At 51.8% G+C, this 125,965-nt stretch overlaps 3 protein-coding genes and 2 long non-coding RNA genes across 7 annotated transcripts in view; 3 read left to right on the forward strand and 2 right to left on the reverse strand.

Moving 5' to 3' along the window:
- The window catches only part of LOC132338594 (uncharacterized), a 7,872-nt gene extending 4,690 nt beyond the window's left edge, over positions 1–3,182 (forward strand). For both annotated transcript variants that reach the window (XR_009489491.1, XR_009489490.1), the window contains one exon: positions 2,845–3,182. This is a non-coding gene — a long non-coding RNA (uncharacterized LOC132338594). The remainder of the gene's footprint in view (positions 1–2,844) is intronic.
- Positions 3,183–12,131: 8,949 nt separating this feature from the next.
- Positions 12,132–19,745, forward strand: LOC132338596 (uncharacterized). Its single transcript, XR_009489493.1, has 2 exons — positions 12,132–12,316; positions 19,408–19,745. It is a non-coding gene; the product is annotated as an uncharacterized LOC132338596 (long non-coding RNA).
- Positions 19,746–38,958: 19,213 nt separating this feature from the next.
- LOC132338619 (aryl hydrocarbon receptor-like) lies at positions 38,959–61,607 on the reverse strand. Of its 2 annotated transcripts, none has more exons than XM_059868362.1 (10): positions 59,814–61,607; positions 49,799–49,905; positions 44,989–45,078; positions 43,987–44,110; positions 43,617–43,747; positions 42,812–43,014; positions 42,617–42,726; positions 42,249–42,360; positions 40,299–41,847; positions 38,959–40,187 (listed from the first exon to the last, which is right to left on the reverse strand). In XM_059868362.1, exons 2-10 carry the CDS (start codon positions 49,808–49,810, stop codon positions 40,032–40,034), a joined length of 2,487 nt encoding a protein of 828 aa, XP_059724345.1. In that variant the 5' UTR covers positions 49,811–49,905; positions 59,814–61,607; the 3' UTR covers positions 38,959–40,031. The 2 variants fall into 2 exon arrangements, with proteins under 2 accessions (XP_059724345.1, XP_059724344.1); XM_059868361.1 differs by having other exon boundaries at positions 42,219–42,360.
- Positions 61,608–61,757: 150 nt separating this feature from the next.
- Positions 61,758–82,201, reverse strand: LOC132338618 (aryl hydrocarbon receptor-like). Its single transcript, XM_059868360.1, is given in 11 exon segments — positions 61,758–63,903; positions 63,906–65,434; positions 65,814–65,955; positions 66,244–66,353; positions 66,665–66,855; positions 66,995–67,137; positions 67,246–67,345; positions 67,598–67,687; positions 69,899–70,014; positions 77,523–77,710; positions 80,571–82,201. Coding segments are annotated over 11 exon segments (2,856 nt in total). The 5' UTR covers positions 80,612–82,201; the 3' UTR covers positions 61,758–63,697.
- A 172-nt stretch (positions 82,202–82,373) lies between these two features.
- On the forward strand, positions 82,374–110,474 carry NDUFA10 (NADH:ubiquinone oxidoreductase subunit A10). Its single transcript, XM_059868363.1, has 10 exons — positions 82,374–82,533; positions 83,348–83,516; positions 84,555–84,770; positions 85,386–85,472; positions 86,410–86,531; positions 88,010–88,089; positions 91,529–91,583; positions 95,051–95,136; positions 100,426–100,534; positions 110,041–110,474. Exons 1-10 carry the CDS (start codon positions 82,441–82,443, stop codon positions 110,107–110,109), a joined length of 1,086 nt encoding a protein of 361 aa, XP_059724346.1. The 5' UTR covers positions 82,374–82,440; the 3' UTR covers positions 110,110–110,474.
- The last annotated feature ends 15,491 nt before the right edge of the window (positions 110,475–125,965 follow it).

Genomic DNA, 125,965 nt, shown 5'->3' on the forward strand with positions numbered 1-125,965 from the left:
CAGCCACAAAAACCTCTGCTTGACCTGTCGCCTTCCCTTCATCTCTTGGCACATCAACTTTCTGCGCTTCCCTTAACAATTCTTGTCAACCTCCCTCCTGCCAGTCATCCAACTTTTCAAGTTTCCTTCTAATGTCCTCCCATGATTTTGCCACAAACGGAGTTTTGATTAACGCTTCCCCCACAGCTGTATCAGGATCCAATCCTGAATGCATTTGTATACTCCTCTCTATCCTTTCTAACCAATCTCTCATGCCAGCCTGTCTTGTCAATTGCCTCTCCTCTGCTGTAAATGAAATACTTCAATGGACTGAATCTCTGTCCAGGTGTAAATGCTGGGTCTTAGAAACCGATCCTTTTCCTTTTTGGTTTTTAATGCATACAAGGGAGTAGGCCAGGACCCATGCCACAAAGCGGCATAATCGCTTTCCTCTTGGTTAATAGGGTCCTTTTTATTTACATCGGCATTCAAGGCCTGACAGATCCACCCTTCAGATGACCCGTACATTGGCCAATAGAAATGATCAGGTCGTATCATTTCCTTAGTCCATTCTGTCATACAATATTGTATCATTTTCTCTTTGCTTTTTCCTCTCCTGGTTTCACATTTATTCCACAATTTTAACATTACCCCAAGGGGGCTGTCCCGGGGTATATCCAGTAAAATCCTCCCTCTTTTTCCGGTACCTTCAGTACCTCTATTTTCCTGCTGCTTTATACCAGCTCTCCTGGGTTTTTGCTTTGGCATTCTACCCATTTTATCCTAACCGGTGTTCCCTCACTCGCCTGTTCACCACGCTTGTTCAGACCTTGGTCCCTTTTTGTCAAGGATTTTTCTCATAAAAGGTCCCTTCTACCAGTACCGCTTCCCGCCTCCGATTTTCTAAGAAAAAACCCCCCTTAATTATTATTTCCTCTCACCCCCGGCCTTTTATATATAGGAAATCCTACTTCACTCGCTTCCTTCCTTCACCTGCCGTTCCCCTCGCGGGGAGACGAAACCGATCGCTTCGTGACTGGGTCACGTCTCACACACACACCACTCACACTCTTACACACCTACACCCGTTCTTATGCCCCCTAACCAAGCGATACTTAGAGCCTCCTTTTCTCGCCTGGATCTCCGTGCACGAGTCATTGCAGCTGAATTGACTGCAGTCTACTCCAGGAGCTCAAAATTCTTTGCTCATAATTTACCTTAAGGATTTCCACTTCCCTGAGAGATTCCCCAGTCACTCAGGGCCACCTGAGGCAGAAGCCTCCAAGGTGGGGCGCCTCCCACAGATCAGGAGTCTCCCTCAATGGATTTGGAAATTCCCGGCCAGTGCACCAAATCTGTTATCAATAAGAAGCTTGACTATGCCAATATTCAAGCGGCAATCAATTTATTAATTCATATGGTAAAGTATGAGCAACACAGCGCTGGGTACAGTGGGGGCACTTTCCCTCCAACTGCACGCCGATAGTTGGGGCTTACAGGTATTTATAGGGGTACTCCTAAGCTTTCTCAGCAGTTTCTATTCCAATTGTTACTCATCAGCAGTTTCTATTTTCCAATTTTTACATCACAATTCTATACACTATTGTGATTTAGCTTTTCTCAGGATGTGTCCCAAAAAGGAGGACCCCACCCCCCCCCACAGACGGTAGTAGTAGTTTCCGAAATATTGGTCCTGGTTTCTGCAAGAATAAAGACGAATTCCGTCTGGCAAAGTCCAGCTCCCCAGATGTGGGTCCACCTTTGTAATTACAATGACTGTAGACCTCATAAGAGTGATGGCCAGCTTCCCTTGGTCAAAATTAGAAGTCCTTGAGATGACATTCATCTTCCTTTCTCAAGCTGTTTTTCTCTGGTCTGTTGAGGCATGAGATAAGCATATTTCCTTTATAGATATTCCAAAGCTATAGTTTCAAGGATACAAGCAATATTCTAAAAGTATCCTTCAAAAGGTTATTATTGCAGCACTCTTTAAGGCCTGACTACAAGCAAAAAGCAACATCCTTAACACATCCTTTCATTCAAATGCTGCTAAATCAGCCAAGGTTAATTGCAAACAAAAGAGAGGTTCAAAGGCCTCCTTCCATGCTTTACTTTCCTCAGTTATTATTAGAACTCGCAACTGTCCCATTGTCGGCCTCCACACATATCGCAATCACAAATACACACATTGCCCGGATGTAGCTGACACGAAACACAGCTTTGTATTTCACAACGGCAAAGTTCTTATTATCTCTCTCTAAAATCATCTTCATCTCTAGCAACAGAGATCTCCTTCTGTTGCTGGGGGCACAGGATCTTCATCACTCTTCTTTACGTCTCTGTTCAAACTTCTGATAAAATCACAGCTACTTCAACAGCTGCTGACTTTAGCATGGAGCTCTTTGCTCAATCCCTACAATCTGAACATTTTCATCTCTCCATACCTCCATGCGTTATAGGGAAAAAAGTGTCGCTCTCCATATATTTACAAGAGGCCTAAAACTAAAGGCATCTCCTCATCCCTCCCATCTGGGACTTGACTTCTTTTTCACTGACCTCAGCCAGGCTTGGGCTAGGTCAGCCGCATTGCTTCTTTGTCGGCCAGAAGGGAAAAGAGAAAGTGCCCGAGTTTCTGTTGTTTTTAACATGTGGTTTTCACAGGGGCTTTCGTGTACAGCTTTCCAGATTGTCAATTCCCAAAGCCAGCCCTTGATTGCTTTCCTATCAGACAGGGAGGAACCTGCCAGCGGCCTCTCCCAAAATACCATCTCCGTGATGCACAAACCAGCACACCTTGGCAGGAGCGTCTCCTAGGATTCCTGCAGATGTGGGCGCTGACTGTGGCTCTCTTCCTCTCTGTTGCAGCCAATTAAGTGCCAAGGGAAGACATGAGTCCGTCCCACGCCCTATTTGCCAGAAGAGCTGAAGAATTAGCTGCATCTTCAGGATCCGGCGAACCAGTGTCCCGAGAACAGCACCAGGAGGCACTGAAGAGGACACCATCTCCCACTGCCACTGCAGCTCCAGGCACAGCCGATGACTGGCACAGCTGAGCCTGTGGGAAGCTCCCCGTTGCTTCTGCCTTCTCTGTGCCTGTAGATAGCTCCCTCTGTCCAGCCCTCACACCCTGCCCATTCCCTTTTCTTTCCTCCCAGCTCATCCCTTTGCTTCGCCTTCTATTAATAAACAGTTTGGCTTCTTCACTTTGCCTGCATCTCTGTGGATCTGAAGCAAATCCGGGGCCCTGGGACACACGGGCCCCTGCTGCCGTTCTCTTTCACGCTGTGTTTGGTGCACAGACACAGAGGAACGAGGGCAGGTCAGGCTGGGAAGGTCCCTGTGCCGAAGGTGCCGTTCCACAGCACTGTGCAGTTCCAGATCTTGCTGAACACACGGAAGGCCAGCAGTGGCACAAGGAGGAGCCTGTGTGTCAGCACCAAAGTCCTATCTAAGGCCCTGCCATATTTGGTCCCCTGTTGTGCACGTCAACAAGATAACAGAGTGCAGACAACGAAGGAAACCTTATGGTTTAAGCGGTGGGAATTTGACCCTTATGAGAAACAATGGATTGGTCAATCGATGGGAAGTGAACCTGTGAAAGAGGAACAATGCCCGATGGAGCTGTGGCTGGCATGGAGGCGGTATCACAGGTCCTTGCAGCCTCGTCTCACGCGCTGGACAAGCGTGAGACGACGTTGTAAGTGGAAAACCTCCATTCCAGAGGAGTAGATGCCAGGCCTGGTTCTGGCGTAGAGGGATGAAAAGAACAAAATGCACACCCTTTTGATGCCGGGGTTGCCCTGAACGTGGGTGGCCTGCCTGCCCGTCCCACTGGAGCACCATGCTGAGGTACCCTGAAAGCAGCCCAGTGCTCCTTGCTCCTCTCTGCTGACACGTGAGCGTTTGTCTGGTTTCGGGATGGCCCTGGCTGTGTCAGGGGTGCCATGTGGACACAAGGCAGCCGGTCCTGTCCCGCCGGGTCCCAGCAGTGCCTCGCAGCAGCCCTGCATCCACATCAGCATGCTGGCCAAGAGAGGAGGCCCTGGAAGCCGAGGCAGCTGATTTTAAGCTTTCGCAGATACACCCAGGGGATGGCCAGCGGTGTTCCCTCAGGATACAGCAGTCCTGAGGCCTCTCCAGAGCTGCCTGATGCCACCTGCTCCTTGTGGCACCAGCTGCTTTCCTGTGGAATGCTCTACCTCCCCTAAGAGTAAAGAGGGAGCTGGAGAAGGAGCTTGCCAGGCTGCTCTGGATCCTTTTCCAGCAGTCCTGGTTGAGTGGAGAAGTCCGAGCTGAGCGCAGATGTGCCAATGGAACAGCCGTGCTTGGGAAGGCGCGCTGGAAGGGATGATCCAGGAACCACAGGCCTGGTGGCCTGAGCTTGCTGCTGGGGAAGGCCTGGGAGCAGATCCTCCTGAGTGCCAGCGCACGGCCTGTGCAGGAAACCAGGGCGTCTGCTGGAGGGTGGGAAAGCTCTGCGGAGGGGCGGTGTGAGAGTCTGTCCGAAATATCCTTCAATTTGCCTCACAACTGTCATTGAGAGACCATTGAGAAGGCCCCCTTGTCCTGTTCCTGGGCCTGGAGTGGAAGGTTTCCCGCCAAGCCAAGGGCTCAGAGATCTGAAAGGATTGCTTAGTTACTCTTACCACAGGTGCATGTATTTTACCACATGCTACACTGCACCCCGGGACATTCTGCCCTTTTGCAACAATAGCCTTGGAAGCTGTCCCACTTTCTCGGCCTGGCTGGACTTCTACTGAGCTTTTGTGTGGTCCCCCACAGAAGACCCCTCTTGCTCCTTTGCTACCACTGTGACCGCCAAACTGAGATGAAAGAAGCCTCTTCACCAGAGAAAAAACCCGAGACGTGAAATCCCCACGTGAGAAAGGCCTCCCTCACACTTTCCAAGGACTGGGACTGAAGCCCCCAGCCCGGGGGAGGTGCGTGGGGGGAGGCGAGCTGACCAAAGCAAGATGGATGTTGCAGGTGCGGGCATTGGACCACGAAAACAATGGCCCTCGCCCACTGAGAGGTGGACTGTGTCTACCCTTTTCCAAATACCATTCTTTTTACCAGAAGATACAATAGATTCAGTTTCGAAATAATCCCCTTAACCCTCATCCAAAGAGTATAATTAGGGTCCGGAACGGACTGCATCTCCGAGATCTCCCCGGACGTGACCTGGTGAACCTCATCGGCTGGACATCGAAGGACCTTCGCAATTCTCACGTTTTGGTAGCTATATAGCCTTTTCCTCCCTATTTTCCTTACTTTTCCCTTTTCCCCCAGTTCCTCCACAACGCATTTTTGCTGCGGTTATTTCAATCAAGGGCATTTCTGTTGATTAATACTGCAACCATCTTGTACTGTGTTGGTATTTTGCACCCTGAGATCAATCTAAGAACCACCACAAAGCCCGCCTGCAAGGACGGCTCGTGACAGACGGGGACAGCTGGGGGTCCCGGCGGGGTGTTGAGGCCTTCTGTGGGGTGTTGGGGGGAGTTTGGTCTTGGGGGGTGTGTTGGGGAAGGATTTGTCTGGAAAGTAAGAGGTCTGGGATGGAATTTGAGTCAGTCTGAAGGCAGCATCTGTGCTTTGGCACAGCTTGGGTTAAAGAGGGCAGAAAGAATATCTGTAACTCTTTCTGTTCATGGTCCTGTTTTCCCTGCAGGGAGCAAGAGGAGAGAGCTGTACTTTATTGGCCACTTAGATATCTGTAACGGGGGAGGATCAGCCCTTTTGCCATCTACTCATTGGTTTGGGTAACTCTTGTAACACGGAGCGGTCTTTCATTCCTTGAGAGCTTTCATTCCTTAAAAGAACTAGGAGATTATAATCCCTTTATCAAAAATGATTTGCAAACTAAAGAATGGCCTTCTTTTTCCTTCTGTGCAGTGGTATGTTTTGTAAAGTGACTTTCAGTGGATGATGTTACGGCAAATGAGTTTCTGCTTTGAGATGGGAACAAACTTCCAAACCATTCCTGTTGTAGTGTGTTTTTTTATACTTTGTAATATTTTGAAGAAGTTTGGTTTTTTATATCCCCGTCGTTTCCCAAATAGTTTTCCCCAGACTTTACCCCCTTCCCTTTACCTATGAAATTCTTTTCCCTTGATGAGATCATCCCCAAATCCCCAGCCTGGCTCACTGTCAATCACTCAGCATCCCATCCCCTTCATCTAGAAGCTTCGGTTCAAGACGTCGAGCGATTAGACAGAGGCCAGGGCTCAGCCCCCTGAGACTTGTTTTACATGCTGTCCAAAATGTCTATCCCCCACTACCCACCCCTTTGGGTCATTTATTGGACGGCAGAATGTTATCGGCTTTTGGTTTCCTCCTCCCTTTAAATGTAACCTTGGCACATCTCCAGGGCTCTCGGCAGGAGGCCCCCTGAGGTGCAGGAGCTCCCCAGAGCTCCTGAATAAAATCTTGGATTAAGCCCTGCTAAGAGTCGGCCCCTTTCTTCCACCAATGTCTCTAGTGTCTCCTCTGCTGCAAAGGTGACTGGCCTAGCTGCCCTCAGCACCCTCGGGGCACGAGAAAGCGTCTCCCCGCAGTGGGCCATGTCGGGGTTGCTCCCGCGGTGTCTGCCGACTCGGGCCTGGCCGGGGGTTCCTGAGAAGGCTGCCAGAGGGACAGAGACACATTCCCATTCTCCGGCCATCGCTATTAATTGGAGACGTTTGCAAATTTTGGAACTACTTGAGTTGAGCAATGGGAAGTAAAGCTTTCCTGAAGTGAGGGTTCTTAAATGCCCTGAGCCCACAGAGAAGGGCAGCACTTGCTGATGTTTTGAGCTGTTCCAAAAGATTCTGTCAGGCTGTCTTAGACACTTTGGGGCCAGGGATTCCTCCCAGCCTGGGCCACTTTGGGTGAGCTAGGGGCGGCCCCAGGGCAGGCGGCAGTGTGTGCAAGGGCCCTTGCTGACAAGGTGCAGCACGGTCACCACAGCATGGAACCTTGGAACAGAACCGGGTGTCCAAGGGCCCCTGCTGACAAGGTGCAGCACCGTCACCATGGCATGGAACCTTGGAATGGAACCGGGTGTCCAAGGGCCGTTGGTGGCACGCTGCAGCACCGTCACCATGGCATGGAACCTTGGAACGGAACCGGGTGTCCAAGGGCCGTTGGTGACACCTGGTGACCTAGGAGCTGGCGGTGGCAAGTGCGCACCAGAGTGCTCAGAGCAGGCGACGGTGCAGGACACGACTGAGCGGTGCTGTGAGGAGCCCCCGCACAGCGCGCTTGTTCGTGTCCCACCCGGAGCTTTTCTGCGGCGCTATTCCGGCAGCTGACCTCGTGGCCAGACTGTGCGACTTGGTGCTTGGAGCTTTTTCAAGGCATCTGCCATTCCTGCGGCCAGTGCCATCAAGGCCAGACCGTGGCATTTGGTCACCTGATTCATTAACGAGGAGTCTCCTGTCATTTTGGCAGGAGTCCTCAAGACCAGAGTGCAGGACCTGCTGTCCTGCTGCCTTCCTGAGGCTTCTCTGTTGCAGGTGCCTTGAAGGCACCGCTGCAATTGTTGCCTTGGCAATATCCCGAGGCACCTCTCTTGAAGGCGCCCTCAAGGCCAGAGTCTGACATGGCAGGCAGATTCCTCGGCCTGTTCCAAGCATGCAGGGGGAAAGAAAAGAAAGACCCTGGAGGTGCCCCAGCACAACAGCCCCAAGATCCGGAGCAGATCCAGACACCACATGATGGTGAGTAGCAGATCTGGGCCACAGGGCTGATGGCTGCAGCCAGCTTGGCCCCATCCCATCCCATCCCATCCCATCCCATCCCATCCCATCCCATCCCATCCCATCCCATCCCATCCCATCCCATCCCATCCCATCCCATCCCATCCCATCCCATCCCATCCCATCCCCTGGGGACATGCCCATGCACAAGACAGAAGACGAGCCGGGCCAGACTCCCCGCAGTGGCCGTGCTCAATCCCCTGGGGCTCACCCTGCCTGGGGAGCCAGCGCAGGGCTGGCCTCTGTTCTCTGGCCTCTCCCGCAGCCCCTCAGCTCTGGCTGTGCTCCCTCTTTGCCAGAAGCTGCCCTGGACAAGACACAAGAGCAGGAACCCGGCCGTGGCCGCTTCAGCAAAACCCTGAAGGTACCTGCAGCCATCCCCACCTGGGCTGGGCCTGCCGTCCATGCTCAGCCGAGAACCACGCCTGGAGCATGCCATGGAGCAACCCTGGCTTCCCTGTCCTTTGCTCCCCTGCAGATGTTCCGGAAGTTCCTGCGCATTCGCCGTAGCAAGACCAGCGCCACAGCAGCTGAGGGCCCAGCCGAGCCTGACTCGGGGCTGACAGAGCTCCAGGCAGAGCCTGATGTCAGCCCAGATCTGGCTGAGCCCTCACAAGACTCTGAGGCTGCAGTGAACCAGGACAGGGCAAAGGTGGACAGGACGGTGACTGACGATGTGGTCATCAGAAACACCAGCACGGGAGAGACGGAGGGCATGACAAATACTGGCACCATGACTGTTCCCGTTATGATTCATGCTCCCCCCAAGGACTTTTTCCAGGAGAGTGCTATTCCTTCTCAGCAGCAGGTAAGCAGCCTGGGCCAGGCCTGAAGGCCTCCCAGGACGGTTTGTCCTCTCAAGCCATGGTCACTGGGCCCCCTCAGCCTTTGAGGCCAGCACAGTGTGGCAGGAAGGGAAGCACTTCTTGGGGGAAGCTGGGGAAGTTTCTGCCTTGGACAGCACTCAAAGTCTTCCCCATGCCTCCTCCAGGTGCCAGCCATCGTAAGGAGCATTCACCAAAGGCTGGTGTCCCAAGTCACTGTGGATGCCAGGCTGCAAAGAGACATTGTGAAGCTGGCAGAAGAACACCCTGATGACCTGGTGCTGACCCTCCTGCGCTGTGCACCAACATGTGACAGGTACGGGGCACAAGCGCCCAGAGAGCTCAGGGCTCACCAGCCTTTAGGGCCCATGGCCCTGCACAGCCTGTCCAATGGGGTCTGCCAGACAGGCAGAGAGGTCCAAGACCCTCAGGCCCCTCTGTTTCCCCAGCCTCCTGCCAATGCTCCCTCCCTGGCCCTCAGGGCACCACGGCTCTGTCACCTGGGCCCCCACAGCTGCACAGGGCATGCTACTGTTACTGACACACCCCTGACACAGAGCTCTGGTCCCACAGAGCTGCTGCAATGATGTGGAGAGCCATCGGCTCGTCACAAGTAACACTGGAGAAAGTGCTGCCCGCACTGGTCCGTGTAACGGAGGACTGGCCAGTGCACAGCACACGCACCTCGGATGGAGACAATCAGGACATTTTCGCTCTGGCTGTGAGTTTCTGGGCCTATGCTCGCCCTCGGTCCCCTCTCCAGCAGCTCTCCATCCTCTCGCTGCCTCAGGCACTGGGCTGCAACCCGGGCTAGCGGCAGGCTCAGGGGGCACCAGGCCTGCTGCTCCCCCTGCATCTGCCCTTGGGCCCAGCCCCATGGACACCTCGGCACTGAGCGCTGCCTTGGACTGCTTCTTTTGCAGGCAGCTCTGGTGCTCCGGGTGATCGTCCAGTACCTGCCTCAGTACCGTGAGGACTCTTTCTACCCTCTGTTTACGGCTCTGCTCTTCCATGTTGCCATCACCACGCAGCAGATGCCACCAGAGGAAGTTGATCACTTCTGGAGAGCATGCCAGGAGGAACACCGCCTTCCCAGCAAGCCCAACAGGTCCCAGTCCTCCTGTCCTTCCCATGCCCTTGTGGCCAGCGCCAGTGCTCCCAGTGTGACCTGGGCTTTGCTGTGCACACAGGTTTGCAGTGCAGGCCATGAAGGCCCTGCTCTACCGACTGCAGTGTCACCATGTGGTGATGTCCATGGAGCGCAAGCGTGGCTGGGACACGCTGCTGTGTGCTCACACCCAGCACTATGCCGTGGGTCTGCTGGCCAGGTTAGACCCCCTTCGTCCCACTGGCCCTGCCATTTGTGCCCTGTGCCCCACCTTGTTCCTGTGCTCATGGGCCAGAGGGCCTCGTCACTGAGGGACGGCCAAGGAAACTGAAAAAGGCTGGGAGAGGAGGGTTCCCAGAAGGGGCCACCTTCCAGAGCACACACATCCCCTCCAGGGATGCTGGGGAAAGACCAGACCTCTGTCACTCAGTCCTGGGAGAGGTTTGCCCCTCCACCTCAGGGTCTTGGTGCCTTTTTTCCTCCTTCCAGGGAGATGCGTTCTGACTTGACCCCCATGTGTTCCCATGTCGCATACCGCCTTCTCCTGCTGCTCAGCACTGAAAAGCCAAGGTGGGATCTGCCCTTGCTGGCGTTCCTTGTGGAGGTGAGCCCGGTGGCCAGCACTGCCTGGCTGAGCTGCCTCCCAGCTCTCTGCCCTCTCACAGCCACAGCTGCCAGGACGGTGGCCGCACCCTGTGCTGCTGCCTGGCCCCAGCCCTGTGCGGTTCCGGGCTCCTGCCGGCCGGGTCCCCTGTCACTGCCCTGTGCCTTTCAGGTCCTCGAGTGCCTGGACTTGAGGAAATGTTATCGCCCTGTCAGGAAGATCTTGCTGAGGTGCCTGCAAAGCAAGTGCAGGGAGCGGCATCGCCTGGCACTCAGAGCCCTCGTGGTGCTCAGCAAGGACGACTTGCTGGTGAGAAGGGGGCAGTGGCTGAGGGTGCGCTGTGGAAAGCAGCCCCTTGGGCTGCCAGGGCTTCAGGAGCTGAGGCAGCTGCTCCCAGCTCTCCTGCCTCACCTGCCCCAGTGCTCTGGGTCAGGCCTTTGGCCTGTGGGCCCTGCAGCAGCAGGGTGGGCTTGCAGTGCCAGGGCGGTGTTGGCGGTGCAGCCGTCCGCAGATTCCCAGCGCAGCCTTGTGTTCCACACAGGCCTGGAAAATGTGCTGTCTGTCTCCAAGCCTTCTGGAGCTGCTGGGTGATGCAGATGGAGAGGTGGTCAGCATGACCCTCCGTGTTTTCACCAATGTGCACCAGCACGGAGACATCCTGGTATCCAGCGCCACTGCCCTGAAGCTGGCTGAGGCACTCCTGCTGCTTTTTCACCGTGTAAGGCTCTGTGTCCTCAGCTGCAGGCACTGGCTGCTGATCATAAACTTTGCCCAGGTGAGCCTGGAGTATTTGGTCTAAAGGCCTCATCCTCTTGCCTTCCTCCAGGACAACAGCTATGTGCAGCTGCTCTCCCTTGAGCTCTTCTTCACGGTGATGGACCTGGTAGTAGATGAGGGAATAAAGCCCCTTAGGAAGATTTTGAGACAAAGCCTGCTCCCCCTCTTCTTCCACTGCCGTGATGAGAACCAGCGCGTGGCAAAGGTGAGGTTTTGGGTGATGACGGTGGATCCCTGGGAGGGTGCTTGGCTGCCTCTGGCCCCGGCACCTCATGGACTGCAGCCCTCCCCAGGCCTCGGCACAGGGATGTGCGTCCGGTGCCCTGGGCTCTGGGGCCATCTCTGGGTCTCTGCTGCTCTCCAGGCCTCACGGGAAACACTGCTTCGTGTGGCCAAGTTCCTGAAGAGGAAGAAGCTCAAGAAGCTGCTTAAGAAGGAGCAGCTGTCGAAGTTCACCGAGGTCCTGGTAAGGAGGCCGTGGAAGGCCCAGGCTCAGCCTGGAGAAGCCCCCGAGGGCGCTGCTCAGTGTGCGGGGCTGGCAGCTGTTCCCCTGCCCGCTGCTGCGCGCAGAGGCCGCGCGGGCTCTTCTCCAGGCTCCCGTGGGCCCGAGCAGGTGCCCACGCAGCCCCGGCCCGGCCCGGCTGCGGGGCGGGGGCGGCACCGCGGGCTCCCCGGGCAGCAGCCGGCCCTCTGCCCCTCCCCTGGGGAGCCCGGCCCCAGCGGCTGCTGGCCACGCCTCAGGGCTGCCTGAGCGGGCAGGGGAGGCCGGGGCCGGAGGCAGGCATCGACCAGCCGAGGGGCTGAGCCCGCGCCAACCCTTCCATCCCTCATGCCGCTCTCTCCAGCTGGCAGAGGACAGGAGAAGAGCGGCCGAGCACCTGCGCCGGGCCCTGCCCTACCTGGAGAGCCCACAGGAGCCCCTGCGAGAGGCGGCCATCAGGTTCATGGGTGAGCCACGAGCCCGGGCTACCCTCCCCGGCCCGCCGCAGCTCGGCCCCAGCCCCGCCTGCTGGCCCGGCAGCGCCAGCCAGGCCCGGCGCCGTGGAGCCCCGCCTGGCCTCGGCGCCACTGCCGCCCTCTGGCAGCCGTGCCCTTGGGCAGCAGCGTGCAGCCAGGAGCGGGCTGAGCCCTGCCGGGCCAGCAGGCCGTGTGGCCACAGCACCGGCAGTGCCGCTGGCAGGGAGCTGTGCCGCTGGGGCCAAGGTGAACTCTTTGTTCTCAGAGATGGCTGGCTCTCCCATCGTGAAAAGGCAGCAGGAAGAGCTCCAGGCCCACAGTCAGGGTGAGTGCGGCCAGCGGGCTGTCAGCGGGGGCTGGCGGGGAGATCTGCATTGCCCCGGCAGGGAGCTACAGTCCCTGTCCCGACTGCGCTGGGCTTGGCTCCCTGCGTGGATGCGGGGTGGCGTGGGCAGAGCACAGAGCGATTTCAGGGACACTGGTCGGGGGGATTCGTGGCCAGCGTCTTGCGGCTGATCCCACTGGCCCCTCCTGTCTTCTGGCCGATGCAAGAGCTGAGTGGGACACCCTTGAGTAGTGGTTTTGGTTCGCCAGTTTATGATTTCCTGGCCAACGTTCCAATTAGTGTGGTACGTTCCGTGCTGGTTAATCACCAGTTCAGCCGGCCCTCCATGGCCATTTTTCATCTGATTTTAATCTCCCACAGATCCAACAGTTGGATAACCCTGATTCTGTGGCAATTTCTTGCATTAGAACTACAAAAAGCTTCCTGTTTGAAGTCAGACAACCCCAATCACTATACTGCTGTTCTAATGGTTTGTATCGTTCCCTTAATTCCTTTCGCTTCTCTTGTTCTGCCCTCTTCTTTTTTGCTTTGGATTCTTGCTCTTGTCGTTTTTGAGTTATTTGTTTCATTCTACTCTCTGTGTCCCTTCCTCCCCTATCTCTTGCTAAACAAAAGAACTTTGAGGATCGCAGACAAATTCGTTCATCATTATCCTTGAGAAGGTTGGTTAACACGGCCCATCACTGGGAGAAACCTTTTGTCCATACTTTAAATTTTCTCCAACCTAGTAGAATTTGCCACCCATAGTGCACATCTTTAATTGGCTGTGGTCATAGCGCGCTTCACTGACATGGCAATACTGATTCCATTCTTCTCCCAGTCCAGGCAGTAGGATCGCATTTGTCACAGACAGCCGGAGCAATAGGCTCTGATCCTGCAGCTCCCTTGTGGATTTAGTGGAGTTCAGGAGTGAGGCTATTAAGGCCCATTGCTTGGGATGCAATGATCAATACAGTGAAACTAATCCTCAGGGGCTTTAACTCTCTACCTCTCTCAAGGCCCCTTGGGTTGCATCCAAGGGCCCAGATGTAGATCTTCTCGGTAGCAGAGTTTGTACCTTGGGATTTAGTCCCTGATATCTTTTGTTTCATTTTTGCCTTTTGCCTCATGAGCCTTCAGTTCTCTATTCATCGTGGGCGTGGTCCAATTCTTTTTAACGTAGGCTGGTTGGCCCCTAAGTTTGGGGCATGTGTGGCTACAATAGGGTTGGTATATGTGCCTCCCTTTCTTCCAGTGATGCTTAGCTTCCTGCCACTCTTTCGCTTGAATTTGATATTCGTCAGGTATCCAACTGCCTTTGTTACACTCGATTTTTCCTAACTTGGCCTTTGCTACTTCCTGCAAATCAATTCCTGCTCGTGTTCCGTGTACCCAAGTTTTCCACCAATCTTTATCACCTGTTTTGATACATCCTTTCCTTACTGCAGCCCACAACGTTTTTATCAGTTTCTTTTGCTATTTCTTTGATACAATTTACAGCAGAGAGCATTAGGGATCTGTCCCCTTGGTAGGTCTGTATACCACAATTCTTCACACTCTATACACTTAAAACATCCCCGTGGATAACACTTACAGTTTGGAGTAGTACATTCTACCTCTCGTCAGTACAGTTGGTTTTGTAGCTTAAGGTGGGAGCATTTTCGTGACATGCACCAGTCCCTCTTTGACTTTACTTTCAGTTCTCTGAGGGTAGATGCAATTCTCCACTGGGATTCAGCAGGCGTCTCTGTCGGTGGTTCCTCCGTCGGTGGTTCCGCTGGTCCTTTGACCCGCGACGCGTGGGTCCAGCCTTTTTCCGCAGTTCAGACAGCTGTATCGGTGGTCAGCAGAGTTCAATGTGGACCTTCCCACCTAGGAGACCAACTTTCTTCCTTCTAGCTTTTAATTAGCACCCAGTCACCCGGTTTTATTCGGCGTATGCTAAATCCGAGAGGGGCTGATTGAGCAATTACCCCTTTCTCCCTTCGTTCTAGGACAGGTTGTCCCATCTTCTGGATGTATTTTTGAACAGTCACATCTGCTACGGCTACTGATATTTGGGGTACTTCCTGGGAATAGGGCATTCCATAAAGCATCTCATATGCAGAAAGCCCCGTATCTGCATTTGGAAGTGTTCTTAGAGTAAGTAATGCTAGAGGTAAACATTTTACCCATGACATTTGGGTCTCAATCATCGGTTTTGCTAATTGTTGTTTTATAGTTTGGTTCATTCTTTCCACCCTCCCAGAGCTCTGGGGCTGCCAAGGGGTGTGATATTCCCAGGAAATACCCGTGGCCTCTGTTACTCCTCTTATCATACTGGAAGTAAAATGGGAGTCCTGATCAGAATCAATGGCCCTAATTACCCCAAATCATTCGGGGAATAATTTGTTCCAGCAATATTTTAACTACAAACTTTGCCGTGGCTCGGGCAGCCAGGTAGGCCTCCAGCCAATGAGTTAGTTGATCTACTAATACTAAGAAGTATTTCCATCTGCCTGCCTTTGGTAATTCAGTGTAATCCAGCCAAACCCTTTCAAATGGTCGGTAGGCTATTTTCCTACCACCGGTTGGAGCTTGTCTCATTACTTTTTTTGCTAACTTTTTGACAAGTCAAACACCCCTGTGTTATTTGTTTTGCTATTTCAAAAATTCCAATACATCCACACTATTTTAAAGAATGATTACATAAGGCTTTTGTTCTCCAGTGAGTACGTTGGTGTAACTGGCTTAGAATCCTTTGAGCGTAAGCCTTAGGTAAAATCTCTCTTCTGTCTGGGAGTACCCATTTTCCCAGCTCTTTCTTAGCTTCTATTTTTTTATAGCTTCTTCCTCTTGAAAACTGTAGCTTTTTGGCAGTTCCTCTTGAATTTCCTCTATCGTGTTCAGCTGGATAGTCTCTTGGAATTGAAAAACTGCCTCCTTTGCAGCTTGATCAGCTGTGTTTCCTCTTACTAAGTAGCTTGACCCTTGTTGGTGACCTTTTACATGTACTGCAGCTATTCTCTTAGGTCCTTGCAGGGCTTCAGGCACTCTAATTCTTATCTCCCGATGGATCAGTTTCTTCCCTTGAGTGTTAATCAACCCTCTCTCCATCCAAATGTGTGTACAATTCCAAAAGGGTATTTTGAATCTGTAGAAATAGTCCCCACCTTATCTTTTAAAAGTTCTAAAGCTCAGTATAAAGCAGACAATTCACAAGCTTGAGCTGACCAGCTGGAACTTATTTTTCCTCTTTCTATTACAGACATGTTTTCCCCTTCTACAATAGCATATCCTGAATTTCGTTTCCCTCCTAGCACCCTTGACGAGACATCGATAAAATATTTTTCCCCACTAGAGAACTCTGTCTCACTTTAATCTGGTCTCACTTTTGTTTGTAATTCGATTCATTCTACACAGTTATCAGCCAGCTCTTCAGTTGGCTCCTCAGAGAGAAATTGTGCAGGTTTCTGAGCAGGAGTGACCTTAAGTTCAGGTTCAGGGGGAATGTATCAAGATGGCTTCATACTTTAACATCCGGCTATCAGAGAGCCACTTCTCTGCTTTCTGATGTAATATGCTTCTTACATTCTGGGGGGTATATACTGCTAACAGTGCTCCGAATGCAACTTTCTTTGCTTCTTCTACCAGAAGAGCTGTTGCTACTATAGCTTGTAAACATACTGGCCATCCCCTACTAAGAGGGTCCAGTAATTTTGAAGAATACCCCACCGGCTTTCTGTCTCCTCCCCAGTCCTGGGTAAGCACTCCAGAAGCAGTTTGCAGTTTCAGCCGGCCCAGAAGGTTGCATTCTGCTTCTGAAACTAGTAAGAGATCACTGCTATCCAATTCTCCTTTCGATTCAATTAATACTTGTTCAATAACGGGAACCTTAAAGGCCTCCCCTTTTGCTCCGATTACTTGAGCTGTTTTCCGGCTGATTTTGCATCCTCTTGGTAATCTTTGCACTGCTGATCTTTCAGCACCCGTATCTACTAAAAATGTAACTTCTTCACCTTGGGGGGGGACCTATCTTTAATTTTATCAAGGGCTCCTGTGATCTTCTGGTCCCTAATAAATAGGGCCCCTGACACCTCTACTCTTCTGCTAACTGTTTTTGGTCTGCTTCTCGTTTCTTGCAAAACCTTTGAACGTGACCTTTGACCCCACAGTAAAAGCAGGTAGGTCTTTTCAAACCCTCACCTGTTCTTTTTCTGGTGCTTTTAGCATTTCCTGAAGATGCACCACCCTTCTGAACTTTTACTGCAGCCACAAAACCTTTGTTTGACCTGTCGCCTTCCCTTCATCTCTTGGCACATCAACTTTCTGCGCTTCCCTTAACAATTCTTGTCAACCTCCCTCCTGCCAGTCATCCAACTTTTCAAGTTTCCTTCTAATGTCCTCCCATGATTTTGCCACAAACGGAGTTTTGATTAACGCTTCCCCCACAGCTGTATCAGGATCCAATCCTGAATGCATTTGTATACTCCTCTCTATCCTTTCTAACCAATCTCTCATGCCAGCCTGTCTTGTCAATTGCCTCTCCTCTGCTGTAAATGAAATACTTCAATGGACTGAATCTCTGTCCAGGTGTAAATGCTGGGTCTTAGAAACCGATCCTTTTCCTTTTTGGTTTTTAATGCATACAAGGGAGTAGGCCAGGACCCATGCCACAAAGCGGCATAATCGCTTTCCTCTTGGTTAATAGGGTCCTTTTTATTTACATCGGCATTCAAGGCCTGACAGATCCACCCTTCAGATGACCCGTACATTGGCCAATAGAAATGATCAGGTCGTATCATTTCCTTAGTCCATTCTGTCATACAATATTGTATCATTTTCTCTTTGCTTTTTCCTCTCCTGGTTTCACATTTATTCCACAATTTTAACATTACCCCAAGGGGGCTGTCCTGGGGTATATCCAGTAAAATCCTCCCTCTTTTTCCGGTACCTTCAGTACCTCTATTTTCCTGCTGCTTTATACCAGCTCTCCTGGGTTTTTGCTTTGGCATTCTACCCATTTTATCCTAACCGGTGTTCCCTCACTCGCCTGTTCACCACGCTTGTTCAGACCTTGGTCCCTTTTTGTCAAGGATTTTTCTCATAAAAGGTCCCTTCTACCAGTACCGCTTCCCGCCTCCGATTTTCTAAGAAAAAACCCCCCTTAATTATTATTTCCTCTCACCCCCGGCCTTTTATATATAGGAAATCCTACTTCACTCGCTTCCTTCCTTCACCTGCCGTTCCCCTCGCGGGGAGACGAAACCGATCGCTTCGTGACTGGGTCACGTCTCACACACACACCACTCACACTCTTACACACCTACACCCGTTCTTATGCCCCCTAACCAAGCGATACTTAGAGCCTCCTTTTCTCGCCTGGATCTCCGTGCACGAGTCATTGCAGCTGAATTGACTGCAGTCTACTCCAGGAGCTCAAAATTCTTTGCTCATAATTTACCTTAAGGATTTCCACTTCCCTGAGAGATTCCCCAGTCACTCAGGGCCACCTGAGGCAGAAGCCTCCAAGGTGGGGCGCCTCCCACAGATCAGGAGTCTCCCTCAATGGATTTGGAAATTCCCGGCCAGTGCACCAAATCTGTTATCAATAAGAAGCTTGACTATGCCAATATTCAAGCGGCAATCAATTTATTAATTCATATGGTAAAGTATGAGCAACACAGCGCTGGGTACAGTGGGGGCACTTTCCCTCCAACTGCACGCCGATAGTTGGGGCTTACAGGTATTTATAGGGGTACTCCTAAGCTTTCTCAGCAGTTTCTATTCCAATTGTTACTCATCAGCAGTTTCTATTTTCCAATTTTTACATCACAATTCTATACACTATTGTGATTTAGCTTTTCTCAGGATGTGTCCCAAAAAGGAGGACCCCACCCCCCCCCACAGACGGTAGTAGTAGTTTCCGAAATATTGGTCCTGGTTTCTGCAAGAATAAAGACGAATTCCGTCTGGCAAAGTCCAGCTCCCCAGATGTGGGTCCACCTTTGTAATTACAATGACTGTAGACCTCATAAGAGTGATGGCCAGCTTCCCTTGGTCAAAATTAGAAGTCCTTGAGATGACATTCATCTTCCTTTCTCAAGCTGTTTTTCTCTGGTCTGTTGAGGCATGAGATAAGCATATTTCCTTTATAGATATTCCAAAGCTATAGTTTCAAGGATACAAGCAATATTCTAAAAGTATCCTTCAAAAGGTTATTATTGCAGCACTCTTTAAGGCCTGACTACAAGCAAAAAGCAACATCCTTAACACATCCTTTCATTCAAATGCTGCTAAATCAGCCAAGGTTAATTGCAAACAAAAGAGAGGTTCAAAGGCCTCCTTCCATGCTTTACTTTCCTCAGTTATTATTAGAACTCGCAACTGTCCCATTGTCGGCCTCCACACATATCGCAATCACAAATACACACATTGCCTGGATGTAGCTGACACGAAACACAGCTTTGTATTTCACAACGGCAAAGTTCTTATTATCTCTCTCTAAAATCATCTTCATCTCTAGCAACAGAGATCTCCTTCTGTTGCTGGGGGCACAGGATCTTCATCACTCTTCTTTACGTCTCTGTTCAAACTTCTGATAAAATCACAGCTACTTCAACAGCTGCTGACTTTAGCATGGAGCTCTTTGCTCAATCCCTACAATCTGAACATTTTCATCTCTCCATACCTCCATGCGTTATAGGGAAAAAAGTGTCGCTCTCCATATATTTACAAGAGGCCTAAAACTAAAGGCATCTCCTCATCCCTCCCATCTGGGACTTGACTTCTTTTTCACTGACCTCAGCCAGGCTTGGGCTAGGTCAGCCGCATTGCTTCTTTGTCGGCCAGAAGGGAAAAGAGAAAGTGCCCGAGTTTCTGTTGTTTTTAACATGTGGTTTTCACAGGGGCTTTCGTGTACAGCTTTCCAGATTGTCAATTCCCAAAGCCAGCCCTTGATTGCTTTCCTATCAGACAGGGAGGAACCTGCCAGCGGCCTCTCCCAAAATACCATCTCCGTGATGCACAAACCAGCACACCTTGGCAGGAGCGTCTCCTAGGATTCCTGCAGATGTGGGCGCTGACTGTGGCTCTCTTCCTCTCTGTTGCAGCCAATTAAGTGCCAAGGGAAGACATGAGTCCGTCCCACGCCCTATTTGCCAGAAGAGCTGAAGAATTAGCTGCATCTTCAGGATCCGGCAAACCAGTGTCCCGAGAACAGCACCAGGAGGCACTGAAGAGGACACCATCTCCCACTGCCACTGCAGCTCCAGGCACAGCCGATGACTGGCACAGCTGAGCCTGTGGGAAGCTCCCCGTTGCTTCTGCCTTCTCTGTGCCTGTAGATAGCTCCCTCTGTCCAGCCCTCACACCCTGCCCATTCCCTTTTCTTTCCTCCCAGCTCATCCCTTTGCTTCGCCTTCTATTAATAAACAGTTTGGCTTCTTCACTTTGCCTGCATCTCTGTGGATCTGAAGCAAATCTGGGGCCCTGGGACACACGGGCCCCTGCTGCCGTTCTCTTCCACGCTGTGTTTGGTGCACAGACACAGAGGAACGAGGGCAGGTCAGGCTGGGAAGGTCCCTGTGCCGAAGGTGCCGTTCCACAGCACTGTGCAGTTCCAGATCTTGCTGAACACACGGAAGGCCAGCAGTGGCACAAGGAGGAGCCTGTGTGTCAGCACCAAAGTCCTATCTAAGGCCCTGCCATATTTGGTCCCCTGTTGTGCACGTCAACAAGATAACAGAGTGCAGACAACGAAGGAAACCTTATGGTTTAAGCGGTGGGAATTTGACCCTTATGAGAAACAATGGATTGGTCAATCGATGGGAAGTGAACCTGTGAAAGAGGAACAATGCCCGATGGAGCTGTGGCTGGCATGGAGGCGGTATCACAGGTCCTTGCAGCCTCGTCTCACGCGCTGGCCAAGCGTGAGACGACGTTGTAAGTGGAAAACCTCCATTCCAGAGGAGTAGATGCCAGGCCTGGTTCTGGCGTAGAGGGATGAAAAGAACAAAATGCGCACCCTTTTGATGCCGGGGTTGCCCTGAACGTGGGTGGCCTGCCTGCCCGTCCCACTGGAGCACCATGCTGAGGTACCCTGACAGCAGCCCAGTGCTCCTTGCTCCTCTCTGCTGACACGTGAGCGTTTGTCTGGTTTCGGGATGGCCCTGGCTGTGTCAGGGGTGCCATGTGGACACAAGGCAGCCGGTCCTGTCCCGCCGGGTCCCAGCAGTGCCTCGCAGCAGCCCTGCATCCACATCAGCATGCTGGCCAAGAGAGGAGGCCCTGGAAGCCGAGGCAGCTGATTTTAAGCTTTCGCAGATACACCCAGGGGATGGCCAGCGGTGTTCCCTCAGGATACAGCAGTCCTGAGGGGCCTCTCCAGAGCTGCCTGATGCCACCTGCTCCTTGTGGCACCAGCTGCTTTCCTGTATAATGTTCTACCTCCCCTTAGAGTAAAGAGGGAGCTGGAGAAGGAGCTTGCCAGGCTGCTCTGGATCCTTTTCCAGCAGTCCTGGTTGAGTGGAGAAGTCCGAGCTGAGCGCAGATGTGCCAATGGAACAGCCGTGCTTGGGAAGGCGCGCTGGAAGGGATGATCCAGGAACCACAGGCCTGGCGGCCTGAGCTTGCTGCTGGGGAAGGCCTGGGAGCAGATCCTCCTGAGTGCCAGCGCACGGCCCGTGCAGGAAACCAGGGCGTCTGCTGGAGGGTGGGAAAGCTCTGCGGAGGGGCGGTGTGAGAGTCTGTCCGAAATATCCTTCAATTTGCCTCACAACTGTCATTGAGAGACCATTGAGAAGGCCCCCTTGTCCTGTTCCTGGGCCTGGAGTGGAAGGTTTCCCGCCAAGCCAAGTCCTCGGAGATCTGAAAGGATTGCTTAGTTACTCTTACCACAGGTGCATGTATTTTACCACATGCTACACTGCACCCCGGGACACTCTGCCCTTTTGCAACAATAGCCTTGGAAGCTGTCCCACTTTCTCGGCCTGGCTGGACTTCTCCTGAGCTTTTGTGTGGTCCCACACAGAAGACCCCTCTTGCTCCTTTGCTACCACTGTGACCGCCAAACTGAGATGAAAGAAGCCTCTTCACCAGAGAAAAAACCCGAGACGTGAAATCCCCACGTGAGAAAGGCCTCCCTCACACTTTCCAAGGACTGGGACTGAAGCCCCCAGCCCGGGGGAGGTGCGTGGGGGGAGGTGAGCTGACCAAAGCAAGATGGATGTTGCAGGTGTGGGCATTGGACCACGAAAACAATGGCCCTCGCCCACTGAGAGGTGGACTGTGTCTACCCTTTTCCAAATACCATTCTTTTTACCAGAAGATACAATAGATTCAGTTTTGAAAGAATCCCCTTCCCCCTCATCCAAAGAGTATAATTAGGGTCCGGAACGGACTGCATCTCCGAGATCTCCCCGGACGTGACCTGGTGAACCTCATCGGCTGGACATCGAAGGACCTTCGCAATTCTCACGTTTTGGTAGCTATATAGCCTTTTCCTCCCTATTTTCCTTATTTTTCCCTTTTCCCCCAGTTCCTCCCCAACGCATTTTTGCTGCGGTTATTTCAATCAAGGGCATTTCTGTTGATTAATACTGCAACCATCTTGTACCATGTTGGTTTTTTGCACCCTGAGATCAATCTAAGAACCACCACAAAGCCCGCCTGCAAGGACGGCTCGTGACAGACGGGGACAGCTGGGGGTCCTGGCGGGGTGTTGAGGCCTTCTGTGGGGTGTTGGGGAGGATTTGTCTTGGGGGGTGTGTTGGGGAAGGATTTGTCTGGAAAGTGAGAGGTCTGGGCTGGAATTTGAGTCAGTCTGAAGGCAGCATCTGTGCTTTGGCACAGCTTGGGTTAAAGAGGGCAGAAAGAATATCTGTAACTCTTTCTGTTCATGGTCCTGTTTTCCCTGAAGGGAGCAAGAGGAGAGAGCTGTACTTTATTGGCCATTTAGATATCTGTAACGGGGGAAGATCAGCCCTTTTGCCATCTACTCCTTTGTTTGGGTAACTCTTGTAACACGGAGCGGTCTTTCATTCCTTGAGAGCTTTTATTCCTTAAAAGAACTAGGAGATTATAATCCCTTTATCAAAAATGATTTGCAAACTAAAGAATGGCCTTCTTTTTCCTTCTGTGCAGTGGTATGTTTTGTAAAGTGACTTTCAGTGGATGATGTTACGGCAAATGAGTTTCTGCTTTGAGATGGGAACAAACTTCCAAACCATTCCTGTTGTAGTGTGTTTTTTTATACTTTGTAATATTTTGAAGAAGTTTGGTTTTTTATATCCCCGTCGTTTCCCAAATAGTTTTCCCCAGACTTTACCCCCTTCCCTTTACCTATGAAATTCTTTTCCCTTGATGAGATCATCCCCAAATCCCCAGCCTGGCTCACTGTCAATCACTCAGCATCCCATCCCCTTCATCTAGAAGCTTCGGTTCAAGACGTCGAGCGATTAGACAGAGGCCAGGGCTCAGCCCCCTGAGACTTGTTTTACATGCTGTCCAAAATGTCTATCCCCCACTACCCACCCCTTTGGGTCATTTATTGGACGGCAGAATGTTATCGGCTTTTGGTTTCCTCCTCCCTTTAAATGTAACCTTGGCACATCTCCAGGGCTCTCGGCAGGAGGCCCCCTGAGGTGCAGGAGCTCCCCAGAGCTCCTGAATAAAATCTTGGATTAAGCCCTGCTAAGAGTCGGCCCCTTTCTTCCACCAATGTCTCTAGTGTCTCCTCTGCTGCAAAGGTGACTGGCCTAGCTGCCCTCAGCACCCTCGGGGCACGAGAAAGCGTCTCCCCGCAGAGGGCCATGTCGGGGTTGCTCCCGCGGTGTCTGCCGACTCGGGCCTGGCCGGGGGTTCCTGAGAAGGCTGCCAGAGGGACAGAGACACATTCCCATTCTCCGGCCATCGCTATTAATTGGAGACGTTTGCAAATTTTGGAACTACTTGAGTTGAGCAATGGGAAGTAAAGCTTTCCTGAAGCGAGGTTTCTTAAATGCCCTGAGCCCACAGAGAAGGGCAGCACTTGCTGATGTTTTGAGCTGTTCCAAAAGATTCTGTCAGGCTGTCTTAGACACTTTGGGGCCAGGGATTCCTCCCAGCCTGGGCCACTTTGGGTGGGCTGGGGGCGGCCCCAGGGCAGGCGGCAGTGTGTGCAACGGCCCTGGGTGGAACGCTGCAGCACCGTCACCGTGGCGTGCAACGGAAGCCGGCGTCTAAGGGCTCTTTGTGACACGTGGGAAATAGAAGCTTGCCCGGGTGCACGGAACACTCAACGGCGCAAAACGGTACAGAGCGGTGCCGTGTGGAGCCCCCGCACAGCGCACTTGTTCTTGTCTGACCCGGAGCTTTGCTGCAGCCTTGTTGTTGAGGCTGAGCTCGAGGCCAGAGCACAGGACTCGGTGACCCGTGGCCTTCTGAGGCATCTGTTGTGCAGCTGCCCTCAAGGGCAGAGTGTGGGACTTGGTGCCCGGAGCTTTTCTAGGGCATCACTCCTGCCAATAGCTCCAGTCACTGACATGGAGCAGAGAGCCCCGACAGTGCCCAAGCTGGCTTGGGTGGAGGAGGAGGAAGGCGGCCCTGGAGCTGCCCCAGCACAGGAGTCTGAACAGGTGGTGCTGTTCCATCCACCGCAGGAGGGTGAGTGTCAGATCTGGGCCACAGGGCTGCAGCCTGCAGCCAACTTGGCCCCATCCCATGGGGGGCCATGCCATCCCCTGGGGACATGCCCATGGACAGGATGGAAGAGGGGCCGGGCAGACAGCCCGCAGTGGCCGTGCTCCATCTCCCTGGGGCATCCCGGGGCTCTCCCTGCTTGGGGAGCGCAGGGCTGGGCCCTGTTCTCCGGCCTCCCCCACAGCCCCTCAGCTCTGGCTACTCTGGTTCTTTGCCAGATGCAGCCGTGGAGCGCACGCGAGAGCAGGAATCCAGCCGTGGCCGCTTCCGCAGCACAGCGCAGGTACCTGCAGCCACCCCCACCTGGGCTGGGCCTGCTGTCCCTGCTCAGCCAAGCACCGTGTGGGGAGCAGTCCATGCAACATCCCCAGCTTCTTTCCCTTCTCCTACAGCTCGTTCTCGGCTTCATCCAGAGCATTCAGCAGGAAGACACCAGCACCATGGGCACTGGGCTCAGAGCTCACTCAGAGCTCCTCAAACCTGAGACCAGTGCCGCCCTGCTGGATTTGCTCGCGGAGAGGGGTGTTTTCAGGCCAGAGCAAGTAAGCAGCCTGTGGCCAGGCTTCAATTCCCCCATGAGTCACGTGGCTTCCCAAGCCACGCCAGCTGGTCCCTAGGAGCCTTTGAGGCCATTGCAGTGCGCTGGGAAGGGAGGCACTTCTCTGGGGACGCTGGGGACATCGCTCCCTCAGGCAGCTTTCCGAGTCTCCCCGTGCCTTCTTCAGGTGCCCGCCATGGTGAGGTACATTCACCGATGGCTCATGGCCACTGATTCTGCCGAGCACAGGCTGGACAAGACCCTGCTGAATGTCACCAGAGCACACCCGGATGACGCAGTCGTGACGCTGCTGCGTGTGGCCCCGTCCTGTGACAGGTACGGGGCCCACATGCCCAGAGGGCTCAGGGCTCCCCAGCCCATCACCCTGTACTGCCTTTCCCAGGTATCTGACCAGCAGAGAGTTCCAGGGCCCTCTGGCTGCTGCCTTTGCCAGCCCTGGCACGTCAGCCCCCCAGCCTGCTGCATGCTCCCTTGCCGCCTCTCAGGGCTCTGGCCCCACAGGCCTGGGCTGCCTGGGCGCTGCTGGTGAGGGCCAGTGGGCAGAGGCAGAGCTGGCGGTTAGCCCAGGCCCCTAGGGATGCCCAGGCCACAGTGCTGTGTCTGAGACCACCCCTCCCGAGACAGAGCTCTAACCCCGCAGAGCTGCCATCGCCATGTGGAAGACCATCATGTGCTCGCCCAGGACTGCGGAGCCAGTGCTGCTGATCCTCCTGGATGTGCTGGGGAGCTGGCCAGAGTGCAGCACGTGCACCTCCGATGGGGACGAAACGGGTGTCTTTGCCGTGGCCGTGAGTTTCTGCAACTGGCCTTTGCCGGCCCCAAGGCCGCCTCTCCAGCAGCTCTCCCACCCTCCTTCCCCCACTGCATCCCCCTGCCTCAGGCGCTGGCCTGAGGGCGGGAGATGGCCCGCCAGGCCCCGTGCTCCCCCTGCATCTCTCGGGGCCTCTCCCTGCCAAGCTCGGGCCCTGCCCCACGGACACCTTGGCACTGAGCGCTGTCTCGGGGGGGCTTTGTCCTCTGCAGGCAACCATGGTGTTGTGGAAGATCCTCCAGGAGCCCCACGTCCCACGTGTAGTGACAGCGTATTTCCCCCGCCTCTTTGTGCACCTGCTCTTCCAAGTGTTCTTCAGCACAGAAGAGATGCCAGAGCAGGTCGACACCTTCTGGAAGGAATGCCAGGAAGAGCACGGCCTTGCCACCAGCCCCAACAGGTGCTCCATCCCACCTGTCCCTGCCACATGGCCTGCGAAGGAGCCAGTGCTGCCAGTGTGACCTGCTGGGCTTTGCTGTGCACACAGGTTTGCAGTGCAGACCCTGAAGTCCCTGCTCTGCCTTCTCCAGTGTGAGCACGTGGTGGTGTCAATGGAAGGCAAGCGCGGCTGGGACACGCTGCTCTGCGTTGATACCCACCACTATGCCGTGGCTCTGCTGGCCGGGTGAGACCCCCCTTCTCCCCACTGCTCCCGGCATTTGTGGCCCGTGCCCGGGCTGTCCCACACAGTCGCTGCGGCTGTGGGCCAAAGGGACGAGGGACAGCCAAGCAGACTGGAAAAGGCTGGCAAAGGAGGGTGCCCAGGAGCAGCCACATGTCCAAGGGCCCAGGTCCCCTGGCAGGGTGGTGGGGAAAGACAAGAACTGTGCGAGTCAGTGCTGGGAGAGGCTTCCCCCCCTGGCTCAGGGTCTTAGTGCCATTTTCCACCTTCCAGGGAGATGCGCCATGCATCCAGGCACTTGTGTAAAAGCATCTTATGCTGCCTCCTTGAGATGCTCGGCAAAGAGATGCCCTACTGGGATTTCCCTGCCCTGGCATTCCTTGCGGAGGTGAGCCTGGTGGCCAGCACTGCCTGGCTGAGCTGTCTCCCAGCTCTCTGCCCTCTCGTCGCCGCAGCCACCTGGGACGGTGGCCGCGCCCTGTGCTGCTGCCTGGGCCCAGCCCTGTGCGGCTCCGGGCTCCTGCCGGCCGGCTCCCCCGTCACTGCCCTGTGCCCTTCAGGTCCTCGAGTGCCTGGACTTGAGGGAATGCAGGGACAGCATCATGGACGTCTTGTCAAGGCAGCTGCGGAGGGAGCGCACAGACATTGGCAGCCAGCTTCTCAGGGCCCTCCTCCCGCTCAGGGACGGCTCCCCACTGGTGAGAAGGGGGCAGCGGCTGAAGCCGTGTCGCTTGGCCTCGCCTGGGCTTCCGGCCCTGGGGCAGCTGCTCCCAGCTCTCCTGCCTCCCGCTTCAGCTGTCCGAGTGCTCGGCGACAGGCCTTTGGCCTCTGGGCCCTGCGGCAGCGGGGTGGCCTTTCACAAACTTGTCTTCCGCACAGGCCGAAAGAATGTGGAGCCTGACCGAAAGGCTCGCGGAGCTCCTGCGGGTCAGGATCACCACTGTTCTCCTGGCCTATCTGTTCCTGGATAATGGTGCCCGGATACCCAGCCCCATCGCCCTGCAGCTGGCTAAGGTGTTCCTGCCACTCTTTGACAACGTAAGGCTCTGTGCCCCCAGCCACGGCCACTGGCTGCTGCCCGGACACTTGGTGCCCCATGGAGAAGCAGGCCTGCGCCAATGTGGGCCAGAATCAGCTGATGCTGAGGTCTTGTTTCCTTCCTGTTCTACAGGGTGATAGCCAGGTGCAGCAGCTCTCCATGACTGTCTTTCAAACCTTGATGTCTGCTGTAGAAGAAGAAGGAGAAAAGCCCCTGATGACACAAGTGTGTCAGAGTCTGCTCCCACTGCTCTTCCACTGCCATGATGAGAATCAGCGTGTGGCAGAGGTGAGGACTTGCGGGCTGCTGCTGTCCCCCTGGGAGGGGGCTCGGCCGCCTCCTACCCTGCACCTGCTGGACAGCAGCCTCCTCCAGGCCGTGGCACAGGGACGCAGGTGCCGTGCCCTGGGCTCTGGGGCCATCTCTGCGTCTCTGCTGCTCTCCAGGCTTCTCGGGAAACGCTGCTTTGTGCGGTCAAGTTCCTGAAAAGGAAAGATCTTGAAAAAGCTGTGAAGAGAGAGAAACTCCCTACGTTCGCTGAGCTCCTGGTAAGGACGACCGAGAATCCCCAGGCTCAGCCCGGAGAAGGCCCCCGAGGGCGGTGCTCAGTGTGCGGGCCGGGCGGCTCTGCCCCTGCCCGCTGCTGCGCGCAGAGGCCGCGCAGGCTCTACTCCAGGCTCCCGTGGGCCCGAGCAGGTGCCCCCGCAGCCCCGGCCCGGCGGGACTGCGGGGCGGGGGCGGCACCGCGGGCTCCCCGGGCAGCAGCCGGCCCTCTGCCCCTCCCCTGGGGAGCCCGGCCCCAGCGGCTGCTGGCCACGCCTCAGGGCTGCCTGAGCGGGCAGGGGAGGCCGGGGCCGGAGGCAGGCATCGTCCAGCCGAGGGGCTGAGCCCGCGCCAACCCTTCCTTCCCTCGTGCCGCTCTCTCCAGCTGGCAGAGGACAGGAGAAGAGCGGCCGAGCACCTGCGCCGGGCCCTGCCCTACCTGGAGAGCCCACAGGAGCCCCTGCGAGAGGCGGCCATCAGGTTCATGGGTGAGCCACGAGCCCGGGCTACCCTCCCCGGCCCGCCGCAGCTCGGCCCCAGCCCCGCCTGCTGGCCCGGCAGCGCCAGCCAGGCCCGGCGCCGTGGATCCCCGCCTGGCCTCGGCGCCGCTGGCAGGGAGCTGTCCGCTGGGGCCGTGACAGGCTCTGTGTTCGCAGGGATCGGCGGGCGGCACCTGAGGGGGCAGCAGCAAGAGCTCCAGCTGATCTGCAGTGGTGAGTGAGGGCAGCGGGGGCTGGCGGTGGGAGAGCTGCAAGCCCTGCCCCCGGGGCTGCGGAGCAGGGCTTGGAGCTCCCGTGGGCAGAGCACACTGAGATTTCAGGGCCACGTGTGCCATTCGTGGCCAGCAGCTTTGGGCTGATCCCCTGGGTCCCTGCTCCCTCCCGGCCCCATGGCAAGAGCCGGCTGGGAGGGCCCTTGCAGGGGGCTCTCCTCGTCTCCCCGCAGATGCAGCTTCTGACCGTGGCTCCGTTCCTCTCTCTTGCAGCCCTGGAACGCCTGACGGAGGACACGAGCAGTGGTGCCACGTCAGAGCTGGCATTCGACACATTGCGTGTCCTCCGGGCCATCCAGTGTGGCCGATATTCCATCTTCGAGAGGCTGCAAGATCAGCTGCGCAGGGCACGGAGGACTCGGCCTCGTCTCTCGGGGCTCGGCTGGCTGCACTGCAGGAGCTCTGGGGAGAGCTGATCTGGGGAGACTCTCTTTGCTGGGGCAGCCTGAGCCAGGGGGAATTTTCCTTTTCTTTAAGATTTTTCTTTACTTCTCTTCCCTTTTTTCCTATGTTTTAGATAAATAAATTATAGAGTATCTGTTATTATATATCTTAGTGTATATTATAGATTCTTGTAAATAAATAAATTACAGAATGTGCTACGATACACAGACTGCCAGGAGCTTTTTTTTGCTGCCCAGGGTCTGCAGGGCAAGAGGCAGGAAAGGGTGAAAAGGGTGCTTGTGCTCAGCAGCACAGCAGGCTGAGGGGTCCTGAGGCCCTGAAGGGGGAAAAGGGTGCTTGTGCTCAACCAGCTGCCCAGGCGTGCAGTGCCGCAGGGAAAACGGCCAGAAGCCCCTCGGCCTTTGGCGGTTCCGCTGAAGCCTTTGTGCTGCCGACAGAGCGGCCGGGCAGGGGCCACTCTCACGGGGATCCCTGCGAGAGCGGTGCCTGGAGATGGCCACAAGCCCTGTGCCGGGCAGGAAGCGCCATCCGTGTCCTCCTGCCCGTGTGCTGCTGCCTGCGCAGCTGAGGGCTCCGAGGTGCCTCTGGCTGGGGCTCCTCTGGAGCTGCTGTGGGGCTGCGGAGCTGCTGCCATGCAGCTCGGCTGGGTTGGGGGAGACCCTGAGGAGACGGGGCCATGAAGGGATGAGGGGCTGTGTAAGCCCTGACAGGACAAGGCAGTGGGAAGCAACAAGGGGGATGTATGTGGGAGTGGGTGGCAGGAGGCTATAAGGGGACAGGAGGCCCCTGAGGAGCTGGGGCAGTGGGAAGCCCTGAGGAATTTGATGTCGGGTGCCACAAGCAGCCCCCAGGCAGCCTCCTTGTTCCTGGCACCCGGCTGCTCTGGCACTTCCCCAAAGCGTCTCCCAGGCCTTTGGCAGAAGCCCTCGAGGCTGGGACACCAGCCTAGGAGGAGAGTGGGGACACCCCGGAGGTGCCCAGGCTGGGCTGGCTGGGGACAGGGAGAACAGGGGGCCGCTGCCCGGGCACTGCACTGGGTGCTGCCAATAAGGAGCAGGGGCAGAGGCAGGGCTGGCGGCCAGCCCGGGCCCTGGCGGCTGCCCAGGCCACGGTGCTGTGACCAAGCCCCCCTGACCCACAGCTCTGGGCCCGCAGAGCTGCTGCCACCATGGGGAGGGTGGCCATGTCTCCTCCAGCAGGGCTGCGGAGTCACTGCTGCTATCCCGGCAGCTCTGGACCCCACAGAAACAGCACCAGAGCGGGCTCAGCACCAGCAGCACCCTGAATGGCGGCACCTGCTCGGCGCCAGCCGGGATGTCAGACGGGAGGAGCCTAGGGGCACAATTGCCCCTGCTTTGGCCAAAGGCTCAGCAGAGTTGGCCACAATGGCTTTTTCTTGACTTGCCAGCCTGAAATGAGCAGGTAGAAGAGCTGAGTTTTCACTTTTTGAGCCATTACTGAAGTTCATTTTCAGCGGTCTTAGACACTTTTAAGAACAGACCCTTCTGCCAGACATGACACAGTTGGTGAGTTGGTAGGCATATCTCAGCTGTAGCTCGAGCGGACGGGTTAGGGGAGATGGAAGCAGACATTTTACCTATAGCTGGTTTTTTGAGACAGTGCTTAGAGTGCTCTGTTGTCACATCAAATTAGAGGTAGATGCCATGAATGGTTCACATCATTCCCTTCTTTCCAAGAGAGCCATGTTCTGTCTTCTCTTGTGTTCACTTTTTAAAGGTTCTCCTCAGCTACAGCTGTAAGGAAGACATGGAAGCTTGGGAAAGGCCACCTAGTCTTTACAGTCTGCCTTCAAGAGAAGGGAGAAGGGTTTTGTCCAACTTGGAATTCTCCTTCACCTCTCTGTCCTGACATAATCAGGCTCTTCCTTTTTTCAGTAATTAATAGCAACAGTCATAAGGGTAATGCAAGAGTAACTGAGGAAACCTGCACGAGCACACAGGACCACGCACAAACAGCTCCAGGGAGCATCTTTTACTGCCCAGTGTGACTTGACAGGTGAATGCAGCACTTTCCACTACAGTGCCAGCTTTCCAAAGCAACTGGTGACTCTGGGTGGCTTTACTCTTGGCTGCCCCATTTGGAAAGATTTTCAAGGGTGTATTTTTGGAAAAGCAAAAGCAACTTCTCCGGTGAAGTGACAGGTTGAACGTTCAAACCTGCCAGTTCCTCCTCGTTCCCTGTGGAACAGATCAGTTCATATCTCACCTCTCAATCGTCCCTCCTCACCCAAAGCTTCCAGTCGGGGAGCTGCTAGTCCCAAAACTGCTGTCAAGGAGTCTCTTCTCATCCCTGTCAGGGCCCTGAGGGCACTAATAAACCTTGGTGGCCCTGACCAGCCCCTCCACTGGGGCCTCTACTCAGCCCCAGCTACTGAAGCTCAGCCCTGGATCTCCAGTGACTGAGCCATGTGGTGGGAATGCCGAGCTCTAGCTCAGCCAAGGGAGTGTGGCTGGGGGTGGCTCATCTAGATACCTACTAAGCTTTCCTTCACCCTCTGCTCTTCACCTCTGGTGTTCCTCTGGGAAGCATCAGAAGAGCCTTTGTAGAGGCTCTTCCAGAGCAACGTCAGGGAGAATTTGGCTATTCCTGAACAGCGGGGTAGCGCTATCAAATCAATCAACAACCCTCCCCAGTGAAGGGGATGCCTTTAGTGAGATTTTCAGGCCAAGCCACGTGTGTGGCATTTTACCCTGGAGATCTGACTGCACTCCCAGGAAAATGGCAGGTCTTGGGGCTAAGGGAACTTTGCCTCAGGGCAAAAGCTTATGGGGAAAAACCAATCAGTATCAAACGCTTGTGCTACTCTCTTAGACCCCTGCACATATTTATTGGAGTATGAGAGATTATCTGGGTGCACCACGGACAATCCACGTAGTTCTAACTGCTAAGGTGGAACAATACATTCCTGGGGCTTTCAAACACATCTAGTACAAAATGAACTCTAGGAAATAGCACAAGGGAATCTCAGGAAGAGCTTTGGGACCTTGCGTGAGTTGGGAGAAGAAAACCACTTCTGCAGAAACAAAGGATTAAAAGCCCATAAAAGACTTCAACTGCAGCTTGTGAAAATACCATGTTTAGAACACAGGACCTAGAAGATATCATAAATAAATACCTAGTTCTTCCAAGAAACCCAAACCAGCTTCCTTTGCAATACAAAGCACATTTTAAACGGCTATTTTGATGAAAATGCCAGCTTTTTTTTCTGGAAAAAACAAACAATGTTCATTGCACTTGAAACCCAGTTTCCTCTTTGCTTTTTTTTTTAAAAAAGGAAAATGTTGGCTAATCCTGCCAGACCTGTGTATAATATACACATCTTCCAAACACAGAGAGCTAAGTGTTGGCTGTAAATCAGAATTTTCCCTGCTAAAGGGACCTCAGAAAGATGGAATGGTTATGGTTGGAACAGACCTTAGAGATCATCTGAGAGAAAGCAGAGACAGAATGCACCTACCACACCCAGAAATGCCTTTTCTTTTTCTCAAACACACCAAAACTCCTCATTCCCATGCAATCCAAGCAGCTCTCCCAAGTGACAGAGGGCAGGTTTGGATCAGGTATTAGGAAGAGATTCTTTGCTGCGAGGGTGGTGAGGCACGGCGTCACTGCTGTCAATGTCACCGTGTGTCAGGACAGACAGTGACAAAACCCAAACAAGCAGAACAACCAGCCTGCTGACAAGGTTATCTACAAACCCCAGAGTCTGGAATTGGCTCTGGCAGCGGCTTGCCCAGGGTTTACTGCAGACACGGAGACTTGCCCGTGTCACAGCTCATTAGCTGGGTGGCTCTCGCTGGGAAGGCTGCTCCAAGCTGCTGTGCTGCTCTCTGTGATTCCAGCTGAAGCCTGTGGGTCTCTGCTTCCAACCACACAGGGGCCAGGGTGGAGGGGAAGCTTGTGGGACAGTTACTGGGGCTGGGCATACTCAGCCACTGCGGGAGACAGCAGGAATTTTAGGGACTGAAATCTCAGCGTGGCCAAAGCAAACAGAACAAAACATAATATGATGGTTATGTTTTCATCAGTGGAAGGATCTACATCAGGACCTGCACTCCCAGGGAGTGGGAAGAGCTGTCCTTTTACAAAAATCCCACTCTCTTGCCCAGAACTGGGAGCAGCTTCTTGCTATGGGCTGGTGCCACAGGGGGAAACTGAGAGCTCTTTGTGTTGAATGAAATGCTCAGTTCCCTCTGGACAGGTCCTTAAAGATAAGGAGCAGCAGAACGGCTATGCTTGTTACAGGGCCTGCACCAAATGACACAGGATGGCAGTAGAATCACAGAATCAGGGAATCACTAAGGTTGGAAAAGCCTTCTAAGATCCTTGAGCACAACCATTCCCCCAGCACTGCCAAGCCCGCCACTAAACCATGTCCACAAAGAGCCCCATGGCCATTCTAGGTTGCCCACCACCCACTGGACAGGGAAATTTTTTTCTCTTCTCATATTCCAATTAGCTAATGAGCACTCAGCAGGATTCATGGTTTTGCAAAATTCAAAAGGATGCTTTTGGTCATTAAGGATATGCTTTGAGGTTAGGAAATTTGAAGTTCAGAAGGACATATGTGGTCCTCACAGTTGTGATGTCAACTCATGCACATTTCATGGAGCACAAAAACATGTACTCCTGAGGAATTTTAAGACTTCCATCTTGCTCTTTTTCCCCAGCCACTTTCAGATAGGCTCTGTAGTTGTGAGCACTTTACCTTCTACCTAAGCAAAGTCCCTTCCCTTCAAAAAGAAAGTAAATTCAATTCCAAAGCATCAGCCTTCCCCTTCGACCCCAAAACCACAAATGGACTTGGCATCATTCCTTCTTCTGTCACCAAAAATGCTCAGGGTTTGGTTTCCCAGTATTTCTGTGCAGCCAAGTGGGCTGTTAGCACCTGGAGAGCTGATCCTGGAGTGGCACAGCTGAGTCCCAGCAACTCTCCCAACACACGGGGAAATGTCCCCAGCCCTGATGATCAGGATAACCGGGAGGAAGAGCATAGCCAAGGGGGATACCCGATGACTCTGTAAGAGTGCCCAGAACGCGCCACACTGAGACTCTTCCTCAGGGAAGGCAAATCTCCTCCTCCAGGGATGCCACAGGCACTCGGGCTCCCCAGCTCCATCCCTGCAGAGAGAACAGCCAGAAGCCAGACAGGATGTAGCTACCTCCTCTGTGTTTTGTCCTTTTGCAAATTGACTTGCTCTGTGCCCTCTGCTCTGCTTTAATTGATCCTCTGCCCTCTTCAGCAAACAAATTGTTCCCCTGTCTCATTCATAATGTGCTCCAAATCAAGTGTGTTTCTGCCTGAGCGAATGCCCTTCGGGGGTACTTTAAATTGTCACAGTGCATAAGGCTTTCCCTGAAATCTTCATTTTTACAGTGTTCACTCTCCACAATGGCCCTGGAGCCACACTTAATCTATTTCAAGGTATGTGGTGACTTCCCAAAACAATGCGGCTAGGAAAGCAAATCTTGCTTCAAACCAGGGCCTTTCCATCCTCCCTTTTCCCCCAAACCAGTTGGGTTTTCCTTTTCCATCCTGAAAAGAAAGAAGCAAACCAAACTCCAAAGAGTGTCTGTTGATTCAGCTCTGATAACTCACCAAAGCAAAGCTCTGTCCAGTTGAAACTGGGCAAGGCCTCAAATCCTTGTGGGTATGAGGAGCAGCAGTGATTCAACCCAGCCTCGCTGCTCAAGGAGCAGTGTGTCCAGGAGATATGATCCTTGTAACTTACTACAGACCCAATGATGCTACAGAAATACTGCAGGAGGAGCAGCCAGCCCTGCTGGCTGAGGGAGGAGCTCAGATTAAAGTTTCTTTGCAGCCTCCTCATGTATTTCCAGGACACAGACCCAAACAAAGCATCTCTCAGGAGAGAGAGCTCCCATGTTCTTATGGGACGGTTTTAGGGAGCAAGGAACTTCTCTGCAGAGGGAAGCATGGATCCAAATGCTCCAGCTTTGTCTTTAAATCTGCCTATTATGGAGGGGGAAAAAACCCCAAACCAAACAACCAAGCCCAAGCTTTAGAGCCCCTTCCCAGGAGCCCCAAAATGGGCAGCAAGGCACAAAAAGGGAGCAGTGTAAAGGTCTTTCCTTTCGATTGATGCTGGCAGGTTCTCACCACGCCATCTCGCCTTGCTCAGAGCCAGCAAGGCAGATTTGGAGCCTGGGCTTGGCAGGATATTGCAAAAGCTGCGATCAGAGCTGCATCCCAGCTGGAGACTAAAATAACTATGAGATTACCTCCACGGGAGCACAGCCAGCACGGAGAATGCTAGGCCTGTTCCTCTCCCAGCTTGCCACAGCCTTGCCTGGCCTCCCTTCCATGTTTCTTCAAAGCCTCCTTCGCTGCAGGACCTTCAGTCCTGCTGAGGGGAAAGAGAAGGCTGAGCTTCCCCTGCCTCACAGGGGGTCTCTGCAGGCAGCCCCCAGGTGCCCCTCTCCACACTGGGCTGCCCAGCTCAATCCACCTTTGAGCCTGCATGTTGTGAGCAGAACTCCCATTGCTTGTCTGTCTGATCCTTCCCTGCCAGGCTCTGCTCTCTGCAGAGTAATCCCAGCTATTGACAGGGCAGAGGGCCAAGGTGCAAATGGATTTTCTTCTCCCTCAAGAGCTCCCTTCCCCTTGTGTGGCCAGGCCACCATCAGCCCAGGCTGGGATTTTTGATACTGAAGGCATTTCAAACTCAGGCCAAGGGGGTTTCTGGCATGAAACATCCTTTGAGGAGGCAGCAAAAAGCTCAGAGGTGCAAATTGTTCTTGGGCAAGCTCAAAAAAGGCATTTCCTCCTCTGGAGAGCCAAACCCACCAGAAATGGCTGCAACAGCTGAAGCTGGAACCCAGTCAGTACCAGTGCGGAGCACTGTGCAAGGTAGATGCGACACTTGGTCCACCTGTAGAGCTTGGAAATCTTCCTAGATGCATTTGAGAGTTTAGCAACCGCTTGAGGGTTTAGCAGCCGCAACTGGCCAGGAAAAGGGGAATTAAGGACTGGGAAGGATGGTGAAATTTAAAGCAGAGATGGGACACCATGACACCAAACAGCCCTGGAACACTCCTCTGCTCAGTGGAAAGACATCTGTGAGACATCAGCAATGTAGTAACAATGGTCCATCTGTTAGCAAGGGCAGGAGTCCTCACAGCTGCAGAGCAACAGCCCCCGTCACGAGAAGGGGCAGGGATATGTCAGCAGAAGGTAAGGAATATAAAATATAAACCTTTCTAAACCCATCAAGGAAACTGAAGTAAGTTTCAGTGTAAAATAATTAAATGGGAGCTAAAAACATTTCTTTTGAAGCCTTCTGGTGCCTAAAAAAGCTCCAAGAGAGCTGGAGAGGGACTTTGCACAAGGGCCTGGAGTTACAGGACAAAGGGGAATGGCTCCCACTGCCAGAGGGCAGGGTTAGATGGGATACTGGGAGGAAATCCTCCCTGTGAGGATGGGCAGGCCCTGACACAGGTGCCCAGAGCAGTTGTGGCTGCCCCTGGATCCCTGGCAGTGTCCAAGGCCAGGTTGGACACTGGAGCTTGGAGCACCCTGGGACAGTGGGAGGTGTCCCTGCCCATGGTGGTGGGGGGGAGCAGGATGAGCCTAAAGACTCCAGCCTAAACCATTCTGCGAGTCTGAGATTTCACATTAGATGTGAGATTCTTTTTTGAGGCACACGCATTTATCAAACAACACAGACAGTTTTGGCCCATTCATATCAAACGCTCCTAGGTCCAGAAAATAGCAATGATAACAAGATCTGCTGCTGATGATGATGATGATGATACACCACCAACAGCTATGCCACTATTCCAAAGTACCTGCTAGCCATGTGCTGGTCCTTCACCTCAGGATGATGGTTGATGTGCTTCATCATTCTTTAGATCTTTCCAGCCAGGCCTGGAAAGTCTTTGGACTTAACAAAAAGATACACAAACATATATTTTTTGAGGCAGATGACTGCTTATCTAAAGTCCATTTTACTTGAAAACCATGGGCACTGAAGGTTGTGTAGTAAATGGCTGGCCACTCAACTCTGCCGTGGGAGTTCCAATAGTGATGTTTTGAAGTGCCCCCCTATGAAGAGGCTTGATGATTTGTCCAAATTGGTTTTTCAAAATGATTTAAACCAAGGTGAAACATATTCTTCAGGAACACACTGGTTAAGTCCACACCTGCTGTCCCAGATATCCCCAGCCAGGCTGCAGCACCTGTCCATGGCTCTCCTCTGGCCCAGAGCAGGAGCTCATCACTGGCACTGAGGAGTGAACACGGGCTGGGTGTGAACAAACACCGCCTCCTCACGTGCTCCTTCATCTCCATTTAAAGCTGGAGCCACCACAGCGTGTTCTGCTCTACTGCCCACGGCTCCTGCCCCCACATGTAATGGATGGTGCACAGATGTGGTGTGGGCAAACACCAGGCTGAGCTTCTACAGAAATATTTACCTTGCTCTCTCTGCTGTCCTGGGGCCCAGGGAGACCTCCTGGCCTCCGCGACGCCAGCTGGGGACTGGGGCTTTCAGCCTCACGGATGCAGCCAGTACCAGATGTCACCTCTCCCAGCTGGCTCAGGACAGGAGCCCCCTTCTGCTGCAGGCTGTGTCTCACGGGCCCCTGTCCTGGCTGGCATTTGGGAACACAGCAGGCGGGAAGGGAAAGGGAAAAGAGGCAAACAAGAAATGCCCTCTGCTCTCCTCCTCCTGCCCCTCCAGACGTGCATCTTACCCTGCTGCAAGGAGCACCACAGCCCATCCTGCCCTTTCCCACATGGAGCTGAGCCTACAGCTACACAAACATCCCCAAACCCAAGCACACCACGGGATTCTCAGAGCTGTCCTGTGCAGGGCCAGGACTTTAGTGATCCTTCAAACTCAGGATATTCTATGATTCTGTACGTCTCCAAACTCTCCTCACACCTTCCTTGGCCTCATCCAGCTCTTGGGGATTGATCTGCCCCATGGGACCGTGCTCCCTCCACATGTGCAAAGCAGAGCACAAATGCACAGCTGCCCAACTCCCCTTTCTTACCACCACGGCTCAGGACAGGCTGCAGATGCTGGGGTGGTGAACAGAGGCATCTCCCTTGCTGCAGAAGGAAGTTTTTCTTCAGCCAGGCTCCCTGACCAGCCTGGTCTGTCAACAATCAATGCCACGAGGCCCAGGGCAAGACAGGCAGCAGCTGCCATGAGGATGGGCATAAATGATGGATGTGCAGGCCTGCTTTGGGAGCAGAGCACCTCCCTGCACAGAAATGATGGCTTGTGCTCCACAGGCCTCACAAACACAGTACTGAACAAATCCACGCTGTGCTCACTAAAACAGCCCTGATGACACAGCCAGCAGGGCTGCAGGGAAGCTCGTGGGGCTGTGCAGATGCATGGCAAGGAAGAGGAGAAACCCATCAGGGCAGCTGCTCACAGAATGGTGGCCTACACATCCAGGACCTGGCTCGAGGAGGAAGTTTGGCAGTGGGCAGGCTGTGCTCAGCATCTGGAGTCAGCTGGAAGTCACCAAGCCGCAGCCCCAGGGATGCTCTGGTGCCATCCCTCCATCCCCCTCAGCACAGGTGGTGCTGCCCAGAACCAACTCCTCTGAAGAAACAGGGAGAAGAAAGCAGAGTAGGGCACAGAAACCATCAAAGATCAAATGCTCCCAGCATATTTCCAACAAAAATTCAGAAACGTCACAAAACTGCCTTGTTTTGCTAAGAAAAAGTAGGTGTGGGATAGGGGTGGGAATGTTGGGAAATTCAGCATTCAGAGCAAAGAAACCTGTGTTTTTTCGAGTTTCCAGGTTGAAAAACAGTGCAGGGGAGAAGAACCAGCTCATTTGTCTTAAAAGATGTTTTCTATTACATACTAGAAACTACATACAGACACTTTATAAATACACATACTTTATATTTCAATGTATCTACATGCAACTTTATATACATAAATATTACATATTACCATAATATATAAATATTGTACTTTTTTTTTTTTTAATACACTTACCCTTCTCTGTCAGATTTCTCAATCCCTTTCAAACGTCCATGGCAGGAGCTGACAGGTAGACCGTGTGCATCCCAAAGGCTCCAGGTGCTCCTCAGAATCCCTTCCAATCCAACCCATTCCATCTCAGGTCACCAGTGGCAAGGCCTGAGCTCCAATGCTGCAGCTAGCAAACCCTGACGTGCTCCGGATTGGGAAGAGACACAACCAGCAAGGGAAACATCAGAGAGGAGCTCCAAAACCATTTATTGAAACAATACCAAGAGGAATTCACATGAATGCAAAGCTGGGCGAGCAGGAGGAGGGATGAGCTTCGTCAGGTTTCTTAAAGGGTCACCGTCTTCCTGATCTTTAAACAACCTTTTCATCCCATGCCACAGGATGCTGCTTTGGGATGGTAAGAGGTTGTTTTTTCCTTCCACTGGAGTGGCATACAAATAAATCTGTCAACTCATGTTATACACACACACACACATATGGGCTGTGGGGTTTTTTTCTGTGGGAAAACATCACTCTCTCAGTACTTACAATTCAGTAGCATTCTACTTATTTTCTTTATCTTATTGAAATTTCTGGTTTTTAACTGAAAACTTTGAGACTTGAAGTCTGAGGGTACCTGAGAGGCCAGCACCCAGAGAAAACCAGCTTAGAAGTCAATCTCAGCATGTCTTGTACAGTACAGCAAAGCCCAGGGTGTTTGCTACAGGAGCTCTAACCTGGATCCCAAATACTTGGAGCACCTGGGACACAGGGAAAGTTAGGGTGGGGAAGGACCAGAGCAGCACAAGAACACCACACAGAGCTCATTTTCCTTATAAAACAGGCAATATCTGTACAATACGGCCACAGCCACAGGTTCCTGGCAGGGATGGCAGGAAATGTAATACCAAAGGTGAAAACATTTCTGTGTCTTTCTTTAGTACAGGCCTTCATGAGACTGGTATCCATGCTGGATCATGCATGGAAATACAAAGCTTTGGTTTCAAAAGCTTTGGTGAAAGCTTTGGTGAAAGCGTTGGTTGCACTCATGGGGCGACCTGCAACCACAGCTCAGCCTGCTCCAGCGCCCTGGGAAATCTGTCCTCCAGCCCTGCTGCCTGCTGCTGTCCCTCCCCACGCCAGGGACCCCAGCACAGGGAGCAGGATGGTGGTAAGTTGAGAAAAAACCCCCAGGTGAACCAAAGCAACCAGCATCAACAGCACCGGCACGATGCGCACAGCAGCGGGGAAGGTTTGTTTTCTGCAGCTTGAAGGTAGCTCCTTCCCCAGGGAAAAGTCCTCCTTTGTCCATTCCTGTCTCTCCTAGAGACAGAAGTCTCCCCTGGAGGTGTGAGGGGGATTTGGCAGCACTTCTGCCCGGGGCTGAGGCTGGCAGGGCAGTGCCAGGCTTCCCCCCAGCACTGGATGGTCTTGGGGCAGTCCCATGGGAGAGCTGGGCAAAACACAGCGGCTGCGGGGCTAGGAGAGAGAGAGAGCAGTGGTGAGGCGCTTGACAGGGGGTCATTAGCACTGGCTGCACAGATTCCCAGCACAGAAAACACTGAGCCCCAGATGGAGCAAGGCCCTTACCCTGTGCCTGCCCTCCTGGCTCTGCGCAGAGCCACGTGTCCCATAGGAATTCAGTGTCTCCAGAGGGCTGCTGATGCTCCCAAAGCGCCCTGCAGCTGAGCTGGGGGAAGAGTGCTGGGGCACGGAAAGAACAGAGCTGAGCTGCTTTTCAGGAATGAGCTGGGAGAAAGGGGGAAAAATCCTGGGGAATGGAGCCATCTCTTCCCAGGAGTCCCCAGTGCCAGCAGCATCCAGACTGCATAATCCATCCAGGTTAAACTGCTGTGGGGGCAGGCCAGGCCTGGGGCCCAGGCAGCCCTGGGGCTGGGAGTTCACATCTCTGCTGAGGCCATGAATGCCAGGCTGAGCTGGAGCCCGCAGCAGAGGGCACACACAGTCCTGCCATGGGCCGGGCTGTGGAGAAGAGCTGGGCCAGGGGCCACACACCCCGTTCATCAGCAGGTGATGCTGCTTGGGCTGGCTGGGTGGTGCCACGTGGTCCTGGCACTGGCTGGGCAGGGAGAAGGACTGCTGGATATCCTCTTGGAGGGGCTGCATGACTGAGAAGTCTCCCTGCAGCTGCTGGGCCCCAGGTGGCTCCTGTGGGCAGGGAGCTCCCAGGGCTGAGCTGCCCTGCACTGGCTGGAAGGAGTGGAGCACAGTCTGCTCCCCAGCTGGTCTCCACTGGGAGCCACTGGACAGCTCTTCCTGCTCAACCAGCTCTGGGAGCAGCCCTGGCACAGCACTGAGGGGCTGCTCCCACAGCAGCAGGGGGGGCTGGGCCAGGGCAGTGCTGGGCTGCCCTGCATGCTGTGCCAGGTGGCAGCCCGAGTCCTTGTTCTCCATGTGGCACGGAGCAGTGCCTCCCCGCTGCGGGCTGGGGGGCGTGTCTGGCAGGGGACAGACCTGCTGCCCTCCCTCATGCCCATCCACTGGAGGCCTGGGGACATAGGAGAGAATCTGGTTGCTGGCCAGGCTTTTATTCAGGGATGGGGACTGCTCTGGGTCCGTACTGACCATCACCATTTTCTCATCCTGCAGCAGGAGCTCCAGGTCCTCACCATTCAAGCCCAGGCCCTCCAAAGCACTGAAGAGCTCGTTGGAACAGCTCTGGTCACTCTTAACTGAGAGTAAGTCCACGGTGGCCAGGAGAGGGTCCTCCTGCTGCAAATCCAGCAGCTTCTCTTGGAGGCTGTTGCCCCTTGAAGAAGATGGAGCTGTGCCCATACTCCAGGCATCCTCTCCTGCACCTGGTATGGACACACCCTTGAGCTGCAAAGTGCTGCTGAAGGAAGGGTTGGGAATGGAAGCTGAGTGGGAGGTGTACACCGCCTTGTCCTGCTGCATCACAGCAGCCAGCAGAGACCTGGGGTCAATGCCATTCTTCTGGGAGCGCCCTACGTTGCTGCAGGAGGGCTTCTTAGACTTGCTGAGTTTTCCTTTGCTCTGGAAAAGGTCAGGGAAGCCTGGGAGGGCTTGAGTACTTTGGTATAGAAGTGCCTCTCCTGTAGCAAAGGTGAAGGGAAGATGCATGGACCGCTTCCGAAGGTGCTCTCCTCCTTCTTCATCTCTGCAGGGCAGGAAGAGGACACTGTGGCTGACACTTGCACAACCCACTCCACAAGTGCTTCTGCAATTGGCAGTTGTGATTCCTGCAAGCTAAAGCCCCTTTGCTACAGCCAGCATGCATGCATTCACACAGACACACACAGACACACAGACACACAGACACAAACCAAACTGCAGCATAACTGAGCATCACCCCTGTTGAGGGGTGGCCTTGCAGACAGGCATGTGGCTGAGCAGCACCAAGCACAGAATCCCACAGCTGCTGCTTTAAAAGGCACAAGCAGCACAGACAAATCCAACATGCTGCCCTGCTCAAGACATCCCAGAGCCATGCAGAAAGCCAGGCTGTGCCCATGCCAGCCCAGCACGTACACGAGGGGTCTCTGTGTGACCACGACGTACTCGGGTTTGCCGTTCTTGCAGACGAGACGGGCGTTGGCCTGCACCCACTTCCAGCGGTTGTCCTTGGTCAGCAGCCGGAACACCGTCAGCCCACTCTCACCCGTCTTCATCACTGCCGGAGGAAGCACCAGTGCTGCCACCATGGCACACTGCCCTTTCCAACTGGAAACAGCAGCAGTGTGGCTGGCAGGCACAGGGGACAGCTGAACACCCCTCGCTGCACTCCACACCGAGCTCCCTGCAGCGACAGGAGCAGCACAGCAAAGCATCCTGCGGGAATGAGCCACTGGGCTTGACAGAGCAGCCAATCGAGCTGCCCCAGTCCCAGCCCACTCATCAGCACAAGGGACCAGGGAGGGGACTCTTACTCCTGACATGGTTCTCAGCACAGTACAGCATGTCAGCAGCATGGACAAACTGGTACCCCGTGCCACACGTCCGCAGCTCCGCCTCGGTGTAGCCCAGGACAATCTTCCCCCTGTGAGACACAGAGAGCACACCAAGCTCACAGGCGAGGCTGGGGGGGATGTCAGGAATGGAGCACTGAAAGCTCTGCTGCTTACTTGGCATCACACGCCAAGGGGGTGAAGTCCAGCTTGTGCTTGGTCCTGAAGATCACGTTCTTGGTTCGGATCTGCAGGATGGACGGCGGCTGCAGGGGCGTGGAGATGGCGAACAGAGCGAGCTGGGGGGGCAGGACAGAGCCATCTTCAGACCTTTCGTTCTGCCCATGAAGGAATTTCAGCCTGCCTTGAAGGTTCAAAGCCTGGGAAGAGAAGAAAAGCTCAGTGTCATGCAGAAAAGGGAGAAGGAAGAGAGCTGCATGGAAAGGAAGACATCTGTCTACAGAGTTGGTGTGAATAAATCATCAAATCACAGCATGGTTTGGGTTTGGAGTGACCTTAAGGATCATCTCGTTCCAATCCCCCTGCCATGGGCCAGGACACCTTACACTATCCTAGGTTTCTCCAAGCCCTATCCAACCTGGCCTTGGACACTTCCAGGGATGGGGCAGCCACAGCTTCCCTGGGCACCCTGTGCTCTCCAGTGCAGAGAGAAGGAGGGATGACCACCAGCTACTTGACCTTAAGACATGCTTTTAACAGAAAAACCAAGCAAAACACAGGGGAGAAAAGCACTTGATTATTCAAGATTCAGCATTTCTGAGAGGAGAGGAACAAAACTCACAGGGAGAGGCTGTAGGTACAGGCCAAACCTATGAAGAACAGGGAAAATATCTTGCTGAGTCAGGCAAGCGCTGCACATAGCAGAAAGGAGCACGGGATCTTTCCAGGGGGTGGTTTCAGTGCTGGTATGACCCTCTGTGCTGAGCCTGCCCCTCTCCTGCTGCGGAGGGTCTGTACTCACCAGGAAGCCAGAGGAATTATCCAGGAGGCAGCGAAAGCGGCACACAAAGCTCCTCTCCAGGAAGGAGGAGTTTTCTGAGGGTAGCTGATCCAGCTTGTAGGTGACAGCAGAAGAGCCAAGACTCTTCCCTGCTGTGGAAGACAGGGATTGAGAGAATCAAGTAAGGATTCACCCCAGCAAGGGCTGGAGGTGCCCAGCACTGGGCCCTGCAGCAGTCTGCAGAGCACAGCAACAGAAACCGGGGGGAAAAGCCACAACATTGGAAGGAAGCCGTGGCCTGAGCCACATGGGTGCAAGTGGTGACAGCGAGTTGGGGTCCCAGCACCCCGGGGGAGCCCTGGTGCCACCCAGGATGGCAGCCTGCCTTTACCTGCTGGAGAGGGCTCACCCCCAGGAGCACCTGGTGCGTCCAGGGCCCAGCGGAGGTTGCGCCTGAACTCCGGCTGGTCCTCGGTGTGGATCAGCTCGAAGACACTCTGGTGCATGACATCTGTCTGGAGGGGACACGCCATCTGTAAGCTCTGCAGCCTGTCCCCAGTGCCAGTTTTCATGTCCCACTCAGGAACAGCCCGTCATGGCCCCAGCTGGTTTCATCTTACCCAGTTTCTCTGGTGCTCAAATGGGTCCCCGGCTAAATGAGGTTAGAAACTTTCCCCAGAAATGATGTTGGTGGGAACAGACAGCACATCTGGCTTTAAGGACTCCTTGCCCATGGTGGGCCTGACTTCCTCCCCTGAGAAGCCTAAAGAGCCAATACAGCTTCCCTCTGACATCCCCACAACTCAAAATCCTAGTGCTGACTTAAGAAATTAGATGAAAACATGGATTTGGGAACAAAACAGCAGCAAAGCCACCCCATCCCTACACTATTCCCAAGAGAACAATGCCCTGGGACTTGCTCCCTGTGCCCAGGTGGACAGGTGCCATCTACCACAGCGGTTGGTGACAGCCAGGTGTGTGTGGGTGACACCAAACCACAGCAGCTGAAGCACTGCAGGTAAGTCCCACTTCCCTGTAAATATGCTCTAGTGTTCTCCAGGTTACCTGGGTGCCCAAAGTGTTGAAGCCTTGCAGGATTTACCAGGATTTGAGTGGGTGTCCCAGGCAAACTGGGCAAGGAACCCCACACAGGTCCCCATGGCCATGAACCCCATGAAGGCCCATCAGCATGGCTGCTGGAAAGTATCTACGGGCTGATGAAGTGCCTTGTCACCTACCAGTGACCACGTCTGGCAATACAGGGTCCAAATTTCCAAGGAAAAGCCCCAAACAACTCCCTGGGAGCCTGTGATCCCTGCAAAGAACTTGGGGCTATTCACCACCACCACCAAGGGAAAACTGGCTCTCCACAGCAAGTCAGAGTCCCACCAACCTGATGGAATCCCAGATAGTCCTGGATTGTATGTGAGGAGTAAAATATCAGCCCTTCTGATGTCACCACCAGCACAAAGCCATTGAGTGCCTGTAGGAGAGACGAGATCAGCACGTACAGGCCACAAGCACTCCACTTTTACAGCAGGACATGGGCACCCAAAGCCTGGCTAGCAGGCAGCTGAGCCACCACAGATGGCCTCTCTGAGCTCATGAAGCTCTTCCACATAGCTGCCTGGGAATATCCTAATCCAGACTGATGGAAAATTGTGCTTCCATCCTGGGAGCATTGACTCAGACTCAGCTTTGGACATTTATCCTCATCCTGTGCAGGGAGCAGATAAAAGCCTCTGAACTTCTTGCAGTATGAAAGTGGACACCAGCAAGAACAGGTCCATTCTGGTGGAAATGAGCCTTTCCAACAGCCTTGAGGGCCTTGGCAGCCATCCCAGGTTCCAGAGGAGTGGCCTGGGGAAAGACCATGGAATGCCTGGACTGTCCGTGGGCAAGGAGCAAGGCCAAGGAAGGTGTTGTCTCTGCTTCCCATTCCCTCTTCAAGGTGGCCAGTGCTGAAAAGGCCTTAAAAGTGGAAATGGAAAAGCCAAAAGCTAAACCATACGGGCTTGGATTTGAAATTGCAGCAAAAACAATCTGATTTCTGAAAAGCCAGTTTCTTCCAAAGGAGCAGGGAATTCAGGCTGAGTCTGGTGCCTGAACTTGGGGGAAAATTACAAAATCCTTGGGTGACCCCAGGGCACCTTTTCCTTTCTGCCAATACATCGCAGAATCATTTAGGTCGGAGAATCCCCCGAGATCACTTCCTCTGTAACACCACCTGGTTCATGCAGACCCCACACCCCTTAGGCTGAATGCTGTGCTCTGTTTTCACAAAATAAATACCCACAGCTGTTGTGTCTGTGTGGATTTGAAGCTCCAAGCCCTCCCCACCGAGAAGAGTAAATGCAACCATCAATCTGAAGTGTCCATTGCATTTTTAATGTTGCACACTTGGACATTTCACAGTTCACTGGCCCTTCCATCCACTCCTCAAGCTCCAGGATTGCAAAGTCACTATTCAAGGAAGCACTGGCCTTCCTGGCAGGAATAGGCTAAGCTGATCAGAGCCTCTGTCTTACTCAAGAAGGGCTCATTGCTACCGATTTGTCATGGTTTGAGCTTGGCGCAATGCCAGTGCTTTTATGAGAATACTTTTTTTTTTGGTATTTACTGTGAGATGTGATTAGAGACAGAGCAGAGCAGGCTCTAACTTAAGATTGAAAGAAAAAAAACTTTATTAACTTAAAACTACAAGGAAAAACACACAGAACACAGGATGAAAACTTTTTAAATTTCCTCCTCCTCCCCCCCACTAAATTTCTATTTCTGTTACTACTCTTTAGATCACTCGCTCTCAGTCCATCACTACTTTTTAGATAATTAATTCTCAATTTTTTGAGAAGAGAGGAGTCTCTCTTGCACTACAGACTTCACTTAGGAAACAGTCGAAACTTCTCGTGTTTCCGTGTCACGTGTGGCACTGCTCGGAGAACATTTTGCCATCGTGACTTCTTTTTTCTATGTCTAGTGCTCTCACTACTGTACATGGACTAGAGCTGCTTCTAGGGTTTTTTTTTAAGGATGCTTTGTCTAGTTCCAAAAAAAGCACAGTCTCTCTCTTTTTGGGACACTTGTCTTCTCCAAATTTCACCCCCTGGGGCTGAGGGGTCTTTTGAACAGACATCATCTTCTTCTTCTTTTTCGAAGACAGAGGGCACCACCACCACCCTCCTCACCCATCATCTCTGTTCACACACTTTCACATCACTGCACTCTCCTGGCTCTGAGCCATTGCCTCTCCCTAGAATGCAGTCTCTGTGTCACAGGAACTCAAGGGCTCTGCTATGGCGATTCAAGAAAAAAGTTTAGCTAAAGGCTACTCTATCATCTCTTCTCACTTAGGATTCTTCTCAACTTCTCTCAATGTCTTTCACTTGCTCATTTTCTTGCTATTTCACTCTATTTCATCAACTTCAGGAAGAATCAGCATTTGCAAGGTTTCTATTATCTCAAGAAGGGTTAAAAGTCCCAGGCTCTGCCGGTTTGGTTCATGAACTCCCACGGCTGGCTGCCCTGCTGGGCACCCCCCCCTTCTCCTTCACTCCAGCCGCGCTATCACAAGCACAGGCTGCTCTCTCTCTCCCTCCCTCCGGAGGGGGGAAATGGGGGATGGCTGCCCGAAGCCTTGCAGTGCTTCTCCACCCTTCCGCCCAGGCCTGGCCTACCTCCCTCCGGCCGCATGGCTCCCCTCCGCCCGCCCCGCCCAGCTCGGAGCCAGCCAAGGGGAGGTCTGCTCTCTTCCAAGACCAGAACTCAAAAAGAGTTTCTCCTGGCAGTTCACAGCTTTTAACCTCCTGTGTTCTCAGAGGCGTATCCATGCCCTCAGTGGACAAACTAGGTGCTAATATTAAAATCTGAACACTGATTGGCGTGACTACACTATCCTAAAAAAACTTCATTTCCTCTCAAACCACGACACGGTTTCATAAATTGGGGAAGCAATTTGGGGGTTTTCCCTGAGCTAAAAACCCCACAGCAGGACAGGACACATGAGAAGGGACCAGGCTGCTGGAAGACAGTGTCCTTGACACGTGCAGAATACTAGAAGGGGCAGAGGAGCTTCCCTACCAGTTTGGGAGTGCAGCTCCTTTGCAGGAGCCCTGGCATTCCATCTCTGCTCTCTGGCAGCAGGCAGGAGCCCACAGGCAGAACACTGCTGACACAGGCACTGACAGGATCCAGGGAAGGACCCTCAGGTGCCACAGGCACAGCACCAACCCTTACAAGCCTCTGTGGCACACAGCCCAGGGCACTGGAGACCTTGTCATCCCTCTTCCAGGACTGAGAATAGCCCCACAGCAGAATTCCCTGAGCCCAGCTGGCAGACATCACTCTGTGGCTCAGTGTCCCCAGCTCTGAAAATCCCAAGTCACCCAGCAGACACCTTCAAGCCCGTGGTGCTGTCCAAGAGCCAAGGCAGTGAAACCCCATGAAAATCATTGGTTTGTCTTCCCAGAAGCTGAGGAGCTTTCACTGCCCTGACACCACCACGTGGCCACCCCTCCCTAAGGGCAACAGATCCTCATGGGGACACTGGCAGTATAAAGCAGGACCTCTCTGGAAGGCAGGGCTCTTGCAGTTTGGGCCCTGTGGTTTTTCAGAGCCAAAACCATCCTGTACCACTAACCTGGCAGGGAAGCCACAGTAGCCAGCCCTGGCCTGCTTCCCCCACTTCATCATGTACAGACATCAGGATTAATTAGGGCCTGGCATGGAGTCCCATCCAAGTCCAGCTATTTTTGCTGCCAACTCCTGTTTCATTGTCCAGGTCAGAGTTTCTCCCCCCTCTCCTTCCCTTTATTCCAGGCACAAACGCTCTCTCTATTTACTGGGGTTGATCTCAGTGTGTGGGAATCTGCTGCAGAGGTTAATTAGTGCTGCCAAATGCACTTTAACCCTTTGAGCAGCTTCAGAGGAAAAGAGGGGAAGAACCAGAGCGGACCGAGAAACAAAGGAAGTTTGGCCATCAGAGGTGACAGAGCAGATGGAAGTATGTTTATAAGTATGAAGAAATGTTTCCTTGGGGGGGTACAGAGACAGATTCTGAGCTCCTGCCACATCCAGGGTCCCATACGTAGACCCTGAGAGAGCTCCACCAGCTTTTCAGATGCAGTTTGGTACCTCTAAAAGGATGGCACCCAACTGTGGGAGGAGCTGATGAGCAGGACATCAGCCCCCAGCAAGCCCTGCTGAGCAGTTTTGTTATACCCTGAGGGAAAACCGTCAGGTTTCTGATTATTAACCAGGCTGGCTTTAGCACTTCTCCCACCAGACATAGAGATCCTCAGCTCTCAGGCAGGACGATAATTACACTTTGTGCTGAGTGAGTGCTTAGACGGGAGCTGGGGCTGCCCAGCACACTCAGCCTGTGCTGGAGGACAGCCAGGCAGGCAGGGGACAGTGCCACAGCCTGTGCCCAGGTGCCAGGCAGGGGACAGTGCCACAGCCTGTGCCCAGGTGCCAGGAAGGGGATGGCAGACCTGTGTCCTTGAAGGACCTCGTGCTGCCAGAGCACGACCTTGTCCCATTCTCTGGGCAAGTCTGGGGACAGAAGGTGACCTCCTGCCACCTCTGAACAAACCACAGCAGCTGCAGTACCACCAGCCGTGTCTCCAGCATCACCAAAGTCGTCCACTAGGGAAAACCAGAGCTCCTGGGATACACCCACCTACCCTGTGTTTAAGGGATGAGCACATGGCCCATCAGCACCTGTCTGTGTCACACATCATCTCCTGAAAACCAGGGGAGACTCCCATGATGTTTTCTTCCCTGTTTTCACCAGTGCTTGGACAAAAGCCTCGAGTCAGGATCAGTGTGCCCATGGTGAAAACTGCACTCAAGCACCTTGCTCAGTTTGGTTCTCACCTTTGGCACACACAAGGGCAAGGAAGCAGAAAAGATGAATCACTATGCTCAGAAATCCAGCAAGATGTTCCTTACATATGGACTATTTTAAAATGGCAACTTTTTCCAGGAATAATGGGAAAAGCAGGGAAGAAGCAACAGTTTCTGCCCTGGGGACCTTTGGAGGTCTTAAATTTCCACCCAGTGAGATGCACAGGGAGCTACGCCATATGAAATCACAAATCACCTGCCACGAGCAAAAGAACAGCCTGGTTCTGGAGTACAACTCAAAGGAGCTGGAAGAGGGACAAGAGGAGGATCCCATGAAGGCATTTGTGAGGAGCACTAACCTGTAGGAGCATCTCACCCTCTGGCACTGCTGCTGAGCCCAGAGCTGGTCCAGTGCCACAGGCTCCGTCCCTCTGGGCTTCCTTGGCACCAGGATTCTTCAGAGCAACTGCACCAAGAAAAGGGAAGGAAGGGACATCAGGGCTGCAGGAAAACACTGCCACAACAGCTGGAATGCTGCAAGCTGGACAGTGCAGGGGAAGGCACCACGCAGTCGCAGCCCTTTGCTTCACCTTTCACAAGAGTTGATTTTACAGGATGTTTCCCCACCCCTCAACTGTTTCAGTCTGAGGATTTTTTACCCTCCCCACTCCTTTTGTCCCCCTTTTAACAACCTATAAATAAAAAGCAGTTAAAGCCAGGGATCCTTAAAGCAGCTAGGCATCAGAATCATAGAATTATAGAATCATTAAAGTTGGAGAAAGATCATAGAGCCCAACCATTCCCCAGCACTGCTGAGACCACCACCAAACCACGTCCCCAAGTGAGACATCCACAGGTCTGCTGGACACTTCCCAGGACAGCGCATCCATCACTGCCCTGGGCAGCCTGGTTTAATGCCTGACTTCTTTTGTGAGGAAATTTTTCCCAATACCCAAACTAAATCTGCCCTGGCACAGCTTGAGGCCATTTCCTCTTGTCCTGTTCCCTGGTCCCTAGAAGCAGAGCCCAGCCCTTGCCTGTCAGGGAGTTATGGAGAACAAGAAGGTCCCTTCTGAGCCTCCTTCTCTCCAGGCTGACCGCCTTTCCCAGCTCCCTCAGCTGTTCCTCATCAGATTTGTGCTCCAGACCCTTCGCCGGCTGTTTCCTTCACTGGACATGCGCCAGCCCCTCAATGTCTTTCATATTGTGAGGGGCCAAAATTGAACACAGGATTTAAGATGTGGCCTCAGCAATGCTCAGCACAGGGGACAGTCACTGCCCTGGCCTTGTGGCCATACCCTGGCCTTCCTGGCCACTTGGGCACACGTGGGCAACAGCAGCAGCAGTCTGCCCTACACAGGAGGCATTGCAGCAAATCCCAGGATCAAGAATGTGCCATTTTGAAGGACACAGCTCAGTCAATGTCTCGTTACAGTTCAGCAACCCAGTGGGTTTACTCAACCAAATTAAGGCAAGCCACAGCTCACAGTGGGAGAAAAACAACATAGAAAACACACACATCCAGACACAGACACCCGAGATCCAATAGCGGTACATGCACAATCCACACACATGAGGGAATCTGTCACTCAGCTGAACTGAAGGACGTGCCCCTAAATTTTGTTCTGTACTCCCCAAGAGAACGATTCCTGGGGATATTTTGGTGTGGATAAAAATTGAAGGGTAAGATGACAACAAGCCTGTGCATGATGGGCCTGTCCAGAGGACCTCACAGGAAAGCTGGGAAGCCTCTTGCCAGCACCACGAGGACAGAGGACAGCATTTGGCTGCTGGTGAACCTGCTGCTCCCACTGGGATCTGGGAGGAAAGATGTGAAACACCAGCTGCAGCACCACTGTGGCCTGCCAGCTCGCAGAGGGAACAAGAGCTCTCTTGGGCCTGCCTTTGCCAGCTCCTGGACAGGAGGAGGGCTGCCAAGCTCAGGGGCAATGGGAGCAACAAATGGACTCTGGAAGGAATAGAACAGCAAGTCAGGAGGCCACAGCCACCAGCACAAAAACAAAGCCAGGCTCTATAACAGGCTCTGTTCTCCCTGGGCTTTGCTAAAGCAGCTGCTGAAACTCAGCTCCTCCATCTGCACAGAGCTGATGCTGAAGGATCTCAGATGCTGCAAAAGGCAGATGTTCCAGAGTCAGGCTTTGGGGACAAAGTTCTTCCACCAGGCACAGGACCATCCCAAAGATCGACATTGCTCTGTAGCCAAAGGCAAAGCACAGCCCAGTTCTAATGCTTACAGAAAAACACCTGACACAGCAGCAGTCCTGCTGCTTCTGGGAGCTCTGGAGAACTGCCCAAGTTCAGCCTGCCCAGACTATTTCAGGAGCTGGCCAGGGATGGGCTGACTCCAGGACTGAGGTTACAGCACATGTTTGTACAACTGTGGGTCAGGCCTGAGCCAGCTGGGGTGGACACACACAGGCTGCTGTGGCCTCACCCTTTTTCCCGCAAGGGACCACCCGGGGTCCCCTGTCCAGACTGGAGCTGGCATAAAACCTTGGCGAAGGACTGAGGCCACTGGGGAGAGCAGCATGAGAGAGGCCACAACACCCAGGGAAGGCCCTGTGCTGTGGAAGGAGCAGGTTTGTGCCAGCGGCCTTTCAGCAACTCACTTTTCTGATCGCTGGGAGCGAAATGCGGCAGCTATGAATTATTAAAGGTCTCCAGTCCTCCTCCCTGAGCTCCTCCTGCTGGACTGGAGGTGAGAGATAAACCTGGCTGACAGGAGAGCAGCTAAAGGTGCTGCCCTCTGCTCAGGGCTCTGGTTTAATGGCTTGATATTGCCCCTGCAAACAGAAATCTTCATCTCACCCACTACCTAAAACCAGGCTTTACTATCAGCATCTGGGCTGTGGGGCCAGAGGAGACACACTAACAGCAAAGGACAGCTCAGTATCCTCTGTGGGGATGTCTGCACCGAACAGGATTCAACCACCAGGGTGTGAGGGATAAATCAGAATTCCAATGGAGGCTCTCCCATGAACCAAGCAGCGCCTTTTCCGCCCGAGCCAGCCAAGGATCCCCAAAGAGGATGGGCTCTTGGCTGTGCCCACAGCAGGCTGGCAACCTGCCCAGTGTCTCCCAGCCTGGTGTGTCCATAAATAGCCCCGCGCAGCCCCTGGGGTCAGCAATTCAGCACAACTGTCACAGCACATCAGGCTGACGGAGCAGAAGGAGCCGGGGAACCGCCACATCCTCTCTGCTGCATGCATCCCGCCTGGAGCTGGGCAGCGGGATTCACTCCAGGCACAGGGCTCTCCTTCACCCAGGCCAGCAAGACCAGGTGCAGTCTTTGCCCTTGCTGCACAACTGGGGACAGGCACTTGCAGGAAAAAAGGAGGATAATAAAAAGGAGAGAAGCGGCTTTTCCTGGGCTCCCTCCCTCTGGCCACCAGTGTCACCTTTGTGTGGGATTCACATTCTTTGGAAAAATCCCTTTGCCCAGGATTTTTCTCTTGGGAAGCTGAGAAGCCTCGAGAAAAAAAAAAAAAAATTTTTATTTGATTATCTTCTGTTTTGCTCATGTGGAATGTGTTTAGAGATTGTTTACCCACAGGTGATTGTTTCATTGGATTCTGGTGTAAGTTGTTTTGGCTCTTTGGCCAATCAGGGCCAAGCTGTGTCAGGACTCTGGAAAGAGTCAGGAGTTCTCATTATTATCTTTTTAGCATTTTGTAAGTATCCTTTCTGTATTCTTTAGTATAGTATAGTATTCTTTAATATAATATAGTATCATAAAATAATAAATTAGCTTTCTGAGAACACAGAGTCAGATTCATCATTCCTTCTTTCATCGGAACACCTCGAAAATATGATACCTTCGTTGCTGGAGGTGAGAAAGGTGAGAAAGGTGAGAAAGGTGAGAAAGGTGAGAAAGGTGAGAAAGCTGAGAAAGCTGAGAAAGCTGAGAAAGCTGAGAAAGCTGAGAAAGCTGAGAAAGCTGAGAAAGCTGAGAAAGCTGGTCACCTGAAAGCAGCGAGGCTTGCACAACTTTCATGCTATTTCTTCCAAGAAACAGCTCCTGCCAGGCCCTGCAGGCTATTTGGCCACAAAAAGCCCTTTAGCTGAGAGGAAGAAAATCTCTCTCATCTCTAGGGAAGAAGCTCCCTGCCTCCCCACAGCAGGACGACGCTCCCTGCCCCATGGTCATCCTCACACACGGTGCTCACCAGCTCTCTGCTGCCTGGCCTCCTGCTCTCACCAGGACAGCAGGAGGGGCCACCAGGGGTGGGTTCCCCCTCTCCATCTCCAGGTGCTTCTGAGCCTGGCAATCTGTTTCATGTGGTGCTGCAGGAACACCTTGCTGCCTACCAAGTTTGCCAGTGAACTCCTGAACCTGCTAGGGCTTTGTAGACCTGGGAAATCTCTTCAGCACCAAGCAGGAATTAACATTTTTGAGAGGATATCTCCCAGGCCCCTTCCCTCCACACAGCAAAAGCTCCTGGTAGGAGCAGGGCTTCCATCAGCCATTGACTGCAAAGGAGAAAAAATAAACAACTTGATACAAATCTGCTCCAGGTGTTGATGAAGGAGAAGGAAACCAAACTGTTTCCTGACTCCTCAAGAGCTGCAGGAGAGGGCTGGGCCATCTGCATGGCCACTGTCAGTCTGAGCAGACAGACAGTGGGGACACAGGGGGACAGAGAAGGATTTTGGTAATGGTGCTCCCTACAAGACTTCTGCTAAACACCCTAAAATGCACAAGCCACTCAGGGGGAAGAACTGACCGATTTCTTCACAAAACTGCCTTTTATCCACCTCTTTCTGCAATTTGTGCCAATTCTCTGAAGAACAGGTCTTACCTCACAGTAAAGTCTCTACTCCCACGAGTGGATCTCCAGATCTCCCTTTCCCATCCACTTCTCCAGGTTCTCCTTGCTCATGGGCACAGGGACCTGCAGCTCTGCTGCTCGGTACACCCTCCTCACATCAAATAACCCCTCAATATTGCTTTTTCCTACATTTCATTGTTAGTAAGAGAGAAAATATTGGAAATTTAGAAAACATCATGTAAATGGTGAGGGAAGTGGGCACAGGTTTGCTGACACCAGGCCACAGAGCCATCTTTTCCCTGCCCTGCTGAACCATCAGTTGGGTTCTCATCAGTGCTGTTCTAATCCCATTTTCCAGCCACTGGCAAATAGTTCCTGACTTTCCATTTGTTAATTCATAATGGATACCAGGGTTTTACTTAACTTTAGACCTGCCACAGCTCCCTGTTGGCAAAAATTTCATTAAACAGATGCATTATTTATCCCTGCCTGAATGGTGTGGATGCCCTGCTTTCCAAGAACACATGTGGTTAATAATGGATGGCCTCTTAAAAGATCTCACTGCACTTTTAGAAGCAAGGAGGCCTTGCCTACACGTAGCTTTTGGTTGTGTCACTTGGGTCTCAAAGGGAGAAGCACGTGCAGGAATTTAAACAAGGACAAAGATGACAAGGACCTGCCAGATTTTCCTTCTTCCCGCAGCATCACCAACTGCTTGAACCCTCCCTCTGCCAGTGCTCCTCCCTCAGGGGTTTTAGCGTCCATCATAGAGCAGTTTGGGTTGGAAGGGACTTTAAACACCACCTGGTTCCACTCCCCTACTGTGGACAGGGACCCCTTCCACCAGACCAGGAAGGATCATCCCAGCCCAAAGCCTCAGCCTGGAGTTTCTTCCCAGTCCTGCTCCACAGCCTGCCTTTGCAGGAGCCCTAAGCCCAGCAGCTCATAGGCAGCAGAGCAGGCATCCCCCGGGAGCCTGCTGTGAGCCCCAGGGAGCTCCAACAGCCTCCCACCAGCTGCTTTCCTGAGAGTCAGGGGAAAACACTTGGCAAGGAAAGCACACAGCAGGAAAAGTGCCTACCTAAGGAAGTCACAAGAATTCTCCACCTTAAATTGATCCTCTGAGGTCAGCTCATTACCCAGGCAATTAAGAGAGCACAGTGATCACAGGACCAGGCTTTGTTTTTCTAAAACCAGCCCTCAGGCTTTGCTGCTACAGCTCTCTACTGTGTTTGACAAACAGCTCAGGAGGAGGGAAGGCACACAAATGAAGGGATGCGCAGTGTTAGTCCCACACACCCCAACTCAAGCCCTCATCCCTAGGAAGAGGTTTCAGGGGCACACTCATATAGCCTATAATAATTATAGAATTAAAAGCACTTTTCCAGCCCGATCTGACTGCAGCTCAGGCACTTTTTGGGCCACCATAGCTCCAGCAATAACAATCTGGGTTCATATCACAGTTCAAAGGGCGACGCTCAGCCTGGAGGCTGCACATTGACCCCACAGCAGCCACCAATGATTTTAAGAGAACTCTGGGAAAATCCCTAAGCCCCCAACATCCCCAAGAGTGTTATCTTTTAAAGATACACGGGAGAGAAAAACTGTAAGTTTTGGATACACGACCTTAAGCTTCCACATGGAAGAGACCCATGCAGAGCTCAAACCCACGCAGAGCCCAGAACAACTCTGACCCCCAATCACAGACTGTGCAGCCAACAAGCCAAAAGTTTCTGAGGTGTTTCTCCCTCTCCTCCCTGCCAGTGATGCCCCAGAGCTGCCCAGAGAGCCAGGCAGGATGCTGCACACAGGCAGAGGTGCATCTGCATCTCCAAGGATTCCCACTTCGAGGCAGGGCTAGCCCATTGCTATGGGGTTCAAACATGCAGCTCCAGGCACCATGGGCTGACATCTTCCTACAGCTCATCAACCCTAGACTTGATTCAGAGCATCAAGAGAAATCCCACAGATGAATCACTGAACATCAGGCACAGGGCTGTGACAGGCATAGGGCACCCTGGGGACTCCCAGCTGGCACCCAGAGGCAAGTGAGTGCCCAGCAGGGGCTACACTCACACACCAAAAGGGCCAGTCTTGCTATAGGATGGGAAGCACAGCTCAGATGACCTTCCCAGCACTCTGCAGGAACAAACTGCTAGGGATGCTTCTCTAAAGTGAGCCCTTGACGACTGTGACATCTGCCAGGTGGCCTCCCACCAGGAGTCCAAGTGGCCCAAGATACACAGATGACAAGGTGCCTTTGAGGCATCTTCTTTTTTTGGTAAGAAATCCTCTCAGAGCAAGACAGCAAACCTTCCCCTGGAGCATCTTTCCTTCTCTCCCTCCTTCCAGAGGGTGAAGGAGGTGGAAGAGACAGAGACCCCTCCTCCCCTCCCAGCAGCGTTTGCTGGGCCCTTGCTCCAAGAGGCGGAATAGCGAGGGATTAGAGGGGAGCAGCCCGGCCAGGCACCACGGGGATAAGCTGCTGGCACACAGCTGGTGTGACATGCTGTGCACCCCCTGGAGTGGTGGCACGGCCAGCGACAGCAGCACATGGGCTAGGGGACAGGCAGGTGCACAGTCCCACCTCTACCAAACCCCATGAGCTGAAAGAGTCTCCAGCAGAGCAGGGAGGAAGGTCAAGGTAGTGAATGAGAATTAAAAATACTTGTGAACCTAGGTGGATAAGAAACAAGGCATTTGGGAGGACTGCTGTAGGGGAAGAAACCTGTATGGGAAAGGAGGACGTACAAGCCTTTAAATCAGCTGGCACTGATGTTTGGATAGGAGCCTCAGCTTGGAAGCAACCTCAGCTCCTTTTGGCCCTTCTGGTCCAGGTGCTGGGTTCTGGTCAGTGCTGCTTCTCCAGCAGGATGGATGTCAGATGGGCTGGATATCCTGCTCCCTGGCAGGACACCTCTCCCAACGCCTCCACCCCTCCTGTGATCCTGTTCCCCTCCCAAGCTCACCTCTTTCATGGCAAGGAAGCACTTGTGTGAACCTGGAATTGCAAAGTCAGGCAATGGGGGAAGGGAGAGGCAATTGGGAATCTCACAGAGGACAGCGGTGCTGCCCCATCACTAAGGGGGCCTCTTCCACCTGGCAAGGATCAGGAGGAGACCTTGGCTGAGACCCCTCCTCCTCCAGAGCTACCGAACACAGCTGGCACTGAGCTCACTCCTGCTTTGTTAAACTGGAGAGATCTGAGGGGAAAAAATGGAGTGGAATCAGCCCACAAACACACAGAGGATGCTCCTGCCCGCTGCTCTTCCAAAGCCCTGCAGAAAGCTGGCACCAGGCTGGCAGCAGAGCCACCAACACAGCACATCAGCCCGAGGGATGATTTTGGCTCTGTTTGGGTAAATGACCCTGCTCATCAAAGGCAGCGCTTGATGATCACTAAACCACTCCAGAGATTGAACAACACGGAGCAGCCTTAAATCCCCCAATTCCTGTCACTGAACTGCAGGCCTCGAGTGGTGCCCCCACAAAGGCAGGGAGGCAGCAGGGACAGCATCCCTTCGGGCTATAGAAAGAATAAAAATCCTCATGTCCTCAGGAAAAACACATCCTTATAAAGCTCAAAGACCTTTAAGCCCATACAAACATCCCCACACATCAGCTATGCATAAATCGAGATGGCAAAGTAACATTATGTGCTGTTAATTATTAAGCCGATTAATAATTAATAAATCAATGATTATTTATTTATTCTGACAGGGGATGGGCTGGCATACACCTGCTGGGTGAATTGCTGTCAGCGATCATGGGCAACACCTGAGACCTGCTCCAGCTGTTTCTCCTCACAATCCATGGCAGCATATCCCAGGTTTTGTCCTTGCTTTCCTGAAATCTTCTCTTAGGGAGCGCTCTTAGCAGTGTGGATAGATAAATAATGTCAGTTAAAATCAATTATTTTGTTGATAAGCTTGCCCAGAGTTCCATTTAAGGATTCTTTTTACATTGGTACTAAACATCACAAAGGACTCAGCTCACTCTGCAATCGCTACTTGCATCTGAAAGGCTGAAGCTCTCCTCCTTCCCTGCCACGCCTGCCTCAAAGCCATCCCACAGCCTCGGACAAACTGGAAACTGGTGTCACGGAATTAAGCCAGATGGAACGACAGGGGGGACAAAAGGACCCAAAGCAAATGAGACAATCTTAGAACAGTAAATTTCCCGATGAGCTGGTGCAGCAAGGCAAAAAACTCTCCCAGGCCATTCCTTCCCCAGCCCACCCACTTGCCAGTCCTTAAAGCAGGGTTAAAAGAGAGTGGAAAGGTGGACGGGGAATCATTGAATATATTGAATGAGAAATTATGGTGACTCTGGCTCAAAAACGCAGCATGTTCGAGCCACTGCTACTCCACCAGGAAAATCCAGGGATATCTCAATACCCTCCTGAGGGCTCCTCTTAATCACAATTACAGGGCGGCGGAACGGCTCCCAAAAATAAAAGGCTCCCAGATGAAGGGTAAGCACACCACGGAGAATTACGGCTCACCGCCAGCACCGCGAGCCTATCGGAATAGAGAGGGAAATAGTCACTTCCACGGGGAAACTCCCCAGCCGGGACGCACAAGGCTCTGCCCCAACCCTCCCGCATAAACCAGAATTTTACCTCAGGAGAACCCACAAAGAATCAACTTCACCCCTACAGATCCCTCTGATCCTACAGCAGGGTCGAACACAGGTCCAGCCCGGCAGCTGGAGACGGCACAGCAGTGAAATGTGGGCCAGAACAGGGGGAAAAGCAATTCCAGGGGAAAGGAACCAAAATTCTGAGGGGTAAAAAGATGAAATTCTAGGGCAGGTAAAGAACAAAATATTCGGGGGGACGGGAAAACAAAATTCCAGGGGCGTAAAGACAGGAACGACACAAAATTCGAGAGGGTGAAACCCACCAGAATTTGAAGTGGAAAAAATAAATTAGGGTGGGAGGGAGCCCCAAAATCCAAGGGGAACGGGAAGGAGAGAAACCAAACCCAAAATTCGAGGGGAAAAAAACCCAACCCAAAATTGCAGGGGAAGAGGGAAATCCACAAAATTCGACGCGGAACGAGGGGATCAATTTCAATGGGAAACAAAAACCCCAAACAAAAAAAATTGATGCCGTTAGAGACACAAACATTCGAGGGCGGAAAACCCACACAATTCAAGTGGGGGAAACCCGTCAAAATTCGAGGAGGAGGAAAAAAAAAAAAATCCCACAAATTCGAGGGGGGATCGACACCAAACTCCTGAAAGTGCGGAGGAAATCCCAAAATTCTAGGGGCGAAAAAAAAAGCACGATTCTGTGAGGGAAGGAAAACAAGTTTCTGGTGAGGGAAACCCCATGAAACTCTAGGGAAAAAACCCCCACACCACTAGAAATTTTAAGTGAAAAATACTCTGTGGAGGAAAACAAGCCCACGAAGAATTCTGGAGAGAGGTGGGGAAAGGAATTGCCGAGGGGTGCAACAACATCCCGGGAGGGATGTTGTGACACAGCTGCAGGAGGAGGCGGCCGTGAGGGAGGAGGGGACAGCACACAGCTCCGGGCAGGAATTGCGGGGGTAAGCGGGGGAACGTGCCCGTCCCTTACCGCCCAAGAAGCTCCTGGCGCGCAGGAAGCCGGCGCTGAGGCGGAGCACAGAAAGCTTGTCCAGCCCGGCCACCACGTCGGGCGGGAAGGGTAGCAGCCCCGCCAGCCGCTCCAGCTCCCGGTTCAGCCGCTCCCGGTGCCGCTTGGACGGGTTGGAACCGCCACCTTCGGCCAGGCCCGGCCGCGTCCTGCCGGGCAGAGCCGCGTTACCGGAGAAAGGGGACACCCCTCAGCCCTTCCTCGGCCCCCTCGCCCTCACTCACGCCCGCGGTACCGGCTTCCTCCGCCTGCGCCCCGCGTACATGGCCGGGCCGGCAGCGCCCGAGCGCCGCTCCCTCAGGGAGAGAGGCAGCGACAGGGGGAGCGGGAACGGGAGCGGGAACGGCCCGCCCCCTGCGAGGGGGGAGACGGGGGATGGACGGGGATTTGGGGCTGCGGGGGATTGATGTGTGATGGAGCTGAGAAGGGATTTGGGGGCTGAAGGGGGAGTGGGAGCTGGCGGAGGGAAAGGATGATGGGCGGGAGGGATAGCAGGGGTTAACGAGGAGGTGAGGGGGCTGAAGGAGGATTTGAGGCGTGAAGGGGCTGTAGGTGGGGATGTGAGAGCGTTGAGGGGAGGTGCGGACTGGACCGTGGGTGCCAATGGCTCCAACAGTCCACCTGGTGCTTCACTAGCGATGCACGGAGCGGCCTGCCAGGTGCAGAAGGGCGCGCACACCTGAGGCTTGCAGATAAGGGAAGAGGCTGAGAAGAGGCAAATCCTGCGATGTGGAGTAAGTATTTATCATGCCAATGTCCTCCCTGACGTTATGGCTCAGCTGTGAAAACTCCAGTTCCCAAGTCCGGGGACATTTACACACAAGCTGAAGGTACCCATCCCGACCGATGGGCCATTAATAATTCAACTGCGCTCACTTGGAGACAGCTGCAACATCTCAGAAGGTGTAAAGAGTCCCCAAGTGTCCCGCGACTCACAGTATTATCCAGTGTGAAGCTCCCCGCCTCAGGGAGAGGTACAGGGGATGTTCCCACCTAGCCTCAGCAGAATGTAAACCCCAAGAATGTGGTATTTGTTGGACTCTTTCCCTTCACCACTCGATGAATGTAGTCTGCAGTCACTTTTTCTCCACCCTCCTATCTTTTCCCTCTCTCCCCACCCTCACATTTGCTGTTAAACAAAAATCCATGCTATTGACATTGGCATATGGTGTTGCTTACACCTTATTTGGGGCAGAGGCATCTCTGTAATCATTTTCAATAGTCGGATATTAACAACCATGTGTGAATGCCGAGTGTAACCCTGCCTGTGAGTCCCACAACCCCACAGGGCAGTTTGGGGGTGTAAAGGGGGGGACACTGTCATACCTCTGCTGCCCTGCATGCTGGGGGACAGTGACAACAAGAGTGTCACACACCCAGCACCAGGGCTAGGCTTTTCCCAGCATTTGTCCAGTCAAGGAAGAAATGGTTTTGCTATAGATGGATAATGATGATTGGCTCTCACAGTTAAAGGATAACTATTGTGTGAATATTAAGAAAAGCTTTGGTGAAATATAGTTATGTTATTGTAGTTTAGATGTCCTCTGTTCTCCCCACAGTTCCCTTTTCCCCCCTCTATTGTTGCCATCAGACAGCCTGGGTTGTCTAGGACAGGTAAAAAGAAGGCTGCACATATGCCCCTTGCATGGGGCAGTTGGGAATGGAAAAGCTTGGTGCTTAGGGGGTGAGGCATGGCAACACCTGACCTCCAATCCATTTACAAGAAAGCAGTCTCCACTGGTAAATGGCAAAGAAGAGCTGGCTGACAGACTTTGGGAGGGGCCAGGGCTGGCTGATGCAACCCCCAGGGGTATAAAAGACTCAGCATCCATCTTGAAGACAAACTGGCCACATGGTATACACAAGGTCAGTTCCCAGTGCTGAGAATTTTCCCTTATGTAGTCCTTTGTTGTATTTTTGTCAACGTTTAATAAACCTTTTTAAGTTTTCAAAGTGAGCAGTTGTTTCTCAGAGTTTTGGGTCAAAACAAACATCAGCACAAAGCAAATTGCCCTTTAATCCAAACACAGGGGTGAGGCTCTGGACAGCTCTTTTCTCCTCGGCACCTTCTGGCTGCCACCAGCAGCACGAGGAAATCACAGAGCAGAAAATGAGATGCTGCCACCAGAACAGACTTTGTCTGTACAGCCATGAGGTACAGAGAGATCAGACACCAGTGACAGAGCACAGGGCGGGGTCTGTCATGGCCCTAAGCAGGAGTGCCCCCACCCCAAGGCCCATCTCTTGCAGCACTGGGAGCCCCTGGTATGCCCCCAGCACCATCTCACAGGTGCCAGAGCAACAGAGGCTGGTGAGTAGAGTCCATCCTGCTGCTTTTTGGATCTGGATCATGGCCAGTAAACCCCTTGCCTGGCAAAGGTGCTCCTTGAAGCCACCTCAGAGTGGTCCAGCACGTTTCAGCATTGCTCTGCTCCCAGCCTGCAAAGAGGAGCTTGACCTTTCCCAGGCCCCATGAACGGAGGCAAAGCTGGGCATGAAGGAAGAGACCCAGGGAGATGAGGCTACTTTCCACCAGGATATGTGGGCTGCTGGAGAGGGCTGCTGCTGGCCCTGCGCTAATTACCTGATTTAAATTGATCGTAAATGCTTAACACTGGCGAGGCAGATGGGATGCTCAGGGTGATGGGTGCGTGAGGGGAAGGTATGAATGTCCCCGAGCACTCTGATCTCTCTGACCCAATGTTGCAAGTCATTGTGGTCTCAAATCATCCCCACCCTCCCCAATCATTGCTTTTTTTGTGGGTTTCCCTGATGGATCCCAAGACTTTGCACTCACGGTGGGGAAAAAACAATTAATTCACATCTTAGGTTACCTATGTAGAAAAGGAAGAGAATTCATCAAAGTGGTTGTTCTGGGCTGCAGAAAAATGGTTTGAGGGGCACCAGGTGGGTCTGGAGTAGAGAGGCAGCCAGTGGTCACTGCATCTCTCCCTGCCTTTCCTTCTCACTGCTTTGGCAAAACCACAGGGGGAACCCCCACCCTTCTCTGTCCCACAGCACTGTGGAGTATAGAAGAGGATGACAAGGACAAGCCAGTGACAAACCAAAGGGGAGCTTGTCTGGACCTTCCCCACCCTGCATCCCAGAAAGGTTACAATGGCCTGGTATCCACCTCTCCCAAATTCCCCAGGGAGGCTGCTGGAGAGCCCAAATCCTCAAGATGCCTCCATTCCCATCAACTCCACCTCCCACTGAGACCCTTCAATGCTGCTGAGCTTCTTGAAGTAGTTGGTAACATCTTTACCAAAGGATTTGGATGGTCTTTGGAGGAGATGGAGAGCACAGGAGGAAAAGAGGCTCAGGCTGGCAGAGATGATGCAGGGGACTAAACAGCAGCAATGCAAGGATGGTCTAGCCCAGGAGATGAGGAGACCACGCTGTTTTGTTGAGAAACAGCAGTTCAGTGCTACCTGCCTGTGAGGCAGCACCTCCATCTGCAAGAGGCTGCCCCAAGCACATGGATGTGCCAGCAAGCAATGTCTTTCCTTGGGCCCCAGGAGCCCACAGGCCTCCCCCATGGCACAGCTGCATCTCCCTGAAAGACTTCTCATGGAACAAAAAGTCCAAACCACTCAATCTGCCTGACAGCATTGGAACACAAAATCCTGAGATACCAGGTAGCACAGGGCACCACTGGCAGGTATGAGAAGAGCTCACAGCTGCTGGTGGCTTTCCAAGACAGGGCTCCTGGTTCACAGTGAGCTCCAAAGCAGGCTGCCGACAAAGGATGGTGTGGCGGCACCCCTGGCAGACCCCTTGCTCCCTCCACAGGAGCCACACACCCTCAGGTCCTGCAGCCCTCACACCTCACCTTGAGCTGGATCTCACAGGCACAGAGGGGCTGCCCAGCTGAGAAGGGAACCGATGGGCAGCCAGAGCCCTGCCCAGAGCATGAGGGTGCTCCTGCACCCACCTTCACAGGGAGAGCTGCTGAGCACCTTGGAACTGAGGCTGGTGAGGAGCAGGGTGCTCCAGGGCGGTTCTCGGCGGGGCAAGACAAAGCGCCTGGCTGCTGGGGAAGGGGCGTTTTATCAGCATCCCTCAGGAAGGTGCTCTCATGCCTAAAAAGGCTGTTTCCATACTGGCAATTGGACAGCACAAAGCAGTCCATCTGGTGGGCACTGGGATCCGTGCTGGAGCCCAGCTGGAGCCCACTGTGGTGCACTGGCCCTGCCCCATGGCTCCTCTGAGGAACTGCCCCAGTCTGCGGGAGCCACAGCTGTGAGAACCACTTGTCCTCTGGGAGCACTGCCTGCTCCCCCTCCCAGGAAAAGCTGGGCTCTGCATGGGCTACCAGGGGCTGTTTGGGGAAGCCGCCATGCCCTGGCAGCTGCCTGGCTCCTAAGGGTGCAGGGAGAGCAACCTCCACATCACAGAGCTTCCCATCCCCAGAGAACAGGGACTCATGCAAGCCCTGGGCAGGGCAAGGAAAAGACTGGGAGGGGGGTGGCAACCACAGCCCAGCCCCTGGGGGGGTCTCAGGACTGCCACCTGGCAGAGCCTGGGACTCCATGTATGCTCCTGCAGCTTCCAGCTGTTTTGGAGCTATGGCCAGCAAAGCCTTCGATGGGCAACTGGCTGGGTTTGCCTGGAGGGGGACATTGTGCCACAGAGTCCCCAACGTGTTTGAGTGCACTGGGGGTGAGTCCACCAACTGACACCCAGGCTGGCTCTGAGCAGCAGGAAGAGTGTTATCTACAGGAGCAGAGAGGGTGGCTTCTGCCTGAAATGCCTGGTTTGCCAGCTGAAGTGCTGCAGAGGATTTGCTGCTGGAGATGGGAACACCCAGCACAGTCCCTGCCACCGGCCTGGCTGGGTGAAATGGGACCTGCTGCTCTGGCTGGGGAAAGCTGCCTTCAGAGGGAACGGAGCCCACAGAGCCCACAGCCCCGTGGCCTCCCCATGTGCCCGCTGCCTGGGGCTGTGCTGGGAATGCTGAATCAGCTGCCCAGCAGTGCTGGAAGTGAGCCACAGCACTGTTTTCCTCATGGCAGTGTGGGAAGTCCAGGCTCTTTCCAGCATCCTCCCTGAGGAGCATCTGCTCCACAGAGGATGTCACCTTGGTGCCTGGCCTCTGGCCAAGCCCCTGAGCTGGTGGCTCCTCCTCTACCCCCAGGCTGAGCAGAGCCTCCTCCCACTGCTGCAGCTCCATGCTGCCCGCGTTTAGGCTCTGGCAGACGTTTCCATCCACCTCACTCTTCTCAAAGAGGGTTTCAAAGACGACCAGGAGGGAGTCACTCTCTTCCTTTGCACTCCTGACGTCCTCATTCCGGGTCAGCCCATCAGGCTCAGGGATGAAACCTGGCAGGGAGAACTGAGGCACGTTATCCACGTGGGAACTGTATATGGATGTATCCTGCTTCATCATGGCCCCAAGGAGAGAGTTGGGGTCTACCAAGCGCTGCTCTGAGTTGGAGTTTGCTTGCACTTGCGACTCCTTGGCTTGGAACGAGTCCAAGAACCCAGGAAGGTCATTCCCATACAAGACTGCTTCCCCCGTGGCAAAGCTGAAAGGCAGCTGCAGGTTTCTCTTCTGGAGATGTTCTTCCCCTTCTTCATTCCTTCGGTGTGAAGGCAAAAAGGGATGGAAACAGCATGAGCAGCTCCTCCAGGCCAGGCAAAACCACTCTACTGACAGCAAGGGGGGGAACTCACAGCCCTGCCCTGGCTTTTCTAGAGGAAAAGGGGGCTGGATTGGGCTGGCTACAAGAGGGCTCTGGGGAGCCCACAGGGAGGTCTGCATGGCTCAGGGAAGGGCTGCTGCTCCCAGGCAGGAGCATGTCCACAACCACCTCCTCAGAGCCATTTCACTCACACTACAGCAGAACAAATGCTGCAAAGTGCCAACCTCACCCACCCTTTCCTCCACCTTCACGGTCTCTGTGTGCCTCGGGCAGCCCCCCACGCCCAGAGCAGCTGAAGGGGGCCAGCAATACTCACGACAGAGCTCGCTGGCGGGCAATGATGCAGTCGGGCTTGTCCCCTTTGTACACCAGCCGTGCGTTGGCCTGCACCCACAGCCAGCTGCCCCTCTTGGTCAGCAGCCGGAACACCGTCAGCCCACTCTCCCCCGTCTTCATCACTGGGGCAGGGACACAAAAGAAGTGCCACAGACAGAGATCTTCCATGGAGGCAGACAAATGACACATGCAAGATGCCACGAGGTTAAGTATCGCCTCGTGGCCGTGCTACGGGGGTAGGAGATGCAGTATGCTGTCTCTCTGCCAGCTCCCCGAGCTCATCCAGGAGGAAGAGCCTTCATCACAGCTACTCCAGCCCCAGGACGGACAGCACCAAGGAGCAATAGTACAGCCAGGCCAGAGCCTTGAGGGACCCCACAAACACCCACCAAGAGCCCCCCAGCACTCACTTCTCACATGGTGCTCTGCGCAGTGCATCATGTCAGCTGCATGAACAAACTGGTATCCGGACCCCCTCCTGCACAGCTCCACCTCTGTGTATCCCAGGACAACCTTCCCCCTGGAAATAGCATGGAAATGCAGTGACACCAGGGATGCATCCCCCACAGTTGCACCCCACTGGCCAGACCCCCACTTTGGGTGGTGCAATGCTCCACCCTGGACTGAGCTGCATCCCCTGTTCCACAAACCACCCAAACCACAGCAGACAAGAAGTGCTGTCAACCTGCTCCCCGTGTTACTGGGGGCCTGCAGTAGAGGGACAAATACATCAGGCCATGGGAGCTAGATCAGGTGTTCCTTGTCCCCACCAGGTCTAGTTTTCTGTCCAGCACCAGGATTTTGCCACGGGGAAAGTGAGAGATGCCTTACCGGGAGTCACAGGCCATGGGAGTGAAGTCCAGCTTGTGCTTTGTCTGGAAGATCAGCGTTTTGCTCCGGAGCTCCAGGATGGAGAGAGGCTGGAGGAGTGTGGCAATGGCAAAGAGAGCAACTGGGGACTTGTCTGCGGCTGACTTCTGCTGCCCAAGAAGGAACTTCAGGCGCCCATGGAAATTCAAGGCCTTACATGGATTAGAAAATGTGGGCGTGAAGCAAACAGGGCAGTGGGAACTGGCTGTGCTCTCATCCCTATGGGACACAAGTGGCTCTGGGGGAACACCCTGCAGGCACAGGAGGAGCAGAGGGGTGTCCCAGCATTACCAGGAATCCTGAGGAGTTATCCAGCAGGCAGCGGAAGCGGCAGGTGAAGCTCCTCTCCACAAAGGATTGCTTCTCAGCATGGAGGCGCTGGGATCTGGGTGCGGCACTGCAGCTGGCAAGCAGCGGCTGCTCAGGGGGAAAAGCTAAAAAAGCAAAGGCAAAAGGAAGTTTTCGAAGCTGTGCTGCACACCCTGAGCTCATGGATCAGAGCTGCTCAAGTGAACGGCTGCAGGGATCACCCTGGCACTCACTGTCAGCAGCATGCACCGGGGTCCTGTGCAGCTGGCGGCAGAAGGCGGCCCTGTCGTCCGCATGGATCAGCTCGTACACGCTCTGGTAGATGAGATCCGACTGGAATGACAAAATAGAATAGTGTCTGCTCCTGGACAGCCTGGCAGAGGTGTCAGGAGGAGGACATGGCAGAAGGTTTCCTTTTTCTGAGTACTAGAAGTGCAGGACTGAGTGTAAAGAACAGGCAAAGTCCAGCTCCTTCCTCTGCCACAGGAGCTGCTGCCCTTTGGAAAGCTTTGCTCTCCACTGGCACCTTTTTCCCACACCAGGACTGCATTCATCTGTTTCCAGCCAGGAAAACATGGTGCTCACCTGGTGGAAGCCCAGGTAGTCCTGCACGGTAGGGGAGATGTAGAAGATGTAGCCGTCTCCAGTTACAGCGATGACAAATCCATTGAGTGCCTGAAAGCAAAAGTTCAGTCCAAACTTACTCTGCCCAGCTTCCATCCAGCTGCTGAATGATGAAATCCCCCAGCTGTTTCTTCAGCATCCACGGACAGGAAGGGACCTTCTTCCCCAACTAGGAGCCCCACAAAGAAGGACGGCACTTGGTAACCATGCAAAATTCACTTCCATGGAGTTTCTTGTTCTCAGCACAAGCAATGATCCAAGCTGGACTGACCACTTTCTCCAAACCCCACATGGAACCCCCTCTCACTGCAGGAGGGAGCAGCTAAGGAGAGGTTTCATGGAGGATCTGGAGTCCGCCTTTCCAGCTGGGAATAGCTACACTCTCCTCGGGCTGTGCTTTGGACACGACCATCCTTTTGAGTCCCTTCCAGCTCTGGATATTCTATGATTCTGGTGACCATTTCAGGCTGATTTCCCCCAAAAGCAAAGCACTGCACTAGATAGTAACTCATGCCCCTGTTCTTGACTGTGATATATTTAATTTATTAGTGAATGGAAGGAGAGAAATTGGGGAAAGAACACCCTAAATGGAAACCTAGCATACAGATCCAGCTTGCTGAGGGACTAGTCCCTTCCCTTTATGTGCCGCAGCCCCCTGAGGGATCCCAAGTAAAAGATTTCTGCAAATCACAGTATATGCTTAAAATTATCTTTGTGGGGAGGAAAAAACCCACCAGGCAGCTCAGCAGGGGGATTTCTGTCACAGTAACACCTCATAAGCTCTCCAGATGCCTTCAATCACCCCAGCCTGCCAATGCTCTGATGTTGATGGCTCAAAAAATTGCCATCATATGGTCCAAGTCCAAAGCCCTGGGGAGTGCCCAGGAGCAGCTCCATGCTGGGGATGGGGCAGCCATGGGCTCCCTCCTGGTATCCAGCTGCTCCTCTGTGACCATCACACTCACACACAGCTGGGACCGTGGGGGACCTCGTGTGGTGCAGGATTCACTGCCAAAAGTCACACTGAGCTCCCAGGAGTCACTGCCTCGCCAAAATCCCACATGGAGGCTCCTGCTGGGGGTCTGCTCACACTGCCTGCTGCCTGGAGGGTTCTGCAGGAGCAGGGCTGAAGCGACCAAAGCCAGGCCTAAAGAGAGCCAAGCATCCATCTGCTGGTGTTTGGAGAGGTGGGAGAAGAGGACTGAAGGCCCAGAAAGCCTACAGGAGAGCCAGAGAGGGTGGGCAGGCCCTGGCACAGGTTGCCCGGGGAAGCTGTGGCTGCCTCTGGATCCCTGGAAGTGCCCAAGGCCAGGCTGGATGGGGCTTGGAGCACCCTGGGCTAGTGGAAGGTGTCCATGCAGATGGCAGCTCATGAGAAGATAAGCTTTAAGGTCCCTTCCCACCCAAACCATCCTGGGATTCTGTGAGAGCCCAGGACAGGAGTTGCCAAGAACACAGAATGATTGAAGGTCTTGGCCAGACTCGCCCTGCAGCCCCAGTGAGCATGATCCTCAGCTGACATGCCCAGATGCTTGTCCAGCAGTCAGCCTTTCTATGTGACCTTCCATGCCAGGCCCTTCCACCTCACATTTATAAATGGCAGCCCAAACCAGCAGAATTGTGGGAGGCTGATTCACCAGCCCCTCATGCTCCGAGCTTCACTGTCAGCTGTTTCATGAGACACACGTGGCCTTTCTACAAAGAACAGCTCTCATTTCCCACTGGTTTTGTCCACCACTGTTTTCCAACATCCAACTGGTCTTCTTTTCTCCCCTACATCCTACAAAGCTGGGGTTTTCCCATCTCAGGCAGGCTGTGAACTCATCCCTACAGAACTCACACAATGCCCCAGGTAGGGCAAGGAGTTCCTGGGGCATATTTTGTCCCATAGCTCTCAACATTCTCCTCTTGTCCTTTGCTAAAGAAAATGAACCAACCCAGCACCTTGGGAACTACTCAGGGATCAATCCTCACACCACCATATGATATTCCTGAACTTCCTGGTTGGGATGGAGCTTGTGTCCATGAGATGTAACATAATCAAAGGGGCAGCAAATTGCAGTGGGATGAGAGGAAACATTGGGAATGGGGATCTGGACCCATCCTAGCCAGGCAGTGCCACTGGTCTCTGTCCCTAGAAACTCAGTGCCTGCAGGCATCACAGTGAAGTGGCTCTGGGCAAGGCAGGGTATCCTCCTACTCTACAAATGGGACCACAAGATCCAGAGCAGCTTGGGCAGACCCCAAATGACTAAGCCATACCTGGAGCAGCAGCTCTCCCTCAGGAAACAGCTCCCTGTCATCCTGTGGCTCTGTCCATCTGTCCCCTCCTGGGGGTCTGGGCTGATCCACGCAGTTACCAATGTTTGGAGCTGTAGCTGCAAGTGAGAAGGCAAGAAATCAGTGTGGAAGAGGCAAGCCAGGAGCCTCCTGCTCCTCCTCCCCACCCCAGGGCTGCTCATGCTGCTACTGGGTGCCCGGGGACCCAGCATGGAGGAAGGTGTGACCATCAGTGGGAACTGGCACAGAGCCCACTCACAGAGCCATGCCCAGCTTGCCCGAGGCTTCCTCCAAGAGATTCTTTCCCCTGCTTGATCTCATTTCTGGGAAACCTCACTCCTGCCAGGGTGTGAGGTAGAGATGCAAAGGACAGAGGGAGGCTGAGTGCTTCTGGGCTGCCCAGGCTGGAGAACACCACCCAGCACAGCCAGAAGGCTTCTGGTTAGAGCCGGCCAGAGCTGGAGTTGGCTTCGAGCCACCCCACTGGGGTGCTCTGTCTGCTCTGCTGCCCTTCAGGGTTAGAGAATGACAGAAACAAACCTGCCCAAAGCACCTGAGATGCCATCAAAGCACCCATACTTGTTTTCTCCCTTCCACCTTTTGCTGCATGGAAGCAGATCAAGAGCTGGTGGCCGTGGCTATCCCCGTGACATCTGAGAGCTCTCAGCTTCCAGGAGCTGCAGCCATGAGCTCCCCAGGCTGATTCAGGAGCTGCCTCATGCTTCAGCATTGGATGCCTTCAAGGCAACACCCCTGGGTGCAGCCAGCATGAAAGTTCCTGCTGCCCTGCTCGTGGGACCTCGAGCATCACAGGACTCCCACAGAACCCAATGTTCAGGGAACAGGAACGAGGACAGAGGTTCCCAGGGACATCTCCAGCATGATCCTTTATCTGCTGGTTATCACTGAAAAAACTCAATCCAAGCTCAGCTGCCAGCAAAAGGATGATTTTCAAGGCGTGTTTTTGTGCCAGTTCACACACACAAAAAAAAAAAGAGAAAATCACAGAAAGGCTCAAAGCAGCTCCTGTGTAGGAACCACCCCACCTCTGCCACCACCAGCAGCTCATGCAGCTCCCTGAGGTCTGACTGAGCTCACACACCCCGTGTAATTCACATCCCAGCAGAGAACACTGCCTGCCCAGCTCAGCCCCGGGTGTCAGATGGTGATGGATCCCAATGGAAAAGATCCTCTGAATGCTGGATATGAGGAGGAACCTCAAACCATCTCAAGTCTGACCATACATTTAATTTTTTCCATGGCAGAAGCTCTCACTTCACCACTGAAATGCTTTAAAGGTTTGTTTGGTTTCTTCCCTGGTACCACCAAGTTCAAAGCCAAAACAACTTGGAATCTAAAGACATTTTGCTCTGCAGCAAACCTGATGGATTGGCATGTTTGAATTCAAAACTAATTTGGAATCAAAGCATCCCTGGGATGTGTTCACACCTGAAGCCTGAGTGCCAACAAGCACCCACCCATGGAGGCTTTCATCATTCAGTAGGGTTAGGGTAACCAGCTGCAGGTCTTGCACAAGGTGACACAAATAGCAGTGGAGAGGGTGCTCTAGAGCAGAGTCAGCCTCCGTCTCCATTGCTGGCAGAGCTGGGATACTTCCTGCTCCCTCCACCCTTCAGCACTCCTTGAAGATGCTCAGGCAGCATCTCCACCTTGTCCATCAGCCACAGCTTCTGCTCTTTTCCATCCTGTGCTGTCAGACCTTCCTGCTCAGAGGATGTGACACCTCTGGGAAAGGTTGGGAAAGATGAGATTCAACAGAATCTTTGCTTGGAGACCAAGCAAAAAGCCTCCTCACGTGATTGCCGTGTGATCCCCAAGGAAAAAAAAATCCCATCTGGACCACATGGCTTCAATTTGCACTTCATGGAGCCTAATAGTTTCAAAATGAAATATCGGTTCTCATTTAAAATTGGATTTCTTTTGAAGGGCTGACTCCTCTCTAAAGCATTGAAATGAGGCAGGCTGGCAGGGGATTTCAAAAAGAAACAAGTTCTTCCAAAATAAAGCTCCGAAAGGGCACAGAACTTTTTGAGAGCATGCACATCCTGAGAGCATCTGGTCTCCAGCTCTCTCCCAGCGTCCACCAGCAGCATCTGCAGGGAAAGCTGGGGAGAGCTGCTGTGGCTTTCAGAATCCAGCAGGAAATACCCATTTTGAGCTTTCCAGCAAAATTTCTTCACCTCTCCCACTGATCTTAGCAAGGGGCTTTTAATCTCCCACCAAAGGTGCTCACTTCCCCTTCTCTCAAGCACAGAGCAGTCAATTTCTGCACAGCTGAGCTCAAAAATCCTCCAGAACCTGTCTCCCATGGGACACACCTGAGCTGGGGAGAAGGTCTGGAGCATGGAGAGAGGGGAGGAAACTCAAAGAGATCTTGTCTGCCACCAAAGTGCTGGTGGTGTTGAGCAGCTGGTGCTCACACCCAGCCCAGTCCTCACCATCCACAGCCAGGGGCCATGTTGTTCCTGTGGCTCTTCTCCTCCAAACAGGTCTCTGAACTCATCGTCACTCAAACTGCCAAGAACCATCAGGATTGGGAGCAATCCCAAGAGAAACCCAAGCACTTCCAGGTAGAGGACTCCAGGCCCATACAAACACCAAGGGTACAGAGGCTATTCCCAGCCACTTTTTGACTTGGAAGGGAAACCCCAACATTTTAACCATATCCCAGCTCATTTACAACACAGGAAACCTCATGGGAGGGAGGGGTCACTCCTGAAACAGCCCCTTGCTTGAGACAATATGGGGAGATGCCACCCTCTGGAATCCCACCTGGAGCCATGGATCCCACAGCCTGCCACAGCCAGGTCTCCAAAGGGCCAGTGGCTAAGATGGACTGGAAACAGTGGCTGGCAGGAGGAAGAGACCCCCACTGGCTGCCAGGCAGGACAAAGCAGGTGACAAGCTGTATTAAAAGTTGGCTAATTCATCCCATTTAACACACTCCTTCTAAAGGAGCAGTTCAGACTCCCACACAAAGCAACTGAGACCACAAATTATGGGATTAAAGGAAACAGCTCTAACGTGTATCCAATCTATAATATATCCACAACAACAAAAGTAACTGGGTAAAAGGACAATTCACTTTTGCTGTTTGTGCTCAGTTTTTCCAATCTCCTGCAGTGCATCTTGGACAATTAATGGGAATTAACACGTGGATGTGGTGCTTAGGGACATGGGTTGGTGGTGGGCTTTGCAGTGCTGGGTTAATGGTTGGACTTAATGATTGTAGAGGTCTTTTCCAAGCCCAATGATTCCACAATTCTATGAAAAAGACCATGGCAAAAGCCATCTGCATTACCACATAAGTCCTAGGCATCTGCTGGGGCAGTGTGGTCATCACATTTTCAAAGTGCTGGGACAGAGGCTGTGTGTAATTTTTAAGACAGTAGGGGAAAATCCAGCTCTGTTCTGAACCCCAACACCAGCCAGAGCACTGCAGGTTTCCGGCTGCTGGTGTGATCCTCGAAGACTGCAAGGTTTTCACCCAGCCAGGGAAGATGCCAGACAGGATCAGAAGAGCTTCCAGCATCAATGAACCAGGATGTGCCCCATATATCCCCAAGAGCACCCCCTCTATGTGTTGGCTTTCTTGCCTCTCCAAGGAGGATCCTAAGCCCTGCAATGGAGGAAAAACTTCCAGCAGGGAAAGAAAGAAAAAGGACCAAATTCATCTAATTTCTTCACTTTTTTGCCCATCCCATTCCCAAAGAAAAACATGACAAGGCAGCCATGGAGGCTAAAACACATCCCTTGCCTTTGGCACAGATTTGGCACTGAAAATAAAAGGTTATTGGTAACAATCCCAGAGCCAGATCTGCTCTCTCAGACTGGGTGACAAGCTTCATCCACAGCAAACACTTCTCTTTGAACAGGTTCTAGAGGTGCCTGGCATTCAAAAACCAGGAGCTCCCAGCTCTTCAAGCAACACCAAGCCATGCACAACCATTTTTGTCTTGGATCCAATCCCAAACCGTGTCAAATTAGCACTAACCTTTGCCTCAGCTGTTGAACAAAGGCACGGTGCCAAGCAGAGCAGGCTCATACCATCCAAGTGAAACAGACAAATGCCAAACCCACAGATTATAAACTCTACGGAAAAGTCACTCAGCATTTTCTGAGGAGCACAGAAATGCCCTAGAGAGTACAGGCATCCCCAAGTCCACACCAGCCTCTCCAACCTGCTGCTGCAAACCTTCATCCCACACAGTCCTGCAGGATCTTGCCCAGGGACAGATTTGAGCTTGACTCCTTTTACCGCCTCAGTTCCTTCAGGCCCAGACCCCTGCAGTTCTGGCCCAACGGCCAGCTCTGGTAACAACAAACAAAAGGAGATTAATAAAAAAGCTAATTTAGTGCTGATTGCAGTGAGATTACCCAGGGAGACCTGCTGCCAGCTGCCCTGCAGCAGAGCACTGGGGAGGGAACTGGTGAGACCAGCACCAGAGGTGGGAAAGGACCTGGTGAGACCTCCTAAGCCCAGTCCCTACTCCAGCCAGGTCAGCTGCGTGGGGAGGTAGCCCACTGTTCACTGTTTGCTAGGAGCTGTTAGATATCCCAAGCTTTGCCAGACTCCAGAGTGTGGTCTCACACCAGGACAGGGTTTTCCATGGATTCTGAAAGAGATTGGGTTAGGTTGGATGTTGGGAAAGAATTCTTCCCTGTGAGGGTGGTGAGGCCCTGGCACAGATTACCAGAGCAGCTGTGGGTTCTCCATCCCTGGAAGAGTTTCAGGTCAGGCTGGACAGGGCTTGGAGCACCCTGGGATGGTGGGAGGTGTCCCTGCCCATGGCAGGGGGTAGAATGGGATGAACTTCCTTCCAACCCAAATCAGTCTGGAAATCTGTGATCCTCTCTTCTTCTAGGAAGAAGGCATGGCAGCACATTTCCTAATCACATCCTCTCCACCTCAGAGAGCATTTTAAGTCCCATTTACTTGCTCACCCTTGGCAGAGCCACATCTGCAATCCCAACATCTGCTTCCTTTGCTACAGGAACCGTAGGAAACGAACCCCAGCACAGCTCTCCAGCTAGCTGGAGCTTTACCAAGCCACTAAAATCCATCCAAGCTTTTATGAGATCTCCCTCTTTGCAGCGAGTGGGGCTCCTGTCACACCACAGAGAGGCCAGAGCATCGTGGCAGTCGGCAACAGAGACACCAGCTTTTCTCCTTGGGCACTTGCTCCCAAAGAGACGGGATCAGCAAAGTCACTCCAGATTTGCCTGGGAGGCTATCAGACACAGGTCCAAGTAGCAACCCCTGCAAATTGGTTTGCAGACAGAGCTCAGCACAAATCTGGCAGTGAGATTCAGCCATTGTTTACACGAGTGACAAAACCTTTGAAGTGCCTTTGAGGCAGGCAGTGATAGCACCAGAGCTGCCACCGTTACCCAGCACTGCTCCCAGGCTGGGCAAAGCTTGGGGTGACCAAGCCCTGAGCCCCCTGGTTTTTTGCAGGGAAGGCTGAGATCCCAGGCAGCAGAGAGCTGTGCAACACCTGCAGTGTTTGCGCTGGGGCACAGAGGAGTTACAGTGGCACACCCTGAATCAGCCCCTGGAGGCATGGAGGGAGCTCCCAGAGCTTCCCTCTCTAGGCCCGAGGCTTCACATTTCCAGCAAACTACTAATTAGCCTGGTTTCTCTTTAAAGCACAGACAGAGGAGAATATTTAAAAGCAAAGCAGATTCAAAGGATGATGCAGTGAGTCACTATCCTGCAATGGAAACCAGGATCCCATGCAGATGGCAAGTCCTTTTCCTTGTATCCCCTGTGGAAGCAGGCACTGATACCAGCACCTAAACCCACCGTGGTTGTCCTCTGCTCTGTCCCACCCTAAACACTGCCCCAGGCTCCTACACCCCATTAAACAGGGCTGTTCCCAAGCCAGAGACACACAGCACCCACATCTCAGAAATACCAGAGAAGGTGGAGAAGGCTGGAAGCCCCTTCTCAGATTTCTCCTGGTGTTAGCAGCCAGACAAGATGCAGACAACACCGGGAAGCTCCACTTCTAGGGCTGGAGAAATGCAGCACAAGGGAAAAAGGAGCCTCAGGGCATCACCCTGAGCCCACTGTGTAATTGGTCTCTCAATTGCCTGGAGATAAGGCAATTACCACTCTATCAAAACATCCATCTCTCTCCTGCCTGGAGACAAGGCCGGGCTTGGGCTGTGGATGGGGAAAGGATAGGGATGCTCTTCAGATTATGCCATGCTCTCCCTGCTGCAGGAGAAGAGCCTGCACAAAGCACAGGACAGCAATCCTGAGGCAGAAAGCAGAGCACAAGGGGTGCCAGCATGTCCCCCCAAAATGCCCGACAGGACACACCAGCAGCAGGCTACTGTGACCTGCAGCTGGCACGGGTCTTCACCAGGTATGCCTGAGACCCAGGCCAACCCTGATGTATCTGGGATGATCTGAAGTCAAACAAGATGAACTTCAGAGCAGAGCAAGGGGAAGGAGCTAGAAATCACAGGCAAGTGGCCAGATGGGATTAATTGGCCTAGCAGAACGAGGCTCCAGAAACCCTGACATGCCAAAGGCTTTTCCAGAGCAGCTCTCATGTTGGGAACCACAAGCTGAGCACATCCACTGGGAACCAGCTCCTGCTTGGAGGCACAGGTCCCACCTGGAGAGTTTGGCACAGGAGTCTCCTCCTGGAGCCCAGCGTCCCAGCTGGAGAGGGCCCTGGGAGAGCCCAGAGAAGTGGGCACGAGGGAAAAACCAAGGGAGAGAAGTTTATCCAATCTGTGGCGGGGAGAAGACACAATAGGAGCCTCTAAATATAAAAAGTTGCTGCTGCCTTCCTGCCCCACATGCTCTGCCTTCCCCAGTGTCCAGCACCCATTCCATCAGGCCCAAGTCACTGAAGAGGGAACACGTCCCTATCCACATGTGCTGGTGACTCCTGGGAATGTGGTGACTGCCCCCAACCAGGCTCTGCACCATATATAATGTTAAAATTTATTAAACATACTGTAACTGCAATAATAATAAAGGGTTGAAGAAGAATAGGGAGGGAGGAAGGGAGGGAGGAAGGGAGGGAGGAAGGGAGGGAGGAAGGGAGGGAGGAAGGGAGGGGAAGGAATATGGAATAAATATAAGAATACCAAATATAGAAAAATAAGGAAATACAGAATATGAAATATAATAAAAGGGAACATGTAATATGTATTATATAATGAAAATTCAATCATTTAGTGAATTTAATTTTATATTGCCATTCCAGTTAGGTGAGGGCATTGTTGCAGTTCAACAAGACACACTGCTTTACCCATCTCTCTCTTCTTCTCTACAGGATGCTGGGAGTGTGACACAGGAGGAGTTTTGGACATAAAGGATGGCTGCTAATGAGATGGAGGAGCTTTGCAGGAGGTCTCAGCTGCTGGGCAGGCCCCCAGATGTCTCCCACCATCCATGGTGACATTTTCCTGCCAGTATCAACATCCAAGGGCCTGCTCCCATAACTCACCATCACGCTTCCCTCAGGAAAGACCTTCCCATCCCAAAGCTTGGGGTGGAACACAAGCTGTGCAGTGGGGATTGATCCCAGGGGCTAATCCCCCTCCCAGCATGGACACTCACCCCTCAGGTAGCTCTTCATCTTCAGGTAGCCCACGGCCAGGCGGAGGATGGAGAGTTTATCCAGCCTGGAGCGCACATCCTCAGGGAAGGGCAGCAGCCTCGTCAGCTTGTTCAGCTCCTTGTTCAGCCGCTCCCGGTGCCGCTTGGAGGGGGTGGACTTCACACCCTCGGGAGGGGGTGCTTTGGGGCTGCAAGAGGCAGAGGAGAGGTTAATCAAACTGGGATTGTCCAATAGGATCTTTTCAAACCCAGCACTGGCTTTGGAGCAGCCACAACAGTGAAATGGTTAAGATTTTTCCACACACACCGTGCTCCTCTTAGGAATCACAGAGTGCTTTGGGTTGGAAGAGACCTTAAAGCTCATCTTGTTCCACCCCTTCCACTATCCCAGGTTGCTCCAAGCACTGTACAACCTGGCCTGGAACACTTCCGGATGGGGCAGCCATGGGGCAGAATGAGATGAGCTTTAAGGTCCCTTCCAACCCAAACCATTCTGGGATTCTATGACTTAAACAAAAGGATATCACATAGGGTGATTTAGGGCACTGCACTGTCAGAAGAGCCTCTCTTAAAAAAAAAAAAAAGTTGATGCAAAAATTTTTGTTTTCTTCCAATATTCTGACTTCTGTCCCTTTCAGATGGGCATTTCCAAATTAAACCAGCATTTGATGCCAAACTTAGGCCCTGGGGGCAGCCCTCAGCCTGCAGGAGGAACAGTGTCCAGGAGTGCAGCCTGAAGCCTACACGAGCTCCCATCTCTGTGAGCTGCAGTTATTTCACCCACCCCAACCAAAGCCCCAGCACGGCAGTAAGAGCTCAGTTAATAACTTTAACAAGTCCTGGATGTCCCCCTGTGTCCTTCACTTTTTAATGCCAATCTGAATTTCACAGCTCAAAGGCAAACCCTTCAGTCCCTCCAGATCTGTGTCTCACTCAGCTGCATCCCCTAACATGCAACTCGTTGGTTTGATGTAATTTGTGTAACCACAAACTCCCTCTCTGCAGGCATGCTCGATTCAGGAAGGAGCTTTGGATAACAGGATCTGCCAGTGTTTAGCAGCAATTTAAGCTCTCTCCTCTACCACCACTCTCCAATCTCATCTGGCAGGGCTGCTCGCATATGTGACACGAGAGGAAATGAGCATTAAATGAAATGCACTGAGGTGCCTGTTGAATTTGCAGCTCAGGGAGAGACTGAGGGGTCTTTTGAGGCTGAATGGAAAATTGCAGCATTTGCCCAGGAAAGCTCAAGCCTGCTGGGTTGTAAGAGCTGCATCAGGAGGGATATCCCCTCTTGCAGGGAGGCTGGCACAACCCAGCTCCAAACTAGTCCACACAAGCTGGGTAAAACACACTGGCACCTGGGTTTTTACAAAGGTTAAACACTCTTGAAATCACAGTCATGCACCAGGAAGGAGAAAAATTAAAATAGTTTTCCTTTGATTAAAAAAAAAAAAAAAGGGTTGAAGAAAATTTGTCTGAGATTCCTCAGATATCCTTTAAAGTCTTCTGGCTACTCACCATCCAATTCCAGCTCCCAACAGACAGAAATAAGAGAAAATGAGACTGGAGATGAGCACAGCAGTGGGTAAAACACTGAGGTGTAACGGAACCACTGGGATAGCCTGGCCAAACACTGAAAATCCTCTGCACACAGGGTGACACAGTCAGCAGCAAGGCACCCCAAGGCCCAAGGAGGACACCCCAACACCTCTGCTCCTGCACATCCCAGCTGCAGCACGCAGGGTGCTCCATGGCCAGCCTTGAGAGGGGGGATGCCAGTGAGGAAAATGTCTCATGGAAACAGTGCATCTTGCTCTAGACATTTGAAACCTGATTAATTTCCCTTCCCTTTGGCCCAGTGGTTAAGAAGCACACTGTGCCAAGGGAAAGCTCAGCTCCAGACCCAAAGGTTGTGCTGCTGCTGGGGTTTGTTTTTCCCCAGCCGCTCTCTGAAGGGGAACCCAGTGGGAAGTGTATCCCTCCTGCAAGCTGGCAAGTACCAAGGGAGATTATTCCTGACAGTGGAACTTGCCTGAGCTGATCTATTGTCTCCTCATTCTCATGAACAGTTTTTTAAAGTAAGAAAGAAGGAGAAGCCCCTCAGCCCATCCTCCCTGTCCCCTCTGGCTGGCTGCACATCCCCCTGCTCTGCCGGGCCGCTCCCAGCAGGATCCTGCTCCAAGATCTGACCCAGCACAGACAAAAAGAATCTCCTCCCATTCCCAAGGCTGACCTTGCAGAACCAGGAAACGAGGGCCCTTCTGCTCCAAAGAGACACCTTCTCCTGCACCCTGAGCCCCACAAATCCAGCCCAAACCCTCAGGCTAGTATGCCAGAGGGCTGGAATCACCACTCTGAGATGAACAGAAGACAGGTTTGTGGCAAAACAACTATCCTTCACGTTTACACAACAAGACTCCCAATTAAATACCCAAGAGAGGCTCAGGGTCACCTCACCACAGGTTTACAGTATCGATGCTCCCTCCTTCATCCTAGGCTTGGACTCAACTCATCCATGTCCTTCCCCACAGCCTCCCAGAAACAGACACCCACCTTTAGCTCCTATACACCTGGAAAAGCTGAGGTTAAACTGGCTGGTGGGACTTGGGAGCTGGGGAAGACACGAGGGAGGCAGGAAACACCAGGGACACCGAAGGGAATGTTATGCAACATCTACTAAACAGCGTGGTAATTAATTACAGAATCGAGGTGTTTTGGTAATTACTAATTGCTGTATGTTTGATTTAGGCAGGCACCAAAACATAGCCCAGCCTGCAAATCACTGCTGAGCAGCTCAAACTCTGTGGCGAGCTTCCTCGCCAGCATGCAGGACAAGCATCTTTGGGATTTCTGTTCTCCCACCAGCGTGCCAGAGCCGACCCAGCGTTAGCTCCAATTAACCCTAATTAAAACCGAGTAACCCAAGCGTGCTGCTCTCTTTGGCTCCCCCAGCGCTCTCACCAGAGCGGCTCCAGGCACTTCCCAGAGCCAGCCGGGCTCTCGCTGCCCGGCTTTCGCCCGTCCTGCTCGGTCCCACGCACCTACCTCTTGGGCACCGGCTTCCTCCTCTTCCTGCCGGCGTACATCCCCGACAGCACCGGCAGCGCCCACCGCGGCGGCGGCAACGGCGGCACCGCGCCCGGGGCGGGGCTCCGGGGCACCGGCACCGGCCACGCCCCGGCCACGCCCTTGGGTGCCCGCCACGCCCGGGAACGCCGAATCCTGGGAAGCGCTGTGCCCCCGGAGACACCCTGATCCTGGGAACACTGGGCCCCGAGGGCTACCCTCACAAGGGGACACTAAGTCCTAGGAAACGCTGTGCCCAAGGGCCACCAGCCACAGAGGAGGCCAAATCCTAGGAAACACCGTGTCCACAAGCCGCTCTTCCCAGGGGCCACCAAATCCCTAAGGGGCCACCAAATCCTGGGAAACACCGTGAGCATAGACCACCATCCTATATGCAGGTGACACTGAATCCTGGGAAGGTTATCCGTGGGCCACCATGCTCCGGGAATGTTGGATTGTGGGGATCACTGTGTCTGTGGGCCATTGTCCAAGGGGGACACGGAATCCTGGCAAACACCAGGTCCGTGCGCCGCCATTCCAGAGCCTGATGCCCCTTCAGGAAAAGCCAGCCTGCTCCTTCTCACTTTTTGCCTTTCCCTGAGTTAGTGCTGCCCAAAGCTTTGGCTCTTCCCCCAAAAACTAGCTCCAGCTACTGAGGTGAGGCCCTGGCACAGGCTGGCCAGGGAAGCTGTGGCTGCCCCTGGATCCCTGGAAGGCCAGGTTGGAAAGGGCTTGGAGCATCCAACGAGTCTGGCTGCAGCCAGAGCTGTTAAGGAAACCTCCACACATCCTTGGTGGATTGTTTGGTTGGGTTTTTTAAGCTGTTTGCAAATTCCAAGGATAAATCCTTGAAATGCAACTTGATTGCTTCTTGCCAGGGGGCAAAGCAGAAGCCACTAATGGTGTCACAAATGTGCCAGGTCAGCAGAGCTGATGTCACTTTGATGGGAAATGTGCAAAACGTTTGGTTACAACCTTCCCAGGCCCAGTAATTTAACAGCGTGTTTAAATAAGGGTTCGGGTTACTGCACATGCTCCCGGCCTCAAAGCCTGGAGATGTTGCTCAAATACCTGAAACAGGGTGCAGAGGGAATTCGGACAACTGGATGTGCAGGTATTGGAAAGAGACCTATCCCAGGCCCCTTCCTGTGGGGACCTGCAGGCCGGCACAGTGCCGGCATCCTGTTCCTATTCCCATCTGCTCCCTAACCCGGCTGTTCCCTTTTCCCACCTGCTCCCTAACCTGGCTGTTCATTGTCCTGCTTGCTCCCGGCCCCGCCTGCTCCCTCACTCGGCTCACCCCTGTCCCACCTGTTACCTACCCTGCCCGCTCCCTAACCCGGATGTTCCCTATTCCCACCTCCTTCCTAACCCGGCTGTCCCTTATCCCGCCCGCTCCCAGTGCAGGCTGTTCCCTATCCCACTGCTCCCGAACTCGGCTGGGCCCGGTCCCGCCTCTGCCCGTTCCTATTCCGACCCCCATTCCCAAACCAGGCTGTTCCCATCCCCACCTGCTCACTGATCCGGCTGTCCCTGCTCCCGCCTGCTGCCTGAGCCCTGTTCCTCGGCCAGGCTGTTTTCTGTGCCCCCTAGTCCCTAACCCGGGCCGTTCCCGGTCCCGCCTGTCCCCCCTATCCCCGCTGTCCCCGTCCTCGCCTGTCCCTGTCCCCCCTGTACCCTGTGCCCGCTGTCCCAGTCCCCGCTCCCGCCAGGGCCCACACAGACCGTGGGCGTGGCCTCTTCGAGGGGCGTGGCCATGGGCGTGACCGAACGTACCGTCATCACCGCGGCAGGCCGCCTCTCCTGGTGATGTCATAGCCGCGCGCCGCCGCCCTCAGCCGGCAGCGCCATGTCCTTGTGGGTGTCCCGGCTGGGCCGGACCGCGGCCACCCGGGGCCGGGCCGGGCCGGGCAGTGCCGCACTGGGCTCCGTCCTGCTGCGGGTGAGTGCAGGCGGCTGGGTAGGGCTGTGTCCGGAGCTCTGTCCTGCTGGGGGTGGGTGAGCCGGGACAACCTGGGGCCGGAGATGCCTCTCCCCGGGGTTTGGACGTTCCCATCAGGGAGCTGTGAGAGGCGGCGGAGTGCGGGGCAGGCTGGAGCAAATGCCGGAGAGTGGAGTACGGTGACCTTCGGTGGCGGCTGTAGGCAGTGGTGCTGCGAGGAAAAGAGTGTTAGGAATGAACGCCGCTGTAAGGGAGGTCACTGCGCTGTTCGCAATGAGGATTGTACTGTGTTTATCGTGGGCTGCGGGAGGCTCTGAGTATCGCTCAGAAAGGCCCTGCCTTCAGCCCCATAGCCCAGGTGGGTCCCTCTTGCACCTCTCAGAAATCGTTGAATAGTTAAGGCTGGAAGAGACGTCCAAGGTTACCAAGTCCAAGCTTTTGCCCACTAAGTCATATTGGAATGGAGCTGTAACTCTCCTGAGAGCGAATTTAGTGTTATTATGTGCCCCAAACCACGCAAAAATACAAGCAAAAGTCTACTGTGGGGTCTCTCTTGGGAACTTTGGGTGTGTTGTGTCTGGCCTTCAGACTGAAAATTGTTCCATATTTGCTGTCTTCTTAGCCTTTAATTTCATTAACAACTTCCCAGCCTAACCACTGCTGCAGCTTCTAAGCTGAAATGACAATGCTAATGTTACTGAGTAAAAATTCCTTGTATTAGATGCATAAGAGTGTGTCCTGTGTGTCTGAAGAAACAATGTTTTTAGCTAAAGAATCCCTCCAAATCTGCTGATTTCCGTGGGTTTTTCTCCAGGCGAGAATCCACACCAGCCCTGAGCAGAGCCTGCAGTATGGCTGGTTGGCCTACCTGCTGGGGGAAAGGACCAGCAAGAAGTTCACAGAGCACAGCAAAGTCTTCACAGTGGAGGGGAACCTATCTTCTGGGAAGGGCAAGCTGGCCCAGCAGATAGCAGACAAACTGGGTATGTCTCACTCTGGCTGCTTCCCTGAGAGAGCTGACAGAGTTTGATCGTGGCTCTTGTGCAGAGGAAGCTCACCAGAGCAGCAGCTCCTGACTGGGGAATGCTGGAGGGAGTGGAGAGGGTCTGTGGGTGGTGTTGGTGAGGTTTGGGGTGGGGATTTGTGTGAGTGAAGCTTTAGTTCTGATGGAGTCTGTGTGCTCACCGTGCTCCTGGAGAGCTTGGGTGTTCCACATGAATGTGCTTGGAACAGCTCAGCTCTCCCTGGGCAGGGGCAGAGCTTGGAGTTTGGGTTCATTGGCCTCTGCTGTGGTGGGCAGAGGGACTGGGGCTGTCTGGGAGCTGGCAAGGAGCAGGAGCTGGGGCTTTCTGGGAGCTGGGCAAGTGTTGCTGGCCAGGGTCTCTGTACAAATCACCAATGGGAGGGAACTGCTGAGGAACATGCCTTGAGCTGTTTATTTTCCAGCATCACTCTCATTTCATGGTTATGACAATGGGAAGATGCCAGCAGCTCACATCCCTGGCAGCAGACCAAGAACTTCATGTTACAACTTACTTTAAAAGTTTTTTGACCAATCACACAAAGCAAAAGCATACTGATGGTAATTGTATCCAACTATAAGCACATGTACCTTCAATCAAAAAATGCTTGCTTGTTTTTGGATACAATGCCTGCTTGTAAGCATTAAAATACAATGCACAGAGCTCCATTATTAAGCTTAGAACTTCCTAATATCTCAGTAGATAAACTTTTCTGTAGCTCAGGGGGTTATCCTAGACAAGTGTTAATACACGGACCATTGTTCTATTTCTCCTTACTTTTCTACTTTTTACATAATTTTTCTGCTGACCTATCTCATGGCTACTGCTTAGCTCTAATCGCACTTCTGCTGTCTCTGAGGCCTGCCTTTTGTAGCTTTCCCAAAACCCTCTGATTTTATGGATTCCCACAGGCAAGGGGCAGCTGTGTGCTCAGCAGCTGAAGAGGTGTTTGCAAATGAGCATAGCTCATTCTTGCAGTGGCTTCCTTCTCCTTTTCAGGAATGAAGTACTTCCCTGAGGCAGACATCCACTACCAGGACAGGCTCTCAGGGGATGGGCAGCTGCTGCCTGAGAAGTTCAGTGGTTTCTGCGGCCTGGAGAAGTTTTACAGGGAGCCCAAGGCCCCTGACGGGCACTCGTACCGCCTGCAGTCCTGGCTCTTCGGCAGCCGCGTCCTGCAGTACGCCGACGCCCTGGAGCACCTGCTCAGCACAGGTTGGGGCTCATGGAGGGGTGTGGGCTGGAAGGGACTGTGGTTTTTGTGAGGTTTCCAGGACGAGGTGAGAGATGAGAATTTGACTCCATGTTCTCAGAAGGCTGATTTATTATTTTAGGATATTATACTATATTAAAAGAATGTTATACTAAAACTATACTAAAGGAAGATAAAGGATACATCAGAAGGCTTAACAAGAATGGGAATGAAAGCTTGTGATTGACTCCTCAGTCTGACACAGCTGGAGGTGATTGGTCATTAATTAAAAACAATTCACATGTTTGGATAAACAATCTCCAGAGTAGCAAAACATGGAGAAACAGAGGTTTCTCATCTTCCCAGGAGAAGAAATCCTGGTGAAGGGATAGGTGGTAGATCAGAGAAATTCCTGGTGTTTTGCAAATGTGGCATTGAAAGTACACTATGTGGAAGGCAAGCTGGTTAGCAGCAGGGATGATATCCATGACATTTCCTAGGAGTTTGGAGTGGCTGTTTGCCCATGCATTTGTCTGAAGCTGTATAAATAGGTGCAATAGATTTTTCAAGAAATATAACAGTAACAAAGGACCTTGCAGCTCCTTCTGTTCCAGCCTGCAGCCTGTTCTCCCTTGCAGGTCAAGGCGTGGTGCTGGAGCGCTCTCCCTACAGCGACTTCGTATTCCTGGAGGCCATGCTAAAGCAGGGATATGTGCACAAGAGATGTGAGTTCCTGCCAGCAAGGGGAAGCTGGTTTGCCATAATCTCTGAGAAGTCTGGTAGTTAACTTTGCTTTAAAAAAGAAACAAAACATTCCTGCTTGGAAGGAGGAATTTCTTTAGGTGTTCAGTGTTCAAGTGTTGCTGGGTGGAGCCAGTCTGGTCTCAGTGGCAGTGAGAGGACAGAAGATAAAGGGCATAAATTGAAATGCAAAATGTTGCATTTGTAAGGAAAAACCCTTTTGCTGTGAAGGGAGTCAGACCCTGGAGCAAATCACCTGGGATCTCTCCCCTGGAGATACTTTGAGTGGGTGGACTTCTCAGCAGAGTGGTTGAACTGGATGATTTGGGGTTGTTCCTCCCAACCTGAGTGATTTAGTTTGGGGTTATGGGCACTGAGCTCCTGAGCTGTTGCTGCCTGTTCTTGGTAAATCTGTTCTTTTGGCTGCTCCTGAGGTAGACATAACTGTTTTCTTGACTGCCTCCAGTTTTTGCTGTTGGATTTAAGAGGTGTGTGTTTGTTTTTTGCCACCTGCTGTAAGTTACTGGATGGCTTTGAAATCTGATGATAATGACCTGTGTCTGCATTGCTGAGGCAGCAATGCCCAGCAACCCACAATTTCATACAAAATCCCAGTTTGGATTGTTCTGGAATCCTTAGGGAACAAGCATCTTGATTAGAGCTACTGCTGCTTATTGTCTCTAAATGGTGGAGGGAAAGCTGAGATTCCTGTAAACCTGAGTCAAGAATAAAGTCCCTCTTTGGTACAAGTGGGTTTAGAGTCTTAGATCTCAGTGCATGGAACTTCTCTGGAGATAGTTTTTCTGTAAACTTCCTGAATTCTGTTTGAGGAAAGGCATACCCTAAACTTGCTCTGTGAGCCCAGAAAAAGAGACTGCAAATACAGACATGGGGAATGTGATTTATTTGTGTTTTACACAGGCCTTGATCACTACAAAGAGGTCAAGGAGATCAGCATTTCTGAGTTCCTGCCCCCTCACTTGGTCATTTATGTAGATGTGCCTGTCCCAGAGGTGCAGAAGAGGATTCAAGAGAATGGCAAGGTAATTTAATCTCTGATTATTGCCTGTTTATCTCTTATCTTTATTGTTACTTGTCTCTCACAATTGCTGCCTGCTACTGTCTGTTGTAATCACACCTTCTGTGAGAGTCCTCTGGGATTTGCTGCTGAATGCTGTATCTGAGGAGCTGCTTGTCCTCTGAGCTGTGAGATCTGGGTGGTGGTGGTGACTCTATGGGTATTCTCATATGCTTGCAAAGAAAAAAAAAGGCAAAAATCATCTTTTTTGTGTGACTGCATCAATGTGTTGTCATTTGTGGGATGAGAAATTGTTTTAAGAGCAGGTGAATTTTTATAACTGGCTGTGTAGCTGCCACTTCAGGAGCTGTGGGCAGGTGATATGCTGCTTGCAATGCACTTAGAGATGATTTGTTTCTTATTCCTGAGTGCCAGGAGCCCAGCTGGGCTCCCTGGCTCCTGCTTCCCAGTTGACTGCTTCCTCACACCTCTGCTGGGGTTCATGAGTGAGTCACCTGGGATCAGCAGGTTCACTTAACTCCCTGAAATCCAGCAAATCACTGCTGGATGACTGCCTTATTGAGCTAGTCTTGGCTCAGGAGAGCTGTAGGGGGCTTTTGGGGAATGACTAATCTAAGTAAGGTTTGTAATTTGGGGTTTGGGTTTTCCCCCCTCTTTTCTTTGATACTTAGATGTGTTTGTAAGTGTTTGCAGATGTGTTATGAGGATTCAAAGATGTTTGTCTTGTCTTGTTGAAAGGCTATGGGAAATGCAGTTTAACTCTGGAAAACCTGATAGATTAAAAGAAAGCTTTGATTTATTAGAAAAAAGTTCTCAGTTAAGAAGTTCTTAATGTATTGGGAGAGCCTGTGAGTTCTTAGCCCTTCTGAATGTGAAAATCATTGGTGGTTTTGAAACCTTTGGACAGAAATTGCTGATGTAGCTTGTGACTTTTTGGGTCAGTGGCAGTGCTGAGCTCTGTAGGACTTGTTTGGGGAACACAGGGTAAATCAGAGAAATTCCTGGTGTTTTGCAAATGTGGCATTGAAAGTACACTGTGTGGAAAGCAAGCTGGTTAACAGCAGGGATGATATCCATGAAATTTCCCAGGAGTTTGGAGTAGCTGTTTGCCCATGCACTTGTCTGAAACTGTGGAAATAGGTGCAATTTTGGCCTCCTTAAGGAAAAGGTGGACTCAGTCTTCTGTTTTCTGGGTGGCTATTACAGCTCCCTGGAAGGTGTAGTTAGCAGGGATGAGTCAGTCCTTGGATAGCTGGGGGCTGCTCTAGGTATTTCATGGCCTGTAAGGAATTCCAGACACTCCAAATCACACTCTTAATTCTTTGAAACTTCCACTGATGTTCATGTTGTTCACTTGGATGTTTGACTGCTTATCCCAGAGTATGAGCCCTTGGCAGGTGGTGGAGCAGACCTTGGGGTCTGTGCTGGTGGGAAAAGATAAAAATATAATTCCACAGCTTTTTTTCCTTTGTTTGTTTGTAGCCATATGAGAAAAAGGTGTCTCCTTCCTATCTCCAGAGCATCGAGGATGCTTACAAGAAGACCTTCCTGCCAGAGATCAGGTTAGCAAAGCAAAATCTTTTGCCTCTTAGGTCTTTGAGTAAAAATGTGTGCAAACCTTAAAATCTCTGCCAGTATCAACAAATCATATGAAAAAGTCCTCCTTGTGCTGCAGGGTACAGTATTGTGCCCCAGTGAAGGGGTGCTGCATTCACAGCATGAGAACTGTGTGAGTGGAGTTAACTGCTGCCAGCCCAGGAGCCTGATGCCAATGCTGGAAGATGAAAATGGTTTCAGAGGTTCAGGAGTGGAGTGCAGAATGCCACAGCTATGGCTCTATGTGTTTGCACAACTTGAGGAGAGAATGATGCAAGGCGAGCTTTTCTCAGGCCTTTTTGGAAGGCTTTAGGGCTTTTCTCTCCTCAGAAAGTCCTTTCAGTTGTCACAGAATCCCAGAATAGTTTGGGTTGTGGAGGGACCTTAAAGCTTATCCAGTGCCACCCCTGCCATGGGCTGGGACACCTTCCACTATCCCAGGTTGCTCCAAGCCCTCTAGGACCTGGCCTTGGACACTGCCAGGGATCCTGGGGCAGCCACAGCTTCTTTGGGCACCCTGTGCCAGGGCCTCAATGCCCTCCCAGGGAACAATTCCTTCCCAATATCCCCTCTAACCCTGCCCTGTGGCAGTGGGAAGCCATTCCCTGTATTCTGTCTCTCACTGGGCTCCCCTGGCTTCCTCTAGCTGGGAAGCAAGAACCTGTGCCCTGTAAACCTGGGATGAAACAGAGCTTGCCAGCTCTCCCAGTTCTGACAAAAGAGCTCTAGGAAAATTAAAATTGTTCTAAAAATCTAAAAGCAGAATTATGGCCTCTCATAATTCTGGAAGAGAAGCTCTCAAAGGGTATCAGATGAATTAACTGTGAAAGTTGTGGTGTGTGCAGGAGGCTGATATAAATCAGAGTAGATTCCCAGGTGCTTTGTAGCCTGCCTGTGTCCCCCTGGTGCTTGCTCCATCTCCTGGGTGGATCAGTGGGTGGCTCTGCCAGCTCCTCAATATTGAGCTTGTCACTCATGCAGGCAGGGCTTGGTGGTGTCACAGATGGTCAGTGGCCTCTCTGTGTCCCCACAGCCAGCACATGGCTCTTGGAAGGGAATGGGAAGCCTTGGGAATGTCATCCCCTGAGGGCAAACTGCTGCAGTCACTGGTGGGGAACCAGCTGCTGCTTGTTTTCTGGAGCACATCGAGCCCCACATGCATCTCCTGGTGTTCAGCCAGGCTGAACCCTGAATCCTGCTGAGATTTCACCTCCTTACCCTCTGTGTGTGCATGGTCAGTGCCCCTGTTAGGCAAACCCCCTCTGTCTGGCATGCTGGCAGGGGATGGGCTCCCAGCAGCCTGGCACTCTGTGTTGTGTTTTCTGAGACCTCCATTGAAGGGAGGAAATGATGACTCTGACTCCATGTTCTTAGAAGGCTAATTTATTATTTTATGATCTATATTGTATTAAAGAATGCTGTACTAAAACTATACTAAAGAATAGAGAAAGGATACAGACAGAAGGCTAAAAAAATACTAATGAAAAACTTGACTCTCTCCTCAGAGTCTGACACAGCTTGGCTGTCATTGGCCAGTAAGTAAAAACAGTTCACATGTTGGATAAACAGTCTCCAACCACATTCCAAAGCAGCAAAACACAGGAGAAGCAAATGAGATATTTTCCTTTTTCGCTGAGGCTTCTCAGCTTCCTAGGAGAGAAATCCTGGGCAAAGAGATTTTTCAGAAAATATGACAGTGACAGATCTGTTTCTCTGTGCCCTGGCTGTGGGGAGCTGGGAGTGTGTGAGTCCAGCTCTGTGCACCTTGGGACCTCAGGGTGGCTCTGTCTGGAGTAAATGCAGAAGCCACAGCTGCCTTAACTGTTTGTTTGCTGACAGGGGTGCAGGGGGCTGTGTTCATGCCTAGCTGTTACCTCTTAGTCTGCCTAGTTTGATTCCCTGACTCCTGGTGGTGCCCAGTCTGGTCCAAACAGGCTAAAAAGAGTTGTTATAGACTGCTGAGCAAACTCTTGCATGCTTTCCATGTTGAAGTTTGTTTGCTTGCTCCTTGAAAGGCAGTTTGTTACTGGGCAAAGCTCTTGTTATCTTGTGCTGTTTAGCTGGAGCAGCCTGATGCTGCCTGAAGTGGTTTATAGTGGATTTTTGCTTTAAAATCGATGCTTTGTTTTTAGTTGACTTGTTATGAATGTCTTGCTAGTGTGATTGGTGGGCTGGGTGCTGTGGCAGGTTCTGCCTGGTGATTTGAATCAGTGTTTGAGTTCTGTTTGATTTTTCTCTTTTCCCCGAGCGGAGCCTTAAGATTGGTAATGTTTTCTTTCATATCCAGCACTGCTTCCACTGAGCAGCTGTTTTCTCTTAAGGAAAGCTCTGATAATCTGCAGAGTCACTGAGCAGCTGTTTTCTCTTAATGAAGCCCTGATAATCTGCAGAGTCAAATCAAGAGATGGGATGAAGTGATTTGATGGGTGTCGTTGAGGCAATTGCTGGTGTCAGGCTCTGCTGAGGGCTGACCTCTCCCTTGGGCGGATATTGAGGAGAATTCTTATTCCAGGTGCCTGCCCCATCCCTGCAAGTGTCCAAGGCCAGGTCCTACAGGACTTGGAGCAACCTGCTATGGTGGAAGGTGTCCCTGACCATGGCAGGGGTGAAACAGGATGAGCTTTAAGGTCCAGTCCCACCCAAACCATTCTGGGCTTCTATGAATTTTTCTCCGTGCTCCTAAACTTTGCTGTGTGATGTTTGATTTCATGTCCACATTGGGCAGCTATTCCAGGGCCTTCCAGGTTTTCCAGCTGGAAACAGCTATGGCTGAACATGTGTAGTGTGAAAGGTTCATGTAGGAACTCCTGTTGTGGTTCTGCTCTGCAAGTGCCTTTTTTCTGAAGGCAGCTGGCTGATTGTTTTTTAATCTTCTAACCAGGAAACATTACCTTTAAAAAATGTTTTTACACTTACAGATCATGCTGCCTGCATTTGTATTCATTCAGCTAGCTCAACCTGAGTAAATAGTGATAAATTAATGTATTCTTCACTTGAGATGACTCACAGCTAGTCATGCACTTGGAAAAAAGAAAATCTACCACAGTTTAGAGTTAGACTGAAAAATTCACTTATTTTCAAGTAGATTGGGCAGTTGTAATGGGGGCAAGTATCCACATTAATTAAATGAAAACAAATTCACATGTGTAGTTTTTAATTTTTTTTAACTGAACTTATGTAGATATCCAGGCCATTTGCCCTTTAAAAGCAACTTTCAGCAGCAAAGGAGCAGCTCACAGGTGCAGCTGGAATTCTATTGCCATAGCTAGGAGCAATCTAAAAAATTGCAATGATTCTGGTTCAGTGTTTATACCTTTCAACTTCATTTCTGTTCCATTTCTGAGTGGGGGGGAGGATGGGTAGAGCACTTTTATCAGGGGAATTCAATTTCTGTGTTCTTTGCAGTGAGAGCTGTGAAGTTCTGCAGTACACAGCAAGTGCAGCTGAGGATGTGGAGAAGGTAAGTTTTGCTTTTCTGGGAGTAAGTTTAAGAGATTTCCCTTAGTTCAGTGAACTTTCCCTCTCATGGAGGGTTATTGGCAGGGTAAGAGAAACCTTTGGCTTGGCCATTATTAACTTTCCTCTCTAGCTGTTGTTCCTGAGGGAAAGAGCACCAAGGTTTTTGAGACTCTGGACAGGTTTTGGGCCCATTTCACTTCTAGGGATAGATGTCTGTCAATAACAATAATATGATGTTAACTGGATAGTAACAATCCTCCATGGAAGCTTTCCAAGGAATCGTCCCCACTTGGAAGGAAGGAGAGGAGACTTGCACATGGACTGTCTCCAAGGGCTTTTTGGGACTTCATCCTAATGAGGTGAAATTTTTACCATACTTGTACACAGTCCAAACTCCCTCTCCTCCTGTTACGTGCAGTGTGACATTGGCAGAGAGTTGAGTAATATATACATATGTGTGGTAGCCTGTACCTCATTAAACTTATTAGCATATTCAGAGCATGCATTTTAATATTAAAATGCCCCTTCTCAGACTAAAATTACATTTTTGCCTGAGGTGTCCTTCAACATTCTGGTTATATGACTTTGTGAAGCAGAAAATATTGATAAGGACTTCCCTGGTCCTAAAATTAACACTCTATTTTCCCCCATAGGTGCACTGCTGCTTGTCTCTAGGCCTTTTGTTCCCTTTGTAAGAACAGGGTAGTGTGCTTCATTCTGGGTCCTCTGCTGTTGTGGAAGGATTTTTGGGTGCTCCTGCACTTGATAATAAAAGTTAGCGTTAGTAACCAGTAGACCTGTGGGACAGTGTGGGTTTATACCCCTAAAAAAGGGCTGGTGGCTTCAGTGTGACAGCAGATAGTAAGTAGAAAAAAAATACACAAATCAGGCTGAAATGAGAAAAAAGCTGAGGTTGGGATGTGAATATAGAGAATCTAGAGCAATTAATTTGTTTTTTTCTGGATAACAACATAGAAGCAAGGATAGGAGTTGAGAGCTGTGGTGTTTTAAGATGAGTACTCAGTGTATTAAAGGAAAGTTAGGATGGGGGTTAAATGCCTGTTTTTTCCTTGTCCTTCTCTCTGGACACATCTCCAATTGGTCAAAATAAAGCAGGTTGTTTTCTCCTCAGATGTTTTTGTAGTAAACCCCATGGCTAGAGATTTGATTGTAATCCTTTAAATCAGGATTTTAAGTCAGTCTAAAGCTCTTACTGTTCAAGGAGCGACTCTCCTGAGCTCAGCAATCTTGTCATTGCTCTAAATAGGCTCATCAGATGCACCAGTGAAGTCCTTAATTTGCTTGGATAAATCTGGACTAGGGGAAGGATTAATTTTTGGAAGTATAATGCCACAGAATGATTAAGGTTGGAAAAGACCCTGTAAGATTATCCAGCCCATGATGTTGTCATTGTCATTGTTGGGTGTTGGTGGCAGATATTGATTCTTGGAAGAATTCAGTTGTTTTTTTTCCCCTTTGGGATGACACAGAAGAAATAAGGGCTGGCAGGAGGGCTTTGGCTTGTAAGGTGTGTGATTACACAGGTGTATCCCCTTGACAGAGAGCAGTGTTCATTAGCCCACTCCAGTCTGTTTGCTTAGGGATTTGGGAGCTGAATTTTTTTATGGCCTTATAGTTTAATAACTTTTGGTTTGCTCAGAGCACACATACACAGCTTGGAAACGATTTAAGTGTCCTTAAAAGGTCAGTTGGGGTTTCCTGTTGTAATTAACTTTGGTTGTGGTGGCTGAAGGGGTAATGAGTGCTGAAATGAGCTTCATTAGGATGTTTCACGCCTATTTAGCTTGAGGGTAAAACTGGGAATACAAAGTTAGTTGTATGTTTAATTTCTTTTAAAGCCTTGGATATTTGCTGATAATTCCTGGGGGGGGGGGGGGGGGGGGGGCAGGGCATTCCTTATAAATTAAGATTTTGTTCTTCTGTCCTGGTTGGGAAACTGATGCCATTGTTAAGGAGCTGCTGGGAGAGATATCTTCTAATGTGATGGTAACAGTGAGCAAAACTCATTTGAATACAGATTCCTTTCCCCCTCTAGCATATTGTGAGCCCATTGTAGCAACTCTGATTAGTGGTGTTACCAGGTTCAGAGTTTCCAAAGCTTTGCTGTGGAGTGGAGAAGGATTTGCTTTTGTTCAGCTTGTCAATTAAATAATTCAAAGAAATAATGGCTGTTTGAACTAACTTAACTTACACCTCTTGTCCTCTTGTCTTGGAGTTATGTTGCCGCAGTTTGTGTCTCAAAAGTGTTCATTCACTCATGTCCAGATAATTATTTCTTACCATGAAAATTCTGGTAAGAGTGGATATTCATAGTCAAAGCTACTTTGTAATAGCACTTGGTTATCATTTTTAAAGTGGTAATAACTGGGATTTAGTGTTTGCAGGGAATAATTGCAGTGCATTTAATGTAAAGAATTCAAGGATTTTTTGTTTATCATTCTGTCACTTCGTGCTGTGCTCATCTGTCACTGGTTGGCAATGTGCCATGAGGAATTTGGTCATCACCTCAGCTTTATCCTTTCCCCATGGAAAAGGTCTCTGAAAGGGATGTGTGGAGCTGTAACAATCTACTCCTTCCCAGGCTGCTCCAAGGTGCTGTCTCCACCTTGTCAGGCACCTGAAGTGCATCTTCCTGACACTAGGGCTGAGCTTTCCCTCAGCTCCAGGCAGCCAGGTGTGATAAGCAATTGCCTCCTGGAGCAGCAAAGATCTGTTTTCAAGTGGAGCCAGGCTGTAAATGAAGCTCAAACCAGGGATTGATAAGTTTGGGGATGCTGAAGGAGTGATTTGCTGAGCTGGCATTGCTTATTTCAAGGGTTCTGAGCTGTGTTACCTTTCCTTTCATGCATGGGTGGGTCCTGGTGGCTGCTGAAATCCTGAGCCCTTGGACTTCTCTCTACAGGTCCTGAGTTTTTCAGCCTGAAATGTGCCTTGGTTTCTGTGCTGTGAACCACAGTGAGGCAGATGCCACACCTGCTCCCCTGCCTTCCTCAGAGAACGTGTTACTGAGCCTCTCTGGGAATAAAACTGAACAAACTTTTATTTTTGTAACAAAAAGGAGTTAAATCTAGACTTAACTCCATTTCCTCCTCATTCTTCCTCAGGGGTGAGGTTGTACCTTCTTGGCTTTTCAGCCCCAGTGGCAGGTTAAGGAAGAATGGCTTGGATCTGGTAAGAATTTGGCAAGAAGGCACCTCTCAGCCAGTTGGTTCCCTGCCGTGCAAAGCTGAAAGCACAGGAGATCCCTACGTGTGTGCCCAGTGCTCCTGGCAGGACTGCAGCCTCCAGGAGTAGAGCTGAGAGATGATCATATTATCTCTAGACATTTGCCTTGTTACCACAGCTTCAGCAGTGAAGCCTTCCTCATTTGTTTAATAACCTGTTTTGATAATTTCATTGGTTTTTGGACCAAAGGACCCCTTAGTGAGCTTTCTTTTCTGATTCCAGGTAATTGAAGACATCGAGTACCTGAAGTTTGACAAGGGGCCATGGGTAGAGCAAGATGATGTTTCTTTCCATCACTTGAGACTTTTGTAAGTGTGATGTCCTCCAGCCACTGAGCAACCAAATCCCAGGGAAAATGGTCAAAGCCATGAGTTTTTAAAAGTGGGGTTATATTTTGTAATATTGGTGCTTGCACTGGATCGTGGTGTAGCATTTCTGCTGCTGATTGTTGAGACAGGAGGCTCCAGACAAGTTTAAGAGTGGTTTTTGTCAAAGATCCTTGGAAGAGACATACTCAGACACTGGAAAATAAGTTGTTGGAATAGAATTTAATATGATTTTAATATTTCTTTGCAAATGCATCATGTTTAATTTGTTTATATAAAATACAAAGATGTAAATAAAGACTATGACTGCACTTGTAAGGCTGTTAATACCAGAAGTGAGACAGGCTCCCCATTTTGCTGCAACTTCATCTCCATGTTGAATGTGCAGGTGGAAATTTCAGAACAGTTATATTTTTAAAAGAAAATGTAAGAGTTATATTATTTTTATCTCACAAGGTTAATAGAAACACAGATTTTTAAATTAAATATGTGACCTTAAGTTTGTGTCTTTGTGACAGGCATCAGAGAAGCAAGTTAAACTTTTTTTGCAGAGTTGTGATATTTCTTGCATTTTACTTTTCTGTGCTGTTACTTTAAATACCTCCTAAAAATAGAGATAATGCTCCTATTGTATGGTTTTTCTATCAAGGAGTGAAGATAGATTGCAGAAGAGCAGTGCTGGGTGATGTCCGAGAGGAACAAGTCATGATTTGGGTGCATTTTACATGTCAAAGATGAGGTTTCTTTGTGTAGTAATTGGATTATAACATCTGGTGACTTGGGCCCTAAAAAGTGATCACAGTCAGACTTCCTTTGAAAGAGGAAATAAGTTGCTTGTTTTCCTGTAGCTCTGCACACTAGTGCAGGTATTAGGAAAATATTATTAATTGTGATGAGTAGGTGGGAGGTGAAGGAAACCTTACAATTAGAGAAGTATGTTAAGATACTGTATGAAAATTCTATTTCACAGTTTTAGAAGGGAATAAATTGCCTTAAGGATTTAATTTTTCACTGAACCTTGGAGGGGGGTGAATCTCCTACACAAGGCTCTTGTCGCTGTAGGTAATAAGAAATTATTTATTCTTTTGGCAAAACTATGGGGTTGTTTGAAGATCCCACAGTGCAATAAGCTGCTTATTTAAACCACAAAATCATAAAATATCCTGCATGGAAGGGACCTGCACTGAGCATTGAGCCCAGCTCCTGTGGTTTGGCTGTGCTGGATTCAATGCCCAGCCCAGGAGTGAGTCCATCAGCCCTAAAGGTGATGCTTTTCTGCCTTTTCCCAATGCCCAAGGAGCCTGTGGTCCCCACAGATGGGCAGCTGTCCCATGCCTGTGTGCTCTGTTCCTTTGGAAAGGGATTTTCCTGCAGGCTCCCGGTGCTGCCCGTGTGTGGGCACATGCTGCCCTCTCCTGGGTGTTCCCGGTCGGCTCCAGCAGCCATTTAGGATCCTTTAGGTTAGAAAAGCCCTCTGAGATCACGGAGTTCACCATTCTCTCAGCACTGCCGAGCCCAAGACCCCAAGTGCCACACCCACACGGCTCTGGAACACTTCCAAGGGCAGTGATTCCACCGATGCCTGTTCCAATGCCTGACCACCCTTCCAGTGAGGAGATTTCCCCTAATATCTAATCCAAGCTCTGCCCTGCCTGGGTCTCCATCTGCAGTTGCTTCCTCTGCTGACCTGCCAGCTCTTGGGGCTGTCAGCCCTGCTGTTCTCTTCCACCCTCAGCTTGTACCAGTGTGTCTGGGGGACCAGGATGGGTGAGCAGAGTTGAGGAGAATTTTTTATTGCATGTGTATAGAGTGTAATGCATGGAAACCCCAGCAGGGTCTCTGAGTGATTAATGCAGCTAATCAAACTGGTGAGCCCAGCCCACGGGCAGTCAGTGGCATAATGATCTCTTTTATCCCCCTGCCTGCCCTTAGTGCTCTCCCTTGCCCTGACAGCTAGGCTGTGGGATCTTGGGAAGAGGTTAAAAAGGGCTGCATTTGTGGCTTTGGAGCTGGAGGTACCTTCCGGAGGATGTTCTTCACATCTTTCCTTCCTCTCCAGCTGCCTAGTCCAACAGAAACCATTCTGGCTTTTTGAATGTCTCAGGGAGCTCCTCTGCTGTCACTGTCATGTCATGTGTGTCACCGACATGTTTTATGAAAAATCCTTTCCTTAGGATTTTTCCCTCCTGAGAAGCTGAGAGGCCTCAGGAACAAACTGTAAACAATTCTTATCTGCTGCTGTGGAATGCAGCAGGGAGAATCTGTGATTGGTCTCATCTGGTTGTTTTTAATTAAGGGCCAATCACAGATCACCTGTGCAGACTGTCTTGGTCATAGACAAGCCTTTGTTATTCATTCCTTTTCTATTCTTAGCTTAGCCTTCTGATGAAATCCCTTCTTCTGTTCTTTTAGTATAGTTTTAATATATTATCTATCATAAAATAATAAACCTAGCTTGCTGATACATGGAGTCAACTTTCTCATCTCTTCCCTCATCCTGGGACCCTTGTGGACAATACTACACACTGTCTCAGGCATGTTTTTGTCTGGGCCCCTCCCAGTGACATTTGTCTGTCTGCACATATTGCAGAGTAAGTGCATTTGGGAGTAGGAGCTGCAGGCTGGGTGGCCTTGCCCATGTTATTGATGAGCTCATGGGGGGAACTTGCTGTGCTTTTTGCCCCAGACAACTGCACAGCTCAATCTGATGTGTCCCTGCAGCTCCTTCAGAAAGTGGCTGTGAGGGACAGAGAGCCTGCAGCTCTGCTCCCCAGTGTGGCTTTGCCTGGCAAAGGGAAGGAGTGTCCCTGTTTAAATGGCTGATTGCAAACAGCAGGACTAGAGGGGCTGGCGAGAGGTATGTTGGACCTGGCTTTGCAACTTCTGTCATGGAGACTCCCAAAGTCTTGTGAACTATTAATTGTAAAACTTCTGATGCTGGAAGCTATTTTCTTTAGCACCTTGGTTCTCTCTTCACCATAAAATCACAGAATCCCAGAATGGTTTGGGTTGAAAGAGACCTTGAAGCCCATCTCCTCCCTCCCCTTGCCATGGGCAGGGACACCTTCCACTGTCCCAGGTTGCTCCAAGCCTTGTCCACCCCATCTTTTTGCTGCAGTTGAAACACTTCTTTTGTGATTTCTTCTTTGCAGTGGCTTTTCTAGATTTGAAGAGCTGTTGTTGCACCTTCTCCCCTTTTCTTGCAGACCTGCTTTGTTTTGGAAATTATTTTTTTTGTTCTTGATGTTGAGTGTTTGTTCACCAAGGGAGTGGCTGTGCCTCACCTTGGCCATGCCATATCTGTTCTGCCTGGCTGAATGAGGGAATTGGAGTCCCTTTGGCAGAAGGAGGAATATTAATTTCCTATATCCACATAGAACTTATCTGGAATGGTTTGGTGGTGTTGGCTTTTAGGTCTCTCTTGTCACTTGAGTTTTTGTGACTATGCCAACATCGGGTGTTGAGAAATCACAGCCCAGGCTATGCAAACTCAGGTGGTTTTTTTGGGTTGCCTGGTTTATATTTTTTTTTTTTTTCTAACGAGTTTCCTTCCCTTACCCCACCTTGCACCTTTGGCAAGGTGCTGCATGCTGAGAGCTCCTTCAGGAAAGTCCGGTAAAGGGTCAGAAAAGAGCAAATAGTGATCATTTTTTGCTGGGGGAGAGAAAGAAAACGAAAGAAACATAAAAGGTGTCTGTAAGTGCTTCCTGCTAAGCAGGGAATTAGTCCTGGCAAGTGGCTGTGGTTTTGTGGTTAGACATTGTTGTGGCAGGTGTCTTTGGGTGTGCTTTTGCTTAGTATTCCAAATTATTTCTGAAGGCGCAAAGAACATGGAGAAGCCATCAGTAGCTTTCATTATTTTCTTATGCAAAGAAGTTTTGGGAGCAGCAAGTTTGTCATTTGGCCCTTAACTAAAATTATTTGTGCCTGGGATTTGTCCTTTCCAAATGGCCACTTGGCTGAGATCTGGGAAGGAGTGGACTCACTGCAGAGTGGATGACCACAAAACATTATTTCTGTGTGTGATGTTATGCTTTATATCTGCCTGGACTCCCTTTTGTGCCTTCCAGCACGTGAAATACACATTTAATGTTGTTGAAGTTAAATATTGTAGTTTATAGGAAGCATCTTTAGTGTTGATCCTGATCTTGGAGAAGGACATTTATCCTCACCTTCTCCCAGCTGAACTTCCACTGGGTTGTTGTATTTCCTTACAAATCTGTCTGTAGTGAGATAGTTTACAGAGTGAATATCAGGCTATGCTAGCAAACCAGTTCACTTGCTGGAACCCTTCTCTGCTGGGAGGAAAGGTCCCAGAATTTATGATTTGGGGGTAAAAATAATTGCTCGAAGATGATGAACTTTGCTTTGCTCAGGGCGTGTGCTTGATGTCCATGTCAGTATTTGCTGAGAAATGTAATTCACTGAAAAAGACCAAATTTGCAGTTTCTGATGTTGGATTTAGGCTTTGGTCAGTGCTGACTGGGAAAGGATGTGTTTTTGGCAGCCACGTGCAGGTGGCACTGTTGGCCTGTGGATAACCACAGGAAGCAGGAGGCTTTCTAGCAGTTTCTCAGGTATTTTAAATTTGGGATATCTGAAGTGCTGGTGCTGTGCAGAGTGGTGGATTCTGAGATCCATCACTGGAGCTGCTGCAGCTTCCTCCAGGCATTCCAAGGCAGGATTCTGGGGGCACTGCCTCCTTCCAGACCCTCTCACTGTCTCAGTACTGGTCCATTTAGGATGTGAATTTAGCAAGGTAGTGTGTGGCATTCAGTAAAACCACTGGTTTTTACACTGCTTTTATAGAAAGCAAAAAAGCCAGAGGGGATTCATGGAGAAGGGTCCCAGGAATGATGGAGCATCTCCAAGGAGGATGAACCTGGGAGGGGAAATGGAGAAGCAGGAAGTTGGAGCAGGAGCAAACTGGAGGCAAGGATGAGGGGCAATACATCATAGATTCGTAAGGAGAAGGATAAATGTTTGGAAAACAGCCCAAATCTTTGGAAGCTTTAATTAACAGAAAAGTAACTCTTTAATCATAGAATGATGATAATGAATCCTAGAGTGGTTTGAGTTGCAGGGTCCTTAAAGCCCTGGCACCCCCTGCCATGGGTAGGGACACCTTCCGCTGGATCAGGTGGCTCCATCCCAGCTCCATCCAGCTCAGCTTGGAATATTTCCAGTGATGGGGCAGGCACAGCTTCTCTGGGTGCAACACTTGGCTGTTGCTGCAGCAGGGTGTGACCTGAGTCCTTCTCTTCCCCTCAGTGTGCAGGACAAGGCTGCAGTGCTGGATTCCGTGTCCATCCCACGCTTCGTTCCCGAGATCACCATCGGCGGCTCCGAGTACGACAGGATCTACTACGAGTACCGGGCGGTGAGTGCTGCTGGGGACAGCTGGGGACACAGTCAGGGGTCTCCTCACCGCTGGGGATAGCTGGGGACACGGCCAGGGGGCTCCTCGCTGCTGGGGACACGGCCAGGGGGCTCCTCGCTGCTGGGGACACGGCCAGGGGGCTCCTCGCTGCTGGGGACACGGCCAGGGGGCCCCTCGCTGCTGGGGACAGCTGGGGACATGGCCAGGGGGCCCCTCGCTGCTGGGGACACCCTGCCTGCCACCCTCCTGCCCCTTGCTACCAGGAACTTGTGCATTTTGCCCAGATCCCCACCTTTTTTGAAGTCTAGCTTCACCCCAAGGGGAATAATGAAGCAAATGGTTTGTTTCATAAGCTGATTTTTTTGTTGTTGTTTGTTTTTTTCATCATCAGATGTGCACTAAAGGATAAATGGTTTTCATTTGTTTCTGTTTCTTGTGCCATGATGAGTCTGTGACCCCTGAAATCTAAGAGTCCCTTAACTCAAATAAGAAAATTGGAAACCCATGGTGACTCCTTATCGAATGCTGAGGGAGGGGGTGTTTTTTTAGAGGAGGAATGAATGCTGCCTCGCTTCCCCAAAGTGCTGTTGCTTTAAATAGAGTGTTTCTGCACGTGGGCACACATCCAAAGCCTGTTGTGCCCAGTGCTCTCATACACCTCATGCAGGCTCCCACACAGGGTTTTAATTAGCTCCTGCCTTGCTGCTTCTGGAGACAGCAGCTTCCAATCCCTCCGGAGCTCTGCCCTCGTGCTGCTCAGTGGTTCCCTGGCATGCGGTCCTCTCCCCCCACACAGGGCTTGCATAAGGCCCAGGTATTGGAGAAGCTCCTTGGAGAAGTTGTGGAGCTGATGATAATTAATGCTGAGTGACCAGAGTTACAGGTGAGCTTCTGTTTTCCAGATGGGTTGAAATCTCTGCCACCACATCTTATTTTCCAAGCAATCCTGAAGACAAAGGGAGGAATATACAATATAAATTGTTAAAAGACATGATTTGCATAATTCAAACCCTATCATTTTTCTTTTCCTGGTAGAATACAGTCTCTTACTGAGAATAAAATGTAAGCTACAGATTTATGGACTTGTTTGGAAACTGATCCACCAATGTTTTCTTCTGGACAGAATCTTCCAATAATTTGGCTGGCTGTGTAGTGGAGAGGCTCCTGGGTTCACACTGTTCTGCCTCATTTGAGATGTGACCTTTCTAGCTTGTAAAAGGGGCTAAAGCTAAAGGTTAAAGTAGCAGAAAGTATCTGAGGTTATCTAATGGATTTGAAAACTCACTGGTCCAGCTGAGAAATTGCTCTCAGAATTTCCTCCTCCTTGCTGTCACATTCTTAAATCCAAAACTTCAAGCTTGGGCTCAGGATTTTTGGAGCCCTTCCCTCCAAGAGCTGCCTGTGCTGTGCAGCACAGATTTGAGCAGGGTCTGCTGCATGACTCGTCTCTAGCTCACAGCATCCATCTGCACTGCCTGTGCCTTTCTTCCCTGAGATGAGAGGGCTTTTTTGGGGCTGAGATGTCCCTTTGCAGTGGAGCTGGGAATTACTGAGGCTGCCTGACACACAGCTAGATGTGACCTCGGTGCTGTGTGCTGAGAGCCTGGGGTGAGACTTCTGAAAGCCTTTTTTCCTCTGGCTGTACAGCAGCACATGCCTCTTTGTGCTGGCAGGAAACTGAGAATGTCCTGGCTCATCCAGTAACTGGCTGCCAGGGGAAATTTGTGACTTGCCTTGCAGATGTAGCAGAGGGATGCTTGGGAGTGGGAATATGGGTACCTGGGATGGAAAGCTGTGCTCTTGGATGGCTCTGCTCCATGCCAGTTAGTTGACAGCTGAAGCTGAGCAAAAAAAATAACATTGCCAAAATATAATCTCCCTTCTGCAGCCTTGTTTGTAGGCCCTGATTCAGGAAAGTGCTGTGGAAAGTGATAATGTCCTTTGGAATCAGGAGGAGTTGCTTGTTTCAGGAAGTATTCTGTTAAATTTAGTCTACTTTAATACTCATTTTCTCTCTCTAAAATGCTTGGATATTTGTAATCCTTCAGTGGTGTGGGGGGTGTACAGGGATTGTGCATAATGCAAAAGATGCTGAATTTTCCTGTTTTCCATCAGCTACTGGAAGGGGAAACACAAAGCCAGCCCACCTGCTGTTTTATGTTCTGAGGATTGCATTCTTTGTGCTGAAACTTTGAAGATCTGGGGTTTTTTTGTGTTTTTTTTTTTTTTTTTACCTTCCAACTTTGTTTAGCAAATGAAGGGTTGAATTTTTTTTTTTGTCAGGCAAGGCTGCTGTGCAGAGGTGATGGAGCAAGAGGCCAACCAGCACAGGCACAGAGAGCAGATGAGCTTCCAGACACACAGATTTGGGCTGGGAGGTTATTTGGTCTGTAAAGAGGGAATCACTGGCCTCTGCCTTGCCCATGGCTGTGCAGGGATGGTCACAGCTGTGCTGCTTTGGCATTTGAAGATAAAGGGTTTAGGCTGACTTGTAAGTAAAAGTTTAGGCTGACTTGTAAGTAAAGGCTTAATTATGGGATAATTACAGAAGTTTAACTTTTCCTTGTGGGAAATGCGTGCTTTTAAAGTTGGTATAATGATGTTTACCACATAAATACAATGATTTGCATAGGGGATTTTTCCCCCTGTAACTACTCCTAAATCCTTGATCTCTCCAATAGGCAGTAAACTGCTGTTCAAACTGCTTTTCAGAGCTCCATGCACACAATTCATGCTGCCTGATAATGGTGGTTTTCAGGGAGTTACAAATTCCAGGTAGAAGCTGGGTTTTGTTCAAAATATTCATTAGAAGCAACGAAGAAGGAGGAGGAAGGAACACTCTTCAAGTGTTCAAGATTTTAGTATGTGTGCTTTTCCACAAAATAATGAGATGGCCACATACAGTTCCCAGTACTCAAAGCTCACTTTTTTATGTATATCCTCTAAATTTCTTCTGTAAGGGCTCTTTTCATGTGTGAGGAAGTGGCTTTCTGCAGCCTTCTTATACCATGAAGTCCTCTGGCAGGGTCCAGCAGCTCTGCTCAGGCATTCAGAAACTTCTAAGGATACTCTTCTGGCAAGGGAAAAGCAGCCTTTCAGTCAGGTTCTGTAGATCAGAGATAAGCACGTTCATTCTTCAGGGAAGCAACATTATTTTAGGAACTGTCAGACTAGTAAAGGCTTGACTACCCTTTTTTTCCCTTAACAACTGCTGTATCTTTCTGCCTTTCTTCCAAGTGCACACAATCCCCAGGGATAATGCTCCAAACTCCGTGCACACCCTGTGAAGCTGGAGAGCTGGAGCACTTAGGCAGATGTGTTTGCAGTGAAGATGAAAACAAATGGCTCTGTTTAATGGAATCAGTGTACTTAAATAATGTGCTGATGTACTTCACACTCCTGCTGCGTCTCCTGGAGTGGGGAAGACGGCGGCTTTGACGTGCATGTGCTTTTCTGTGTACATAAAAGTGCAGCTGTTTGCTGGGATTTGGAGAATCAAAGAATCACAGAATGCTTTGAGTTGGAAGGGACCTTAAAACTCATCTCATTCCCACCCCCTGCCATGGCCAGGGACATCTTCCACTATCCCAGGCTGCTTCAAGCTCCGTCCAGCCTGGCCTTGGGCACTTCCAGGGATCCAGGGGCAGCCACAGCTGCTGTGGGCACCCTGTGCCAGGGCCTGCCCACCTTCCCAGGGGAGGATTTCTTCCCAATATCCCATCCAACCCTGTCCTCTGGCAGTGTGAGGTGGTTCCTCCTTGTCCTGTGCCATGGAAAGGTGAGACAAGGCTCTCATTTTAATTCCCTCCCTGTTTTCCTTTTGGAAGGCTGCTTTTGAAATATGGGGATGTTGAGCATGAGGCAAGGAAAGCTCGAGCAGATCAAGGTCCTGGCTGCTGCTGGGAGGTGCAATCCAGCTCCTTCCACAGCAGCTGCACAGCTCAGCTGCCTTGCCTTACTTTCTCTTTGTGAAAGTAAGGCTCCTCATCCTCCTCCCTCCTGCCCCGGGGCTCGGGAATGTGTGGCTGGCATGGCCCTGCAGTCCTGTGTAGCAGCAAGCAGAGAAGAGGGAACAGGATGGAGGGGAGGGGAATCCCACACTCTTTTCCCAGGCTTTTCATCATTCTTTTCCATAAGGATGCAGCCTTAGGAGGGAAAATCCTCCCATGTCTGCCATGCCTCCAGGTTGGAGGGGTTGCAGGGCAGCAGCTTTGAGTGGTGGAAGGTGAGCCTGCAGCATCTGTCAGCTCTGTCCCACAGCCAAACACTGAGAGTGCTGGAAGAGCTTGTGTTTGCAGTGGGAAATCACAGCCAGCCCCAAAGGGAGGGTGTTAAGGGAAGGCTCTCCTGATTTGAGGGGCCCAAGAGCTGCTCTGGCCCTTCTTGGCAGCTGTAGGTGGCCCCTGGCAAGCACAGGGCCCTTAGCCCTGTGGGACCTCTTCACAGAAAAATCTCCAGAAACAGTTACAAAAGGAATACCTGAGCCTTCAGAAAGCCAGAGTCTGGATCAACAACAGGATCAACTCTTGCCTTTGCAGGAGCAGGGAGCTTAGGATATCTTTCCTTCTCCATGTTTGCAATTGTTGCCATAGCTGCTGCCTTTGATAGAACCTTCTGTTTTCTCTCTCCTGCCATTTTTTTCTTGGCTTGATGAAGCTTTCATTCTTTTTAGGATCAAGATCTCCTTTCCTAATTCTGTTTTAAAGGAGGTGTTTGACAGCTGTAATGTCCAGCTCTATCTGCTCTTGAATCCAGGAAGGAATGAAAACAGACACACGATAAATTAGAAGAGGCTTCATTTAAGGGTTTTTTTTTCTGTTTTATCTCTGCAGAAATATTTTTAGCCCTTTCTAAAGTAACAAAATGTTGCCTAGCTAGGTATAAGTAAGACCAAAAGATCCTGAGGTATAATAAAAACCTGGGAATGACAGAACTGTTGCTCAAGGATACCTGGATCTGCTCCACCTTCCCACTTTTTCTCTGCTCTCACCAATCCTGTCCATATGGGGAGAGTGTGAGAGCATCTCTTCTTTAGGAACAGGCAGCTTTTCCACCCTGCTTGCCCTGAAAAGTATCACGGACAGTTGGCAGGAATATCTGTCCCAGAAACAGTATGGAAAGAGCCTGACAGACCTTATAGCTGTCTCAGTCTTGGGTTTGGTGGTTGTGTCTGTTTTATTTTAGGTGATGGCCCTGCTGTCCCAGGCACTGGGTGCCTCTGTGAATCAAAAAGACAGTCAAATCTCACTGGCATTAAAGTAATCCATTTTCAACTCGATAGTCTGTCCCTGTGAAGTAAGCACTTTTTTATGTGGGAGCACATCCCCCTTTCCCAAACCCCTCCTAATCCCATACCTGTGGAAGGATGTGATCCCCAGGGTAGATCTCTATTAAATTAAAATTAATTGGAATATAATTTAATAGAGGGGTAGCATCTCCATGGATCTTGCACTTGTGAAGTAGAGTCATTTTGAGGTCTTTAACTGTGCTGTGTGGCTTGGATTAGTTCCTTGGCTTTTCCCTGCACTCTCTAGTGGATAACTGATCCTCTTATGGGCACTTCTCTTTCCAAAGGATTTTTATTGTCTTTTTTTTTTAGTGAATGAATGAAGGGCATGACAGCAGTCATTGAACAGTTCCAGTGAACTGGAATTGTTTTAGCCTCAATTCAGCAAAACTTTTGGGTGCTCTTGTGTTTTGGGCTGCAATGGATGTTAACAGCATGGAGGCTTTTATTTAAGTAAGGGATGGCAGGAGTGAGGCTGTAACAAACATCTGTGCCAGGCCTTTGGGAACCGAGCCATGCACACCTCAGATGTGTGTTTGAAGGGGAAGTTGTTTCTCTTCCTTGCTTTAACTGCTGCTTTGGAGCCCAGGATCAGTGGTGTTGGAGAAGATCATTGAGTCCAACTTACACCCAGCAGTGCCAAGGCCACCACCAGCCCATGTCCCCAGGTGCCACATCCACATGGCTTTTAAATCCCTCTAGGGATGGGACTCCTGGGCAGCCTGTGCCAAGGGTCACAGCCCTTTCCATGAAGAATTTTTCCCCTAATAGCCAATTTCAATGTCCCTTGATGCATTTTAAGGCTGTTTCCTATTGTCACTTGGGAGAAGATGCTTGACCCCCCCCTGGCTGCAGCCTCCTTTTGTGTAGTTGCAGAGAGAAACCAAAGGAGGAATAATAAGGAGAAGTCAGGAACCAAACCCTCCCAGAATCCAGCCAATACCTGCAGCTCTGTGTTCCTAGATTCTGTCAGATTTTAGCTGTGTGCCTACAGCACTGTCAGCCCTTTGGAAGGGAGGATTTCTCCTGTAGGAAGCAGGAATCTGCTCCCAGCAGGGATGGCAGGGGCTGTTATTGTGGCTGTTCTAAACAGCCTCGGGATATTGATGAATGAGCCTGAGCTCCCAGAGCAATGACTCTGCTTTTAAGTGCTCTTTGATCAGTGCTGCTCCAAGCAGGCTATTTATAGAGCTCCTGGAGCTGTGGAGCCCAGCCATCAGCACAGAGCAGTGCAGGAATAGCAGGCAATAATGGTAATTCTGTTTGTTCCCCAAAGGCTGGAAAACAAGGCAGGCTCCTCAACAACCTTTCCAGGTGGTTAGAGCCCTCCAGAGCTCTACCTGCACGTGCCTGGTGTGGAATGATCTGGAGCAAGCAGCTGGCTGGAGCTGCTTGCTGCTCTTCCACAGCCTCTGCTAATTTATAGGGCTTTTCATCATGTTTATAGTTTTGACAGGCACTTCTGTGGCAGGTTCTTAATTTAACTGATGAGAGGGCCTTGTTTTCATTTCTTTTCCTAATGCTCTTTTAAAGTTGAGCAGTTTGATGCTTTTGAGCTGGCTCTACCTTTGGGTTCAGCTCATTTCAGGAGTTCTGTGCTCTTGTGTGGTGGATTTTATCCCATCCCTCTGGAAATAATCCTCACTGCCAGCTTTTGGGCTCTGTGGAGTGTAATGCAGCAGGCCAAGGCTTCATTCTCACTCAGTTTCCATGGAGTGGAAAAATCTGTTCCTTGGTGACCTGGCAGGAGCTCAGCCTTGCCTCCTGCTGCAGGGATGTGGGGGAGCTCTTGGGGCTGCCTGGTGGGACCTCTGTGATCAGAAAATTGTGGAATGGGTTGGGTTGGAAGGGACCTTAAATCTCATCTCAGCCCCCCTACCATGGGCAGGGACACCTTCCACCACCATCCCAGGGTGCTCCAACCTGGCCTGGGACACTTCCAGGGAACTTGTACTGCAAGAGAAGGTGAATATTCAGTCCGTCTCTGTTGTCTCAGCTGCTGGCAAGTCTCATAGAGCTTTTTCCTATCTCCTTTCCATCATCTCTTGCAGCCAGGCTGCCCAGCCTAGACAAACCCAGCAGCCTCAGGGCTGCTCCCTGATTTCCATGCCTGCCCTTGTGCTGGCCAAGAGCAGCCTGGGAATTTCAGCTGGGTGCACTTTGGAGCACCAGCCTACCCAGAACCAACGCATCTTCCTCCTTGCCCTGCATCCCCACGTCTTCCCTGGTGATCCTGCCACTCTGCAGAATCCTGCCCTGTTCCAACCATGCAGCTTCTTTACTGCAGTCACAGCTGAAAAATGTGGGATTGGAAGAACAGAGTTTGGCAAAGTGGCCTGTGTCACTTGGGCACAGAGCATCAATTCCCATCCTCCTGCTTCCTAGGTAATATGGGAGTTATTTACTTCCCTCTTCTTTTTTTTTTTTTTTTTCTTTTTTTTTTTTTTTTTTTTTTCTTTTTGGCTCTTTTGAAAGCCTAGCTGTAACAAATCCCCCAACTCTCCTGCTCTTGCCAAGGCCCACTGTGAATGATGGAGTTATAGACGACTTGCTTTGATGTCTTGCATGTCTTTAACCAAAGGCACACAGGGAATTTGTTTTGGACAATGAATTTGAATTCTGTTGGGGTTGATATTGTAGCTTTTTAAATAGGGCAGATGTACCCAGAAACAAAACTGTAAACTGCTGTATTTTCCCAGAGATCTCCTGTTGCTTTAATAATCTACTTATCTGGGAATCTCTTCAAGTATCAAAGGGCCAATTATGTGCTGCCTGGAGAGGACCAGGGAGAGTTGCTTTTTTGTCACAGGCTAGTCACAGGAGGTCTCATGTCCTCCCTGGCTCACTGCTGGAAATCCGTGGGGTAGAGGTAGTAATAATTTATTTTCATCTCCCATCTCCTCTTTGCTCAGTGGGGGGAACTCTCAACAGGACTGTGTGGTTTCTGCAGATGTTTAGACAAGACATTAATTGAAAAACCTCAGAAAAACTGCTCACGAATGGCTTGTGACAAGGCAGAGTGGGGAGTGTCTTGTGGAGGAGGTCAGGTCTTCTGTCAGCTTGATTTTTAGGGAAAGAAGTGTCTTGTTTTTTGACATTCAAGTGAATATAAACACAGTTCCTCTTCCTCAAAACAACAGGCTTCATCTTTTATTAAATAGTTCATTTTTGTGGCCTGAGTACAGATTTTATCAAGACTGCATCTTGCTTCTCTCTGCAGGGGCAGCTCTCCCTGACAGGATCCTCTTACATGTTTTTTTTTGGAAAGGAAAAATCCTCAGGACAGGTCCAGGGTCTTGTGTGAAACCAGTGTTTGTTTGGAGACAGAGCAGATGATCTGTGCTTAATTATTTGGAGAGGCTGCCAGCAGATAGCTTATTTTTGAAGGAAGAGTTTGATTACAGCATCTTTGCTGCCTTCAGCCTTTCTCACCAAACTCATTGGTTTTTTCTGGTGTTTTGCTTCTCGGCTCCAGTATTGGGGCTCAGAGTTGTTCTGTTCCATTTCTTTTTGGTTCCTAGAGGTAGGAATGGGTGTTCTGGAGGTGGATTCTGCTTTTGGAACCAGGATCTCACCATCTCTGGCATTCCAGGTCGTGGTCAGTACCTTCCAAAGGGTGCTACTTCAGCACTGAGATCCCGGGCTGCTGCTTAGGTCCCAGGGTCCTTGAAATTTGGGTAAAGGCTTCAAAAATCTTTGGGTTTTTCCATCAAAAAGTGGTTTCTGACTTTGCTGATGAAGGCAGGCAGATACTGTTTTTGCTTTAATGAAGATAAGTTCCTCTCTTGAAGGCTAAATCTGCAGTTTGATTTGAACAGTTTAATTTAATGTGGTAATTAACTCAGTATCTCATGCATGAAGTATTTCATATATTTAATAATGTGTGTGCCTATTTTGGAATGACATTGAGTTCCTCTCCTCCATGATACAGTTAGGGGAGCCATCTCACTCAGGCTGGGAGGTGCTGGATGAATCCAGGTAGAATGTGGTGCTGAGATCATTGGCCCCATTTTCATGCATCTACTATGGGTTTTGTATAGTGGTTTTTGCAGTCCCTCCTTCAGCTGCCCAGCTCAGTCTTTTCTGAGAGCCTGATTTTTCTGTAAGTTTTATCATTACAACGTAAAAAGAGTATTTCATGTTCTGTAGATCCCACGAGGCACTTCAGAACTCTGAGGGGAGTGGCCAGAGTTCTGACTGAGCTTTCTGCTTTCTTCAGCTCCCTGGGCGCAAGTTCAGGCCAGGCTACAACGCTGACGTTGGGGACAAGTGGATCTGGCTGAAATGAAATCCTTTCCTGCTGGAGCCCTGGCCAGGATGGACCACAGGACCTGAGGGAAGAGGAGCCACGTTCAGTGCACCTGCTCTACATCACTTGTGGAGCACCAAGGAAACACTGCTTAAATCATTTCCTGTCCCCAGCAGAAGGGAGCAGACTGCCAGAAGGAAAACCACTTTATTCTGGTTTGTTTTTCCCTGAGGAGTCAGGGATGTTGGATAGTCAGTGTGGGGGATAGCCAAGTGAGCTGGGGCAGGCTCAACATCAGAGCTGAATTTTCTCTTCCTCAAGACTGTGGCACATTATTATCCAGGATTGGTGTTGTTCTGCTGATTCAAGAGAAATTAAACCTGTACCCTCCTGGCTCTCACAAAGTTAATTTCTTATTCTGTCATGTGTGGTGTTCTATGAGGTTCATTAGAAGCAACAATGTGTTCTGAAAGGCACTGACTGGACCTCAGCAAAGCATAAAAAGTTCATTGAGAGATGGAAATAACTTATCTCAACTAATACAGCAAAAATTTCAGCTTAAAATTCTAAAAAATAGTACAACTGCTGGCAATTATTTTGACTTTCAGCTTCTTGCTTTGATTCCACTATAGAGTGAAATGTTAGTTGGGTATAAAAGACAAGTGTAATTATTATTTTTGAAAGTCCAAGTTGGAAGGGTTTTTCTAAAAGAAATTATTCATTTAGTACAAGTCACAGAAATGAGGTGCCTTGGCATTGGTTCAAGCACCACTGTCCAGATTTAGGCTGCAGTTAATTTTGCATTTCCAGCATGGTGCTCACTGCTTCAGTCACTGAGGAAAAAGGCTGCCAGGCATTCCAGAATTTAGGGCAGTGCCTTGGAGTTAAGCAGCCAAGTCCTGTTTGTGCCCCTTCCTGTATCAAAACCAGTATGGAGAGTCCCTTAATGAGAGCCTGGGGGCTGCTGAGGTGCTGATGAAGGAGCAGTGGGACACAGCTGGGGCTCTTTTTGCTGATCCTATGGCCTTTTGTTTCTGTGTTTCATGTCTCATCCATCTGTCCTCTGGGAAGGGATGCCTGAATCCTTCAGGACTCCCAGGCAGTGCAGTGAGATCATGAGCAGTGTGAGCACCATCTCCCAGCTCTGAGGGCTGTGGGCATGAAAGGAGCACCTGCTGTGGTTTGAGCATTCCTCTGGAGAGTGCAGCTCTGTTTGTAATCGTGTCCTCCATCCTGCTGTTGCTGACTTCTCCAGGTGCTGGAGTTCACTTGGCAGTGTGTGCAGCCCAGTGCCAGATGTGGAGAGGTGTTTCGTGCTGTGGCTAGAGCTGGGGAAGCTGGGGGGGGGCTCACTGTGGTGCAGAGCAGCTTTAGGAGCCTTCCCCACCCGCTCCAGCAGCATGGAGGGCTGAGCTTTGGACATAAGAGACTTTAATTCCAGTCAGGAAAAGCAATGCTGGTGAGCCTTGTGGTATGACAACATGCATCTCAAACACACTTTTTAAAATGTTATTCAGACTTTAACTCTGCTTCAAAACTTTTTATAAGCTAAATCTGTGAAGGAAATAACTTTCTCTCCCCTTGCTGTAGGAAGGAGTGCTAGCATTTCTCTTCCCTCCTGTGTTTTTCTCTTCCCTCCTTCCCACTCCAACACCTCAAGAAAAATCTCTTAGCAAACCAGCTGGAAAGATTTGGGTTTTGGATGCTATGCTGTGCCAGTTGGATTAATCCATCTCCAGTTCTTACTTAGACTGGGGAAGATATACAGCTAAGTCCTCTCCATGCTTCTGTGTAGGGGCATGTGTGAAACCATCTGCAGTCTGTCCTCTTATCCCAAATTCCCATTGCCTGGGGTTTGCCTCTTGCCTGTCCTGTCCCGTGCTTGGCTCCGCCTGCTTTCCCAGGGCAGATTCTCTGGGGAGGGTCACATCTGTGGGCAAAGCCACCAGCTTTCCCTGTGGTCACTCCAGTTCAGCAGCAACCTCCCCCTTTGCTTCACTTTGCACAGGAGGGGAGAAAGGAGAAGAGGGGATGAGAGACTGGTGCTTGGCTGTGCTATCCCAGTATGTCTGTTAACAGCTTCCCCTCAGCTGGGGCAGGCTAGGACCATCCAGGCTGTGGAGACACCTGTTCATGGCCGAGCTGCTCCTTGAGGAATTGGCTCCTCAGCAGTGACATCGAGCCTAGGGCTGCAGTTATGAGATCCAGCAAGTTTCTTCCTCCTTCATAGTGAAACTTTGATGTTTTTATTACAAAATGATAGAAGGGGATTTGGCTGGAAGGGACATTAAAGCACGTCCTATCCTACCCCCTGTCATGGGCAGGGACACCTTCCACTATCCCAGGTTGCTCCAAGCTCTGTCTGGCCTGGCCTGGAACACTTCCAGGGCTGTGGCAGCCACAGCTGCTCTGGGCAATGCAGTAGCAGTGAGGTTTCAATATTAGCCCTGCTGCCTCAGTTCTGTTGTGCCCCCACCACAGACAAAGGTTGGAATGAATCCCTTCTGTGGAAGAGCCTGCTGAGCAAGTGAAATTGAGGTGCACAACAAATGCCAGCTGGCTTCCAGTGCTGCTCACAAAAGCAAAATGAATCAGTTGTGCAGAAGTGAATGGAAGCAACCAAAGCAGAGGGGAGATGGGATGGCCCAATATCACCTGATGGGCTGCTTCCCAAAAATGTGTCTGTGCAGGTTTAGTGTGAGCTGAGTGTTTATGGAGAACCTCAGAAGCCATCTGTGTTCAGGGAGGGCTTGGGGAAATGGAGGTCTGAAGATCAAGGAAAAGGATGGACTCTCCTCCTTGGGGTGGCCTTCTGTTGATTTGCATTTGATATGAGGGTGACAGGAGATGGCATCATGAGGGAGGGGAGGCCCTGCCACATGCTTGCTAGAGCAGCAGTGGCTGCCCCTGGAAGTTTCCAAGGCCAGGCTGAATGGGGTTTGGAGAAACCTGGGATAGTGGAAGGTGTCCCTGCCCATGGCAGGGGGATTGGAGTAGAGCTCTAAGGTGCCTCCCAGCTCAAACCATTGCATGATTGTATGATACTGGCCAGAGTTCCTTGGGAGTGCCTGGCCCTGGGAGCTCCCATCCGTGTCAGCCAGCACTGATCCCATCTGATGACTTTGCTCCCTGTGATCCTGCTGAGCTCTTACCCCTGGCACCATGGGTGGCAGGATGCCATGGAAGGTGCTCTGGTTCCCAGCCCTAAGCCCAGTTTTCTGCCAAAGGCTCATTCCCAGCGAGACCGAGCCTGGAGTGTTGCCTCCTGCTGTCGTGTGGTTCCCGCGCAGGTGCTGGAGCCCAGCCTGGCTGCTGCTATCTGATGGGACCACTCCTGCCGTGCTCTCCACCCTCCCCAGCCAAAACTGCAGCTACAAATGAGACTTCAGTTCTTGGTGCCTGAGAAAGCTTTGTCTCAATTAACTCTGCTGAGCATCTTCCAAGGCAGCTAGGGCGGGCACTGCGCTTCCCTCTGGGAGAGGCGGGCACTGCTCCTCATTCCTCCACCTGCTCCTGGAGCAGGGAGCACACGCCTGGGAACCAGCTCCTGGGGCAATTGTACAGTGCCAGGGTGGCACAGCAGTGCCCCTCTGCAGAGCAGGGGATGGCATTTAACCAGTGTGCTCTTTCTGCTTCCTCTCCTGCCTACAGGAAGGTGGCTGCTCCAAACATTGCTGCTCGCTATGGAAGCAGATTTATTTTTCAGGAACCTAATGCTTCAATATAAAGCTCGCAGGAGAGTTTCTGGCTTATAAAAGGAGTTGATGCATGGAAAAAAAAATAAGCACAAAATGGTGCTAAGATACAGCAGGCATGACCTGTGCAGCCCTGGCAGGGTCCACAGCAGCTCCCAAGACATTCCCTTCACCTCTGGGTGTTTTGGGAGACAAGGTTGATTTGGTTTTATGTCATAAAAGGTGAGGGTGTCAGAAACTGGGCTGGGATTTGCCATTAGGACACAGACTCCATTTAATGCTTTTTGGGTTTTGGTTTCTTTGCTTACAGGAGAGACTCGAGGCTGAAGGAGGGAGGTACTTGATGAAATCAATTACCACTTTTATCTTTGGATATGGGTAAAAATTGAGTTCCCATTGCCTTCAGTGGCAGCTGAAGCAGTCCTTAAAGGTTGCTATGGGCAGGGACTGTACCGTCAGTGAGGAAGGGAAACTAAAGCCACCATGGACTCTGAGGGATCTCCAATCCCCTCTGACTTCTCCCTGAGGTGTTGTCAGCCAAGAGAACTCTGCAGGGAGGTGAGGGGCTCAGGAGCGAGGCATCAGAGCTGCTGCTCTGAGTGCTGCTCCCTGGTCACAGGCTGGTTGTGAGCTGGTGCTGCAGGCAGGAGCAGGGGTGTGAGCAGACCCCCCTGGCAGTGCATTTGTGACTTTGTCAGTGTAGTAATTCAAGAGGTGGGGCCCTTGCTGCTCCCAGCAGTCCCCGTTATGTCACACAGGTGTTGCTCTCCAGGTGGTGATGGAGAGGAGCAGTGGGAGGCTGTGTTCAGTGCTGTGGGTTTGGCACAGTGCATCAGTGCCCGGGCTTTCCTGGCACAACCACCCCTGTTTCTCCTAGCCATGCTGATTTCCATCCCACATCCATCTCTGGAGTCCCTGTGGAGCTGGTTTTCCCTTCAGTGTCTGCCTGCATGCAGCATTTTGGCAAGGAGGCAGCTTTAACTGGACAACTGCTTCCTTGAGGAGCTTAACATTCAACGGGCTCTGCTGGCAGGAGCTTTTATGAGCTGTGGGAGGCCAGGAGGGGAAAACGACTTTGAGACCCAATAAAGCCTTCTCCCGGTGTGCCCAGCCAGATGTGGGTGGTGATACCACTGGGTCATGAGCGGCTGCCTTGTTCCCTGGCACGGCTCCGGGCACACAAACCCCTCTCTCCATCCTGCCTGGCCCCTCTGATTTGTGTCACAGAGCCGGGGGTGGCCCAGCTGGGTCGGCCCTGCCGGTGCAGGGGGTGTGAGGCACCTGCAGAGCCCCCAGGGCCCTGGTCTCGCTGGTTTCCAGCAGGATGCTTGGGCTTTCCCAGCACATCCCATTAGATGGCAATGCAGGCTGCTCTTCTGAGTGGCCCCGGGGATGACGGCACCGAGAAAGGGGCTGCAGCCTCTGTGGGGTGGGCTGGGGTGGCCAAGCTCTTCAGTGTGTGCAAAGGGCTCTCAGATCTGTGCTTGTAACTCTATTTTGGCTGCTGACACTAAGAAAGATGCTGGCCTTCTGGCTTTGAGGTGCCCTGTATTGTGTAGTGGTGGCTGTGGCCATGCTTGGGCCAACTCTGTCCCCTGCCTGGGCTACACAGGTTCTGCTTTGTCCACCCTGGTGTTCCCTGTTTCTTTATTCCGTGTCATTTCCAAGCAGGAGAAAGCACCCAAGTGCCATCATGGCAAGAGGGACACTTGGCATCTTCTCTGGGGTGACCAGCGAGCAGGACAACTCCTGCTCATCTGGCTGCCTGACAGAGGCAGCCTGAGCTCCAGGCAGGACAAGGCTGCTGCTCCCATCAGCCTTTCCCAGGCCTGCAGAGGATGCAGACACCTGCACTGCCCTTGGCCACGGCACTCCAGGAGCTCAGGAGCTGCATGAGTCAGGAGCTCACCTGGGCAGTGCTGGCCTGCAGCCAGGGGCTTCCCGTGCTGGGCTTGGGGCCAGGCAGCAGCAGGGCCCAGGGGCACTGGGGTGCCCTGGGCATGGCTGGGGGAACAGCCCTGCCTCTCAAACGGGGCTGAGCTTAGAGCACAGGGCTGGAGGCTCCATGAGTGCCCTGGGCGAGGGATGCACTGAACAGCACTGTGCCTGCTGGGAGCCCCCAGGTGCAGCCCTGTGCTCCAAGCCCCTCCTCCTGAGCTGCAGAGGGCCGTGCATCCCTCAGCCTGCCTCTCCTAGGTTTAACAGGGACAGGGCCATGCATCCCTCAGCCTGCCTCTCCTGGCTTTACCTGGGACAGGGCTGTGCATCCCTCAGCCTGCCTCTCCTGGCTTTACCTGGGACAGGGCCGTGCATCCCTCAGCCTGCCTCTCCTGGCTTTACCTGGGACAGGGCTGTGCATCCCTCAGCCTGCCTCTCCTGGCTTTACCTGGGACAGGGCTGTGCATCCCTCAGCCTGCCTCTCCTGGCTTTACCTGGGACAGGGCTGTGCATCCCTCAGCCTGCCTCTCCTGGCTTTACCTGGGACAGGGCTGTGCATCCCTCAGCCTGCCTCTCCTGGCTTTACCTGGGACAGGGCTGTGCATCCCTCAGCCTGCCTCTCCTGGCTTTACCTGGGACAGGGCTGTGCATCCCTCAGCCTGCCTCTCCTGGCTTACCTGGGACAGGGCTGTGCATCCCTCAGCCTGCCTCTCCTGGCTTACCTGGGACAGGACTGTGCATCCCTCAGCTTGCCTCTCCCAGGGTTACCTGGGATGTCACCTGGAGATGAGGGAGCGCTCGGGTCTGGATCTCGGAGCAGAGCAGCGTTCCACGGCAGCCCAGCCACGGGGAATGAAGCAATATTAAAGTGCGATATTTCATTGCTCTGTAATTAACTTCAGCTGCTTTCAAGCTGCAACAAATTACCCTCAAAGCCCGTTTTTGTACCGAGGAGAACTTTGAACTGCGTTTGCAGCCCTTGTGCCTGGGAGGGAGGAGAGGCCACTCCTGCTGTCTGTGGCTGCAGCTCCGTGTGTGGTTTGGGACCAGCCCTGGGCCGGCTGTGCCGGGCTGCCGTGTCAGCGCAGGCAGGAGTGCTGGGGCTGGCATCAACCACACCAGGGACTGGCATCAGCCCTGCCAGGGACAGCCCTGGGCGTGGGAAACTACAGCAGCATCCCGGAGAGCCCCTGGCTCCACCTGGAGAGTCTGCTCTGCTGGGATGGGTCCTGGTGCACCCAACGCTTTAGATGCATGCTGCCATCCCAAGGTCTTCCCACAGTACCGTGGGCAAATTAATCCAGGGTGTGGAACTTCAGACAGCTTGTTGGAGAGAAAATTCAGCTTAGCTGCCTTCTAGCCTCCTTCAGCAAAGACCTGATGATCTGATGGCTTTTGGGGAGCCACTGCTGCCCCTGAGTGGCTCAAAACACAGCTCTGCATTTCCCAGCAGGACCCCTCCTGCTCCAGCTCCCTAAATTCCTTGGAGAACAGGCTTGTTTATGTTTACTTTCCATCTCACATCTCTAGCAAGATCCATGGACATGGGCCTGTGCAGCCCAGGCCTGGGAAGGTGGCACAGGCTCCCACCACACATGGCCTGGCTGGCCTGGCCATGGCCTGGTGGCCTGGCAGATTTCCAGGCAGAGGCTCTGCCTGGCCTGATGGTGCCAAGCCCTTCCCATCCTGCTCTGGAAAAGCAGAAGGACTCCCAACAACTTCTCTGGGATGCCTCAACCAGGGGCAGCTTAATTCCCTCTCATGAATTAATGAGCTCATGAAGCCAGAGGAAGATGGGAAGCATTCCACAGGAGCTAAGGGCTGGGGAGCTGTGGCACTGCTCCCACATCTGCCACGATCAGAGGTCTCAAGGTGCTCCCCTGCTCTGGGGAGGGGCTGCCTGTCCTCTTGGATGCCCTCAGGAGAGGAGCAGGGAACTGTTGCTGCTCTGGACCTCTCTGCCCACCCATGTGCCCACAGAGGAGGTGGTCACAGGAGTTTGAAGAGCTGCTCAGTTTCTGTAAATGATGGTGGTGATAGGGGATGTGAGTCATTACTCTGGATGTGTTAAAGCACGAGGAGCAGACAAACCTTCAGCCCAAATCTCCAGGGAGAAAGCCACTGGCCCAGACCCCATGGTGTACCCTGGGATGGCTCAGTGCCAGCCTGGGTCCCCAGCAGCCCTGTCACACCTGTGGGTACCACCTGCAGTGGGGTTCCACGCCCTGGCTATGGCATGCGAGGAGGCACAAGGAGCTTGATCCATGGACGAGCCTTAAAAAAAGAGGAGGAAGCTTTCACCTCTGTTCCCAGTGATGCCCAAGGAGCAGAGCTGGAGCTCAGCCTCGTGCCCTGCTGGGGCTGCAGGAGGAGATGTGAAGCAGTGACACACGGCCGGACTTTAATTACCCTTAATTACCCCAACCCATCCTCCTAGGACCAAATCTGGGGCAGGTGCATCCCACTGGGACACGGGAGCGGGGAGACCTGGCATGGCTGTGATGGAGTTGCCCTTCCTGGGAAAGCCATTTGGTCTGGATTCCCCTGGGATGGCTGCAGCACCAGCCTGATCACCTTCAGCTGGGCCAATGGAGTAGGCTAATGATTAGATTTATCATAAAGTGATCTAATGAGCAGCAGTAAAGCCAAGTGCTTTCCATTCAGTGACACACATCCAAATCTTAATAAGAGCTGACAGCCTGACCCCACAACTGTGCTCTGGCCAAAGGAAATCAGCCTGATGGTTCCCTAGAGAGAGCAGCCATGGTTTTTAAGTGTCTTCTGAAAGCATTTATCTGACCATCTTAAAAAAACCAAAAGACCAAAACACCTGAGCTGCAGGGTTGGGTTATGTCACTCTCTTCCCCATCTCTGCAGCTCGAAAAGCCTCAGTCTGGGAATGTGCTGGGATGGCTCAATCCAGCAAGGAAAGCTCCAAGAGCATCCCAAATCCTTCCCAGGCTGTGCTCTCGCATCTGCATCACCGGTACCCAGGGGGGGAATTAACATGCTGTGAGTGCTAATAGGGAAACCTCAATAATTGAAGCTGTTTGGAGGCTTTTGTTGCCATATATTTGCTGGCATATTTTGGAGGTAACATTCTACTGTAGCAGCTCTTCCTCTTCTCTAAACCTTTTCCTCCCTCTGCAGTTTAGAAGGGAAGCCAACCTGCTTTATTCCACGTTCCCAGGGCAAGTCTCCATGCACAGAGAGGTTGTGGAATCTCCATCCCTGGAAGTGTCCAGGGCAGGTTCGACAGGGCTTAGAGCGTGCCAGGACAGTGGAGGGTGTTCCTGCCTATTGCAGGGGGTTGAATGAGGTGAGTTTTAAGGTCCCTTCCAACCCAATCCAACCCATATTCCACGATTCCATGGTCTGAGCAGTAGATGCAGCTCCTTGCATGGCAGGTTGCATGGCAGAGATGAAGAGGAGGGTCAAGCCAGGTGTAAGGAAAATCTCCCAGGAGTGTCTGAGAGTATCCTGGTGGTGAGAGGGCTGTTTGCCACTGTGGCTAGCAAAGGGATTTTATTGGCTCAGCAGCTGCTGCCAGGACCCTCAGGGAAAGCTGCAGGATGTCCTGCAACCTTCATCCAGGCTTCTCCCAAGGATCTGTTCCCAGCAAAGGCATTCTGTCCTGAGGAAGTCTTCTTCAGTGTAGTCCTTCAACAGCCTGAGTGATTTCTGCTGCTTACATTCAGGGAGTTTTCCCCATCTTTAACATAATTTATTTTTGAACAATAGGAATACCCAGGCCTGGCTCAGCAGTTGTTTGATCCCACAAGTCTCTGCCCTTGGCCACGTCATATGACACAGAGTTCCTTGAGGCAAATTGTGTGAAAATATGGTTTTTTTGTCCATCACTTCGGGGTTTACTGTTCCTTCATTGCCACTGAATGGCCTGTTGTTTGCAGAGCCTGAATATGAGCTCTGTCTCAGAACAAGCATGGCCCCATCCACTGAGCACCAGAGGACCCCAAGGAGGATTTTCCCTCAATATGCTGATTTTCACAGGAGCCCTCCAAGGCAGGGCCATTGCTCTTGCTTTGTGTGACACCCTTCCTCCAGGAGATGGCCCAAGAGGAAGGTGGTGATGGTGGCAGTCAGCAGACCCTGGGGAGCAGGGAGAAAAGCCAGCCAGCTCCAGTGGGAAGAGCTCTGAAACCCTCTTTGTGCTGCTGGAGCAGTGACCCCATCCATCCTCTGCCCTTGTCTCAGTGCTGTGAAAGTGCCTGGGAAGCCCTGGCAGAGCAGGGCCTGGGGGTGGCAGGGCTGGAATTGTGCTCATTCCATGCTCATTCCCTCCTCAGCCCTTCCCGGGGCTGCTCTCTGCCCTTTGTTTTTCTTCATCCTGGATCAGTTCCCCGTCCCTGGAGTTGTCTGAAGGACCAGAAGGTGCTTCCAGGTTTGGAGGTGTTTCTCACCTCGGTGAAAACAAACAGGGCTGATTTGTTCCCTAACCGCTTGTCCATGGGAGTGCAGTGGGAGCTGGGAATTGTGCTTCCTTTGGTTTTTGATTGAGTGCTCTCCTGCTCCAGCTTCAAAGCTCTCTTTGCTTTTCCACTCCCTTTTAAGTCCCATCTCTTGAAATTCCAGTCCTGCACTAAGACACAAACCCAGGACAGCTGAAGGCTTCCAAATGCAATTATTTTCCAAAGCATTTCAATAAATTAGCTGCTTGTTCCTTTGCCAGACAGCACTTCCCTTCCCATTGACCCGTCTGTGCAGCCTGCCATGTGCCTTGGACCTTTCTCCTCTAGGATGTCGGCTCAGAAGGACACAGCCAGGCCCTCAGCTGTGATTCAGACCTGTGCTGGGACTCTGGGGAGGTTGGCACGAGCATCTGCAGATATATATATATATTTTTAATAGCCTTTTATTTATGAAGCTACTTTGGAGTCTGATTCCCTTGCTTTGTTCGATATTTATTGGTGCTTCACCCGTCTTGAACTGGGAGCCGCAAGCACTTTGATAAATGGATTTGCCTTTCCTGGAACCGTGTCCCAGCCTCAGCTCATCAGCATCCTCAGCCAAAGTGCCACTCGTGTAAATCAAGGATGGTGAGGAGAAAAACCCCAAGCGGGGCAGGATGGCAATCCAAGCCCCAGCTCCTCTGTTCCAAGGGATTCAGTGCTTGGATAAGGGATCACTCCAAGTGACTGAGCTCTCTGTTTAGTTCAGGGAGGAATTCCTTCCCAATATTCCAACTAACCCTGCCCTCTGGCAGTGGGAGGCCATTCCCCCTTGTCCTGTCACTCCAGGCCCTTGCCCAAAGTCTCTCTCCAACTCTCCCGGAGCTCCTTTAGGTCTCTCTTTCCTGTCCTGTCACACCACAAGCTAAAAGGAGTTGGGTGCACAAGGGACAATATCAGGGTAGGAAAGAGCCTGGAAATAACAGCTAAAGGTGAGTGGCTGTAATTGCATGATGAACCCCCCAGGCTGGGATCAAGACAGGATTTTCCCTGAAAATGCTTCGCTGGGGTAGTCAGAGGTGGCATTTAGCAAAGGCAGTTTTGGGATCTATATTGAATGTCTTGATGTTGCTATGGAGAAGCTGAATGGAGGCCACCAGGAGAAAAGGAGGCTCCGGGGGGACCTTCTGGCTCTCCACAACTCCCAACAGGAGGGGGCAGCTGGAGGGGGGTCAGAATCTGCTCCAGGGAACAGGGACAGGAGGTGAGGGAACGGCCTCCAGCTGTGCCAGGGGAGGTTTAGATTGGAGATGAGGAAAAAATTCCTTCACCAAAAGTGTGGTCAGGCACTGGATCAGGCTGGCCAGAGCTGTGGTGGAGTCCCCATCCCTGGAAATGTCTGAAAGATGTGTAGATGTGGCACCTGGGGACACAATTTGGTTGTGCTGGAGTTGGGCTCAAGGATCTTGGCTGCTCCTGCAGCCCTAATGATTCTGTGATTCCATGGAACAGCACGTGGCTGGAGAGGGGCTGTGGCCCCAGGGAGATGTTCCAGGGGAAGTTCCTGCTTGCTCAGGTGGCTGCTGCTGGACCCTGGGATGGGCTGGATGCCCAGGGCAAGGCCATGTGGGTGGGGGGACCAGCACTGGCAAGGATCTGCATCCACAGCTGTCCCCTCTGGACAGGGAGCTTTTCTTTTAAAATAATGACCAGGGAAAAAAAAAATCCCTGTCACTTAACACAAATGTTTCAGACCTTCTGTGTTTTTCCCTGTGACTAAGTCTAATGAGAAGAGACAGCAGAGGATTTATCAGTATCTGCTCCCTGATTTCCCTCTGTGCTGACAGGAGATCCAAGGCTGTTACTCCTGAGCAAAGACTTCATGCAATGTGACCACAGCCCTGATGGCAGAGCTGCACCCTGACCCTTCCTGAGGTGTGGAGAGTGTGGGGGAAATAAAGCAGCAGGATAAATTGGGATTCAGGAAAAGATGTGAAGCTTGGCAGCATTGCCATAGTAACAGGGGACCTGCCAGTGCCTGCTGCAGCCTGGCTCAGGCAGCATGGCACTGTGGGCACCGTGGCACGCTGTGATCCAGGATGGAGAGGGCTGGTGCCATGGAGAGGGCTGTGCTTTCCCTTCTGGAAGTCAGCAGAGGCCTTGGGAAGATGCTCCGGAAGCTGATGGCAGGGGGAGAGAGAGGCAGCAGTGGGACACGAGAGTCTCCTGAGCAGGATCCAGTCTCCCGTGCCTCCTTTTGCCTGCAGTGCAGGGCTGCTCCAGCTGGGCTGCTGCTGGGTGGAGCACACAGGCCCTGGAGCAGGTTAGTCCTGCTGCTGGCAACAGGGATTCCCCTCTAGGAAAAACCTCTGAGGCTCGGGCTGTGTGTGAATTCCCCTGAAGAGTGAAACCCTTTGTACATTGCTGATCCCAACCAAACACATTCAATGTCCTGCAGCCTCCTCTGGGCCAGCACCCAGAGCCTTCTCCCTGGCCACAGCAGCTCCTGAGCATCCCAACCCCCTTTTCCCAGCTGCCTGCCAGGCTCTCCTCTGAAGGCAGGGCCAGGCACACAAAACTCTGTCCCAGAGGGGCCGGGCAGTGCCCCAGTTCCTGCCCTGCTGGTGGCTGTCCTGGTTTGGCTCCCAGGCAGCTCCCAGGGCTTCCTGCTTGCTCCAGCCCCCATTGCCTTCCTGTGGCCGAGCTGCCAGCCCAGCAGAGAGGGACAGCAGGAGCTGGGTCCCTTGGGCCAGCACCAGTGGGAAGGGGACGTGTTTGGGTGCGGGTATCTCTGGCACTGGGGGCAGCGTGGGCAGCAGTGTTGGATGGCAGTGAGCTTGAACGAGGCTGGGAGCAGTGATTGATTAACGAGGCTGTGCTGTAATTACTGCCGGCGTGTTTGCCCCCAGCCCTGCTGTGCTCTAGAGGGAGAACGTGTCCTTGCAGCCGCTGCCATACCTCCCCGTGCAGCCATGTGAGAGGCAAGGCAGGCAAGAGGAGCTAAAAATAAACCTGGGTAAAAATAGTCCCACGTGTGCTCGCTTTTGAGGGGAAATGAGGGGAAATTTCATCTGAAGGAAAAAAAAAAAAAAAAAACTGAAATTTATTTTCCCAGCTCACCCTTTGGAGGAGGAGGAGGAGGAGCTGTGTCCAGGTGGGGGAGAAGTGGATCAGTGATGTCGGGGTCGGGACTCCATCTCAGCCTGTGCTCATCCACAAAGTGTGTCAGTGCACCTCTCCCCTCTGCCTTGCTGCCTCCCTCTCTTGCAATTTCTCTTAGCAGAGGGAATTCCTCTCCTTTCTGCCCAGCTCAGCTCGCGGTGCTTCAGCAATACCTCAGGGCTGACTTTACCAGGGAACAGAAGGATTCATCCTTATTGCACCAGTGGGGGAAATGTGTTAATGGTATTACGATGGAAACCCAACTCCGCTGAAATTTGTCTGTGCCCTGGGATGTGTGGGGCTTCTCCCGGGCTGCTGAGTCTGTGAGGGGACAGCCTTGGAGACCTTAGTCAAGGGAGAGCTGCTCCCACCCGTGGCAGGAGACAGGGACAGGCAGATCCAGACCCTGCCTGAAAAGAGAGGGCTCCTGGAGCGCCTTTGTCATAGAAACAAAGAACCACGGAATGGTTTGGGTTGGGAAGGACCTTAAAACTCATCTCATTCCACCCTTGCCACGGGCAGGGACACCTTCCAGTGCCCCAGGTTGCTCCAAGCCCCAGTGTCCAGCCTGGCCTTGGGCACTTCCAGGGATCCAGGGGCAGCCACAGCTGCTCTGGGCACCCTGTGCCAGAGCCTGCCCACCCTCACAGGGAGGAATTTCTTCCCAAAATCTCATCGTGGCTCCTAATTGCTGGGAATGTGTCTGAGATCGGTAAAAGCAATTTTAGGCTTTTGTTTAGGCTGAAACAGAAGAAAATTAATGGTCATTACAACACATTCCAGGCTGGCACGTGCTGGGAATGTTCTTAATTAGTGGCGTGGTGGCAAGGAAAAGGAAAGGGGAATGTTAAAGCAAGACCGTGGAGAGATGCAGAAGAGGAGCATCTTTGTGGGCATCTTCCCCTTCAGGGAAGATGCCCACAAAGTCTCTTCAGCCACACGTGGTCCGAGCTGTTCCCGGGAGAGGACGGTGGAGCCAGAGCTGGCTTGGCCCCTGCGCTGCTCCGAGCTGCGGCAGGACGGGATGGATGCTTTGGTGCCAGCCTGGGAATGCGGGGTGAGGACAGGACGGGAGCGGGCAGCCGGATGGAAATGGAGCACTGATGGATCTGCCGGCTCCCCTGCCGAAGGAGAGGTGTGTTCGAGTTCCTGGCCAAACCTCGGTCTGCCGGGGCAAACCCGAGTTTCCGGGCTGGGAAGGTGCTCCCCAGCTGTGCTTTATCTCCCGTGCGCAAATGAAGGAGAAATGGGGAAGAGAGCTTTTGACACCTCATTCCTCACCTTTTGTGAGGATAATCTTCCTTTTCAATGCCAAACGCGGGCTCCTTGCAGTGTCTCTTTGCTTTGTTTGCTTGGAGAGAGCACTGGCACACACTCCGGGAAATCAGCTCTTAACTAAAAGCATTTATGTAATTGGGGAGGGAGGGAGGGAGGGAGGGAGGGGGAGGTGAGTGCGCGCTGACTTTGGGGAAGTTCAGTCTACAAAAACAAACCTCGCTAACTACGCTTGGTTCTGATTAAGGAAGATAAATCTGTCAGAGAGGGACTAAATTTACCGAGAGCGTAACCCCTGCCCCTCTCCCCACCAGCGATGGTCAGGCTGCGTTTATTTCTGTTGGGCGCGCTCCAGAAAGCGCTGGGAGGTGAAAAACAATCCCCAGAAATGTGAAAAATGTGGAATGAAGTGGGGGTGGCAGGAGGAAAAGTGGGGGGAGCGCAGAGAGAGCGACCAATTGCAGCACGGTGGGTGCGATCTCAGCTCCGCTGCTGAAATAAGAAATCCCGAGATGCTCAAAGCTGGTGGGGAGCGGCTGGGAAGGGGCTCAGCCTGGAGAAAAGGAGGCTCAGAGGGGCCCTTGTGGCTCTGCACAACTCCTGACAGGAGGGGACAGCCGAGGGGCTCGGCTCTGCCCCAGGGACAGGGACAGGAGGAGAGGGAATGACCTCAAGTGGCATCAGGGAAGGTTCAGGTCCCTTCCAATGCAAAGCATCCTGTGATCCATTATCCTGCTGGGGATGACACCTTTGGGATGCCATCGCTGACGGCTCATGGGCTGTAGCCATCCCTCTCTGGCCTGCTTCAGATTTGGTTATCAACCGAAATCCCTCATTGTACTGATTAATCAAGGAGTCACTGTCACCCATTGCCCATGAACCAGGAGAGAGATCCCCTTAGTTCTGGTTGTAGCCCTCTAAACCCATGTTTTTGTGGAAGAAGTGCCAGGAGAGGGGGGGAAACTCGCTTGCATGGTTGTTGACACACAGAGATCTCTCACTTCCCAGTTTTTGCTCTTGAAACTGTTTGAACTGCCTGACCCCTCCTGAGTTTTGGGGTATCTAAAATGAGGAAGCCATCCTGAAGGTACAAGGAAGGTTTGCCTTCAGGAGAACCCACCACACCTTGCTGAACTGCTGCAGGCATGGTTTGATGACAGCCACGTGGCACTGTGGCATCTAAACCCCACCATTCTGGAGATTCAGCAGGAGAAGCCCCAAGGAGATGACAAACAAACAAAAAACAAACAAACAAACAGGTCCAGCTGCTCCGTTGGTTTGAATGGATTGGCTGGAGCCAGGTGGATTCCTGCCAGGTGAGGCTCAGGTTCTGCTGCTGGAGCATCCCTGTGCTGCCCTGCTCAGCAGCCTTGGCTCTCTCTGCCGGTCTGTGCAGCAAGGACATGTTTTTATATC

Source organism: Haemorhous mexicanus, chromosome 26, assembly GCF_027477595.1.
Source record: "Haemorhous mexicanus isolate bHaeMex1 chromosome 26, bHaeMex1.pri, whole genome shotgun sequence".
NCBI lineage: Eukaryota > Metazoa > Chordata > Aves > Passeriformes > Fringillidae > Haemorhous > Haemorhous mexicanus.

Excerpts from the sequence above, each read along its gene's own strand:
- LOC132338619 (XM_059868361.1), bottom strand. Across the intron at positions 43,015-43,616 it reads ATAATTCCTCTGGCTTCCTG|GCTTTGAACCTTCAAGGCAG; the intron begins GTGAGTACAGAC and ends TTCTCTTCCCAG. Across the intron at positions 42,361-42,616 it reads TGCTGAGAACCATGTCAGGA|TGATGAAGACGGGTGAGAGT; the intron begins GTAAGAGTCCCC and ends TTCCTCCGGCAG.
- NDUFA10 (XM_059868363.1), top strand. The coding sequence starts at position 82,441 with ATGTCCTTGTGGGTGTCCCGGCTGGGCCGGACCGCGGCCACCCGGGGC. Across the intron at positions 86,532-88,009 it reads GGATTCAAGAGAATGGCAAG|CCATATGAGAAAAAGGTGTC; the intron begins GTAATTTAATCT and ends GTTTGTTTGTAG. Across the intron at positions 100,535-110,040 it reads TCTACTACGAGTACCGGGCG|CTCCCTGGGCGCAAGTTCAG; the intron begins GTGAGTGCTGCT and ends TGCTTTCTTCAG.